The sequence below is a fragment of the Prionailurus bengalensis genome, chromosome B3, assembly GCF_016509475.1.
Source record: "Prionailurus bengalensis isolate Pbe53 chromosome B3, Fcat_Pben_1.1_paternal_pri, whole genome shotgun sequence".
Taxonomy (NCBI): domain Eukaryota; kingdom Metazoa; phylum Chordata; class Mammalia; order Carnivora; family Felidae; genus Prionailurus; species Prionailurus bengalensis.
The window spans coordinates 31,140,512-31,279,976 of NC_057355.1; the positions used below are offsets into that span (position 1 = coordinate 31,140,512).

General features: G+C 47.2%; 5 protein-coding genes across 10 annotated transcripts in view; 2 read left to right on the plus strand and 3 right to left on the minus strand.

Moving 5' to 3' along the window:
* The first annotated feature begins 4,602 nt into the window (after nt 1-4,602).
* SIN3A (SIN3 transcription regulator family member A) lies at nt 4,603-74,604 on the plus strand. The gene is made up of 21 exons (XM_043554967.1): nt 4,603-4,893; nt 20,479-20,700; nt 24,475-24,651; nt 29,865-29,971; nt 30,673-30,955; nt 32,005-32,256; nt 33,178-33,330; nt 33,472-33,630; nt 35,382-35,471; nt 38,352-38,470; nt 39,026-39,236; nt 39,529-39,645; nt 42,889-43,127; nt 44,699-44,882; nt 46,276-46,849; nt 49,389-49,558; nt 53,276-53,449; nt 61,223-61,315; nt 62,210-62,304; nt 68,953-69,160; nt 73,075-74,604. Exons 2-21 carry the CDS (start codon nt 20,512-20,514, stop codon nt 73,303-73,305), a joined length of 3,825 nt encoding a protein of 1,274 aa, XP_043410902.1. The 5' UTR covers nt 4,603-4,893; nt 20,479-20,511; the 3' UTR covers nt 73,306-74,604.
* A 1,792-nt stretch (nt 74,605-76,396) lies between these two features.
* Nucleotides 76,397-88,024, plus strand: MAN2C1 (mannosidase alpha class 2C member 1). Of its 2 annotated transcripts, XM_043554968.1 has the most exons (26): nt 76,425-76,658; nt 76,933-77,058; nt 77,507-77,630; nt 78,801-78,871; nt 80,398-80,575; nt 80,891-81,080; nt 82,145-82,251; nt 82,428-82,538; nt 82,930-83,022; nt 83,146-83,262; nt 83,444-83,539; nt 83,651-83,796; nt 84,161-84,284; nt 84,625-84,746; nt 84,849-84,934; nt 85,061-85,216; nt 85,422-85,513; nt 85,684-85,778; nt 86,015-86,119; nt 86,202-86,358; nt 86,452-86,595; nt 86,977-87,086; nt 87,189-87,268; nt 87,375-87,523; nt 87,606-87,715; nt 87,788-88,024. In XM_043554968.1, the coding sequence occupies exons 1-26, from the start codon at nt 76,561-76,563 to the stop codon at nt 87,912-87,914; spliced, it is 3,114 nt and encodes a 1,037-aa protein (XP_043410903.1). In that variant the 5' UTR covers nt 76,425-76,560; the 3' UTR covers nt 87,915-88,024. The 2 variants fall into 2 exon arrangements, with proteins under 2 accessions (XP_043410904.1, XP_043410903.1); XM_043554969.1 differs by lacking the exon at nt 87,189-87,268 and having other exon boundaries at nt 76,397-76,658; nt 87,375-87,715.
* A 472-nt stretch (nt 88,025-88,496) lies between these two features.
* On the minus strand, nt 88,497-94,213 carry NEIL1 (nei like DNA glycosylase 1). Of its 3 annotated transcripts, XM_043554972.1 has the most exons (10): nt 94,011-94,213; nt 92,878-93,013; nt 90,923-91,057; nt 90,770-90,833; nt 90,390-90,489; nt 89,870-89,997; nt 89,444-89,471; nt 89,211-89,272; nt 88,913-89,078; nt 88,597-88,769 (listed from the first exon to the last, which is right to left on the minus strand). In XM_043554972.1, the coding sequence occupies exons 2-10, from the start codon at nt 92,988-92,990 to the stop codon at nt 88,723-88,725; spliced, it is 843 nt and encodes a 280-aa protein (XP_043410907.1). In that variant the 5' UTR covers nt 92,991-93,013; nt 94,011-94,213; the 3' UTR covers nt 88,597-88,722. The 3 variants fall into 3 exon arrangements, with proteins under 3 accessions (XP_043410905.1, XP_043410906.1, XP_043410907.1); XM_043554970.1 differs by lacking the exons at nt 92,878-93,013; nt 94,011-94,213 and having other exon boundaries at nt 88,497-88,769; nt 90,923-92,736; XM_043554971.1 differs by lacking the exons at nt 88,913-89,078; nt 92,878-93,013; nt 94,011-94,213 and having other exon boundaries at nt 88,497-88,769; nt 90,923-92,736.
* Nucleotides 94,214-100,188: 5,975 nt separating this feature from the next.
* On the minus strand, nt 100,189-106,335 carry COMMD4 (COMM domain containing 4). 3 transcript variants are annotated; one of them, XM_043554974.1, is made up of 8 exons: nt 106,238-106,335; nt 102,218-102,289; nt 101,925-101,990; nt 101,723-101,762; nt 101,299-101,418; nt 101,075-101,155; nt 100,571-100,747; nt 100,189-100,481 (listed from the first exon to the last, which is right to left on the minus strand). In XM_043554974.1, the coding sequence occupies exons 1-8, from the start codon at nt 106,238-106,240 to the stop codon at nt 100,441-100,443; spliced, it is 600 nt and encodes a 199-aa protein (XP_043410909.1). In that variant the 5' UTR covers nt 106,241-106,335; the 3' UTR covers nt 100,189-100,440. The 3 variants fall into 3 exon arrangements, with proteins under 3 accessions (XP_043410909.1, XP_043410908.1, XP_043410910.1); XM_043554973.1 differs by lacking the exon at nt 106,238-106,335 and adding an exon at nt 106,101-106,166; XM_043554975.1 differs by lacking the exons at nt 101,299-101,418; nt 106,238-106,335 and adding an exon at nt 106,101-106,166.
* A 24,405-nt stretch (nt 106,336-130,740) lies between these two features.
* Nucleotides 130,741-139,465, minus strand: part of CB3H15orf39 (chromosome B3 C15orf39 homolog) — a 9,474-nt gene continuing 749 nt past the window's right edge. Inside the window, exons 2-3 of the mRNA XM_043554976.1 lie at nt 134,012-136,735; nt 130,741-132,083 (exon numbers count right to left, since the gene is read on the minus strand). Of these exons, the coding sequence (XP_043410911.1) occupies nt 131,716-132,083; nt 134,012-136,685 (3,042 nt within the window). The 5' untranslated portion in view covers nt 136,686-136,735 and the 3' untranslated portion in view covers nt 130,741-131,715. The remainder of the gene's footprint in view (nt 132,084-134,011; nt 136,736-139,465) is intronic.

Sequence of the window (139,465 nt, forward strand, 5' to 3'; positions counted from 1 at the left end):
TGCCTGAACGCCGGACTTCCTGCTTACACCATTCATTTTTAGGCAGCCGCCTAACAGAATGGGCCGGACAAGGTTAGGTTGCACAGCCAGGGGAGTCGGGGGACCTTCCAGCCAGTCGCTAGGGTGTCCCTACCAACCTCCCCCTACCCAGCTCCAAATGGGGTGTGAGTGTGAAGGAAGTGGGGCCGGGTAGCTCCGCTAGCTCCTCCTCCTAGTCCACCCTGCGGATCTCTGAGTCTCAGGTCCCCTTGCAGTCCTAGGGTCTCAAACTCGAAGTGGCGGTACCGGAGAGATAGGGGTCTCTGCCACGGATGCGCTTCGCACTCGCGGGTAGTTTAATTTATTTATTTATGTGTTTTTGGAGGGAGGGAGCGTTCAATGAAGGGGAAGAGGTGGAGCGAGGGGAGGAGGCGTGCCCAGGCTGACTGACGCTAGTGCTGGGGAGCCAATGGCCCGTGGGGGGCGTTCCCCCCCATTCAGGACTCCTCGCCTGGCTCGGAAGGTATGTTAAACAGCTGCTTTTAATTTGGTCTCCCCAATCTCAGGCGTTTGGGGGGCTAGCTCGTTGGCCTGTCGCTCTGGCCGGTCCGCCACGGTGCGGGCGCCGCGGGCCCCGGGACGGAGCTAGGGGAGGTTCGGAGTCCGGCGGCCGAGGGAGGCTCGGGGCAGGCCAGGAAGGAGAGCTCTTGGCGCCGCCCGCTCACCAGTGTGTGTGTTTCCAAGCCGGGCCGGATTCGTGGGGAGGGGGTCGGCCAGGCCTGGGGTCGCCAGTGCGCCGGCCGTGCTGCCTAGTTTATTTCACCGAGCAGTCGGTTTCGGTAGGTTTCGGCGGCGGACTGGGTAAAGGGGCGGGCAGGGGGAGATTTCCCCCCACCTCGCTCCTGGAATGCCTTAAAAAAACATATTGTAAAGAAGAAAATAGGGGATATTCCGTACACCGATGGGAACTGAGCCCGGGCTGCGGCGCGCGGGCTCGGCAGGGGGCGGCGGCCTGAGCCCGGCGGGCCAGGCCCACTGAGCCCGCGGCGCCGGGAGTTGGTCGAGAGCTGGAGTTAGCGAGCCAGCCGGAGCCCGCGGCTTTCCCCGCTAACCATGCTGGGCGAGGGCGGCAGCCGCGGGGAGGGTTTTGTTTCGGTCCGCAAACTTGTAGGAGGGGGCGGTGGGCGCGATTCGGAAAGGCGCGGGCGCCGTGGGCCGCGGTTGTTATGGACTCTGGGGGCGGGGGCAACGCCGGACTTGCGGGAGGGGCGGCCGGGGGAGGAGGCCACCGGAAAGAGCCCCTGGCGCCTGGGCACTAGCCTCGCGTGTCGGTCTGTGTTCTCCGAACTCCCGGGCCGTGGCAGTAGAGCCAGCATTCGGCGCCGGAACCCACCAGGCCGCGAGCCCGCGCGGAACTCGGCCCGGGGGTGTGGAAAACCTCCAGGAACTCGGCGGCGGCTTCGACCCGCGGCCCCAGCTGATCCCCTTGCAAACATGGAGCTGCCTCCTTCCCCGCCCACCCCAAGGCGGCGGCGGCTCCCTTCCCCTCCCCCGGCCGTGCCGCTTGCCCGCGGATGGTGCGGGGGCGGGGGCGCGGGCGTGTGAGCGCGCCCACGAGGGGGTGGCCTGAAAGGGGCAGTGAAGGTCGGAAACTGGGAAAACAGTCTCCACGCTCGGAATCGGGAAAAGGAAATGCATCAGCGGGCGGGGAGGGGCGCGGGGGGCGCGCCTGTCAGCCGGGATGGCGGCCGCGGGCTGGAAGGCGGGGCGCCGGCGCTAACCGCCGGGGTCGGGAGGGGCGCAGCCGGGAGAGGAGGTGCCGGGGCCCGAGCCCACGGAGCGCCGGGCTGCCCCTGCCTCCACTCCTTGGCCTAGCCTGTTTACTATCTACTCCAGCCGCCGCTTGTGCAACCCGCCTGGAGGGGAGCTGAGGGGCGGGGCCTTTCCCTCTCTCTTCCACCCACCTCGGGCTCCTCCAGAAGGCCCGCCTTCTCTTGTCTTCCACTGGCTGGGCGAGACTCCCTTTTTGCCTTCTCGGTTCTCGACTGGATGACATTCTCTTGAGCTCCGCCTATCGGAGGCCGGGCTGGAGTTTAAGTTGCTAGGATTTTTTTCCGTGAAGGGCGGAGGGAGGATTCCTGCGGCTTACGTGAGGCGCAAGGTCCCACCCCCACTCCTGATTGGTGAGACGGATAGTCCCGCCCCCTCCGGCAGGGTGAGCTAGGAGAGGGGGGAAGTCCACCCTCTGTTCTCCGCCCCCTCCCCTAGCCTGTGTGCGCGCTCGGCACATGTGTGAGTCCCGCCTTGCTCCTTCGAACTGTCCTCCCGCCCGGAAGTCCCGGGTTTGGAGTCCTTGGCAAGGGGCGGGGGGCGGGGGGGGGGTGAGGAGGGCGGAGAAGGCACACAATGATTTCTCTAAAGCTGGAGATCTGGTAGCTTTGCGATGAAGTTGGTTTGACAGCATGAGTGGATTTGGAGGGGCCCGGCTCCAGGGGTCTGCAGAGGCTAGAAAGAGGGGTAGGATCTGGCCTTCCTGGCCAAATACTAAGTTCTGACCCTGAGGCTTGGCTATTCCCGCGCCTCTTGATTTCCCGGAGATCGCTCTGAGCTTAAGCTTGAGAACGCCGCGGACACTGGCAGCCTGTCCTTAGTTGGCTTTATGTAAATCTGAGCAACCTAAGATTGGCCTGGATGCCTTTAGGCAAGATCCAGGGCAGTTCATCTCCTGTTGACAAAGAAGTCGGGGGTGGCCCAATCCTCCTTAGATTCGAAGTAGTTCTTGAGATGCAGATGGGAGCGTCGTGTGGCACCCAGTTCCAAGGAGCAGGGGACGTCCTAGAGTGAAAGGTAACCCTCGAAAGTTCTGTAAAAGTGCCGCTTCTTCCTAACCTCCTAGAGGCTTGGCCCGAGGGTCGCTTCAGTTGGTGTGACTTATTTTTAGAGCTCCGACCTGCTACAGGGCTTGGATCTCATCTGTTAGTTACTCATGGAGTTCCCAGTTTACTGCCTTGTCCTTGCGATTCGAAGCCATCCTTGGAGTCAGGCCCACCTGTTGCCAGCGATGGTTTCTTTGCCATCTCCACTGGGTTGCGGAGGGAGGACAAGATAGGACCTGGGAATGGGTTCCCAGGGGCCTGCCACTTGGGGACTGACACGGCTCTCTTGGGGGAGTAGCCTTTTTTGCTAGAGAGCGGGAAAACTCTAGTCCCGCCCCCTCCTTTCCTGGCGCTCCTTGAGCGCCCCCCAAAGCAGGTCCAGCGACCGTTCTCCGCCCGATTTTGGTAAAATAAATAAAAGCAAGTTAGACGTTGCAAGCACCTTTTGTGTTTGAAGCATTATAATGTACACAGAGACGGCCTAGGAACTTCCATTAATCCTCGTTGGCCAAAGGAGTAAGGTGAACAGTTGTTCTTATCTTTTGTCACTAACCCTGGAATTTTTATTCTTTCTATGAAGTGTGGGGTGAAGGTTCATTTATGTCGTGGGCTGTTTGGTCTCCTTCAGTTCGAGTCCGAATGTGCCTACAAGATCTACCCCGGAGATCGCAAATGCCTTACACCTCACGCTCCGCCTTCCGGAGGCTTGCCAGGGCGGTGGCTGTTAGGGCCCTGCCTTCATTTTGATTATCCCCGCCCTCTTAGAACTGCATACTGAAGTTTAGGGATTGTCGGTGTTAGAAGTGTGCAGCCACCCCAACTGCGGGCTGGCAACCACTGGGGCGATTTTTCGGCTTTGGTCTCCAGCGCTTAATTCTGTACGTACTGAAAGCTGTACGGATCCGGTTGCTCCGGATATTTGTGTTTACAAGGAGGTAGCGTGCGGAAATGTAAATTGTAAAGAAAGAATTCGATAGGATGAGGTTCTTTCTTTCTCTCTCTCTCTCTCTTTTTTTTTTTTTTTTTTTTTTTTTTTTTTTGGTAAGGGGGTCCTCCACGGTGGTAGTGCTCTGCCTCTCCCTTTCAAGTCCCAGGGCATGGGATCCCGGCCGCTGAGCTCCGCGCCCCCTCCTGTTTCGGGCCCTGGAACTCTCTGCACTTCAGTCTCTAGTGTAAACATTCCACAAAAGGACTGCTAAGGTTCAGCCTCCTAGCGCGGGGCGGAGTCAACTCCTTCCTAGACGGACGTCCTGGCCAATGGAGGCTGCTACCGGCGCCGAGATATCCAATCAGATAGTTGGGGGCGGGGCCTGTCTCACTTACGGACATTTTACCCCACATCGGTTACTTACCTTCCTGGGGCAGCGAGAGAGCCAGGGGTAGCCTTCCAATGCGATGACCGGCGAGGGCGGGAGCCGACTTGTTGGGCCTGTGGCTGAGCCCGCACGGGGCGGGATGTGTGGAGTCCTCCAATGAGACGTGAAGAGCTCCCCTGCTTCCTCCAATAGTGTTGAGGCTTGGGGGTGGGATTCAGCAATTCGTCTCCAATAGGCGGGGTTGAGTTAGGGAAGCTCCCCGCCAATAGGGGCGTGGAGAAGGTGAGCGGCTCCCCCCCCTTCCCAGCAGAGGGGGAAGGGGCGGGCAGCCGGCAAGCAGGGTGCTGGGATTGGTTAAGTCTTTGACGGGCGGATAATGCGGCCTGTGGTGGAGCGAAGTTGAGTCTTCCCTCTGCGGGGCGGGCCGGGGGAGTGGGCGGGATTTCCCGGGTAACAGAGAAGCGGCCGCGGCGGTAGAGGCGGCGGAGACGGTTTCTCCATCTTTCCCCCCCTCCCCTTCCCCCCTCGGAGTTTCCCTCCCTCCCTCCCTCCCTCCTTCCCAGTCTGGGCACCGGGGCCTGTGACCGTTTCGTTAGCGGAGAGGAGGCTGCCAGTCCGCTTCGGCGGGCCTGTGCCCTGCTCCGTTCTCGGGGCCTCCCTGCTGAGCCCAAGGCTCACGCCGAGAGGGACACGCAGTGAGGAGCGGCCGAAGCAGCTTTGCGGTGAGAGCACGCCGGGCCGGGGTCGGGGCGGGGAGCCTAGTGGCGGGTAACACCGGACTCGAGGGTGTGTATTTTTAGGGGGGGCTGACCTCCTCGGCTTCCCGTAGAGCAGGCGGGCGGGAGGTGTGTGGATGTGTGAGGGGGGTGGGGGGCGGAGCGGGGTAGATCTTCGTGCGGGAGGGGGAGGAGAGCGTAGTCCCGGTGCGCGCGGAGGGGGCGGGCTCTCGCGCCGCCGCTCAGGGGCGGGGCCGGCGCGCGCGTGCGATTGTGGAGAAAGGGGCGGAGCCGGCCCTGGCTAAGTGCTGTTTGCGGTCGACCACCCCGCCTGTCCTCCCGAGGTGGGCGGGGCCTCGGCTGGGCAGCCGCGCTCTGGCATGCTGGGGTTGGGGGACGGGCAAGGGGTCTCCCGCGTGTGGCTTCGGGGCGCGGCAGGGAGGGGCGTGAAGTCTGCTTTCCTCCGCCTTCTCGGGATCCGGTTGGCCGGAGGGGCCGTACAGAGCCGTGATGCCACTCCTCCTGGCCGTCTCCCCCTCCCCCCGGTTTCCGCCTCCTTGGCAAATGAGGCGGGGTTCGGGAAAGCCCGCTGTCCGGTCGGGCTGGGAGTCGCGGCGCCCAGATCTGCCCCGCCCTACGTCTCCGTGGGGTGGGAGGGGCTCCCGCCGACTCTGAGCTGCGGAGGTGTCAGGACTTACTCTTGTGGCTCGGCCATGCCTTTTGCCTAGGGCAGAAGGGCCTGTGCCAGAGCTGTTGTCTCTGCTTAGTTCCATGCAGCGTAGATGGCAGCATGCAGCCTTGGAGGGTGGGAGCATGGTCACCGCCACTCCCCCCGGATTGTAATTATTGGGGCGCGGTGCTCAAGGTCCTTTCGTTGGAGTCTGCGGTGGAGTGGCTGCTCCTGCTGTGACCATGCTTCCGCAGCGGTGATGGTGGGGGGAGGGGCGGAGAGTTAGCAGAGACTAGAAATGTGGCCGGGGACAACCTTTCTTGGAGTTCCCTTGAATGTTCAGTTACTGTGGCTGTACGGGGCGGGGTTTCCTTGGAGCCAATAGGGTGGTGGGTAGTTAGACTTGGCCACTGTTTAGGTGCCTTAGGACTTCAAACCGAGTTAGCCAGAAGTCTTAACAAGGCTGAAATTTAGAAAAGGGAGGGTTGGGTTTACATTTTACTATTTAAAATGACCTGTTTATAAAAGATAGTAGTTTAAAAAAACCCTCAGACTGAATAAAATACTCTGATTTCTTCGATTCTTGCATTTTTGAATGTTTTCATTGTACAGATGGTTCTGCTATGTAAGCTTAATTTCACAAAGAAATAAGTTGCAATTTAGGTAACTATAGGTGTTCTTAAAAAATCTCTTCTGGCTTTAATGCAATTCTGTTAGAACATCTAGATCACTTTCTGTTTATATTCTATAAAATACAGTGCTCTTGTCCTGTTTTATTACAGAGAGGGTGTAGTCGAGGACTAGTGTAGCTTTGTGTATGTGACTTTGGTAGCAGTGCTCTCCGACCTGTATTGGGGAGTTGCCATAGGGCATTTCATTTTTAATGAACTATTTTAATTTTACATTAAGTTTTTGCTCTGACTTGGTACATTCTCTTTTCTTAAGAGAAATTACTTACGTATTTTTTATATTTTTCATGAGAAAATAAAAATGGAAGGAATATGTATTTATGGACTAATATCTGAGCAAGCCCTCTGGCTGATAATCTGAACTGAAGTTAAACTCTGGATTTGTGCTTTGCTCATTTGGGACTGAGAGCTTGGCCCTGTGCTATACGCATGTGAAGAGAGTCTCAATCTCAGTTAAGGCAGTAGCAATGGCAAAGGTAGCTTTTCCATTTGAGTAATGGTGACTGTATTAGAATTGCTGTGGAGACAAAAAAACCTGGGTGTTTTTTTCTGGTGCATAAACTGACAAAGATATGGAAGGCAGTGGAGAATTTACCATGGAGGAAGGTTTGGTCAACATAGTTGTTTCCACCATTTGTGATGTTGTCTGTTGGGAAACATGGGAGACCTAATTCATGCCTTTAAAGAATATGTTGTCTGTTGGTGCACCAGGATCGGAAGTCCCACGATGACTGTAAGGATTCAAGTAAGAACCTGGATATACTATGTATGTTAGGAAAGTTTTCGTAAATGCTTCTTATCTCTTCAAATATCTGAGATATATATGTGTATGTATGTGTGTGTGTATATATATATGTATATATATATACATGTGTATATATATATGTATACATATATATATATATACATGTGTATATATATATAATCTCCACACCCTATAGGTTTGCCAGAGTTAAAGACCCCAGATAGATTGTTGGCATTTTGTAATTAAGAAGATTTCACTTAAAGAGTAAGATTTTTTTTTCTTTTTTTTAAGGAAAGAGGTATGTAGTAATTTGATAAGATTCCTGGCAAAACATAGTCCTGTTGACATCTTCATCTTCAGCGCAAACGATAACTGGAGATCTTTGCAAAGCAGATGTTAATGGCTGCGAATTTTAGTCGGAATTAAAAGATTATGTCCATGGCGTTCAGTAATCTAGTGAAGTGCTTTAAAGGGCTTTCTCACTCTTCTGAATAATGCCATTATTAAGAGTTTGTTAAGCTTTACTTTCTGTCGATTCTTCTAAAAATGAAAGTTAACATGCTTTTTAAAACTATATCTTCTGTCTCCTTGAGTTATAACTTTCATTTATTGAGCCCTTATTATGTCCCAGGTGCGGAGTTGGGTACTGTTCATTTATTAATCCACTTACTCTTCATAACCCTGTCTAGTGGGTACTATGGAATCCATGTTTTAAAGATCCAGAAACAGTGACACAGAGAGTAAGTAGCTACACTAGGGTGTGAATCCTGGTGTTCTGGTTCCAGAGTCCATGTTCTTAACTCTGTGTCTCATCTAAGGATAGTAAACAGAAGGAGCAGTGTGCTTTTAAAAACAATTGTGGTAAAATATATATAACAAAACTTACCATTTTAACCATTTTTTTTAATTTATTTTACTTTTTTTAAATATTTATTTTTGAGAGAGCACAATTGGGAGAGGGGCAGAAGTGGGGAGGGACAAAGATCTGAAGTGGGCTCTGTACTGACAGCAGTGAGCCCTGTGTGGGGCTCGAACTGATGACTGTGAGAACATGACCTGAGCCGAAGTCGGACGCTCGAACAACTGAGCCACCCAGGTGCCCCCATTTTAACCATTTTTAAGTGTACAATTCAGTGGCATTCAGTACACTCACTTTGTTGTGCAGCCATTGCCACCATCTGTCTCCAGAACTTTTTCATCTTCCCAAACTGAAACTCTACCCATTAAACAATAGGCCCTTTAAATCTCTATCCAGCCCCTAGCAACAACCTGTGTGTTTGACTACTCTAGGTATCTTATGTAGGTGGAATCATGCCATATTTGTCCTTTTGTGTCTGGCTTATTTAACTTAGAATGATGTCTTCAGGGTTCATTCATGTTGCAGCATGTGTCAGACTTACTTTCCTTTTTAATGGTGTGTAATATTCCATTACATGTATGTATCTTTTGTTTTATTCATGTGTCAGTGGACATTTGGGTTGTTTCCATCTACTGGCTATTGTGAATAATGCTGCGATGAACATGGGAGTATAAATACCTCTCCAAGTACCTGCTTTGAATTCTTTTGGATATATACCCAGAAATGGAATTACTAGATCATATGGTAATTCTGTTTAATTTTTTGAGGAACCAGCAGTGTGCTTTTTCCCTCAACAGGGAAAAAAATGGGACTCAGATTCTAAAGGGAAATAGAGTCAACACCCGTTTATTGACCACCTTCTTAAACAGCTCTGGGCTGACACAGGAAGAGTTTGTCCCGGAAAAGTTTATGTTCTTAGAAGGAAAGGCAAATATACACATGGTAAATTTTACTACATATTAGTTTAGGTTGAGTGCCATAAGAGTCAAGTACAAAGAGCGGAAAGGAATTCAGAGGAAGGAGAGCCTGCCTTAGGGTGGAGGAAGAGAGGACACTGAATGAGCAACAGGAGGGTGAAGTCTGAAATCATAGATCCAGTTGAATTGGTTGTTGAATGAATGGCCTTAGACATCTCAGAGTACTCCCAGAAAGTGCTTTGGGGGTGTTAGAAGGGGTGGCATTATGTTGAAATTAGCACATGAATTGTAGTCTCTTCCAGAGTTTGTGAATCCTGTTCTCTTCAGTTTGCAGACCTGATTGCTTCTGCTGCTTTGGGAGGTATTTAAGAATGATAGTGAAGAAATTATGGACTTGGCACATATGTTACTGCTACCCTGTCAAGCTCAAGATATATTAATATGGTCAACTGTTGTTTCCTAATACTTTTCCTTCACATGTCTTCTTGTTTCTACTTCAATAAGTGAGTAGTAGAAGTAATGTCTTAAGGATTTTTATCTTGTTACAGATTTAGTAAATAATTCTGGATGTTTGTCTTTTGTTGAGGATAAGATTAGCCAACAGCATACTTGGGTAGTCTGTCATTCTGTCATTTATTACGTCTATTCTTTTCCAGTATTTCAAGGAATTTTGTTTTCATGCCATCTCTCTTTCTTTCCTTCCTTCCTTCCTTCCTTCCTTCCTTCCTTCCTTCCTTCTTTCTTTCTTTCAAGAGAGAGTGTGTGTGCATAAGTGGAGGAGAGGGGCAGAGAGAGAGGGAAGGAGAGAGAATCCCAAGCAGGCTCCATACTCAGCATGGAGCCCAGTGCGTACAGCTCAGTTCCACGACCCTGGGACCATGATCCCAGCGGAAATCAAGGGTCCAAGAGTCCGATTGATGCTCAAATGACTGAGCCACCCAGTTGGCCCTCTTTTTAAATATGAATTCTAATTATCTTTAGAAAATTAACCTTTTTTTTCTTTTTAAATGTTTATTTATTTTTGAGAGGCGGAGGAGGGGCGCAGAGAGAGGGGGACAGAATCCCAAGCAGGTTCTGTGCTGTCACCACAGAGCCCAATGTGGGGCTCAAACTCATGAACTGTGAGATCATGACCTGAGCTAAGATCAAGAGTTGGCATTTAACCGACTGCGCCACCCAGGTGCCCCAACAGTACCTGTCTTGTCTTTTAACAAGACATTAAAAATACCAAAAAACCTTGGCTTCCTTTAATTCTGTAATTTTCTTTTTGGTCCTTTTTCTCCAAAAGACGTACCTAGTGTGATTCATTGTCATTCATAACCAAGTGCATCGAGGTTTTTGTTCTTAAACATTTGTGGGGCAACTAACTGGCTTTCCTCAGCGAGAGCTGCGCCAATAACAGTCCATCTAGACTGGAACTTAACTTTTTGTGGTGGCCTCAGTGCCTAGGATAAGATTGGCACACAGTAGGTGATAAAAAGTATACAAACTGAACTCTAATTGCATTTTAAAGTTTGTTAACTAGAGGCTACTTCTGTTTAGTTGCAATTGGCTTCAAAGTTAGGCATTTATGAGTAGCAGTTTCTAAGTCAAACCTCTCTTTTTTGCCCCTCCCTTCTTTTGCTTTCCTGTTACCCACGCCTTTCTGTCTTGTGTGTCTGTGTGTTATTTGTGCTTAGAGCATCATGGCTGAGGGCACTTCTTCCGTCCTCCAGGGCGAGGCTTGCTGACTTGTGGGCTATTGAAGGATATACAGGCCCATAATCCCTAACCTGCAGCTCTGAAATGCAAGAATTTTTGTTTTGGTTTTTGATAAATTTGGTTCCACAACTAAATAAACTTGGTTCCACAACTAATTAAGGGCCACAACCTGGTTTAGGCTGTCGTACTTGGTGCAGAAATCTGAATGCACTTAATTAAGGAGAATTACCTTCCTAAAATCCAAACCATGCTGGTACCTCCCAAATTTCTTTAACTGGGGACCTCTCCCCTGTACTATAGATAAGCATAACCAGCGGCCCACTTCATATTTCCTCTTGGATATTTAATAGGCATCACGACTTCTCTTTCTCTGTCTTTTTCATATTTGGTCTTCAACAATCCCCCTATTTGCTCTGTATTGATCATGTAATGCCACCACCACTACCACCCTACTCCCAGCTATGGCAGTAAATGCAACTACATCTCTAGCTTGAATTATTTCAGTTACCTTAATTGTTCTCTCTTGCTTAGTTATTGCCTCTCTTCAGTCTGGTCTTAGCACAGCAATCCAAGTGAGTCTTTTATTTATTTACTTTTTAAAGTTTATTTATTTATTTTTTTCTTTTGAGAGAGAATGTAAGCAGGGGAGGGGAGGGGAGGGGGGAGAGAGAGAGAGAGAGAGAGAAAGAGAAAGAGAATCCCAAGGAGGCTCCGTACTGTCAGCTCAGAGTCAGACTGGGGGCTCGAAATAACAAACCGTGAGATCATGACCTGAGTGGAAGAGTTGGACACTTAACCAACTGAGCCACACAGGTGCTCCCCAAGTGAGTCTTTTAAAACTTCTTTTAACTCAGACTATGACATTTTTCTGCTTCAAAGCCACCAATGGCTTCCCATTTCAGTCTGATTATTAAGCTCGAGTCCTTATGACCTCTGAGAACAAATACATATGCTCCCTACCTACTGTCCTCCCCACCGCCCATTACCTCTCTGATTCATTTGCTACCAGTCTGTCTTTCCTCCATTCTGCTCCAGTTACACAGCCTTTTTGCTGTTCTTGGAAACTATCAAGCACATGTATGCATCAGGGTCTTTGCATTTCCTGTTCCTTCCACATACAATGCTTCCTCCCAGATTTCTACATGGCTAGGTCTTCACTTCCTTTACTCAAAAGTTACCTTATCAGTGAGGTATTCTTTGGTCATTTGTATGTAAAATTTCAAAAACCCTTCTCTTCTTTTTCTTCTTAGTGCTTGCCACTGTCTAGTATTCTGAGCACTTGGTATATTGTCTTTTCTGCCACTAAAATATAAATTTTGTGAGGGAGGAGATTTTTGTTTGGTTTACTGCTATATCCCCAGCCTCTAGAGCAACACCTGACACATAGTATGTGCTCAAATATTAGAGGGTGCATGCATGAATGAATGAGTGAATGATTTGATTTCCGCCATAGACAAGACCGTATGCTATGCACAGTGGAAGATACAAAGCTGGTTAAAAGTGTATATGTGCCCGTGCTTGTGTGGGGGCACACCTATAGCTAATAGGATAAAGGAAGGATGAGGTAAGTGACACATCTACCTACCCCTACTTATCCCTTTAACTGTCTCCAGTCCTATTCTTTACAGTGCTTCCTTTTTTTTTTTTTTTTTAATGTTTATTTGTTTTTGAGAAGGAGAGAGAGCACAAGGGGCAGATAGAGGGGGAGGCACAGAATCTGAAACAGGCTCTGAGCTGTTAGCACAGAGCCTGACGTGGGGCCCGAACCCATGAACTGTGAGAATATGACCTGAGCCACAGTTGGACACTTAACCAGTTGAGCCACCTAGGTGCCCCTGCAATGCTTTCTTTAGCTAGTTACCTTCTGTTAAACTCAGTCTGTTGTTTTATACCATTCTCAGCTAATTTATACAAAACTTGTCACATAAACTAAATGTGTCCTTTAGAACAGAGACACAGGATGATTTCCTTCTTTCATATTCTACTGTTAATGCTTAAACTTTTTTAAACTTTTTATTTTGAAATAATTTTAGACTTCAAAAGAAGTTGCAAAAGTAATACAAAGAATTGTCGTATGGGGTGCCTTGGTGGCTCAGCCCATTAAGTGTCTTGAACTTTGGTTAGGTCATGATGTCACAGCTTTTGAGTTTGAGCCCCACGTTGGGCTCTGTGCTGACAGCTGAGCTCCTGGACTCTGCTTCAGATTCTGTCTCCATCTCTCTCTGCCCTTCCCCTGCTCATTCTCATTCTCTCTCTCTCTCAAAAATAAATAAGCACTAAAAAAAAAAAAAAAAAAGTTGTTATGTAGCGTTCATCCAGATCTCCCTAATGCATCTTACAAAACTAGTACAGTGAGTTAGATCAAAAAGTTAACATTGATGCAGTTTTTAATACATTTTGAGTTGAACTAAAGTTTCCTGGTCATTTTTTGCCTACAGAATCTGCCTGTCTGTCTGTCTGTCTCTCAAAAATAAAATAAACATTAAAAAAATTAAAAATATGTATTTATATTTGAGAGAGAGAGTGCAAGTGGTGGGGGTGGGGGGAGGGCAGAGAGAGAGGGAGACACAGAATCCGAAACAGGCTCCAGGCTCTGGGCTGTCAGCACAGAGCCCAACATGGGGCTTGAATTCACAAACCATGAGATAATGACCTGAGCCGAAGTCAGATGCTTAACCAACGTAGCTACCCAGGTGCCCCTTTGAGTTTCTTTTTGAGCAGTGCTAACTGCTTGTAAAGATTTATATTTCATGACTTTTATTCTTTATTATATAGGTCTTTAAAAGAAGAAAGAGAGGGGTACCTGGGTGGCTCCGTTGGTTGGGCATCCAGCTTCAGCTCAGGTCATGGTCTCATGGTTCCTGGTTTGTGTTGAGCTTTGTGCTGACAGCTCAGAGCCTGGAACCTGCTTCAGATTCTGTGTTTCCCTCTCTCTCTGCCCCTCCCTGTTAATGCTCTGTCTCTCCCTCCAAAAGTGAATAAACATCAACATAAGCAAACAAACAAACAGAATTTACTTACTTTCTTTTTAATGTAATAAACTCATTTTAGCTATTACCATTTATAATTCCAACCTATATTATGGGATCTTAATGATCTTCATTTTTCTATAGCTTGAAACATTTTGGTATTACATCATCTTAGGAAGTATTTCATCATTGCTCATCAGATATTCCTAACTATGCTTAAAAAGACTAAGGGGCGCCTGGGTGGCTCAGTCAGTTGGGCCTCTGACTTCAGCTCGGGTCATGATCTTGTGCTCTGAGTTCAAGCCCCATGTCAGGCTCTGTGCTAACAGCTCAGAGCCTGGAGCCTGCTTCGGATTCTATGTCTCTCTGCCTCTCGTTCTCTCTCTCTCTCTCAAAAATAAATAAACCTTAAAAGTTAAAAAAAAAAAAAAGATTAAAATGATAAGAAAAGGGAAGACTGATAGCATTGCCTAGAAAGATAATGCAGTGGTAAAATAAATCATCACTATTACACTTCAGTTTTCTTACTGCTCTGCCTGAAGCATTACAGCATCTTTCAAGAAAGTCTACAAGAATTGGGAGATGCCATCTTAAACATTCTGTAAGATGTTAGCATTTGGAGAATCTGAGTGAAGGATATATGACCATTTCTTATACTATTTACAACTTTTTAAAGCTTTTGGTAAATATATTTGGTAGTTCAGAATTTTCCCCCCCCTGTAATGGCAAAGAGAGGAAAACTAACAGAGGAAGATATTACGCAGCAACTGGAGGAGCTAGTGGATAGATACAGTCCAGCAGACAGCAGGCTAGACTGGGATGATGATGGTGAAATTGATTGGGAGCCAGTTTGCAAACTGCATAGTCTTTAGATGACAATATGATGAATTTTCTCAGACTGAAGACCTTATAAGTGCACAATGTATTTTTGAGGGGGGGGGATAAATAATGATGTCCTCATCCAGGTAGTTCAGCAGGAAGGACTTTGAAACACAGCATTTCAACATGAATCAAAGCTATTTCAGTCTGCTTAAAGGGTATACAAGTGTATTCTTCTAGGATGTTCATGCACCAAAACTAACTTGTAAGTGGACACATGCTAAAGGCAGGTGTACAGAGGTGATTAGAAGGAAACAGGATATAGAAATGAAAACACATCATTGGATTGAGCATTAAAAAAAATTTTTTTTTTAATTTATTTTAAAGAGAGAGAGGTGTGGGGAGAAGGGGCAGAGAGAGAGGGAAAGAGAATCCCAAGCAGGCTCCGCACCGTCAGTGCAGAGCTCAGTGCAGGGCTCAGACTCATGAACCATGAGATCATGACCCGAGCCAAAATTGAGAGTTAGACATTTAACCAACTGAGCCACCCAGGTGCCCCCCCCCCCATTTTTTTTTTAAATGTTTATTTATTTTGAGAGAGAGAGAGAAAGGGAATCCCAAGCAGAGTCCACACTGTCAGCGCAGAGCCCAGCGTGGGGCTTGAACTCATGAACTGTGAGGACCTGAGCTGAAATCAAGAGTCCAGTGCTTAACCAACTGAGCCACCCAGGCACCTCTGGATTGATCATTCTAATTGGTATTTAGTAGCCTAAAACTGAGAATGCTTGCAGTTATGGAACAAAAAACATGATTGTCCCCTCTTCAACAAAATTAAAAATTAATTTTCAAAGTATTATGTTTGGTGATGAAAGAAAAAAGATGTCATTCTGTAGCATTAGTGATGATAAGCTAGAACTTTATTAGAGATGTATCTGGAATTAAAATTTACAGATTTACAGAATGACTGTGTTCCAATTTCATGCATGATAGTTGATGACTAATCAGTTGCACTTTAAAGGATATTGCCTAGTTGAGATATTTATATCTTCAAAACCAGGAAAATAGGGAATAAAAATTTGGATTTGCTATTTAAATTCTTACTGAGGTTTCTAATAAAGTTGCTTTTCATTCAAATGGTAAATGATACGTTTTTTCTGATACAACCAAGGGTTCAAGGTGAATCACATGTCATAAAAGCAAGGATATCTTTTGCACAACCAAGATGACTATCCTGAGCTACCTTGGTAAAAATTGTCATACCACAGTATGACATAATTCCGCCAAAGCTCATAAAAGGTATGTGCCAAATGATGTTGTCATTAATTAGATCCAGGTTTCTCAATTTGGCACTATTAATATTTTGGCCGAATAATTCTTTGTTGTGGAGGGTTATCCTGTGCATTGTAGCATGTTTGGGAATTCATGAGATGCCTTAACTGTGACAACCAAAAATGTCTTCTGACATTGCCAAATGTGCCCCAGGGGCAAACTCTCCTGGTTGAGGCCCACATCATTAGAAGAAGAATTTAAGACTGAGTTTGGGGAGGCTTGGGTATTAGATGTGTAGTGTGTTAAGAATGGGTTGTTGGGGTGCCTGAGTGGCTCAGTCAGTTGAGTGTCCGACTTCGGCTCAGGTCACGATCTTGCGGTCTGTGAGTTCAAGCCCCACCTCGGGCTCTGTGCTGACAGCTCGGAGCCTGAAGCCTGCTTCAGATTCTGTGTCTCCCTCTCTCTCTGCCCCTCCCCACTCATGCTATGTCTTTCTCTCTCTCTCTCTGTCAAAAATAAATAAACATTTAAAAAAATTAAAAAAAAAATGATGGGTTGTTAATTTCTGTGTAAAATGGGAAATCTAAATAGGTTGCCTTTTTCATTTATTCTGGGATACTTTTTATTTCCCAGCAGATTTAAATCCAGAACTGGATTCGGATAGGTTTTGAAGTAGACTATGGTGGGCAATCGCAGGAGATCGAAGAGTGTAATTACATTTCACTTTATGCTTTGATACAAATTTCTTTGCTTTTAAAAAGAAACTTTACATTTTTCCACAGCATTTATTGATGTAAATAAATTTTACATTTTAATGTGATTTTACGTGATGCTAACCATCAATAAGAGAATAATTTCAGAGGATTTTTTCATTATTACATAAATAAAGGAACTTAAAAATGTGTCTAATTCAAGATAACAATACAAAATTAAGAGACACTAAAGGGTCAACCATAAATTTAAAAATTTCAAAAAGAAAGTTTTGTATACTTAAAAGCCTCCGGAATAGGGTAGTTTGGTTTGTTCCATACACTTTCCTACTTTGAGCTTATCTTGGCTAAAATAATTCTGTTGTTTCTCTTTAAACTAATTTGTGAAATTTAATCTAAATGAAAAGATAAGATTCCTTTAAAGTTGGATTTTTCATTTGGATTTAAATAATCATGGAGAACTGTCTGGGTTTCTAGGAGGCCAACTTTTTACTGTGAATGAAGACATTTTTGGTTGTAGAACTGGAAAAATGTTTTTTTATTTTTATCATTCAGAAAGGGTTAGCTTTTACCTCTACCTTTCTTAAATTTGTCTAAAATGTGACACATTCGCTCTCCCCAGTTGTTCTACCCTTTCCCAGAAGACCGCCTTGCAGTATCACAGTTACCCTGCTCTCCTTGCTTTATTTGGGTGTTAACGATTTCTTTGCGGGATGATATGGAGCTATTCCCACTTTTTATTGTAACACATGGCCAGATGACTTTTTAGTGTTCTGCTGCCATTGTTTGTTCACATTGGTCTGTCTTCACTAGTTTCTATCTCTCAAAGTGCTTTTCCTTGTTTAAATTCTGTCTTCATAGACTGGAGTTCTGATAACAGTGTTGCCCCAAATCTGGAACAGTTGGAGACCAAAGTGGCAGATGAAAATCATGTCAGCTGAAGCAGGGCTTGAAAGTAGCTTTGTGTCTGACTCTTGTGGCTCCATTATTGGCATTCGAATACTTTATAGTCTGGAATTTCACTGTCCCTCTCTGCAAGCAGGTTACTATTGTCTGTCCAGTATTTCTACTCCAGATTGGTCACGTATTCCAAGGAAAGTCTAGCCTCTTGCCGTGTGACCTTGAGCAAATCACTTAATTTCTTTGCGAATCAGTTTCCTTCTAAATCGTGTTCTGGGTATACCCATCTGACAGGACTGTGGGGAGGAGCACAGTAACTTGTACCAGTCCAGTTTGGAAGACTTGGTTGTTGTGGGGCAGGGAAATCTGCCCTATTCAGTGCTGGTGCCCCAGCAGGAAGCAAAGGGTCTGGTACGTGTAGATTGTCAGGAATTATTTGTGGAATAAATGAATTGGCAAAGACTGTAAATGCTCTTTATACTTGTAAGTACCAAATTACTGCAATATTTTAATCTCATCCTGTATACCTGCTATGCCTCAATTCATCCTTAATTTTCAAGACATAACCAAATATTTACCTTCTCTGTAGAGTTGTTTTTTTTTTTTTCCGAGTATACACATGTCTACTCCTTTCCAAATTTGTAGTACTTACTTGTAGCACTTATGAGTTGGTTTGTATTGTTAGCCTTTTCTCCTAACATCGTATTAAGAACAATTTCAAATATACAGCAAAGTTGATAGAATTTTATAGGGAACACCCATGTACACACTGCTTAGATTTTACATTACTGTTTTTACAGTACTTACTTTGCCATATATCCATCTGTCCAGTCCTCCATCTATTAATCCAAACTAATTTCTTGATATATTTCAAAGTAAGTTTCAAACATTAGCACATTTTTACCTAATTACTGGAATATGCGTGTCCTTATCTAGAGTTTAGTATTTGTTTATAGCTTTTTCCTTCTGATGCGAAATTTGCAATAAAATGCACAAATCTTAAGAGTACATAGTGTGTGGGTGTTGAGATCACACTGTATATATTCTGTAGCTTGTTCTTTTCACTTAATAGTATGTTTTGGAGGGTTTTCTTTATAGAGGAACCCCAGTCTTTCTAACTGCTACATAGTTTTCCTAATATCAATGTATCAAGTTTATTCAGTTATTGATGGATATTTAGATTTTTCTTACTTTGCTCTAGTAAATATACTTGGCAGATGTATAAGATACTTAGAAGTAGAATTGCTAGGTGAGAGGGTATGCCCATTTTAAATTTAATGGTTTTTTTTAATGCTTATTTTTGAGAGAGAGAGAGAGAAACAGAGTGTGAGCTGGGGAGGGGCAGAGAGAGAGAGAGAGAGAGGGAGACACAGAACCCGAAGCAGGCGCCAGGCTCTGATCTGTCAGCACAGAGCCCAATGTGGGGCTTGAACTCACACCGTTAGAGCATGACCTGGGCCAAAGTTGGACACTTAACCGACTGAGCCACCCATGTGCCCCTGCCCATTTTAAATTTAATTTAAAAATTTAGTGAATGCCGCAAGTTGCCAACCAAACAGTCCAATTTTAAAACTTCTACCAGTAGTATTTCCCTATACCCTTACCCACACTCAGTATCATCATTTTCTTTTAATTTTTGCCTGTTGCTTTGGGGTAAGTTATCATTTTACTTTGTATTTCTTTGATTACTAGTGAGGCTGTATGTGGTCTTCCCAACTAGTTTCTAAGCTTTTATAGGGCACCTAACACCTTCATGTATGCTCCCTGAATTTGCTAATTGAATAAATGAATGCCGCAAAAGCTTTCTTACTCTGTTGGGTTGAGGCTGAAAAAAAGGATGAATGAGCCTAGTGTGGGAGAGGTTAAAGAAAGCTGAAGTTGCTCAGTGCATATGTGTCTTAAGTAAGTAAAGGGACTCTTCCTCCTTTATTTCTTCTTCTGTGAGAGATAGGAGATAGTGAAGTGGGTAAGAATTCAGGCTCTGGAGGCAGATTTGGCAAATTGCTATTCCAGCTTTGCCTGTTAGCTGTGCAGCCTTGAGCAGTTTACTTAATCTTTGTATTTCAGTTTCTTCTTTCACAAAATAGAGAATAATAGCACCTTGCTTATAGGGTTGTTGTGGGGATTATGATAATATTTGTAAACTGTGTAGAATGGTCCTTGGGTTTCATTATATGCTATTTTTTTAAGTTTATTTACTTTAGGAGAGAGAGAACATCAGCAGGGCAGGAGCAGAGAGAGGGGGAGAGAGAATCTCAAGCAGGCTCTGTGCTGTTGGTGCAGAGCCTGATGAGGAGCTTAGTTCTATGGCTGTGAGATGAGACCCAAACTGAAGCCAAGAATTGGACTCTTAACCGACTGAGCCACCCAGGCAATCCAGATATGCTATTATTATGTTAACTATTATTGTTATTCTTTCCCTCTGCATGGTCAGTATTTGAGTGTCTGTGAGAGGACTGTGGGCAATGCAGACAAAGTTGAAAGGACCCTACCTAGAAGAAGCTTATAGATGTTGGGAAAGCCCTGAGAAGAACAGACTGGATTCCCAGCCAGAATATTATTAGACTGTTTGTATCCTGTAGGAAAGAAAGGGTCCTTCCACAGAGGAATATTAACAAGGGACTCTGGAATCTCCTCAGTGTTAAGGATTGTTAGAGTCAGAAGAAATCTTAGAAATGATCTTTTCCAACCTTCTCATTTTGTAGTTGGAGAAACAAACTCACATGGAATGAGGAAGTTGTTGAAATGTACATAGCCCCTTAAATTAGCAAGTCTAGCACCATTGTCCTCTTACTCCTGGCCTGGTGCTCTCTCATGATACCATTTAATTGTTAAACAATTGATATTTTAAAAATTAGACCACAATTATAGTACTAGGTTTTGAGTGGAGTTACGAAGAAGCACTTGAATGTTTTTGTGTAGCATGTAAACATGTAATTAATATTAGGAATGATGGCATTTGAGGAGAAAACTAGAGAATAAAGAAAAGAAAGGTGTACTTTTGTCTTTTTAAATTGGAGGTTATTTTTCAACTGTGTAGTCCCAAATTCAGACTATGTGATTATTTACATTTCTGTCTTTTGGTTATGGAACACTATCTACTGTGGGGGCTGTGTGTGCAGTCGTGCACTTAAACTAGCCAGTGATCACATCTCTAGCATGGAATAGACAGTTGGTTCTGGGAGTTGAGCTTATAATAAATTTGGGCGACTTGTCCTAAGTTGTACACATCAGGGGCACCTGGGTGGCTCAGCTGGAAGAGCATCTGACTCTCCATCTAAGTTGTGTACATCACATTGGAGTGTGAATTTGGTTTGCATGTCAATGTTTTTGGTTTCTGCAGGTTTTGTAGTGCATCACTGAGCATGAGCACAGAATGAAGCGACGTTTGGATGACCAGGAGTCACCGGTGTATGCGGCCCAGCAGCGTCGGATCCCTGGTAGCACAGAGGCTTTTCCTCACCAGCACCGGGTACTTGCCCCTGCCCCTCCTGTATATGAAGCAGTGTCTGAGACCATGCAGTCAGCCACGGGAATTCAGTACTCTGTGACACCCAGCTATCAGGTAAACTGGAGCCTACCAAGGGACTAGGTGTAAGGGAGGAGCATTGGTGATTTCATCCAATTAAAAAAATAATGTATACTTGTGTACCTACCTCACAGACTTTTTAAAATTATTTTTATTTTTTAAGTGTTTTTAAGTAATCTCTGTACCCTACCTGGGGCTTAAACTCACAACCCCAAGATCAAGAGTTGCATGCACCACTGACTAAGCCAGCCAAGTGTCCCTAAATCATTTTGTTTATACTGCTAGACAATAAAATTGTTTAGTTTGGTATTTTTGAATGTTATGTAAATGAAAACATATATTTTCTTCTTCTTTTTTTTTTAAGGTTTTATTTTTAAGTAATCTCCACACCCAACTTGGGATTCGAACTCACAACCCTGAGATCAAGAGTCACATACCCTTTCCACTGAGCCAGACAGGCGCCCCTATATTCTTTAACTCACTTTTTTTCTCTCAGTGTGGTTCCCAAGACTTACCTGTATTTCTGTGTGTAAATAATTGAGTCATTTTTGCTGTTATTAATTACATGAGTATATTCCATTTATCCATTTTTCTGTTGCTGCACAATCAGGCTGTTCCAGATTTTCATTGTTTTAAAGGTGCTGTGTGGCTGATTTTAGGTATTTCTCCTAGTGCAGTGGTGCTCATGGTGGCAATCCATGACAAGATAAGCTTGCATCAGAATTTAAATCAATGTGCTACTTTTTTTTAATTAAAAAAACCCTTGCCATGGGGGAAAAAAAGACAGCTGAATTAAACAGTGTACTTATTAGTGAAATAGTTGGTTTACATTCTGGTGCAAACTCCTTCTTATCTTGCAGACCGCTCAGTAGGTTTGAGGGCACATGAAGAAGACTTTCTTGGGTATCTAGGAGAGAGAGGGATTGCTGGGTCATAGAGTGTGAGCGACTTCACCTTTAGCAGGTAACGTCAAATTGTTTTTCAGAGTTGTACCAATTTATATTTCCACCAGCATTGTATATTCCTTTCGTCCATGTCCTGGCCGATGATGATCTTTCATCTCTTCTGTGTTTACTCTGTTTTGTGGAAATGGAAGGAATTTGGGTTTTGCCCTTTTTAATTATGAAAGTAAATATCACCGTGGTTATTTATTTATTTTTTTTAAAGATATAAGATGACTTCTTCCTCTGACTTTTCAGGCTTTAACTGATTTGTGCATTTCTTGGGTGTCCAAAACTGTATGCATATACAGGCGTATCTGTATTTACCTGCCTACCTATCTGGATACACTTCTTTTTACATAATTTGTATGATACAGTATACATTGTTCTGCTATTTGCTCTTTTCACTTAATATATAGCGGACAACTTTCCACTTGAATACATATGTATAGATTTAAGTAATTTTTTAAAAAATCACTGCATTTATATTCCTCCATTCTAGGTCAGTCTGAACCATAATTTATTTAACTGGTCTGGAGAGAGAGGTGTTATTCAGCCTAACTCATTAGTGACTTTTAGAACAATATGGCTGGTACGGGGAACATAAATTGGTGTAATCTTTCTTGAGAGCAATTTGACAGTTTGTGTCAGAATCTTTAATTCCATTTTGACCTAACAATTCATAATTCCATAAATTTCTCAGAATTTAGTATAAGAAAACAAAGAAGATGGAAATCCAGGTGAAGTAGGTATTGGTGAGTCCTTAGGTGTCATTCTTTCTCAGGAGTCCCCCTTGAAGCAGTGTCATGCCCTCATATGGGGCTGAGGACTGCAGTCAGAGGACCGCTACAAATCGAATCTTTAGGTTTGGTCTTAGAAGAAAGGCTGCTTGTTTTCCTTGGGACTATTTCCTACACTTGGGATGATCACATATATTCACATGCTAGAAACTATAATGTGCTCACATAAAACCTGTCATCTCAAGTGTTTATAAACTCCAATTAATAGTCTTTTAAAAAACTGTTCAAAACATGCATGTTGGAATATAGAAGCTCAGAATAATAACCCTTCTTGCAGGAGACATATTAGAGCATTTAGAATTGTCTAAATAGTGTCTTTTTACTCCTAATGTGTATTGTATTGTTTGTATGGATTTGTAAGTAGTCGTCTGTCTCCCACCCTCCCCTCTGTCTAGGGGAATCCTTATAAATTTATGGGGTCTGGGTGAGGGGGGAAACATCCTCTCTTAAGTTGTGCTATACAACTTCCATTGTTTAGACGAAGTCTCAGGTTGTTTAGACTCCTTATTGTGGAGACATGGCAAATCAGGTATCTTGTCCTTAGTTGTCTTCTGTGGTGATTAACAGTTCTGAAATAGGAAAATGAAAAAAGCTTTGGAAATTTTATGTAGCATTTTCTGCAATAGAAATGGAAGGAAAGGAGCTTGGGCTTTATTTCACTCTGTTCTTACAAGAGGATGAGAGAAAGAATAGAAAATAATTATGTTTGAGGCCAAACCACTAACAGTTTGGAAGAAAGTTTTGTTTAGCAAATGAGGATAAACAAAATAAATAGGGATAAAAGTAGCAAATAAGGATAAGCAAAATAAAACAAAGTAAAAATCTTCTCTAATCCCACCATAAGATAAAATGCTAACGTTTTGCTGTATGTTCATCATCTAAGGTTTAAAATCTTTTTATTGATTTTTAGATACTGCTTTTTAATGTGCTTTCTAAGAAATATTTAAGTTTAAGACTGTGTACAACACACGAATACATTCAACTTATGGATTGTGAACATTTTATAATGTTAAAATCTATGCATCTGTATCAGTGCTGTTCCAAGTGTGGTCCACAGATGGTTGATGTGTATACTTTCTTACTAGTCTATAATGACATAAGTATAGAAATTGAGAATGTTTAGAAACTTAGCGATTTGGACACAGTAATTTTGTAATATATCTGTAAAATGTAATGAAAATTTTGAGCTTATGTATTTTTTTATTTCACTTCTCTAGTAATTCATTTTTATAGTATTTTATTAAAAGTAGTGCCCCATGATGGATTGGAATTTAAGAAAAAACTGGTCCTTTGCCATAGATAGTTTGAGAAGTATTGAGCCATATAATTTTTGGCAGAGAATTCTGTTATAATATGGGTGGACTATAATTTATTTCACCAGTTCCCTTTTGTGGGAACTTTGGGTTTCTAATTACAGATAGTTCACTATTTAGGATAGTGTGACTTCCAATTTTTTGACTTTATGGTAGTGCAAAAGTGATGTGCAGTAGAAACCATACTTGGGATTTTAAATCTGGATTTTTAAAAAAAAGTTTATTTATTTTGAGAGTGAGAGCACATGCACACACACAGGCAGGGGAAGGGCAGAGAGAGAGAGGGAGACAGAGAATCCCAAGCAGCTTCCGTGCTGTCAGCCCAAGAGTCCCATGTGGGGCTCAAACTCACGAACCTGTGAGATCATGACCTGAGCTGAAATCAAGAGTCAGATGCTTATACCCTTATGACCATTGCATTCTGCTTTTCACTTTTAGTATAGTATTCAACATATCACATGAGATACTCAACACTTTCCTATAAAACAGGCTTTATGTGAGATAATTTTGCCCAACTGTGTCTACCGTCAGTGTTCTGAGCACATTTAAGGTAGTAGGCTAAGCTGTGACGTTCAATAGGGTAGGTGTATTAAATGCATTTTCAACTTAGGATATTTTCAACTTAAAATGGATTTAGTCAAGGAAGATCTGTAATTATCTTTGTGTGTGCAAAGATATGCATGCATGACTTTTAGATGCATCTGGGGAAGAATGCAGAAGCCTTGAAGTTTGTTGTCTGCATTTTGTCCACCCCAGGTTTCAGCAGTGCCACAGAGCTCTGGCAGTCACGGGCCCGCCATCGCAGCGGTTCACAGCAGCCATCATCACCCAACAGCTGTGCAGCCCCACGGAGGCCAGGTGGTCCAGAGTCATGCTCATCCAGCCCCACCAGTTGCACCAGTGCAGGGACAGCAACAGTTTCAGAGGCTTAAGGTGATATTCAGCTCCTCTTCTTCCATTAAAAAGTTTTCTCTCTCAGCAGGAAGCACTGGCTTCAGCCTATTAGTAGTGACATTATAACTTTTAACATGCTAGATGAGGGATTGAATTACAAGGAGTTTTACTTTGTTTCTGTTTTGAGACCTACTTAGATTTCCCATCTTAGGATCAGTGCCTGATCCAGAGAATATATTCAAGAAATGTTTTTGGAATGTATGAATGCGTAGTACTCAGACATGTCCAGGATTGAGGGACTGTTTTCATACGAAATAAACAAAGTCCATTTTTTAGATACCTCCTTTTGAACTCTTAGTTCTTAGCATGGCATAAGGTTTTATTGAGCATACACATGGTTGACTGCCGTACTGTACAGTAACTGGGTCCAGTATTATCTTAGGATTTAATCTTTTTATCCCTGTTTATAAATAGCTGAATGGGCTGTCATCTTCAAGTCCATCGTTAGTAAAACACATGCTCCTTTTTTGGGAACCTTTATAAAGATTGGGGAAGACTAGAATTGTGAATGAAGTGTCAGTGTTTTCATCTGTTCTGCTGAGTATGTGCTGTAGGTTTTCAGTGCTTTTGAAATTCATGAGGCATCTGTGGAGAAGTGAAGCTTGTGTTCCCAGCTAACCCTCTCTCTGTGCTTCCTTGAGTGTTACTTTTCAAAGTATGTGATTGTTGCAGCAAATGTTCCAGATTTCAATTTTTCTAATTTTACATTTACATAAAATTTAAAATCAAGTGCAGGAAATACAGAATTGAAGAACTATAAAGAGATAAGATGTTGGGTCTTTATGTGGTCATATTAGCATAATTAAATAGCTTCCAGGTAGGAATGAACACTATGCCCTTGAAGAACACATCCATGTGTAGCAAACATTTCAGCCTTCTGTTTTCCTTGGTACTTTATCTAGTTCTCCCTGATTCCTGCCCTCATTTGTTTGGGTCCTCAGGAACTTGTTTAATATTGGCCTAAGGAAATTAAATGCTACATAAATATAAAGCATACCAAAGTTAAGCTATATAGAGGGATTTTGTAAAATTTACTTTGTCTATATTAGCTTAAGTAATGAAGAGTTGACCATACTTAAGCATAGTCTTTAAAGAGAGTACAAATTATTTGGGCCTGAAACTTCACTCTCGGCTCTGTCTTTGGGAAAATTTGTGTAATATATTGATGGTTGACTGCTTGTAGAGTGATGGCTGTGTACCAAACTGTATTATTGCTGTGAATTTCGCACTTCACAAAGTCCTGAAAATATTTTTTAAAGTTGTATTGGTATGATTTAATTCCATATTAATACTGTGTTCAGCAGTTAATATCCTAATGTTGCAAAAGAGCTTGCAAACGCGCTATGAAACTAACAAAAATATATATTTGTATATCCTTTTTCAGCCAATCCTGTCAAAGCACAACACTGATTTTACTCACCTCCCTCACTTGGGTATAAGTATATAGATTGTGCTTTGTCTGTTTTACAGAAACTGTCAAGAAAGCAAGAAAAGGCTTTGGAGTTGGGGTTATAGATAGAGTGAGTCATGGGCAGACAAGAAGCAGGACTTTGTGCTCTTTCTCATCTTGCTCTTAATTCCTGTGTGCAATAACTTGTTGAATTTCCCTTCTGACGAGGAGAGGTAAAATGCCTTCTGTGCCTCCATGTAGCTTCATTCAGTATTCCCACATTGCCTGCCATTTTTGGATAAGTCTTAAAATGCTTTACAAGCATTCGAATCAACTTCAATAAACCGTTTATATTCTATAATAAGGAAGTGTTCAGTGAAAATACTTAGGTTATTTCAAGCATCAGCATTGTCTATACTTTCTTGTCTGTCTTTGGCAGGTTGATGACAAGGAGGATTTGAATAATTTGAGGCATATATGGTGTGATTTAGCTACTTGTTGAATGTTAGCAGCATAGATGTTTGGCACATCTCTAGCAAGTTCTCTTTACAATTGTTTGTGTTTGTCTTCCCCAAGATTGTGAACTTCCAGAGGGTAGGGACCTCAATGATAAATGGCTGTGGAAGTGAGCCAAGAAAATGCATCCACAGCCTGGAAGCCTCCCTAAGTGCTTTCCTAAATCTGTAGCTTCTGAAGGGCTACCTCCGGGTTGTTTTCTTCTAAGTTGTGGTTCCCAGAGCCGCATATTATAAAGAGTTGATCTATACTTCTAGGCAATGAGACAATTTCCTCACTATTCTTACATGCAAATAGTTCATTTATAATGTGATTGTCATGCTGGATGTTTTTTGTTTTTTAATGTTCATTTATTTATTTTGAGAGAGCACGTGCGAGCCAGGGAAGGGGAAGAGAGAGGGAAAGAGAGAGTCTCAAGCAGGCTCTGCACTGTCAGCAAAGAGCTCAGCGTGCAGGATTCGATCTCGCGAACCGTGAGATCGTGACCTGAGCTGAAATCAAGAGTTGGATGTTTAACCGACTGAGCCACCCAGGTGCCCCATCCTGCTGGATGTTTTTAAGCATAGAATTATAACTAATTTAAACAGTAAATTAGTTCATACCAGTTCACTGTGACCAGACATACACACATCACATATAATTTCTTTCATTCAGGTTTTGCAGTTTTTCTCTCTCTATAGTAATTATTATTATGCCATAGCGTGCTTGTTTATTTTTTTATTCAAAATTTTGTGTTTATTTTTATTTTTTGAGAGAGAGTGTGAGCAGGAGAGGGGCAGAGGGAGAGAGAGTATCTTTTTTTTTTTTTTTTAATTTTTTTAAACATTTATTTATTGGGGTGCCTGGGTGGCTCAGTCGGTTAGGCAGCCGACTTCAGCTCAGGTCATGATCTCGCGGTCCATGAGTTCGAGTCCCGCGTCGGGCTCTGTGCTGACAGCTCGGAGCCTGGAGCCTGTTTCAGATTCTGTGTCTCCCTCTCTCTGACCCTCCCCCATTCATGCTCTGTCTCTCTCTGTCTCAAAAATAAGTAAACGTTAAAAAAAAAAAAACATTTATTTATTATTGAGAGACAGAGAGAGACAGAGCATGAGCATGGGAGAGGCAGAGAGAGGAGGAGACACAGAATCCGAAGCAGGCTCCAGTCTCTGAGCTGTCAGCACAGACCCCGACATGGGGCTCGAACTCACAAACCGTGAGATCATGACCTGAGCTGAAGTCGGATGCTTGACCAACCGAGCCACTGAGGCGCCCTGGGAGAGAGAGAATCTTAAGCAGGCTCCACGCTGTCAGTGCAGAGCCCCACGCAGGGCTCAAACTCACTACTGTGAGATCATGACCTGACTCTAAATCAAGAGTGGGACGCTTAATGGACTGAGACACCCAGGTGCCCGGTCATGCTATTTTTGATAATTTCTCCTTTGTCATGTCGTGGTGAATGCTATTTGTACATATCTTCCAAAGTCTTTGTTTCTTTTCTTTTTTTAAATGTTTTTATTCATTTTTAAAGGAGAGAGAGACAGAGACAGAGCATGAGCGGGGGAGGAGCAGAGAGGGAGACACAGAATCAAAAGCAGGCTCCAGGCTCTAAGCTATTAGCACAGAGCCTGACATGGGGCTCGAACCCACAAACTCTGAGATCATGACCTGAGCTGAAGCCGGGCGCTCAGTTTACTGAGCCACCCACAGTCTTTGTTTCTTTTGCAAACTTAATGAGTTTTATGTTGATCAGTTTGGTCCTTAAGGTAACATTTCAATATGGAACGTTCTGAATATGAATTAAATAGTCCATTGAATTTCAACAAAAATTGTTGTGTTATTTCTAAGGTACAGAAAAACCAACCATAAAATGAGTGGGCATTGACAAAGTATACAAATTGTGCTCTAGCAACACTGAAATACTCTGATTAACCATGGCATAATGGTACCCATAATGGAGCTTCCCATAATGGAAGTTTGGGCAACTCTTGAAATACCATTTAGTGGCTTATTTGAACATAAATGTTCTATTTTACAATATATCACAAGAGTAGGACTTACCAAATCATGTTTATTTCTGAAACTTCCTCAAACTCGATATTTTGTACAATTTAAATAATCCCCAGAGTATATCGGAAACACCTAGTAAGTAGTTTCCTTGGATGTCTCCTGAGTAACTAAAAATTAAGTTGTCCTAAATCAGACTCCTAACTAGAAAGACCTTCAGTCTTTTGTCCTCTTTGTGAATGGCCAAATAATTTATAATTTAGTGAATATTCCCTCTCCCTTATCTCCCATATCCAGTCAGTCCCCAAACCCTGTCACTTCTACCTCCTAAAAAGCTTTTGAGTTTGTCCTGTTCTCTCTATTCCTTTGGTTGGTACTATAATTCAAGCCACTGTCGTTCACACAATTGGTTGTCCTGCCTCCTTTCAATATATCCTTCCTTTACACCAATTCACTGTCAACTGTGTAGCCAAATTGAGTACACTAACATGCAGATGTTAAAATCTAAACTGCTTTTCAATAAGATTTACAAGGCCTTTTGGGATCTAGGTCCTGCTTCCTCTCTTGTCTCCTCTTTTGTCACCTCTTGCTGCCACCATTGCTCCTCTTCAGCACAGATCCTTCAGCCAAACTAAAGTGTTTTCCGTTTTCCCAGTGTACCAGATGATGTCCTGTCTGGGATATTGCTCATGCTGCTTCCTCTGACTGTCTTTGTAGATCTTCACTGTCTTCACTTTTGCTGGCTTGTACTCATTCTTAGGACTCAGTTTAGGCATCACTTCTTGGGGCCGCCTTCCCTTCTGTCCCCGTGGGTTTTTCTTAGTGCAGAGGTGCCCTCCCCATGTGCTCTCTGGGCATTCGGTGACCACCTACCTACCCCAGTGTATTAGGATTCCCAACTAGATGAGAATGAACTTCTATAGAGCAGAGACTTGTGGCCTGTTTGTCATTGACTCATTAGTATCTCATGTTGGGCCTGGTGTGGTATGTTTTTAGCTTAGTAGATATTTGTGAAATGAATAAACGAATGAATAAGTGAATAATATTAATGTGATGATTTTTCACTAATCACCCTCCCCAGAATTATTTAACACAAGGCTACAGACTTTATGACTTGATTTTTATTTTAGGCTCAGGTTTTATTATTGGCGTCCATGCTAACTTTTAATATTTTCATGTACATTTACTAGATATTTTTCTTTCATTTACTGCGTTAATTTTATTTAGGCATAAATCATTTGTTTTTTTTAAAAATTCTTGGCTTATTTTCTTTTCATAACCTTGAGATTTATCCCTGCCTCAGGTGGAGGATGCGCTGTCCTATCTTGACCAGGTGAAGCTGCAGTTTGGTAGTCAGCCTCAGGTCTACAATGATTTCCTTGACATCATGAAGGAATTTAAATCTCAGAGGTAAAAGATATATGTGGTTGTATTCAAGCTTTGCACTTGAAATGTTAATTTTGGAGGGAGGATATGGCTTATTCTCATATGCTGAAAGATAAAGGATGCCTCCTTTGGGGGGGGTAATTTTTAGTGTCATGCCTTTATTTATGGATTGCTTTATTGATGAAAACGATGGGCTCTAGACCTTTGTAGCCTCCATATTGGTAAATTTTTCATAACTAAAATTTTTCTCAGTCTAGGGAAGTAGACTGGTAATGATTAGGCTACCAGCTCTTTGAGTCATTTTAGGATACACTAATATTCTGGCATGGTTCACTGTTAGAGTAACCCATGAAAAATGTAGACACATAATGATTGATACTGGTGTGTCAGAGGGTGGATCTTGTATGGGAATAGCAGCTTTAGATAGGACCATTATCATGAATGTATATTCTGTTCAAAATTGTGACCAAGTCTCATTGAATATGAGGCTAAAATGGCTTTGGAATTTGAGAGTTCTTTGTGTTTTGTTGATTTTGTAATACACAGGTTGATTTTTACCTGTCTTACTGTTTAGAGAACCTAGTGGAATGTGAATTTTTTTCTTACTATGGTGTTGGTCAAGCTTGCCACTTTAATTTTTGTGGGTTTTTTTTTTCCATGTGTGTATATGTGTTTTGTTGTTGTTGTTGTGTTGTTTTGTTTTGTTTTGTTTTGTTTTTAATCAGCATTGACACTCCAGGAGTGATTAGTCGTGTGTCCCAGCTGTTCAAAGGCCACCCCGACCTGATTATGGGCTTCAATACCTTCTTGCCCCCTGGCTACAAGATTGAGGTGCAAACCAATGACATGGTGAACGTGACAACTCCTGGCCAGGTTCATCAGATCCCTACCCATGGCATCCAGCCCCAGCCTCAGCCACCACCCCAACATCCTTCCCAGCCTTCAGCCCAGTCAGCCCCAGCTCCTGCCCAGCCAGCTCCTCAGCCCCCACCTGCCAAAGTCAGCAAGGTGAGCACTTGGGAACTTTACCTCATGTAAAATACATCCCTAGAAAGCACCCTCCTTGGACATTTCCCCTTTATTTAAGTCTCAGAGACATCAGTTGCAGTGATTTTATTAGAGAAGATGCTATAGTCACATCCCTAGAAGATGGTTCACATTTACCTTCCACATACTTCGATATCTGTTTAAATCAACACATTAGCAACCTACAAGGATTCTTTTTGTCCCCACCTCCTGCATAGTAAACCCATGAGCATCCCAACAGATAGCAACTTTATTTGTACGGTAGTACTTTGACAGCACAGGCAGAAATGGTCATCCTGTGATCAGATTATGCTACTGCCCTTATGGTCCTCATTTTTATAAAGTCACTCCATTTATCAAATTAGGTCATATCAGGCCAAGCAGAAGATCCTATTGATGGAGGTGATGATGGCGGGGGTATGTTCTTGGTCTGCATCTGTATTGTCTGATATAGTAGCCACTAGCCACATGTGACTGTTTAAATTTAAACTAATTAAAATATAAAATAAATTCAGTTTCTCAGTTGTACCAGCTACATTTTAAGTACTCAGTAGCCTCATGTGGCTTGGTGGCTATTGTACAGGACAGTGCAAATAACACTTCCATCATCTCAGTTCTACTGGACAGAGGTGGTTTAGAAGGTTTTTATGTGGAGCTTCTGCAACAATTGTCTTTTGACATTAAAGATTTATGGAGAGTGAGGTTGGTTTTTTTTTTTTTCTATTCTGTTTGCACCTGTTGAGTGAGCTTAAACACTGCATTAGAAAATATTCTCCCCTGTAATTGGAGATGTCGCCATTTTTAAGGTTGCATTTAGAAAATTTGAGACTGAAATATCTGTATTAAAATGTGTGAACTCTCTACTCTCCCCACCCCTGCCCAGTGTGATTTCAGTTGGGCTAAATGGCCTGGCCAGAGTAAATAAAGGACATATGTTGATTAGACACTTTGTTTCTCTTTAGTTTGACCTTTTCTTTCCTATGTCAGACCATCTGTGTTCCTGAGGAGAATAATGACTTTCTTCTTTTTAGCCTTCCCAACTACAAGCACATACTCCAGCCAGTCAGCAGACTCCCCCTCTCCCACCATATGCATCCCCGCGTTCTCCACCTGTCCAGCCTCATACACCAGTGACAATCTCATTGGGAACGGCCCCATCCTTGCAGAACAATCAGCCTGTGGAGTTTAATCACGCCATCAACTATGTTAATAAAATCAAGAACAGGTTCCAGGGCCAACCAGACATCTACAAAGCGTTCCTGGAGATTTTGCACACATATCAGGTATGAGTGTTGCCCTTTCAGCCTTTCTTAACCAGGTCACGTGCCGAGGGCATCTGGGCTGAGAAGAACTTGAATACCCATTATTATGTCCCCTAATTACTACTGGAAGTCAACAGGTTAGAAACTGATGTGTGTTTATAAAGCCAATTTGATGTGCCTGACTTTAATTGCCTTATAACAGCAAGACAGAATTTTTAAGTTACTGCACTATGAAAGGGATGCTTATTATCTGGACAGTAAGAGGGTGGTTTACATAGTGTAGTTCATCTGCAGTAGGAGACATTTCTCTAAGGTTTTGTGTTTTATTGGTTGGTAGTGGTCCCCTGAGCATTCACATATACTGTCCTAGTTTTTTTGTTTTTTTAAGCTTATTTATGTATTTCAGTAATCTCTACACTCAGCATGGGGATCAAACTCATGACCCTGAGATCAAGAGTTGCATGCTCTTCTGATCTAGCCAGCCAGGTGCCCTGTCCTAGATTTTGTTTTTGTTTTTTTTTTTAAGTTTTTTTTATTTGTTTTGAGATAGATGGAGGGGAAAGCAGCAGAGAGAGGGAGAGAGAGAATCCCAAGCAGCCTCCCCACTGTCAGCACAGAGCTCCATGCAGGGCTCAAACCCATGAGCCATGAGATCATGACCTGAGCTGAAATCAAGAGTCACACACTTAACTGACTGAGCTACCCAGGTGCCCCACCCCCGTTGTAGTTTTAAAAAATTGTCAGTCACCACCTTCTACTCATTTCTCAACTTAAAAGCTTGCAGTTAAAACAGTGCTAAGAACATAGACTTTTTTCTTAACTACAGCCCAAGTAGATAACATACAGAGCTCCTCTCAGACATCCCAGAAAGTGTGCAAAGGGGAGTCATTCGAAACAGTGGCCCTCTAATATGGTATCTTCCTATTTGCAATTTCCTGTCAGAAAGAGCAGCGAAATGCCAAGGAAGCTGGAGGAAACTACACTCCAGCATTGACCGAGCAGGAGGTGTATGCCCAGGTGGCTCGTCTTTTTAAAAATCAGGAAGATCTGTTGTCAGAGTTTGGACAGTTCCTACCAGATGCCAACAGCTCTGTGGTAAGTTTTATTTAGAAAGAACTGTACTATTTAGAATTATCATCTTAAATAAGTTAGGAAGCTGGAAATAGGAGGGGACTTCCTCTAAATGATATACTTGCTTTGGTAAGAGAATTAATCTCTTTCATCTGTCTTAATTAGCTTTTAAGCAAAACCACAGCTGAGAAGGTTGATTCTGTGAGAAATGACCATGGAGGCACTGTGAAGAAGCCCCAGCTGAACAACAAGCCACAGAGGCCCAACCAGAATGGCTGCCAGATCCGAAGGCACTCTGGAACGGGAGCCACCCCTCCGGTGAAGGTGAGAAAGGGTGGTACCTGTGCATTTTGACTTCTGGGAGAAGTTTTCATGGACAAGTATTCGAGGGTTGATCTTATCCTAAGTGTGTTGAAAGTTGGATCCTGGAAACTCAGTGAGTTGGTATATGTCACAGAAACTTGATGCAAAGCTTCTTATCTGGCTTTGCAAAAGAATGTTAGAGTATCACTAATTGCACAGATTACTTTTTGGGTTTTTAGTATTTTCTCTTTTCTTTGCTATTCGCTGTCATGTCTCTTTTTGTTTGCTGCCAGAAGTTTGAGACTTACACTGATTTTTCCCTTCTTCTGATTTGATCTTCAGCCTGCCTTGTGCTGAGAAGGATGGTTATTAAGCTTGATAATTGTTTCACAACTAAGTCAGTGATCTCTAAGTCCTCCTGTGAGTAAAGTGTCTATACATTGTGAGATCTCTTTGGTTGAGACACCCAGCCTGCCCAGGATTCTTTGTTGGGTTGCCAGATCTTATCTGTATCATCCTAATCTCTAAGGCAGGACCTTTGGGCTATAGCAGAGGGAGATCTTAAACTTCTGTTAGTGACCTGTCATACAATGCTTCTTGTTACAGTAAATGCTGATGGTCTGCCTGCAGAGAGCTAAGCCTGCTCCCTTCCTCTCGGATGTAGTGCAGCTGTGCTGGGGAGAGAGTTAGGTGTATGTACTGGATGTTGCTTCAGTGATTTCTAAAGCAGTATGTAATGTGGAAGAGATGGCCATGTCTGCAGGATCTAAAGAATAAAAAGCTAGTGTAATTTTTAACAGTAGAAAGTGACTGGTGAACAAGCAGATGCCTACAAGGACTAGCAACGTTAGGTGTTGCTCACACTTTAGAAGGACTGTTTTTTAGTGCTTGTAATGGCTTTTCCTTTTGAAGGCAAGTTGAATGTAGTAATAGTTTATATTCACTTGAGGAAAGAGTGTGGGTTATATGGGTAACCAGAATCAGGTTGGCAGTTAAGCCCCACTCTTGCGTTGGTCTCCTCCCACACTTGATTACCCTCAGGTGGAAACACTAGAAAGAGGGATTAGAATTCCCTACCTGTTTTCTCCTTAGGCATTGTAAGCAGCTTTGGCTCTTGAAAGGGTGTACTCTGAGGTGATCAGGGTAAGTGTGCATACTTTCTCCCAAAGTTTGTACATTTCTTCACAGGTAGTTGAGATGGCTTTTGAAAAGTGAATTCTTGCTGATAATTATGTCATGGCTTGTTTATTCCCTTTGAAGAAGCAATGTTAAATTGGTCTAAGTGGATATTGCTGACAAGATAGTCATTCCTTCTCTTAGGGAAATAAACTGTGCTTTTTTTCAGGGATCTTTAAATTGAACTATAATTAAAGGTTAAAGATTGATTTCTATCTAGGTCTGGCATTGTGCTCTAACTCTTTGCCTCCACAGCTAGGGAGGTGAGGTAGTGGCACTGGATTCCAAATAAAGTTACTTTTGGCTAATGGAAAAAGTAAGGATATTCTGTTATCACAGTAATGCTGAGACCATTTGTAGAGAGAATATCTGTGAATCTTTGGGGGGGGGGGTGGGGGGAACCCTGATAGGCAAACCGGGATAGAGAAGATGGGTGGAAATCTTTTGGGGGTATAAAGCGAGTGAGTGATTTGAATTCTCTCATTTGTTGCAAATTATTCATCAGCAGTGGTCAGTGATGGACCCATTGAACACAGATGAAAATCAGACTCTGAGAACTCTGAATCTTACGTGTTTGTATTTTTTCTTTTTTGCAGAAGAAACCTAAACTGCTCAGCCTAAAGGATTCTTCTATGGCAGATGCCAGTAAACATGGTGTAGGAACCGAGTCGTTATTTTTTGATAAGGTAATTGTTGAATTATATTTAATATTGATTATTAATGCCACAAGCAAATTACCCTGTCCTCAAGAGGATTTTGTTTTGAGTTGCATCAAGCTGATGAAGACTTTCTGCTTATTAACATAGTTTTTAAGTTGTAGGTCCTTTCAGACTACTGGAACCATTAGCACAGCTAAGAAATAGTAGCATTGTCTGTGTTACTTTTGTGAAGTAGTTTACAGCACTTTCCATGGTGGAAGATGCTTTTGAAAAATACATGAGGTTACTCATGGGATGCCTGTGTGGCTGAGTTGGTTAAGTGTCCAACTTCAGCTCAGGTCATGGTCTCGCAGTTCCTGAGTTCGAGCCTCACATCAGGCTGTCTGCTGTCAGCACAGAGCCCGCTTCAGATTTTCTGCTCCTCCCCTGCTAGTGGGCGCGCTCGCTCTCTCTCAAAAATAAATAATTAAAAAAAAAAGAGAGAAAGAAAGAAAAGAAAGAAAAAATGCATGATGTTACTCTTGGAAGATGTTTGGAGCTCCCTGTTGTAGACTTCCAGGTCTGTCCCAGTTGTCGAGGACTTAAGATGACTTATAATCTTCTCATTGCTTGTGGTACTTATTTGCAGTATCGAATATAGGGTTTGTGGGAATTCTGATTTGTTGTCAAAGTTCCCCAGGTGATCCTGATAAGCTGCCAGGGTTGAGCTTACTGGTGTCAACCGTGTTGTGTGGTGTATTAGTTTGACTTCTTCCTGTGTCTGACTTCCTCCTTGGAGTCAACTTGATGATTAGCGGGCTGTTTTTATCAAGGTAATTGGCAACTGTCAGACTTCTCACTGGCAGGAGCCAGCCTGGATTGGTCTGGTACAGATTTACCCTGTCTTGCACCTTTGGGTTTTTGCAAAAGGGCAGGTGTTTTAGCATCCCCATGATTGGTGCCTCCTGATCTCTCTAACCTGCTGTGCCTGTGTGAGCTGTCCTGTCTGGCAGCCAAGTCCCTGGCTCTGACTTGAGCAATTTCTGAGGGCTGCCTGGGGACTTGGTACTTCTAAGGGAAATTTGGAAGTCCAGGTCACAACCATTACATGACAACGAAAGAGTAGAGGGTAGGGTGTGAATAAGTTAATTTTTTAATGAGCGATGTCAGTTTTTTGTTTTTTGTATTTTTTAAAAAAATTTTTGGAGCACTTATTTCTTAGAGATATATACTGATATATCGTTGACCCTTAAACACTGTGGATTGAAAATCTGAGTATAACTTGTGACTCCCCCAAAATTTCCTTTTGACCAGAAAAGCCTTACCAATAATGTAAACCATGGGTTAATACATATTTTTTATGCTGTATGTATGATATGCTAATAATAAGGTAGAGAAATTACTTAAAATCATAAGAAAGGGAACATACATTTACAGTACTGTATTATCAAAATCTGCATATAAATGGACCGGTGCAGTTCAAACCCATGTTGTTCAAGGGTCAGCTGTACAGATGAAGTGTCTGAAATTTGCTTTAATTTTTTTTTTTTTTTTTAATGTTTGTTCATTTTTGAGAGAGAAAGCGTGCACGCAAGCTGGGAAGGGGCAGAGAGAGAGAGAGAGAGAGAGGGAGACACAGAATCCGAATCAGGCTTCAGGCTCTGAGCTTTCAGCATAGAACCTGGTGGGGCTCGAACTCATGAACTGTGAGATCATGACCTGAGCCGAAGTTGGATGCTTAACCGACTCAGCCACCCAGGCACCCCTAAAATTGCTTTAAAATTCGTTGGTGGGGAAAATGGTTATTGATGAAATAGAATTTACTTTATATTGATCATTGAGGCTAGGTAAGTACAGGGGGTTCATTAGACTATTCTGTCTACTTTTGTGCATGTTTAAAGGCTAATAAAAAATTAAAAGTAAGTGAATCTGGTGTATAGTACAAGAAATACGGTTCTCTTTCATCTTTGGCTTTGAAAATGCATATGCCATATAATGTCTACTGACAAATCGTTATAAAAATATACAGGAGCCTGAAGAAGAGGTTGTTGCTAAACTACTTGGTTTGGTGAGGATCTGTTTGCAGTCCTCACTAAAGTACCACAGTGCTAAATATTCACTTTTGGAATTGAAACTCCAAATTGCTCATCTAGTCAGGCTGGTTTTACTGTGTGTATACCATTGAACGTTTTTAGGTTTTCGGATGTTGAAGTGTTCAGCATAGTAGGTGGAGGAAGGGAAAGGATCAGCTCAGAGGACAGACGTGTCTTATTTAGAAAATCATTATTCGAGATTACCAGAGTTTAAAAACAGTACTGACAAAGATTCTCGCCATAAACATCTGTTAGGAGCAGTGGCAAAAACTTGGGTAACTCTGATATGGTTGGAGAATCAAGCATATAAGTAGATAAATGTACTATATACTCTAGGATCTTGATTAAAAATTTTTTATTATAGAAAATTTTAAACGTGTGAAATTAAGGAGAGGAGTAAGATGTACCCATCATCCAGCTTCAGCAGTTTCCACCTCCTAGCCAGTGTACTTGTTTCATATGTACTCTAACCTACCCTGGGTTATTTGGAGACAAATCCCAGATATTATATTATTTCATACATAAATATTTTACCAAGTTTTCTTTTTTAAAAAATATTATTTATTTATTTATTTATTTATTTATTTTGAGAGAGAAAGAGTGTGTGAGCAGGGGAAGGGAACAGAGAGAGGGAGAGAGAGAGAATCTCAAGCTGGCTCTGAGCTGTCAGCACAGAGCCTGACTCAGGGCTCGATCCCATGACCCTGAATCAAGATCAAGTGTCAGATGCTCAGCCGAGTCACCCAGACACCCCCAAATTTCCCCAATCTTCTAAAAGCAATCCAGGATCTCCTAATTCCCCATTTAACTGTTTCTCTTCTGGTGTCTCCATAAGGTCCGAAAGGCTCTGCGGAGTGCTGAGGCCTATGAAAATTTCCTGCGCTGTCTTGTTATCTTTAACCAGGAGGTGATCTCTCGGGCTGAGCTTGTCCAGTTAGTCTCTCCTTTCCTGGGGTAAGTGGAGAGAGGGGCTTAGCCCTGATGTGTGGTATGGAGGTGAGGGTATATGATAGGCAAAAATAATTTGATCACAATGGGTCTGTTGACTCATATAATGTCAGAGTCACAAGAATCCTCTGGGAGTTCTTCTAGTTTAACTCTAAAGATGGAAAAATAGGGCATCGGCTAAGACTAGGGGGTCTCTTGATCCCCTGACCAATGTTGGATGTTTGTAGAGACCAGTCTCTTCCAGGGTTCTAGAATCTTGACTGTATTTGACAACCTAAGAATTATCTGAACATTAAAGTGGTCTTCTTGATTAGAAGAACAGCTGGGTATTGCTTAATTTCAGTGCAGCTCCTCCATCAGCACCCTAACTAGTCTTGGAATACTCGATAAGAAAAGGGGAAGCCAGATGCTCAGAAGCAGTGCTTCTTAGGCAGGAAATAATAATTGTCATTGGAATTTGTCCCTAGTAGCAGAATTCTGACCCAACACCAAATAGCCATACCTCAGGGTAACTACATCATGCTTCTAATTGCTCACCAGTTTTTGGTTTTGATTCTTCAGGAAATTCCCTGAATTGTTTAATTGGTTTAAAAACTTTCTGGGCTATAAGGAGTCTGTACATCTGGAAACCTTTCCAAAGGAACGAGCCACAGAGGGCATTGCCATGGAGATAGATTATGCCTCTTGTAAACGGTTGGGCTCCAGCTATCGGGCCCTACCAAAGAGTTACCAGCAGCCCAAGTGTACAGGACGGACTCCTCTCTGTAAAGAGGTAAGGCTTTCTCTGGAAAGGATCAGTCCTGACGACTCAGCTTCCTCCAGAGGGAGTGGTACCAGGGATCAAGAATTTATATAAATGAGGAAATCAAGATCCTTCTCTTTTTTCAGAAGAAATTGTTTTATACTTATATCCATATTTTCCATCTTTTGCAAACTTACTAGAGGTGAAAGTTGGCAATGTTGATGGTTCCTTCCATCCCCTAGAGTTGTGTCTTTTTGTTGAGAATGCTTAATCACCAGAAAGCTTTTAGGCTTGCCTTCAATTTCTCTTCCTTTACTCCAAGGTTTTAAATGATACGTGGGTTTCCTTCCCTTCCTGGTCTGAGGACTCCACCTTTGTTAGTTCCAAGAAAACCCAGTATGAAGAACATATCTATCGTTGTGAAGATGAACGCTTTGAGGTACAAGCTCCTTTATCATTTGGAGGTTGGGGAAATGGGAGGTGCTGAATGCTAAGCTATCTTAAATGTCTGTGAGGCTTGGCTTTTAAGACGGAAGAGCCAGAGGCTTATATCCTTCAGTAGTAAATGCTTATTGTCGTATTTACCATGCTTTACAAGTTCGTCAAATATATTAGTAATGTTTTATGGCGAATGTGAGCTATCTAGGCCACTTTAACCTTTTGAGTAAAGTTATCTATTGATGGCTGTGTAATAATCCCTTAAATTTTTAACGGCCTTTTAAAAGTTACTGCGTTTTACAGGGTATCTAAAACAGTATCGTTTAAGGCTGTCTGGGTTGTCGTAAAGAGGTTGAATTATTTATTTTGAAGTGTGTATTGTTATTCTTAGCAGGTATCTTGATACGGTTATTAGCAAAGCAGCTCTCCTGTGAGAACTGGAATTCTTCTCTCCTATCTATATCTGATTGATTTGGCTCCTTATGAAAGAAAGCAAATTAGGGCTTCATTTTAAAGTAGTTGGGAAAGGGGCGCCTGGGTGGCGCAGTCGGTTAAGCCTCCGACTTCAGCCAGGTCACGATCTCGCGGTTCGTGAGTTCGAGCCCCGCGTCAGGCTCTGGGCTGATGGCTCAGAGCCTGGAGCCTGTTTCCGATTCTGTGTCTCCCTCTCTCTCTGCCCCTCCCCTGTTCATGCTGTGTCTCTCCCTGTCCCAAAATAAATAAACGTTGAAAAAAAAAAAATTTAAAGTAGTTGGGAAGGGAAGAACCCGAGTGAATAAGTGAGCTGATAGAGCCTCTGTACCAGCAAGTAGGAGTACTGAGAGTGTAAAAATGGCTAGTTCGCTGATCTCATCAATAGAAAAGGGACTGTTCATTGTGTTTAAAGAGGTAAAATGATGTGTATCCTATTTAATGCATTTATTACTTAAAAAGTGACTGTCTCTGCTTATTCATATAGATAGAAGATAGCTTGCTCTTTTTTAAAATCCATATGATTTCACTCTGCCAGCCATCCCTCTTCATGCTTGATTTAGCTGTTTCTGGCATATTTTGAATGAAGAGCCACATGTTGCTTGGCCTGTGGCAGGTGACTGGCCCCAGTGTTCATGAGGAGTTTCAACCTTTTGCATAAAGTGAAATCATGACAGATGCCATGGAAAGTTTTATCAGGCTGAAGAAAGCATTTCTTTGTTACCTGTGTTGAGTAAGGGTACATGATGAGTTAGAAAGCAGAGATTGGCATCTTCTTCTGACAGGGTGTTCCTATTCTCAAATGGTATGCCTGAAAAAGGCAACATCCTCATTTCCCATTTCTGATTATAGGCATGATGATGAAGGATTGGGGGCTAGTTTGATGGAGCATTCCTTTATACCTCAGGATACGATACGTTAGTGATCGTGTAGTGTAGACAACCCCCAAAGTTCAGTGGCTTGAAAAAACAGATTTCTTTCTTTTTTTTTTTTTTTAATTTTTTTTTTCAACGTTTATTTATTTTTGGGACAGAGAGAGACAGAGCATGAACGGGGAAGGGGCAGAGAGAGAGGGAGACACAGAATCGGAAACAGGCTCCAGGCTCTGAGGCATCAGCCCAGAGCCCGACGCGGGGCTCGAACTCACGGACCGCGAGATCGTGACCTGGCTGAAGTCGGACGCTTAACCGACTGCGCCACCCAGGCGCCCCAAAACAGATTTATTTCTTGATCATGCTACATTGCATTAATGTTTAGTAGGGGATCCTGCTCATCAGAATTACTTCAGGGAACTAGGCTGACCAAGTGCTACCATCTTGAATATTGCCAATCACTAGAGGGAAAAGAGCTCAGGAGGGTCTTGTTCAGAAGTAGCAAACACTGCTTCAATTTACCTGCCCATACTCATTTGCCAGAACTAGTTAGATGGCCCTGTCTTTTCACAAGGGAGCCGGGAGGTTCAGTTCATCATTTGTCCATAATCGGAAGAGGGACCAGAAATTTTGTACAAAATTACTACCACAGTCCCTAAACTAGAAAATTTAGGGAGTACTTCTATAGACATTTGGTCATAGGGCCCTAAGATTGCTCGTTTACTTCATTTTCTGTTTCTCATTTAGAGAATCTTGTGTTAAGCCTAGGAAAAAAGTTAGCTCAAAGGTTGCCTGTCCTATCCTTAACCAGGTCGACTAGGCCCTTGCCACAAAGTAAGTTCCAGGAATTCCGTTAGAATTTAGATGGTTACCTACAGATACAACATTGAAGTCCTTTTTAAAAAAATTTTTTTTGTGTAACATTTATTTTTGAGAGACAGAGACAGACCACAAGTGGGGCAGGGCAGAGAGAGAGGGAGACACAGAATCCAAAGAAAGCCTCAGGCTCCGAGCTGTCAGCCTAGGGCCCGATGCAGGGCGCAAACATACAAACCATGAGACCTGAGCCAAAGCTGGAAGCTTCACCCAACTGAGCCACCCACGCGCCACCCTTCCCCTCCCCCTTTTTTAATGTTGACTTATCTTTGAGAGAAAGAGAGAGAGCACAAGTCAGGGAGGGGAGAGAGAGAGGGAGACAGAATCCGAAGCAGGCTCCAGGCTCTGAGCTGTTAGCACAGAGCCCAGTGCGGGGCTCAAAGTCACAACCACGGGATCACGACCTGAGCCAAAGTCAGATGCTCAACTGACTGAGCCACCCACGTGCCCCAACATCGAAGTCCTTAAGGAATGATAGTCACTGCTCTTACTGGATGTAGAGCAAAGCTATTAAACATTTGAATATTTCAAGTTACCCTGAAAAACCTTACACCTAAGACTGATTTATCATCTTGAATGGTCTTCTGGGGATTGTTGTATTTTGTTTGTTTTGTTTTGTTTTATCATTTGTAACCGATCTTAGCAATCCAGGAAAGTTCAGAGGGATGGAAGTGTCGGTAAGGTTGCCCCCCTGTGTGATTCCTCTGGTCTGGGGTCAGTAGTCCTAAGGAAAGTGCACTGATGGTGTTAGAAGTAACAACTACCACTTATCTATCATTTGTTGCATGTTATGTGCCAGACCTTGCACTAAATCCTTTATGTGGATTGTATTGTTTAATCTAGAAAACCACCTTATGAGAGTAGGTGGTGTTATCCCTATTTTATTGGTAAGGAAATAGACTTTTGTGTGGCTGCTACACCAGAGCTTAGGATTCACATCCAAGGAACTTGACTCCTTACTTCACACTCCTGACCTCTATTCTGTTCTGGTTTGGGTCCTGAGCACACTTTGTCTTTTGCTTTAGCTTGATGTAGTTTTAGAGACCAATCTGGCAACGATCCGGGTTCTGGAAGCAATTCAGAAGAAGCTCTCTCGCTTGTCTGCTGAGGAACAAGCCAAATTTCGCTTGGACAACACCCTTGGGGGCACGTCGGAAGTTATTCATCGAAAAGCACTCCAGAGGATATATGCTGATAAAGCAGCTGACATCATTGACGGTCTGAGGAAGAACCCCTCCATCGCTGTCCCAATTGTCCTTAAAAGGTAACTGACTGAATGTGCCCTTTGTGCTTTAGTGTGCTTGATGACAGATTCAGTGTCCCATTAAATAAGGCCCTCATTTTCGACCTGGGTATTATCCCATGAGACCTCCATATCTCCCCAACCCTGGTTGTTGGAAGTCAGGTGCAGCTTGGGATAGTGGAACTTCTGTGAGACCAGCAGTAGAGAACAGACCTTGAAAGTCCATAGTGGAATGCTCTGTGTGTTTAAGGGAGTATTTTGAAATACAGAAAAGGACAAAGAAAACAACCACCCACATTCCTGCCACTCAGTACTAACCATTTGTTAACACCTTTGTTTTTAGTAAGGAAAATCACTTTTTGTAAAATTTCTATTAAAAAGACTTACTAGCTCACCACTTTTTTTTTTTTTTTTAGATGTTTATTTACTTTTGAGAGAGAGAGAGACAGAGTGCAAGCTAGGGAGGGGCAGAGAGAGAGAGGGAGACACAAAATCCGAAGCAGGCTCCAGGCTCTGAGCTGTCAGCACGGAGCCTGACACGGGGCTCGAACTCACGAACCGTGAGATCATGTCCCTAACTGAAGCGGACGCTCAACCAACTGAGCCACCCAGGCGCCCCACTAGCTCACCACTTTTACCAAGAATGTCTTACTTTTTTTCTCCTGAAAAGCCTTCAGCCTCAAGTGTTGAGGGCTCTTGTACTCACCTAGACCAGGCATCAAGGAGGGGGCCAGGGCTAGGGCTGAGCCCGGGCTCCTTCAAGTCCATGGCACTCTGGACCACAGTGTGAATCCCAGCTAACAGACGGGTCCTCTCTTAGTACCACCTGAAACAGTGGGAAGGGATTCTTGTCTGCTGCACAGTGTGCAAATGCCCAGATTTTATTGTGCCTCCCTAGCCCTCTCCTCAGGAGCCGGCCTAGGTGTTCCTCTTCTTGCCATGCCCATAGCATTTAACTTTTGGCTTTGAGATGTAGGGTATTCTTCAGCTCTAATGCTGGTTTTGATTTTCTTCTCCTCTCTACTGGAATGCTCGGATCAGTCGTTGCCATCAGAAATTCCCAGACCATGTGCAGAGGAGCCTTCCAGTGCAAATGCAAGTTCTCTGCTCTGCACTTCTGCATTTATGTTAGTTAGCATAGCAAATGTTTGCAGAAGTCCTATAGCTTATTTTAGCTGGCCAAGAAAGAGCACCCTCCCTTTCAAGGGTATTCTATGGAATGCTGTTGAGAAATAAATTCTAGGTAAGATTTCTGAGTTTGGGACAAATTACTTCTTCAAAATAAGTCCTGGATGAGTAATTTCCTCGTGTAACAGTTCAAGCCTGGTTTGAATAACAATATAACAATTTGAATAACAATATCCCAAGTTGCCAATAATTATGACAGACCTATTGTATCTTCTGACTTTTGAAATAAAGTAAGTCTGGCATATTTCTCACCTCTAAACCCTTAGAGAGTAGGTGTCGTTATCTCTGTTTTACCGGTAAGAAAACAGAGTCTAGTAGAGCAGAGCCAGGATTCAAAGCCAAAGAGTTTAAGTCTCTCCCTTATAATTCCCATGTCTGGTTGTTTCTCCCCCCTCACCTCCCAGGTTGAAGATGAAAGAGGAAGAATGGCGGGAAGCTCAGAGAGGCTTTAACAAGGTGTGGAGAGAGCAGAATGAGAAGTACTACTTGAAGTCTCTGGACCACCAGGGCATCAACTTTAAACAGAATGACACCAAGGTCCTGAGGTCTAAGAGTTTACTCAACGAGATTGAGAGTATCTATGATGAGGTGAGCTGGAGGTTTCTACATCTGTGAGAGCATGGCTTTGATTCCTGGAAATTACATTTGTTACATGAAAGTGAGACCCTCCAAGACATGTTGATTCTTGCTTCGTAACTGTCACAGACTTCTCTGTTCCTGATTTTGCCATTTAATTAATTAATTCATTCGTTCATTTTTGAGAATGAGTGAGAGCGGGGAGGGGCAGAGGGAGAAGAGAGAGAATCTTAAGCAGGTTCCATGCCCGGCGGAGCCCAGCGCGGGGCTCAGTCTCACAACTGTTGAGATCATGACCTGAGCCAAGGTCGAGAGCCAAGACGCTTAAGTGACTGAGCCACCCAGGTGCCCCTTGATTCTGTCATTTTAAATCTAAGCCTCACCTTTATGACTAAGTGGCTTTACTGGTTTCCCAGTTTAACATCCTGACTTCAGTCTGTGCCTGCCACCTCCCTCTTCCACTTGTCTTCCTGTCTCTCTCCCTCCAAATGGTACCTTGTCTTCATTCATGTAACCCTTCTCAACTTTCCACAGGTGAAACACTGAGCCTTAATCCCCAGACGCTTTCTAATCCGTGTTTACTCAGCATACTTACCAGGAGTGTATATAGTACTGGGAGCCAGGATACAGAGATGATTAAGAAATTAATCCTGCTTTCTTGGAGCTTACAGTCATGGGGGATGGATAGAAACATAAATACAGTGTGATTGAGCATTCCTAAAAGTTGTATGATCTTGAATTTAAAAAAAACGTTTTATTATGAACATGTTAAAGTACATGAAAAGGGGGAAAGAGTGGTAAAACGAGCTCTTAAATTAGCACCCCTGTTGGGTGCCTACGTGGCTCAGTCGGTTGAGCATCTGACTTTGGTTTGGGTCATGATCTCACAGCTGGTGAGCTAAAGCCCCACGTCAGGCTCTGTGCTGACAGCTCCGAGCCTGGAGCCTGCTTCGGATTCTGTGTCTCCTCTCTTTCTGCCCTCCCCCACTCACATTCTGTCTCTCTCTGTCTCTTAAAAATAAATAAGCATTTTAAAAAATTAAAAAAAAAAAAAAGCATCCCTGTTTTGCCAGTTTTATCACATCTGTCACCTTCCACACTCCCACCCCAGATTGTAGACCTCTAGTCCTAGACCTCATGTTGTATCCTCCATATCCATAAACACTACTACAGAATTTTAAAAGATGGTCCCAGTTTTGTCCCATTGTCCCAGTAAGTCTTCTCAGTCTAGAAGATACCAATCCCTTGGTGTCAGACCACATCTCTCACCTTATCTTTCTGTTTCTGGAAGTGTCCGGTTGGAAAGTAATAGACACTGTGGTTGATAACGGCATGTACTGCTGGCACAGTCGCACAGCTCTGTTGACTGTTGTTGTGGTAATACTTTGCATCTCTCTCCTGTCAGAGGCAGGAGCAGGCTACAGAAGAAAATGCCGGTGTACCTGTCGGCCCACACCTCTCGCTTGCCTATGAAGACAAACAGATCCTGGAAGATGCCGCTGCTTTGATTATCCACCATGTGAAGAGGCAGACGGGCATTCAAAAGGAGGACAAGTATAAAATCAAGCAAATCATGCATCATTTCATTCCAGATCTGCTCTTTGCTCAGAGAGGTGATCTCTCGGATGTGGAGGAAGAGGAAGAAGAAGAGATGGATGTAGATGAAGCCACAGGGGCAGCTAAGAAGCACAATGGTGTTGGGGGCAGTCCCCCTAAGTCTAAGCTACTGTTTAGTAACACAGCAGCTCAGAAGTTAAGAGGGATGGATGAAGTATACAACCTCTTCTATGTTAATAACAACTGGTATATCTTTATGCGACTGCACCAGATTCTCTGCTTGCGGCTGCTGCGGATTTGTTCCCAAGCTGAAAGACAAATTGAAGAAGAAAACCGAGAGAGAGAGTGGGAACGGGAAGTGTTGGGCATAAAGCGAGACAAGAGTGACAGTCCTGCTATCCAGTTGCGTCTCAAAGAACCTAGTGAGTGCTTAGACTGTTGGTTTCTGGATGGTGTGAGGGGTTGGGGGCCTCAGAGCCAAATTAGATTTGGGACTGCTTTCTTTTATACATACAGCCTCAGAGCCTGACCAGGGTTCAGATCCTAGGTCTGCAATTTACTGGTCGTGTGACCTTACTTCAACTCCCCTTACCTGTTTACCTGTAAAATGGAGGCACTCCTTAATACCTTGTGGAGTTGTTGGGAGAATCGGGGAGAATATGCAAAGCACCCTCTGCAGGGCTTGGATCACGGATGCTCTCAGTGGTTCCTACTGTGGACACCTGGGCAGGGGGTGTCAGTTGCCATCAGTTTCCCAAATGGCAGCTCTCTGGAGTATTGCAGAATGTTTTAAAGGACAGGGTGGGACTAAAACGTCACTGTCGGTTCTGCTGCGTGACGGAACATAAATTCCTAGTTGTTCATGCCTGAGCCAGATGTGAATTTTCTCAGATATGTTTGGGCTAGACTTCTCTTTAGCCAATAGGGTTCATGGCTCATTCCTAATGAATAGAAATACTTTATGGAAAGGAGATTGGAAGTCAAGAGATGGTGTGAAGCAGCAGACCATGAAGAACAGGAGTGCAGTTAGAGATCACAGGAAAAGGAAAATAAACATGGGCTAAGGAAGCCTCCGTGTGCTTTACGGAATTCTCTGTTGCCTGCTTCTAGATAACTGTCCTGTTCGTAATTAGGTTCTTGAGCTGTAAGCCAAAAACTTTTCCGTGGAGCTTTTCTTCTGTGCTCTTGAAGAAATAGCCAGTTTGTGGAATGAATTATCTTTAAGACTTTTTTTAATGTTTATTTTTGAGAGAGAGAAGAGTGCACAAGTGGGGGAGAGGCAGGGAGAGAGGGAGACAGAGGATCCAAAGTGGGCTCCGTGCTGACAGCAGAGAGCCTGTTGTGGGGCTTGAATTCACGAACCGTGAGATCGTGACCTGAGCCGAAGTCCGACGCTTAACCGACTGAGCCACACAGGCTCTTTTTTTTAAGACTTTTTTTTTTTAATGGAGTGAATTATCTTAAAATTTTTTTAGCTGTTGCTGATGTAAGTAGCCCATGTGTGGCCCTAACTTTCTGTTGAAGAGCTCATAGAGATATTAATTTTAAAAGCCTTTGCCTGGATTAATCCTAGCTTGAGAGAGATCGCTTTTGGACCTCAGTGTGGTGAATTCCATCTGCTTGGGTAGAAATGAGAAAGCAAATGGCCTAATCCTGGCTTGACCACTGACTTAACCTGGTTTGAAGCTTACATTGTGTCTTGAGTGGTAACGCCAAGCCTCACACTGATCATAGCTTGTGGGCACAAGTGTCGCCTGTGCCCCTAGCTTTATTCTGGCATAAAAGCACCTGCACAGCAGTAGCACAGCCTGTGCCTGTGCTGTGGGTCTGAACAAGGTGATATTCTGTGATGAAAGTCTAGCCAGTTGCTTCTTTTCAACAGTTAATTGTTCTGTTTTGCATGGTCTTCAGTGAGCCATCACACTTCAGATAAATGGGGAAGGATTTAGGTTTTTGCTCTGCGCCTGTTTTCTCTATATAAACTTTACAAATGGGTAACCAGATGTCAGTGACAAAGAGTTCTTGTGAATTTTTTTTCATTTTAGTGAACTTTTTGTTGAAGTGCAACATATGTACAGGAAAATCTACAAATCCAAATTGAATAGTGAATTTTTACAAAGTGAACACACCTGTGTAACCAGCACCTGGGTCAGGAAACAACATAACCGATACCCCAGTGGCCCCCTCATGCCACTGTCTTGATTGCTAGCACTGGAGATCAGTAAATGGGTCTTAAACAAGCTAAAGGCAGAGTACTTTCATGCTTCCTTTTGTACTCTGCAAGTTGCCAAATGTCTCTGTGACAACTGATAAGATTCCAGCTGCTGGTTGAAGTGATTCATGTGCAGCAAGTACAGATCATTTAATGCAATTTGTGAAGTACAACGTTGGGAATCCATTTTTAAACAAAAGGACTTTGACAAATGCAGATTACTTCATTATTCATAGGGGATTTAATTTGCACTTCTATTTTTCTGTTCCCGAGAGGTTTCCCAGGACTTGAGTGTGGCGCTGTCTGCCTTTTCTCATCTGCACTTGATGCTTCATTGAAATAGCTTTATGAGCAAGTGACCCGTGTGAGGAATGCTCTGTGCAGGCCGGGAGAGTAGGTTTCTCTCTCAGAAGGAGAGCCAACAACTGTTGAAGAAACTTCTTCCCTGGGATATTCTGCTCTCCTGAGGCAGAGCCCAGTCGTACTGTAATTTAGTGTCTTTCTAGCATGGACAGAGTGTCAGAGCCCCTGTTAAAGTTGCAGGGTCACTGTCCTCTGATAGCCAGCGCTGGCCATTGTAGCCACCTGTCAGATCTCATCTCTGCCTGCAGCAGATTGAGAGGGTATGTCTGAATACCTAGGGTTCGTTCTTTCAAATGCTCTTTAGGCCAGCTGTGGGATTTGCCTTGCCCTCTCTCCCAATCTTTTCGTAGCAGGGTAAGGCCTCACCTCTCCCATCTCTCCCACAGTGGATGTTGATGTAGAAGATTATTACCCAGCTTTCCTGGACATGGTGCGGAGCCTGCTAGATGGCAACATAGACTCGTCACAGTACGAAGATTCGCTGAGAGAGATGTTCACCATTCACGCCTACATTGCCTTCACCATGGACAAACTAATCCAGAGCATTGTCAGACAGGTGAGGGCACGGTGGAGGCTAGGTTTGGTGAGGGAAGAAGTCCTTACCTAAAGATGGATGAGGCAAAGAGGAAAGGCAAGATTTCGGTTGGAATTAAAAGGGCAGTTTGCGCATGTAATGATGTTTACAAATGTCTGGTTCTCTAGAGGAAAGGGGGAGGTTAATGTGATTACGGATCTCGTGTTAACAGAGTGGGAGTACTTCAGCCGCTAAATTGACTCCTTCGCTTTGCTCAGTATGCTCTCACAGTTGAATGAGTCTACAGCAGACCTGACGTTTTGCCCTGTTCTCACTACCTGCCTATAGAGTGAGTGTTGGTACTGGCCTGGCTCTTACCTTGGCTCCCAGTGGGGGGCTCTCAGTGGGTAACTCTTCCTCTTCTGTAGGTGTTGGTTTAATTCTGTGTACTTTCCTCCTTTTAAGATTTAAAGTTCCTTTTGTGGGAAGGGTTTCATACAACATCTTCTATAATACTGTGCCCACCTCACTATCTGAGGTTCCATTTGAGTTGAATTTGTGGTTGGTTTTGTGGTTTGTTCCTGTGGCACCCTGGAACTTTGTAAATATGTTGTTCTTCACAGCAGTAATACTTTTATAGCAATTGGGTAGTCAGGTTTCCACTCTTTTGGCTTAAGGTCTGCATTGTGAAGGGCTCAGAATCTGTTGTTGGTGCACTACTTTCTTTAAAGTGAAAACTTGTACAAAGAACATTCTGGAGTCCTCACTGCCACTATGGGGAGGGCGGGGTGGAAAGCTTGTGTGGCTCGGTACTTTCTTGGAGTGAAATGTGGAATCCTTTGCAAAGTACCCATGCCTTTCCCTTGATGTCGGAAGGACATGTTGGAAAGGTTCTGCACCCTGTCGCAGGATCTGCTCAGGGTCAAGGAAGAACACTTCACGTAACTGAATCTTGGCATCTTCAGGAAGGTTGTCAGGTATACAGGTTTTTTTCCTGAAAGTCAAAGATGTTAATAGGCCTTCCCATAAGGAGTCTGTATGGTGACTGAGCGAAATCATTACATGGGTGCCAACAGCTCTGGTCCTAATTTTGAGAGACTGATCTTTGTTAACACCTTCTGAACGTATGTAAAATAAAGCCTCCAGTTGTCCTGTGCTTCTGCTGCTGCGTATTGCTGCTACGGCTGGAAGTAAGGTCTCCCACACTGCCAGCACAGCAATTTTAGAAATCCAGGAAAATTAACTTTTTATAAACCCGAGCTTGGTTTTTGAAACAATAGATATAATTAATCCATACATTAGAAGCACCTGGTTGCAATTTTGAGTCAGTAACACATAATGTCTAATCTTTTTAAGAAACAGGTTTTGTCCAGATACCCAAATCCAGTGTTTTTAAAACATATGTTCCTGCTTCTCATCTTAACTCCTCAGTTGGAGGCATATCTTCTCTCATTCTCCCCATCTTGTTTGATGTTCTCCCAGAGATTATTCCTGACTGGAGGCAGAACATATATTTCAAGGTCAGGCCATACATTTATCTTTTCCAGACTACAGTTGATGCTTGAACAACAGGGCTTTGAATTTGAACTGTGCTGGTCCACTTCCATGCAGATTGTTTTCAATAAACACAGCATAATACTGTAAATGCATTTTCTCTTCCTTATGATTTTCTTAATAATACTTTTTCTCTAACTTTTTTGTAAAGATGTATAGTGTATAATACATCTAACAAAAAATACTTGTTTATTAACTATTTAGGTTATTGGTAAGGCTTATTGGTCACTAGTAGACTATTAGTAGTTAGGTTTGGGGGGAGTCAGAAGTTATATGTGGATTTTCCACTGCATGGAGGGTTGGTGCCCCTAACCCTCACGTTGTTCAAGGATCTACTATGGTTTAATAGGGATTTGTCTTAACACAACAGGTGGTCTCACAGATAGCTAGTAGAGAACTCAGAAAATGGCCAATGTAGGGATTGGGCTGGGAATCTTTTTTTTTTTTTTTTTTTTTCCTCTCCTGCATGCCTTCTTTCTGAACATCTACTTCATTCTCATGCTTTTCTCTGCAAATAGATATTTGGCCACATACTCAAAGCTTCTCCAGCTCCCCTGGAGCTTTGGCTTGCTATGCCAGTGCCTCTGGCCCTAGCATTGACCTTTCCATGTAGATGCTCCTCTGTAAAATGTCTACCAAACATGTTCATTGTGTCATTTCAAATTAGCAGGAGAGAGAATCTGAGCAACCTAGCTTGGGAGTGTAAGCTGTCCAGTTGTCCCTGATTTTATAGGTCTGCCTTTTCCAAAAACTCTAGGAGGGGCCAAATATCCAAGAAGAGGGTGTGAATAGGGAGTCAGTGAGTTTACTTTAGTAAGAAGGTCTTGAGTGGAAGTGTCTACGTGGTATGCACCATGCTTTAGATACACTTTTATTACACTGCTTTCCCCCTCCACCCGCCCCCTTAAACACTATATCTTAAGCTGCTCTCTCTCTTATCAGGTTATCATAGACATTATTTTAATGGTCACATTAGAATCCATTGTCTGGGCTAATTGTAATTCAGCCATCTCCAGTTGCTGGCCTTTCAACCACTGTCAAATCAGTCACCCTTCTGACCTTGCGCTGTGTCCATTTATCTACAAATACACATACTTGTCACTTAAGACTTTTTTAAATGTTAAAAATAAGTAGTTGTCATAGTTACTAGTGCTTCAAAAAGGATGTATCTTCCTAAAAATAGAATGGCTTGGTGGTTTTTGAGAATTTTAAAGTAAAATAGACAAAATGATAGTGCAGTTAACATCTTGCTTTTCTCTGCTTGTAGGTTTTTCACATTCTCTGGCATTTTTATGGGTAAAGTTTCATTTGAGGGGAATTTTTATTTCACAATAGAAAGATCATCATGACCTATGAGAATGGAAACTCTGAAAGGTTCAATTTTCTAGTCATTAGATAGTTTAAGAATGTAATCACAATAATTACCAGTAATCACTCATGATTGACCTGTGTTGAAATTGAGTTAATTAATAGTGTTTACAATTTAAGGACTGTATTTTTTATCAGATGTAGAAGCAGAAGTAACGTATTAGAATATCAGCATAAGGGTCAGGAATCTTGAATATTAGTCCTAACTGTGCTCCTTCAACTGAGTGCCCTTGAGTAATTGATTCAGCAACCAATTCTCAACTACCTAATGAGTTTCCGACTTTGTGCTAGGGCTGGGAACATATAGACAGGGGTCTAGCTTTCATGGTTTACCAAGGCCCCTGACCTCACCTTGGCACACAGTGAGTTTTCTCATCTAAAATGGACATTTGTCTCCACTGTAACTGGGTGTCCCACTTCAGCCTGCTCCCCGGGCTGGTTGCATAGAGCAAATGAGAATGTGCGTGAAACCAAGTTGTAAACCGTAAAGAAGCACCATAAAAACAGAAAGCCATGAGATTTCTCTTTCATGTAACAATTTTTTTTAATTTTTACATTTCCTTAGAACTTTAAATAAGCAGCATATTAACATGAACTGCCTATGCTTTTGCTTTTAAATACATAGAAAAGCTTTTTTCATGGCCCAGTGTTACTCTTGAAGGTTTAGGCTTATTCTCCAAGAATATAAAATACTGGTTCTGTGTGATTAATTTTCTAAAATTACCAACCAGAAGTCTTTTTAAGCTGACTGACTGGAACCATCAGAGGAAGGTTGACTGTACGACAAGGAGAAATATTTTCTTGGTTCACTGACAGCTTGCCTTTGCTTGATTTCAGCTGCAGCACATTGTGAGTGACGAGATCTGTGTACAGGTGACTGACCTTTACCTGGCAGAAAACAATAATGGGGCCACAGGAGGCCAGCTGAACACACAGACCTCCAGGAGTCTCCTGGAGTCAACGTATCAGCGGAAGGCTGAGCAACTCATGTCAGATGAGAATTGCTTTAAGGTGAGAGTTACTCATGGAGTCAAGGACCATGCTGGTGACAGCAGACATTGTTGGAACTGTCTCCACCAGAAATAAAAGCCATGCCAGGGTACTTTGATCCAGTGATTCTACTCCTAGAACTCCTTAGAGTTCCTATGAGCTCACTGGAGGGAATTAAAAAAAAAAAAAAAAAAAAATGAAGGTAAAGTCTCCCTTGGATAGTCTGTTACTTCCCTACCTTAAAAAAAAAAATTAGTTGGGGGTGCTTGGGTGGCCCAGTCAGTTAAGCATCCAACTCTAATTTTTTTTTTTATTTTATTATTTTTTTTTCAACGTTTTTAAATTTATTTTGGGGACAGAGAGAGACAGAGCATGAACGGGGGAGGGGCAGAGAGAGAGGGAGACACAGAATCGGAAACAGGCTCCAGGCTCTGAGCCATCAGCCCAGAGCCCGACGCGGGGCTCGAACTCACGGACCGCGAGATCGTGACCTGGCTGAAGTCGGACGCTTAACCGACTGCGCCACCCAGGCGCCCCTCTAATTTTTTTTTTAATGTTTATTTATTTTTTGAGAGAGAGAGGGAGACGCAAAATCCAAACAGGCTCCAGGCTCTGAGCTGTCAGCACAGAGTCCAATCCGGGTCTCAAACTCAGAAACCACGAGATGATGACCTGAGCCAAAGTCGGGTGCTTAATCAACTGAGCCACCCCAGCGCCCCATCCAACTCTTGATTTCAGCTCATGTCTTGATCTCAGGGTCATGAGTTCAAACCCCACATTGGGCTCCAACCTGGGAGTGAAGCCTACTCAAAAACAAAACAAAACAAAAACATTAGTTGTTGTGTGTGATTTTTACAGTTTTGTATTCTGCGTTTTTCTCTTGTGAATATTTTTTCATAGTATAATGCTTTGTAAATATTATAATATTCTGTTTAAAAATGTTAACACAGTGGCGCCTGGGTGGTTTAGTTGGTTTAACCATCTGACTATTCGTTTCGTCTCAGGTCATGATCTCACAGTTTCATAAGTTTGAGCCCCACGTCGGGCTCTGTGCTGATGGTGCGGAGCCTGGTTGGGATTCTCTGTCTCCCTTCTCTCTGCCCGTCCCCAGTTCGTGCTGTCTCTGTCTCTCTCAAAATAAATAAATAAACCTTAAAAAAAAATAAATAAAAATGTTAATACAAAGGGGCGCCTGGCTGGCTCAGTCTGAAAACCGTGTAGCTCTTAATGTTTGTTTATTTTTTATAGAGAGTGTGCGAACAGGGGAGGGCAGAGAGAGAGGAAGACACAGAATCTGAAGTAGGCTCCAGGCTCTGAGCTTTCTGCACAGAGCTGGACTCAGGGCTTTGAACTCAAGAATCACGAGATCATGACCTGAGCCGAAGTTGGAAACTTAACCGACTGAGCCACCCAGGCTCCTCAGAGCACACAACTCTTGATCTCAGGGTCGTGAGTTGTAGCCCCATGTTGGGGGTAGAGATTACTAAAAAGAAAATAAATTTAATAAATAAATAAATAAATATGTTAATACATGTAATCTATGATCATTATAGAAAAGATAGGAAATGTAGAGAAAAGAAAAAAGTTGTCACCTGGAGTGCTTCCCAGAAATAATTACTGATGACATTTCTAGACTCTATGCTTGGATTTAAAAGAGAGTATACTGGGCAAAATAATCTGTAACTTATTTTGCTCAGTTAGCAACACTTGGGTCTTTAGCATCTTTTCATGACGTTGATATTTCATCTTACAGAGAATTATGCCTGCCTCGTCGGGCATTTAGGTGGTTCCCATTTTTCCGTTACTCCACTGTTGTTGCTAGTTAAGAAAGCAAATAGTTGGAAACAGCCTTGATGTCCAACCCACTGTGGGAATGGATAATGGCAGCCTATTTTGTGAATGCTGGGTGGCACATTTTGCAGCCCTTAAAAGTTAATTATAAATTATAAAAATACCGAAGCAAATAAAAGGAGACAAAAGTATGTGTATTATGATTGCAGCTATGTAATGAATATAGTATGGCTGAACAAAACTTGTATGTATTTACATAAGAAGGATGGTTTTGGTGGCCCAGAATAAGGTTTGTAGTTGGCTGAGCAGAGAGAGCTAACATATCCTTGCTGGATGTGTTACATGTGCTTTTATTTTACTTATTTATTTAAAGTTTATTTATTTATTTTTGAGAGAGAGAACAAGCAGGGGAGGGGCAGAGAGAGAGGGAGATGCAGAATCTGAAGGAGGCTCCAGGCTCTGAGCTGTCAGCACAGAGCCCGAGGAGGGGCTCGAACTCATGAACTGTGAGATCATGACCTGAGCCAAAGTTGGACACTTAACAGACTGAGCCACCCAGGCGCTCCCTGCCACGCCCCCCCCCCCCCCCCCCCCCCCGCTGCCATTTATTGTTTTGAAGTTTATCTATTTAGTTCGAGAGAGAGGAAGCCCATGTGAGTGGGGGAGGGGCAGAGAGAGAGAATGAGAATCCAAAGCAGGCTCCACACTGGCAGCACAGAGCCCTACGTGGGGCTTGAACTCATGAAGCATCAGATTGTGACCTGAGCTGAAACCAAAAGTCAGACACAACCCACTGAGCCACCCGGGCGCCCCATGGATATATTCCATGTACTTTTAGGATCTGACCCCAAATCTTCCACCTAGTTGTCTGCTTCTACTTTCAGCTGTTTCTTTAGTTTCTAATCTGTCACCTACACTGTTTGCAGTACAGAAGAAATTTCCTAAGCTTTTCAGGATTGGTTTGTTTGTTTTCCAACGTTTTAAATCTATAAATGTTTAGTAGGAGTTTAGTGTGTTGTTCCCTGGTGAACAGAATTGCCATCCCCACCCACCGTGAGTTAACAATGGATTAAATTGTGTGGTGAAGGCCTACGAAGGAATAGGTAGAGTCACCCTACGGATAAGAACAGTTGTCAGAGTGGCAGAGGGAACAGCGGGAACAAAGGCTTCGTAACCAGAAAAATTATGCCATGACAGTGATCCTTTAAAATGTTCACACGGAAAATAAAAGTGGATAGCATTAACATTAAGCTAAGCACAAGCAGCCCTTCAGATCTCCTGCCCACCTCTGACCCCCAGCCTCCTCTCCATTTTGTTTCTGTGTGCATTGTACACTGCTTTTATTTATTTATTTATTTATTTATTTATTTATTTATTTATTTTATTTTATTTTATTTTATTTTATTTTATTTTGAGAGAGAGAGAGAGAGCATGCACTTGGACGTGTGAGCAGAAGAGGGACAAAGAGGAAGAGAGAGAATCCCAGGCAGGCTCCACACTGAGCATGGAGCCTGACTCGGGGCTTGGTCTCACAACTGTGAGATCATGACGTGAGCCAAACTCAAGAGTCAGACACTTAACCGACTGAGCCATCCAGCTGCCTCTGTACACTGCTTTTCAAAAACTCAGCCATGTGTAGCTCTCTGTGTACCTGTTCAGACCATCTTCTGTGCCTTTACATGCATATGTGTGTGTGTATATGTGGAAATACATATTACACTGCATATTCTGCATCATGCTTTTTTCACTTAGTCTGGCTTAGAATTTCTCTGTTTTGGTTTATAGAAGTCTAGCTCAATTTTACAACTGCTTTGTCATACCTAAGAGTAAAAATGTATCATAGTTTTAAAAGATATTCCCTTCAGGGCGAACATTTAAACTATTTCCATTTTAAGTAGGCTCTACACCCAACATGGGGCCTGAACTCACGAACCTGAGATCAAGACTCTCATGCTCTACCAGCTGAACAAGCCAGGCACCCCTAAATGTTAAATTTTAATGGATATCGCCATTTTATTCTCCACAGCAACAAGCTATATATACTAGGGTACAGTTTCATAAGAGCATTTATTTTCCCATCCTTAGTCAACTCTGGGTATTATCAAACTTCTTTATTTTGGCCATTTGGATGGTTAGAAATTTATATATATATATATATATTTTTTTTTTTAATTTTTTTTTTTCAACGTTTATTTATTTTTGGGACAGAGAGAGACAGAGCATGAACGGGGGAGGGGCAGAGAGAGAGGGAGACACAGAATCCGAAACAGGCTCCAGGCTCTGAGCCATCAGCCCTGAGCCTGACGCGGGGCTCGAACTCACGGACCGCAAGATCGTGACCTGGCTGAAGTCGGACGCTTAACCGACTGCGCCACCCAGGCGCCCCATATATATATTAATGTTATTTTTGAGAGGCAGAGAAAGAGAGACAGAGGGAGGGAGAGAACACGAGCAGAGGAGGGACAGAGAAAGAGGGAGACAGAGAATATCCAAGCAGGCTCCGTGCTGTTAGCACAGAGCCTGACAAGGGGCTCAGGTTCACAAACCGTGAGATCACGACCTGAACCAAAATCAGGAATCAGATGCTTAACCAACTGAGCCACCCAGGAGCCCCAGAAAATTATTTTAATTCATATTTTCCTGTTTTCTGCCATTGCCCATTTCTTTTTCTGGGTATTGCCTGTTCATATCCTTCACCCTGGTTTTGTAAGGGGTGTAAAGTTATTTAAGTTTTATTTATATATTTTGAGAGGGAGAGAGAGAAAGAGGGAGAACATGAGGGAGGGGCAGAGAGAGAGAATCCCAAGCAGGCTCCACACACCCAGTGCAGAGCCCTACTCGGGGCTCGAACTCATGAACCATGAGATCAGATCTGAGCCAAAATCAAGAGTTGGCCATTTAACTGACTGAGCCAAACATGGCAGCCCTCCCCTCTTTTTATGTACTTTTAAAAATAGGGTTTTCTCTGTTGTAGTTTTTCTGAAATGGATTGGTATTCCCCTATCCTTCAGTGACCACCTGAGTGCCATTTCAGTGACGTGAAATCTTTTTCAGCTCACTGAGGAGAAATTGTTTATTCTCACAGGGTATTGCCCATGTCTCTAGAATAGTACCTTGGTAGTTACCTTAGTTTTTTTTTTTTCCTTCCTTTTTTTTTTTTTTAATGTTACTTTTGAGAGGGGGGGGGAGACAGAGGATCTGAAGCAGGCTCTGTCCTGTAATCACAGAGCCCAACGAGGGGCTCGAATCCACAAACCATGAGATGATAACCTGAGCCGAAGTCATATGCCTAACCGACTGAGCCACCCAGGTGCCCCAGTAGTTACCTTAGTTTTAATGTAAATAATAGCTCTTTTATTTTTTTTTTAGTATTTTTTTAATGTTTATTTTTGAGAGAGAGAGATCCACGGAGAGGGAGAGGGGAGGGAGACACAGAATCTGGAACAGGCTTCAAGCTGTCCGCACAGAGCCTGATGCCAGGCTCAAACCCACAAACCGAGAGATTGTGACCTGAGCCGGTTAGATGCTTAACCAGCTGAGCCACCCAGGTGCCCCATAAATATAGCTCTTTATATTCCTGTTTCCTTTACTAAATTGGGCTCCTCCAAGCTAGAAACTGTGTTCTCTTCTATAGGTGCCTGAGGATACACATTAAGTGACCACATGTTGAGTGACTGAAGTATAGAATATTGGTGAAGGAGGTGTGTAGAACGAGGGTCCAAATGAGGATCCTCGGCCATACTAAGTAAAAGGTGTGAAGTTTCTTGTGGTTGGTAAGCGGTAAAGCATTTTTAGGGACTAAATGTCCCACTGGATTTGAGCTTTCAGGAAGATCAGTATGGTAGCCCTGAGAAAGGAGGAGTGGAGAAACCAGAGGTACGTTTACAACTGTAGGTAGTTACCGTTTGGGTTATGGATGTGGGCAGTCAGATAATGAAGCTAGTCAAGAACTGGGGAGTGGTTGCAGAGTGCAGAGAGCCAGGGTAAACACCTGGTAAAGGGCCTAAGAAGACAGGTGGCAGGTGGAGGAGCCTGTTGAGGTGAAATGAAGTTCAGTTTCAAGTAGAGAGGAGATGGTCTTAGTATTGTTTCAAAGGGTGAGTTCGTTAAGAAGTAGAACAAATCTTGATACTCTAGGTCATCCTAGATTAGGGTGTTGGTGGGGAGCAAACTCCTAGGGGCAGTGTTTTTGAAATGTTTTAGAGATAACTGTGGTTTTATATTTATGTTGCGTGTATTATGTTCCTGTCATGTTCTAAATTTTACTAGTGGATAGGAATTTTTTTTTTTTAATGTTTATTTATTCTTGAGAGAGAGAGAGAGAGAGAGAGCATGAGCAGGGGAGGGGCAGAGAGAGAGGGACAGAGTCTGAAGCAGGCTCCAGGCTCTAAGCTGTCAGCACAGAGCCCTATGTGGGGTTCGAACTCACGACCCATGAGGCCATGACCTGAGCCGAAGTCAGGGGCTTAACTGACTGAGCCACGCAGGTGCCCCTGATAGGGATTTTTTTTTAATCTATTTTTCGAGAGAGTGCTCACCTGTGCTCTCTTCTCTCTTGCGTGCGCACACACGCGCTCTCTCTCTCTCTCTCTCTCTCTCAAAATAGACTTTAAAAAAGAAAAAAAAAAGACACTTAACCAACTGAGCCCCCTGGGTGCTCCACAGATAGGAGTTTTTAAAGCTGCTTTGGAAGAGCACTGGGAATCAGAACTGCCTTCTGGTCCTGTTTGTTTACTGGCTGTGTGGCTTTGAGAAGTCAGAACTCTGAACTTTAGGTTTTTCCCTGTGTAAAATGAAGAAGGTTGAAATAAATGATTCTCAAGCTTCCTTATATGCTCTGCTCTTCTCCTTGTGATTTGGACAGTGAGCTTGTCTGCAGCAAGCCTTTAGGGTAAGGGCATTGAGAGTCTTGGGATTCTGACGGGGAGATCCCATGTGCCACCACCATTTCATAGTTCTTTTGTGCAAAATATGACTTTTTTTTTTGCCCCTGTCAGTGTATTGCTTTTAAATATGAATTTTTAAGGGGCACCTGAGTGACTCCGTCGGTAAAGCATCTATGACTTTGGCTCAGATCATGATCTCATGGTTTGTGAGTTTGAGTCCTGCAGCGGGCTCTATGCTGACAGTGTGGAGCCTGCTTCAGATTCTGTCTCTCTCTCTCTCTCTGCCTTTCCCAGATTCATGCTCATGTGTTCTCTCTCTCAGAAATAAAGTTCGCAGAACTCAAAATATTAAGAACCTCAAATATGATTGATACCATTACAGCAGATCACTTATTAATATGTTGATGTTTTGTGTTCCTTACACCACAGAGTTTGTGATGCTTTGGATGGTCTTTTTATTTTTTTTCTTAGATTTTATTTTTAAGTAATCTCTACACCCAACGTGGGGCTCAAACTCACAATCCCAAGATCAAGAGTCACATGCTCCACTGACTGAGCCAGCCAGGCACCTCCTTGGGGAGTCTTTACTGCTGTAAAAATGTGATTGCTGCTCTCTGTTGGGTTTGATGTTTTCCACTTCACTTTCTGTTAGAAGTTTCCCTCCCTCCTTCCCTTCCTTCCTTTCTGTTTCATTTTTCTTTTCTTCTCTTTCTTTAATGCTAGAGGGTCATTAACATCTTTGTATTGTGTTCCAGAAATGGGATTATCAGGTGAAATGGCATTGATGTTTTACGGATCTGGCTTTATGCTATATTTCTTTCTAACGAACAAAATAATTTTAAAGCATTCTTGACATTGACTATTGTTTTAGCTAATATAAGAGGTATGAAACATGGAATGATACTTTTTGCTCTAACCTTTCATTTTGCTGGTAGCAAGATTGGACTTTTGTCTTTTTTATCATCTGCCTCCTAAGCTTTGGAGTGTCTGCCTCATCCCTTCAATCAGAGCAAAGTTTTATAAGTTTATTGCCTCCCTACCTCCCAACCCTTGAGCAGCTAGATTATTACAGCTTTGGAGATGGTCTTTTGTTTACACCCTGGTTTCTTATTTGCAGCTTATGTTTATTCAGAGCCAAGGCCAGGTTCAGCTGACCATTGAGCTCCTGGACACAGAAGAGGAGAACTCGGATGACCCTGTAGAAGCAGAGGTATGGACAAGTATATTACAGAAACCGTGTGCTTAGAGGGCCATCATGTCCTGAGGCTCTGCCTAGGGATGATCTTCTAGAAGGCCAAGACAGCCTCAGACCTGTTAAGGGTCAGAACCTGATGCCTGAAGTATAGGCCAGTTCAGCAGAAGAGAAGGGGGCTGCCTGATGGTAGATACTTAGGGTTGATGGCAGTCTCATCTAGCTCTCAGTAAATCCGTCTCTCAGGAAATGTCCTGTTTGGCAGCTTTCCTGTTTTTCTTTTAAAGTATAAGAAACAACAAATGAGGTGCCATCTGCCTGGTATCATCCTGACTCTGTGTCATGTTTACTTTTTATTGGGCTAGGTGAAGCCAGGAGCTCTCAAGCCTGCAGAGTGGGTAGAGTGAGTTGGTTATCCTAGCTGGGCCTGGCAGGTAATGTTAATGAGAGATGCAAGCCATGCGTATGATGTTGAGATAGGGAAGGGAGATTGTTGTTCTGTGGGAATATTGGTTCCTGGGTGCCAAATCTTTGGGGAAAAAAAAATTTGAGATGCCAGAAGGCCAGATTGTAATGTGAAAGATCCCGATTTTCAAACATTTGCCACTGTGTATTTTGTTCTTTAACAAAACCCTCTGTGGTGAAATAAAACTTGTCAGTGAGCCAGTTTCTACCCATTTATGACTTCTGGTAACTTTTAAGTATCTCAGACAAACTTTGGGTTTGTCATGTACCAGAATTTTGAAGCTGTGTGTCAATACGTACCAGCATGTCACTATGGCAAGATTTTTTTGATCTTAAAACTTAAGGATTTCTGACATGTTAGTCGTAGAATTTGCTAGAATACCTGAGGAGGGTGGAGTCCAGTTTTTGTGCTCTCTCTCCACCCCCATTTTGTGTTTATAATCCTAGCGTTGGTCAGACTATGTGGAGCGATACATGAACTCTGATACTACCTCTCCTGAGCTGCGTGAGCATCTGGCACGGAAACCAGTATTTCTCCCGAGGTGAGTGAACGAAGTCACAGGTTGGCAATGTGTACTGGTACACGGCTGAGGAACGGAGAGTGAAATGGCTTTCAGATCCTTGGTTTTCACTCACTTCATTGCTCTGTCTGCTGGACAGCGGGGGACACTGAGGACACTAATTCAAGGTTTCTATGGCTGTTACACCATGAGCTTACCTGGAGCATGTGCCAAAGAAGCATCAGAGAAGTGAGAGTTTTAGAGATGTAGCAGTAATTTGCCTATGTCGGATAGGACTGTGTGTCGGAGTCTCCAAGTTTTGATGATTCACTAGAAAGACTCAAGGACTCCACGTGTAGTCATATTCCCAGTGATGATTTATTATGGCAAAAGCATGCAGAGCTAAATCAGCAAGGGGGAAAGGCGTCTGTGACAAAATTCAAGGAAGCCAGGCGCAAGCTTCCAAGAGTCCCCTTCCATTGTAGCCACACGGGACGCTCTTAATTCCTCCAGCAGCAAATTATGACGATATGTTTGAAACGCTGTCTACCAGCGGAGGCTCATTAGGAGACTCAGTGCCAAGGTTTTTTATTGGGTGCTAGTCATATAGGCCAGACTCCCAGAAAGAAAGCAGGTTTTCAGCATAAACAAAACAGCTGGGGTACAGTGAACCACTTTTATTGTTTAGGGAATAGCGGAAGCTCTCCCCAGATTCAAGATTCCAGAGCCCAAGCAAGGGACAACCTTGAAAGTGGGGCTTTCAAAAGATAGCAGTCTTACCAAAAATAGTAAAATACCTAGGAATAAATGTAACTAAATAGGTGAAAGAGCTGTATTCTGAAAACTATAAAACACTGATGAAAGAAATTGAAGAAGACACAAAGAAATGGAAAGATATTCCATGCTTACAGATTGGAAGGACAAATATTGTTAAAGTGTCTATACTGCAGCAGTCTACAGATTTAATGCAACCTCTGTCAAACTACTACCAGCATTTTTCACAGAACTAGAACAAAAAAAATCCTTGAATTTGTACAGAATCACAAAAGACCCAAGTAGCCAAAGCAGTTTTGAAAAAGAAAAGCAAAGCTAGAGGCCTCGTAATTCCAGACTTCAAGTTCTATTACAAAGCTACAGGCATCAAAATAGTATGGTACTGGCACAAAAATAGACAAATAGCTCAGTGGGACAGAATAGAAAACCCAGTAATAAATCCATGATTATATGGTCAATTAACTTCGACAAAGAAAGAATGCACAATGGGAAAAAGTCTCTTCAACAAGTGGTGTTGAAAATTGGACAGCAACATGACAAAGAATGAAACTGGACCACTTTCTTACACTATATACAAAAGCAAATTTGAAATGGATTTCAGACCTAACCCTGAGACCTGAAACCATAAAAATCCTATATGAGAACACAGGCAGTAAATTCTCTGGCATGGACCATAGCAACATTTTTCTAGATATGTCTCATGAGGCAAGGGAAATAAAAAGAAAAACTATTGGGACTATACCAAAATAAAAAGCTTCTGCACAGTGAAGGAAATAATCCACAAAACTCAAAGGCAACCTACAGAATGGGAGAAGATATTTGCAAAGGACATATCTGATAAAGGATTAGTATCGAGAGTATATTAGGAACTTGCATAACTCAGCACCTAAAAAACAAATAATTCAGGGGTGCCTGAGTGACTCAGTTGGTTAAGCATCCAACTCTTGATATGGACTCAGATCATGATCTCACAGTTTGTGAGATCGAGGCCCGTGTCGGTCTCTGCACTGATAGCATGGAGCCTGCTTGGGATTCTCTCTCTGCTTCTCTTCTGCTTGCATGCCGCGCTCTCGCTCGCTCTCTCTCTCTCTCTCTCTCTCTCTCACTCACTCAAAATAAATAAACTTAAACCTACAAATAATCCAGTTAAAAATGAGCAGAAGACATGAATAGACATTTCTCCAGAGAAGACATACAGAAGGCCAACAGACATGAAAAGATGCTCAACATCACTGATCATCAGGGAAATGCACGTTAAAATTACAATGACATATCACCTCACATCTGTCAGAATGGCTAAAATCAACAACACAAGAAACAACAGGTATTGGCAAGGATGTGGAGAAAAAAGAACCCTCATGCAGTGTTGGTAGGAATGCAAACTGGTGCAGCCACTATGGAAAACAGTAAGAAGGTACCTCTAAAAGTTAAAAATAGAACTACCTTACAATCCAGTAATTGTGCTACTAGGTATTTACCCAAAGAATGCAAAAACAATCAAAGGAGTACATGCAGCCCTATGTTTATTGCAGCATTATTTACAAGAACCAAGATCTGGAAGCAGCCCAGTTGCCCGTTGATAAATGAGTGGATAAAGAAAAGATGTGGTATAAATGTACAACAGATTATTATTTAGCCACAAGAAAGAGTGAAATCCTGCCATTTTCAATGACATGGATGGAGCTAGAAAGTATTACCCTAAGTGAAGGACGTCGTTCAGAGAAAGACAGATACCATAGGATTTCACTCATGTGGAATTTAAGGAACAAATGACCAAAGGAAAAAAAAAAGACAGACCAAGAAATAAACTCTCAAATATAGAGAACAAACTGATGGTTATGTGAGTGGGGAGGGGTGGGTGGATTGGGTGAAACAGGTGATAGGGATTAAGGAGTACACTTGTCATGATGCGCACAGAGTGTTATATGGAATTGTTGAGTCACTGTTAGTGATGCGCTATTAGTGATTAGTTCACTAATAGTGAACTATTAGTTGCAGTACACCTGCAGCTAATACAACCCTGTATGTTACCTATACCAGAATTAAGGTTGAAAAATAGTAAGAAAGTAGAGCTCTCTTATGATGATAGGAAAAAACTCAAAGATAGAAGTCTTAGGCCTGCTGCATTCACTCCAGAATTTTTAAAAATCTCCCTATTTATGGGCAAAGCATATTGTTGGTCTTCTTTCTGAGGATGAAAGTGGAGTTTCAGAAGTAGAAAAGAGGTTTTGCTGTAGTAGAGTGACTCTCTTCCTTCCCAAGAGCTTGGAATTGAAATCTCACATCTTACATTTCCAGAAATGTATTATCCCAATACAGACGATCCCCGACTTATGATAGTTTGTCTTAAATGATAGGACTTTACAATGATGTGAAAGCGATACACACTCAATAGAAACCATACTTCAAATTTTGAATTTGGGTCTTTTCCCAGGCTAGTGATCTGTGGTGCGACCCTCTCAAGATGCTGGGCAGGGGCTGCAGCTCCCAGTCCACCTCATGATGACTGGGAGGAGGGTCAAGAATTGATACAATCTTTCTGTACCCATACAATCACTTTGTTTTCATTTTCTTTCTTTCTTTTTAATGTTTGTTCATTTTTGAAAGAGAGAACGTGAGTGGGGGAGAGGGCAGAGAGAGAGGGAGACAGAGGATGTGAAGGAGACTCTGTGCTGACAGCAGAGAGCCCAGTGCGGAGCTCTAACTCAAGAATCATGAGATCGTGACCTGAGCCAAAGTCGGACACTCAACCAACTGAGCCACCCAGGCGCCCCTGTTTTCATTTTCTTTACAATAGTCAATAAATTACATGAGTTATGTAACACTTCATTATAAAATAGGCTTTGTGTTAGATGATCTTGCCCAAATGTAGGCTAAAGTAAGTGTTCTGAGCACTTTAAAGTGGGCTAGGCCAAATTATGATGTTTAGTAGGTTTAGGCTTATAAAATGCATTTTTGACATACAGTATTTTCAACTACTTATCAGGATGTAGCCCCTAAGTCCAGGAAGATGTGTTATTAGACTTAGTCCTAAATAAAACATGGAAAAGGGTGTGAGCAGAAGGGCCCCGCCAGGCTCTTCCATTCCTTGATTCATTCAGCAGACTTCGAGCAGCTGTTCTGTGCCAGGCCACTCTTCAACAAAACAGACTTAGTCTCCATGTTTATGAAATAGTACAATAAACATATCATGTATTTCTCACAGGTCAGCCAAATTTTTTAAATATTTGTAACCTGTATAGTAGAGGGTATGTGGAAGGAAAGCACTTTCATATACTGTGGGCGGGGTGGGGGGTGGAATATGAATTGATAGAATCATTCTGGGGTCAGGGCAGATAAATTGTATGGGACCTTTACCCTATAACTTTGGTTTCTAATAATTTGCCTTACACCTATTCTAGCTAAGGTTTTCAGTGAGATCTATATTCTTAGAAAAGGAATATCCCAAAAATCTTTTGTTTATGTGGATTATATTTAGTAATATTTATGTTCAAAATTAGAACAGAAATATTTAAAATGTTATTTGAAAAATATTAAATCCATTATATATTATCATAAATAATATTTTAATGATGGGGCACCTGGGTGGCTCAGTCGGTTGAATGTCCAGCTTAGGCTCAGGTCATGATCTCACAGTTTGTGGGTTTAAGCCCAGTGTCGGGCTCTGTGCTGACAGCTCAGAACCTGGAGCCTGCTTCAGATTCTGTGTGTGTCTGTGTCTGTCTCTCTCTCTCTCTCTCTCTCTCTCTCTGCCTCTGCCCCTCCCCAGCTTATGCACGAGCTGAAATAAAGAATTCGTTCTCTCTCAGAAATAAATAATTTTTAAAAATTAAAAAAATATATTTTAATGAAAAGCGATTTTAAAACAAAAATTAGTACAAATAGTGGCATTGCCTTTCATTTTTCCAAATCTGTTTCATGTCAGATTTAATAAAAAAACAGCTGGTTTCTCATCTCTGCTTTTATATTCAATCTGTTGCAGTATGTTGTTAGGTTGAAATATGTGAAGAAAATGTGGCCTTACTCAGATATGTAGCTGGAAAAAAGTATTTTCATATGCTTTCAGGTAATTGTGGATATTCTTTGACATGACATCAAAACTCTTCCAAGTGGTAGTTTCTTAAAGGTTAGTTGCAGTATCAGTGAAAATATCAATGAGTTTTTCATACAGTTAGGTCAGAATCTGTGGGTTTACCTTGTACTTTGAATGAATCTTTTTTTCATGCATGATTTTTTGTAAGTTCATGCGGTTGGTTATTTGGAAAATATTAATTCACTAAGTTATGCAGACCTACCAGATGTTGACACATGTTCATTTTGCCATCTCCTCCTCCCCCCATAAAAACCTCATGTTTATTAATATCACCCTTGACCTCATCAAACACATTTGTAAGTAATAGGAAGCTGTCAGCTTGTGGTGGCCAATGCTAGTTTACCAAATTTTAAAGTTTTACTTGAAAGGTTAAACCTTCTCATTGGCAGCATTTTCAGTTGTTTTCTTGGAAGTGCCAGACCTCATTGTACATTTTTTGAGAAAATAGCTACCAGATACTCCAGGCTGGCTAGCCCATTGTTCTTTCAGGTAAAAATAGTGATCCATTTGCGACTCAAGCAGTGCTCAAGTGCTTTTCTATAAGAATCCCATTGTGTTTCGGCACACTAGGGTGCTTCATGTGCAGTTCCCATTTTATTGCACAGCGTATGAAAAAGATGGGAATCTTTCAACTGCCAGAGCATGGCCAGTGAGAACACAAAGATTCCTGAAGACAGTTTGGTGCCACCAGCATTTTTATTCACCATTACCTTTTGCACTGCCAGTGCAAATGTTAACACAGGAAAAAAAAAAGTTTCATTTTTTTGAGAGAGGGAGAGGAATAGAGAGAATCTTAAGCAGGCTCCATGCCAAGGGTGGAGCCCAAAGCGGGGCTCCATCTCACACCTGTGAGATCACAACCCGAGCCGAAATCAAAAGTTGGACACTTAAATGACTGAGCCACCCACGTGCCCTAGGAAAAAAAAGATTTTTTTCTACATGTTTCCGTGTTAGTACATTTTAGTATTATTATGAAAATAGTTTTGATCTCCTAGACCTCCTAAAAAGTGTCTTGGAACCCGCAGAGGTCCTTGGACCAAAGAACTGCCGTCCTGCAGAAATACATGTATACAAAGATACTCACTGAAGCAGTGTTTTTCATAGCATAGTATTGGAAACAATAGAATTGTCTAGCTGATAGTCTTTCTGCTTACTGGCAGAGAGGATTCAGCACTAAATACCTGCCAAGACATCCACTGATATGAATTGTCTTCTTAACTATGCGTGTAGAATAGCAGGAATTAAGTACTCTCTTTGGGGGAATTGAAAAAATAGGCATTCAAATAATTTTCTTTGGTCTGTGGTTCAGGTGAGGAGCCCTAATTGATTTTTGTTAAGGAATGGTTAAGGCATGTTCTCTGCAGCAGTTCAAGAAAATGTGACAAATCTTTGTGTGATGAATTGACGATATCTTCACATTAAGTGAAAAGTTGAGAATAATATTTATAGTATGATCATGTTTTGTCTTAAAAAACAAATCCCAAAACAGAACTATAGCAAGTGATTACATATGTTACTGATTCAGAGAGACCTAGAAGTTTTTAAATCAAAAACTGCTATCCGTGGCTATCTCTGCCAAGGCACGTGGAATTTGGAAAATCAGGGGTAGGAGATGGTTACAGATTCCTAGTTTTTATTCTATGTATCTCTGCATTTGAACGTTTTTTGTTTTTTTTTTTACAATGAAACCATTGGGCATTATATGTAAAATCCTGGTAAGTGCTATGAAGACATATATATGATAAGGAAAACCCCTCTGAGGGGACTTCTGGGAATCTGCATCTGGATGAGCTCTCATCCGGCATGGCTTCTCTGCATTGTAGGAATCTGAGGCGGATCCGGAAATGTCAGCGTGGTCGAGAACAGCAGGAAAAGGAAGGGAAGGAAGGAAACAGCAAGAAGACCATGGAGAATGTGGATAGCCTGGATAAACTGGAGTGTAGATTCAAGCTGAATTCCTACAAGATGGTGTATGTGATCAAGTCAGAGGACTACATGTATCGGAGAACTGCCTTGCTCCGGGCTCATCAGGTAAGAACGAGTAACTGAATTTCTCCACACCCCTCCTTCCCCAGCCAGGTCCAGACCTACCCCAGAGGCTTCTGATTGCTTCTCTCCCTTTATGAAAACCACCTCGCAGATTTGAGAATTGTTGAGTAAGCAGGTGTATTAGTCTATTAAAGATGTCAGGGGGCACCTGGGTAGCTCAGTCAGTTAAGTGTCTAACTCTTGGTAATTGGCTCAAGTCATGTTCTCACAGTTCCTGAGGTCTAGCTCCACTTTGGACTCTATGCTGACAGCACAGACCCTGCTTGTGATTCTCTCTTTCCTTCTCTCTCTGCCCCATCCCCCCACCCCCACTTGCTGACTTGCTTGCTCTCTTAAAAGTAAATAAATAAACTTAAAAAAAATGTCCAAACAAAGAACCACAGACTGCGCCTTAAACAACAGAAATTTTTTGTCCTACAGTTCTGGAGGCTAGAAGTCAAAAATTGAAGCGTTTGGCAGAGTTGCTCTGAACCAGGGCCGTGAAGGAGAATCTGCTCCCTGCCTCCTCTCCTAGCCCCTGGTGTTTGCTGGCAGTCTTTGGCCTTCCTGGCTTTCAGGTCTCTGCCTTCATCTTCACATGGTGTTTTTCCTATGTGCCTGTGTCCAATTTACCCTATTTATTTATTTACTTACTTACTTATTTAAATTTTTATGTTTAGAGTGCAAGCTGGGGAGAGGAGCGGGGGGGGGGGGGGAGAGAATCCCAAGTAGGCTCCACGCTGAGCGTGGACATCGGGCTTGATCCCACAACTCTAGGATTGTGACTTGAGCAGAAATCGAGTCAGACACTCAACTGACTGAGCCACCCTGGTGCCTCCAATTTACCCTTAAAAAAATTTTTTTTTTGTTAACGTTCATTCATTTTTGAGAGATACAGCATGAATGGGGAAGGGGCAGAGAGAGAGGGAGACACCGAATCTGAAGCAGGCTCCTGGCTCTGAGCTGTCAGCACAGAGCCCGACGCGGGGCTCGAACCCACGAACCCATTTTACCCTTTTTAAAGGGTGCCAGTCATACTGGACTATGGGTTCACCCTGCTATAGTGTGACCTATCCTAACTAATTACATCTGCAACAACCTTATTTCTCAGGTCACATTCTCAGGTACTGGGGTGAAGACTTTAACACAGTGACTTGTAGGGAACACAGTTCACCCCATAACAGCTGGTGGCACCTCAGTGAAATGAAGCTACTCCCAGCATTTATATTTCAAGTGGTATTGCTTATTTGAATTCTGTCCGTTTTCACATGCTGTCTCAATTGTGAAGCTTCCTGATGCAGTTATGTACCGGGTATTGTGCTAGGCCCTGGGACACAACCAAGGAGTAGAGCATATATGCACTATGAGAGAAAGAAACTGGGTGAAGTGATCATGGGTAACTGGCACACAGGCCCTGTTTTTGTTGGGGGAGGCCTCTCTAAAGAGGAAACGCTTGAGGTCTGAACAATGACAAGGATCCAGCCTGGGGAAGAGTCAGAGGTTGGTACTTTCCAGGCAAAGGAAACAGGCAAATGCAACGCTGGAAGGGAGGAAAGGACTCGGCATGTTTGAGAAGCTAGAAGCATCAGTGTGCGTTGAGCCATAGGGAGAGTGGCATGTTTGAGGTCGAAGGGTGGGGGAAGACATCATTGCTAGTCTCATAGACCATGGTTGGGATTTTGTTTGTGGTACATTGGGACATTGTTGACAAAGATGGCTCGAACTGCTGTTAGGACAGTGGGGTGACTTGAGGCATGATGCTGGAAAGGCAGAGACTGCTTGAAAGACTGCTCTTGTCCAAATGAGATGTGATGGTGACCTGGGCTATCAGGGTGGCAGTGGAATTGTAAGAATTAGATCAGTTTGGAGATGTAATTGTCAGGATGTGGTCATGATCGGATGTGAGAAGGTAAGAGAAAAGAGAACATCAAGGATGATGCCTGGTGGTTTTTGTTTTTTTGGTTTTTGTTTTTGCTTGAGTAAATCAGAAGTTTAGGGATACAATCTGTTAATACGGAGGTGGGTTAGGGGGCATATAAGGCACTGTGTTTTGAACTGTTTTTGGTTTTTTTTTTTAATGTTTGTTTATTTATTTTGAAAGAGAGCAGGGGAGGGGTAGAGAGAGAGAGAGGGAGAGAGAGAATCCCAAGCAGGGTCCGTGCTGTCAACCCCAACGTGGGGCTCAGTCTCACTAACCGCCAAGACCATGACTTGAGCTGAAACCAAGAGTCTGATGCTTAACCGACTGAGCCACCCAAGCGCCCCTGAACTGGTTATGTTTGAAAGGACTACAGGGGTGCCTGGGTGGCTCAGTCGGTTAAGCATCCAACTTCAGCTCAGGTCGTGATGTCATGGTTCGTGGGTTTGCCCCCGTGTCAGGCCCTGTGCTGACAGCTCAGAGCCTAGAGCCTGCTTCGGATTCTGTGTCTCTCTCTTTGTCTCTCTGCCCCTCCCCTGCTTGTGCCCTGTCACTCTCTGTCTCTCAAAGATAAATGTTAAAAAAAAATTTTTTTTTGAAAGGACTACACAGGAGAATGTTGGATGGGTGTTTTAATGGACTTCTCTCATGATGCTGTGTGTTGTATGTTTGATGCCAGATTATTTGGGGAGCTAAGTAACACCTAATTCATCTTTGTGTCCCCTACTCTGCCTTGCACATAGGCCCCAATAAATATTTACCAGATGGGTAGGTGAAAGCATAAACCTCCCCTGAAGATCTGCTGTGTCCTCATGCTCTGCTGGGCTGGGTGGGGTAATACTGTGAAGAGAAAGTGGGTTTTAAGCCCTTTGCCTTTGCACTGTTTTACTTAGAAGTGGATGGTCACACTGCCAGGGTGACCTAACAGCTGCAACTCATAGGGTCTCATTCAGGGTATGCTAGAAGCACCTGTGATGCTAGTTTCAAAATGGGGGGCGGGGGGGGGGGCGCCTGGGTGGCTCAGTCAGTTAAGCATCTTTGTTTCTTTTTGAGAGAGAGAGCACAAGTGGGGGAGGGACAGAGAGAGAGGGACACACAGAATCTGAAGCAGGCTTCAGGCTCTGAACTATCCCAGAGCCCGATGCAGGGCTCAAACTTGTGAACCATAACACCCTAACCAAAGCCAAATTTGGACGCTTAACTGACTGGGCCACTCAGGCGCCCCTCCTTTTTAAAAGTTTGAGAGAGAGACAGTGCAAGTGGGGGGAGGGACAGAGAGGAGGAGAGAGAGAGAGAGGGAGGGAGGGAGAGAGAGAGAGAATGAGAATGAGAATGAGAATGAGAATGAGAATGAGAATGAGAATGAGAATGAGAATGAATGCCAAGCAGGCTTTGCAACTGTCAGCACAGAGCCCAATGTGGAGCTCAAACCCACGAAACTGCAAGATCATGACCTAAGCTGAAACCAAGAGTCAGACGCTTAACCAGCTGAGCCATCCAGGCATCCCAGGCGTCTAACTCTTGATCGTGAGATCGAACCCTGTGTCAGGCTCTGCACTGACAGCACAGAGCTTGTTTGGGATTCTCGCTTTCCCTCTCTACCCCTTCCCTGTTTACGTGCCCTCTCAGTTTTGTTTTTTTTTTTCAATGCAGATTGATGGAAACAAGGAAATCTGTGTTTTTATCACAGATTGATCCTGATGAATGCTAAAAGCGAGAAGTGCTGAGCTAGTTCTGCTCAGACCCCATGTTGGCATTTCTTTAGGGGCTTTATGGATTCCAACTCTTTATATACTCCATGTTCTTAATCTCTTTCAATTTTCTTCTTTAAACAGGGACTCCTCACTAACCAGAGGTATCAAGGCTTGACCCCACACCTTTTCCTCTTCTACTTTAGAAAAAAATTAGGCTTTGTATTTGAAGAGGTTTTTTTGTTTTGTTTTTTGTTTTGTTTTGTTTGTCTTAGTTCATGGTTTTTTTTCGTTGTTCTGTTTTGCAGTCCCATGAGCGTGTAAGCAAGCGGCTACATCAGAGGTTCCAGGCCTGGGTAGATAAATGGACCAAGGAGCATGTGCCCCGTGAAATGGCAGCAGAGACCAGCAAGTGGCTCATGGGTGAGGGGCTGGAGGGCCTGGTGCCCTGTACCACCACCTGTGACACAGAGACCCTGCACTTTGTGAGCATTAACAAGTACCGTGTCAAATATGGCACAGTGTTCAAAGCCCCATAACTGCAAAGCCAGAGCAGATAACTTGAGGGGGGTGTGTGTGGGGAGCACTTGCACTCACACACACTGAAGAAACAAGGAAGATGCCTTTCAAGCCTCACTGGGCCTCTCTGGGACATGGCCACCTGATCAGTGTGTGGCTGGTGCAACCTGGCACCAAGTGGGCTACATATAAGGAACGTGGATACCTTACAAAGCCGGAGCTGGAACTTTTCCCAAGGGGTTTGGGGTATCACCCTGCTCTGGAGGGGAAGGAAATCCATGCAAGCACAGAGACATGCAGCTTGCTTGCACACACCAGCAGAGCTAAGACTGGAGTCTCCTGGGGCCTGACCTTCGATGAAGGAGCCAGATGCTGTTCACACCTTGACTGGATGGGCATGCACTGACAGACTGGGGAAGGACTCACCGCTCAGATGGATTGTAACTCTGATGGTCACTGCTCCTCTCCCCTCCCCCCAAAAGGAAAAAAAAAACTGGATTTGATTTTTTTTTTTTTTTTTTTTTTCTTCCTGGTCACTCGAGCACATCTAGATCACCTGTTAGATTTTATCTGGGACCTGCAGTTTGGCTTTGGGATTGATCATCTTGTGGGTTTTTCCTGACGAATCCCTCGCTGCCCACCCTTTACTCTCTCCTCTGGTTCTCAACCTCAGCAAGTTCAAATCCGTCGTCCTTTTTAGCTCCCGTGGAACTGTTTTGTACCTGCTTCTTTACTAGTCTACCCTAGTGCCATCCACCAGCTTTACTCTCTGACACACACACACACACACACACAATTTTAACTTGGTTTTTCTTTTTTTTTTTTGTAAATAATGTACATACTGTCGATTTTTTATTAAAAGAAATATGCTTTGATGTGCTAGCATAACTGCTCTAGCTTCTTGTGTACCATAGTTCTATGTGGCTTCAGATTTAGTACCTATGAACAGATGTACAAGACATTTATTACACTTTTTACCAAAGGGAGTTACCGTTGTAGTACTTTTGTGTAAAACTTGTCTTCCCTCTTGCCCCAACTTTTTTTTTTCTTTCTTTTTTCTTTTTCTTTCTTTTTTTCTTTCTTGGGTTTTTTGTTTTTTGTTTTTTTTGTAAATAAATAAAGCTTGGTTCTTACTTAAGGAATGAACTCTCAACCCAAGTCCCTTGTCCTCACCAGAGAACTATTGTGGAGTAGGGATTTGGGCTTCAGTTCCTTATCCTCAGCACAAACAAGAATTTGCTTTAAATAGCGATTCATTGCACTTGTCCCAAATCAAAATATTCCAAAATTTTCAGATAGAATACTTAATTCTTTTAGTACATGTTTTACCCCTTATTTCAACTGTTTGGAAATATTTTGTATTTCGGCAAGTTGTCCAGCTATTTGCATTTCTCTGTGTGTATGTGTGTGTTTATATATATATATATACATATATATATATACATACATATATATATATATGTATGTATATATATATAAAATCCTTAATTGGAAATGGGGGTGAACAACTTAAACACAAAACCAGTATTTAAAAGAAATATGTACAAGGTGTATGGCCTAAATAGGGTTGGGAGAGAAAAAATTTGCTACATTATTAGCAACTGCAAATGGATTTTTATATATTATATATATATATATAATTGCATAAATTTAGACTAGCAAACCAGATAAACTGATTAGGATTTTTCTGTCTTCAGCCTGGAGTTTATGAACAAAGACATACTGAACCCCTCCCAGTAGTCTGATAGATTTTTCTCCATCAACCATTACCCTAGTCTTAGTTATAAAGTAACCAACATGTTTTGTGTGGACTTGTTTGCTTAATTAAAACCACCACCACCACAAACTACAAATTTTTTGGCTTCTGAACTTTCAAAACACATGGTATAGATTTCTCTGCTTTTAGACTTTTTTGTTGCAGAGGTAACAGGAGACTGAACCCGGAAGTGTAGGGGGTGGTCAAAGAGCCTTGTGGCAGCAGATTCTAGGATGAAGCTGGGCCAGTGCCAGACCTGGAGGCACATACATTATTGACTGAGGGGAAGGCTCTTCCAGCTTTTTCCAGCAATAGCTCACCTGTCACCCTCTGCTCACTCAAGAAAGATTGTGTTAACCTGGAATTGTGGAGGAAATTCATGGGGTCTGACCAGGGGTAGCCCCAGCTGTTGCTGTCCCTGCACTGCTTACAGGTCAGGATAGGGTTTCAGGGTCAGTCCAGGAGAAAACCCAACCCACCAGTGCAACCAAAAAAGGAGGGAGCCTCACCTACACCCAGGGTTTTCACAAGCCCCATCTTTATCCCTCCTGCCTTCTGAAAATTGAGCTCCAAGCTCTAAACCCAGCCTGTATTGTAGCAGTGAGTTAGCTTTATTTTAAATCACGTTTGGTACTCTGCACTTAGTCACTTTTCCCTGTGACCTACACTTGAAATGTGAACTTGGTCAGTATCTCCATTAAAAAATATCAGGGCTAGTGTGTATGTAATTTTTCTTAGTAATGATTTTATAGACAAGCACTGGCAATTCTAGAAGGAAAAAAAAATACCAGTGGGCTACTAAGGTAAGGATGAAACTGGAGATGTTTCTTGGATCAGACTTTTCTGAACTCTCCAGTCCTGTGTGGTGAAATACGTTATTCAATTAGGATTTTGAATGCTATGACTGATCTGCCATCTCACATCAAAATACTCCCAGGGTTTCTGGTGATAACTGACAGCTATATACACAAAACATGTAGGAGAGGAAGCTCAGGTTACTGGGGGTGCAAAGCCCTCCCTATTTAAACAGATGTCTGCCAATTAGCGTCAAAGCACCAGCCCTGGCTCCTGGCTCTTCACACGTTAAGCAGACAACAGGTTTTCGAAGACAGAGCCAGAAGTCGCGCTAGGCGTGGAGAACTAGCCAGTTCCCACTCGCTGCTTCTAAGCCCTGGTGACCTGCGTCTGCAACAGCCGAGGCTCTCACCCGTCGTGCCTAAAATCCCCGGTCTCTGTCTCGGTTCTTTCGGAGAATCTAAGCGGCGTCAAACTTGCCGTTTTATTGAGGGATTTGCCCAGTGGCCTGCCAGTTCAGACGAGATAGCCTCGGAAGCCGGCTCTGGGCTTTCAGCTGCACGTTCAAGATTCAGTGTAGCGGGACTTCCGAGAGCCGCCAGTGTTCCAAGAAAAGCTGCCCGGGGCTGGAAGGCGCCCTTCGGCCCCGGAACCTTTGGTTCCCGACCGTGGGCCGCGCCGGCAACGACAGGGGCCTTCCGGGGAGAGGAGTGGGCGCGCGACGATGGCGGCGCCGGCCCTGAAGCACTGGCGCACTACGCTGGAGCGGGTGGAGAAATTCGTGTCGCCGCTCTACTTTACCGACTGTAACCTCCATGGCAGGTGGGGTTCCTCCCGCCCAGGGCGCCGGCCGGCCGCGGCCGCGCGCCTCAGCCTTCCCTTCCGGGGGGAAACTCAAGCTGCGGCCACCGGGACCGAGGGATGAAGTGCCCGCCGCCGACTGGGCAAGGGCCCGGGAGGAGGGGTCGGGAGACGCTGTGCTGTGGGGCAGCCTTCTCGGCGACGGGTCAAGGGAACGCGCGTCCCCATCCGCCGACTGGCCCACGGGCGGCAAGGGGCGGCCTCGAGCCCGCGCCCACCCGTCCCTCCCGCCCAGGCTCTTCGGGGACAGCTGCCCGGTGGCCGCGCTCTCCAGCTTCCAGACGCCCGAGAGGCTACCATACCAGGAGGCGGTCCGGCAGGAGTTCCGCCCCGCGCAGATCGGCGACAGCTTTGGACCCACGTGGGTAACGCCCGGGGGCAGGGTGGGGCCAGCGGGCAGCGCCCCTCCCCTCTCGCTCACCCCCTCTAAGGGCCACACCTCCATTGCGGCCCTAGGTCCCAGACAGCCGCTTGGGGAGGAGCAGCGCCCTCTGCTGGAAACAGCTCCCTGGTCTCTCAGTTTCCGTGGGAGAGTTTTCATCCCCCGCCCCTCCCTCCTCCCAGTACCTAGAGCCTACCCGTTAGGAAAGGCACTCTAGCACGGATTACAGACCCCTGACTTCTCTGCCTTTTCCCCTCACCTTGCTGCACACCTTGTTGCTCCTTTCTTGTGGATCAAAGCTGACTACCTTGTGACGCTGCAGATACTTGGAGACAGTCTCCAGTCCCTGCTGACCCTTAATCCGAGGAAGTGTGGCAAAAGGACAGGGTTTCGACCCCCTAGGCCCATCTCAATGGCTGTCTTGCAGATGGTGGACCTGTTGGTTTCGGGTGGAGCTGACCATTCCGGAGGCATGGGTGGGTCAGGAAGTTCACCTTCGCTGGGAAAGTGATGGAGAAGGCCTGGTGTGGAGAGATGGAGAGCCTGTCCAGGTGAGGAGCCCTGCCCTAGGGATAGGTAGGGCCCCATTTCAGCCCTTGTCTGTGAAGAAGCCACAGCTTAGTGGCTCTGCCTGCAGGGTGGTATCAGGATATCAGGATTGGGGAAGTTGTCACTTGGGCCCCAGTGTAATTGGTCCCTCTCATAGTGGGAAGTTCAGTGGATGGTTTTAGGTCCTAACACAATTAGTGCTAAACCAACAGCTGCCACTGACTGGCCACCTTCCCATTCTGGGCTGAATATAGTTGCTAATCAAGTACAATAATAATAAATACAGCAGATCCATTTATTAACCCTCTACTAGGTGCCAGGTGCCAAGACTGCTGGCTTTGCAGAACATAACACTTTTAAGTTTTTCATAACCTAGTTTTTATTATATGTAGCATATACTTACAAGGGGAGACTTTCAAATGGTTCTCGATGGTATAAAGTATAAATGCAAGTCCTCTTCCCCTGAAGTAATGGCTCTCTCCCTGCCACACCATTCCCAGTTCCCCAGATATAACTATTGACTGTCTTGTTTATGCATCCACCCATATCAGGTTTAATCTTTACAGTCCTATGTGGTGGGTCTTTATGCCCATTTACAGATGAAGAAACTGAGATCTAGCGGTCAGTTCACTTGCTCAGCCTCCATTCCAATTAGACTAACTTCCTGTCTCAGGTTAGGACTCTTGTTCTTTTTGTATGGAAAGATGGCAAACCCCTCCCTCCCTCCCTCTCTCTCTCTCCTTCCATTGGCTCAGCAGATGTCTCCTGAGTGCCCTCTCTGGGCCAGGCCCTGTACTAAGCACTGGGGATTTAGCAAGGAATGAGGCAACCCTGCATCTGACTTCATAGAGTTCCCCTTCAGATACTTATTCAGTGGTACAGAGGCCACCAGAAGCCATACCCAGACATCCTAATACCTGCCCAGGACTCTTCCCATAAGACCAGGGGCTTTTCTGCTGGTAAACGGGTGCCATTCGTGCTCATGGCACTCCAGCTTCTGTAGGGGTTGGGCACTGGCTATCAGGGGTCCCCAATTTGTCAATCCTGGCCTTGCATGGGAGAGAGGAGCCAGGGCTGAGGACTAGGCAGAGAGGCCTGGCCTCCCTCAGCTTAAACTTCACCTGAACTGTTCAAAAGCCTCAGGCCCTGTCTCTCACTTCATTCCCCATAAGGGTTTGACCAAAGAGGGAGAGAAGACCAGCTATGTCCTGACTGACAGGCTGGAAGAAGGAGACCCCCGGAGGTGAGTGAGTTCCTGTGCTCTAGTTGACCACCAGTGGTTGAGGAAGAGCTGAAGTCCAGCGTGACCCAGAAACACCAACCTCCAACACAAGCATCCTCAAATCTCACAGTTTTTAAAGAATAGGATTTTTTTTCCTGCCTAGAAAGATAATATCTGCCTTCTTGTGGTAAATACAGGAAAGCACAAAGAAGTAAATGACTCCCATTATCCCATCACCTAGAGATGACCCTTATTAACATTTCAGCCTTCACCACAGGAACTCATTCAGGCATAGTTCTTACTAGTTAAGGTTGTATTTCTTTGATATTTTGCATTCTGATTTTTTCCATCCCATATTATAACATGGGCATTTTATGTCACCATTAAAAACTCCAACATAATATTATTATATTTTCTAATATTTATTTTTATTGTTTTATTTTTATTTATTTTTTAGAGAAAGAGAGAGACTGAGGGTGAGTGGGGGAGGGGCAGAGAGAAAGGGAGACAGAATCCCAAGCAGGCTCCAGGCTCTGAGCTATAAGCACAGAGCCTGACACAGGGCTCTAACACACGAACCGGGGAGATCATGACCTGAGCCAAAGTTGGATGCTTAACTGGCTGAGCCACCCAGGTGCCCCTATTTTTATTTATTTTATGTTTTTTATTTTTTTATATGTTCATTTATTTTGAGAGAGAGAGTGTGCACACACATATGCGTCTAATGAGGGAAGGGCAGAGAGAGAGGGAGAGAGAATCCCAAGCAGGGTGCTGTCAGAGCAGAGCCTGACATAGGACTTGAACTCACGAACCATGAGATCATGACCTGAGCCAAAGTCAAGAGTTGGATGCTTAACTAACTGAGCCACCCAGGTGCCCCTCTAATATTTACTGAACACTGTATCTGATGCTTCCAGATACTAGGACAGGGTTAGCGAGTAATCTGGTCCTTGACAGCAAGGGGGACTCACAGATACTTACAAAATTACAAAACCAATGGCAGCTCTGAATGCAAATACTGGGAGCTCAATATGGGAAAGCTGTTCCAGATTTAGGAGAGGGGTGGGAGGTGGATTAGGGAAGGCTTCCCCAAGGAAGTCGTGTTTGTTCACTGAAGTCTAAGTAGAACCACAACACAGACTACTGTGCCACTCCAAAGAACGGCCCTGCCCCATGTTGGCTGCTGGCTCTTTGCTCTGAAGGATTGGACCTGGAGGATCCAAACACGTTTTTAATCGGCAAAGAGGGTTCTGAGACCAAGGGAGTGTATTGTAAAGACAGCTGTGGAAATGGAAACAAAAGGCTAAGCAGCAGCATAATTCACACAGTTCCGAACTTGGCTACTCATTGTCCCTGCCCAAAGCAGGACCCTCATCAGCAGAACATGACCTTCTTGTCCACACACCTCAGATACTGTGGGATCTGGGTAGTGGATCCTGGAGGCGAACAGGGAGAGGCCAGATGGATGCTCCCTTGGTTCTGGCTCCCCAAGCCCCCAGGATCTTCTGCTAGTCCCTTGGCCTGAGGTTGCCTGTCCACATTCGTAGCCTGACCCTCTACGTGGAAGTAGCCTGCAATGGGCTCCTGGGGGCCGGGAAGGGAAGCATGATCGCAGCCCCTGACCCAGAGAAGATGTTCCAGGTGAGCCGGGCTGAGCTGGCTGTGTTCCGCCGGGATGTCCACAGGCTCCTGGTGGATCTAGAGCTGCTACTGGGCATAGCCAAGGTAATCGACACCCCTGTCCCACCTAGTCACTCTAGAGCCCTTCCTGGCCCCCAGGAGCAGGTTATTTCTTGTGTCAGATAGTTGGGAGTCTGGGAATCCAGATTAGGGAGAGTGTTTCTGCCTGCTTGAGTATTGAAAGGATTTCCCTATGTAAAGGGGAGGAGGGAGACAGTGCTAAGCAGAGGAAACCAGAAGGAGCAAAGGGTCAGAGGTAGGGAGGAGCTTTGCTGAGAGCCATTGAGAGGTCAGCCAGGGCCTAATTCTGGAGACTCAACTTGGTTGAGACTGGGATTAAGGGACAGAACCCTGCTGCAGGGCCTTGGGGAGGACAACCAGCGCAGCTTCCAGGCCCTGTACACAGCCAACCAGATGGTGAACGTGTGTGACCCTGCCCAGCCTGAGACCTTCCCAGTGGCGCAGGCCCTGGCCTCCAGGTTCTTTGGCCAACGTGGAGGAGAAAGTCAACATACCATCCATGCCATGGGGCACTGCCACATTGATACAGGTAGGGCAGCAGCTGGCCAGGTTGGCGGGGGAAGCAGGAGTGCCCTTGAAGCCCTGGATGTGCCCTGGAAGCACTGTGTCATCCCCAGCAAATTCTTACCCCTATTGGACCTCAGTTTTCCCCATTTGTAAAATGGGGTCAGGGGCCTGGACTGTGTCGCTTCATTTATTCTTTCGACAAAATCTGATGCCCCATGTGGCCCCCTGCCAGATAGTGGGAGGTAGGATTATAGAGACTGGTCACTGTAAATTAGGCAGACAGAGATGGGGCCATAACGGAGGAAGGTCAGGAGAACTCAAGAGAGGCTCCCTGTAGGAGGTGATCTTGGAACTGAGTGAGAATGAGTAAGTTTGACAAGAGTGTCCAAGTCCTCAGACAGGACTGGCCTAGAAGTAATTAAGATAGGGGCTCAAGCGCAGGGGCAGGCTTCTAGCTTTGGACTTGATGAGTTTGCAGCATCTGTGAGGCTTATGGGAAATCTACATTTTTAAAGCTCCCCAAGGTACTGATTCTGATGCAGCTAACATTTCTGAACCACGGAACAAGGGCTTTCTCTGCTGTGCCAAGGTTTGCAGTGGAGTGTGGGGGTTCTGGGCTGGTAAGGAAGGATCTGAGGCCTAGAGGCCAGGAGGCTGGAGGGCTTCACGCAGGATAGCTGGTCCCAGCAGGTCCATCTTGGGATGCTGTGCCCCCCTGTTCTGGGATATCCCTCAATGTGTTAACACCCTGCCACCTTTTATAGAATCCTTTCAGAGGTGGGGTGGGGTCTCAGCCTCAGAGTGAGGCTATTTCAGGGTGTGGGGCCTCCATTTCCTGACCTATAAAGCTGACAGCCTCCTTTCCCCACCCCCTACTTGCACCTTGCCGGCATGTTTTGAACTGAGAGCTCAGGAGGGGTGCCACAGGGCCTTGCAGGGAAAGGGGCCTGGGGTGGTAGGGGGACAGCCCTCTGGAGGCCCAGGCTGGGCCTGGTCTGGTGCTGGGAGCCAGGGATGAGGCTGGAGATCTGTGAGGAGTTGTGGACCTTGCTGCTCTCCCTCCACCTCTGCGCCTCTCCTGTCCAGCCTGGCTTTGGCCCTTCAAGGAGACTGTGCGAAAATGTGCCCGGAGCTGGGTGACAGCTGTGCAGCTCATGGAGCAGAACCCTGAATTCATCTTTGCCTGCTCCCAGGTCAGAGGGACAGCCGTGTGGGGGCACCTGGAGCCCAGTAGGTCCAAGGGTGAGGTTCTGAGGGCTTCTGAGGAGGAGCACTCTTCCCAACCTTCAGCTGCCCACTGGCTCCAGACGCTCAGGCCTGGGTGGTGTCCTGGTCACTTCTGACCGGCTCCGGCCCCATCTGCCCACAGGCGCAGCAGCTCGAGTGGGTAAAGAGCCACTATCCTGGCCTGCATGCCCGACTCCAGGAGTTCGCCTGCCGCGGGCAGTTTGTGCCTGTGGGGGGCACCTGGGTGGAGATGGTAAGTACCATCTGCACCCCCTCCACCTCAGGCCACACTGTCAAAATAGCCTTCCCCACTCGGCCTTGCCGGTAGGTGGCTTTCTGCATGCCCTTCATACCCCCTCTGTGGCAGCACTTACTAGTCCACGGAATCCCAAGGCCCGGGACCCCAAGGGGGAGGAGGGCCTCAAGTACTGTGGCGGGCTGTCTTCGTGACTCCACCCTGGATACCTCCCCTTCCAGCAGGCAGACAGTTGGGCCTGATGGGAGGAGATGGGCCCCTCTGGGCACTGGCTGTAACCCCTATGTCAGCCGCGGTTTCTCTTACACGTGAGGTGGGGGTGGCCAGATCTCCTGCCTATTCCCCATCTATGCTGACGCCGGCTACCTCCGTCTTCACTCACTGCCAGGATGGGAACCTTCCCAGTGGAGAGGCCATGGTGAGGCAGTTCCTACAGGGCCAGAACTTCTTCCTGCAGGAGTTTGGGAAAATGTGCTCTGAGGTAGGCTGGGAGCTGCTGCACCTGCAGGCAGATGGGGTTGGAGCTTGACCTTGAGAGGCTGAGGCTGGGGCTGTTCCACCAAGAGCCCAGGTTCCCCTGTCCCAGAGGCCCTCTTCCCCGCAGTTCTGGCTGCCAGACACGTTTGGCTACTCGGCACAGCTCCCCCAGATCATGCGCAGCTGTGGCATCCGGCACTTCCTGACCCAAAAACTGAGCTGGAACTTGGTGAACTCCTTCCCGGTGAGCAGACCTCAGGGGGCCAGGGGCCCCACATGGAACGTTCATCTCCCCCTCATTAAGGGGTCCTGGACAGACCACCCAACCCCCACCCAGAGAGGCCGTGCCCCCCCAGGGTTACACAAAGGTAGAACAGGTCCGGAATGCCCTGACTCTGGCCGCTCTCCTATCTCCCTACCCGCAGCACCATACTTTTTTCTGGGAGGGGCTGGATGGCTCCCGTGTGCTGGCCCACTTCCCACCTGGCGACTCATATGGGATGCAGGGCAGTGTGGAGGAGGTGAGGGGGCACCTAGTGGCTGAGGTTGGGGGGGGGCGGGGGCGGCAGGCCGGAGAGGGCTGGGTGTCCTGTTCTCAGCTGACCCATGTTGACCTATCCCCACCTGTCCAGGTGCTGAAGACCGTGGTCAAAAACAGGGACAAGGGGCGGACCAACCACAGTGCCTTCCTCTTCGGCTTTGGGGATGGGGGTGGTGGCCCCACCCAGACGATGGTGGACCGCTTGAAGCGGCTGCACAACACAGATGGGCTGCCCAGGTTGGACCTGGCCCTCCAGCAGCCCTCTCTGTTTCCTCTGCCCTTGCGCAGCCCTGCTTTCTGCTCAAACATCGGGTCCAACTCCTCCACTGGACCTTTTCCTGCTCCAATCCCGGACCACTGGCCCTTCCCAGCTCCCACCCTGGGGGAGGGGTGGGGAAAAAGCTGATGGTGGGAAGGAGCTTAAATCTACCAGAGAGAGAACTCTCCTGGCGTGTCCAGAACTGGCTTTGTGTGGACAGGGAACTTTCTGGGGGTGGTTCCTTTCTGTTGGGGCTGGATCTCTTGTCCACTCTGGCGTGGAGGAAGGGTGAGCCACGTAGTAGCCCCAAGACTGGGAGACCCAGGCTGTGGTCCCCCTCAGGGTGCAGCTGTCTTCTCCGGGGAGACTCTTCTCGGCACTGGAGACCGACTCAGGGCAGCTGTGCACATGGGTTGGGGAGCTCTTTCTGGAGTTACATAATGGCACCTACACCACCCATGCCCAGGTCAGGAGCTGGTCATTGAGCCCAGCGGGGAGGGTCTGCAGAGGGTTAGAGGAGGAAGTGGGGGATAGAGTCTAGTCTAGACCTGGGGGAAGAGGTTTGTGTTCCAGGGAGGCACTGAGGGGAGAAAAGTACCGGAGCTGAGTGGGTCAGGGGCCTGGAGGAGAGACAGGGCTGGGTGTCCCTGAAGAAGGGTGGGTGTGGGCTGAGGGGAGAGGATGAAGGCATGCGGGGCAGGTCAGCCACAAGAGGCTTTATCCGGAAGGCCCTGGGGAGCCTCAGGTTCTGAGCAGGGGAGGGCTTGGAAGGTGTCCTGGGACAGATCCCCCCCATCCCTGCTCAGATCAAGAAGGGAAACCGGGAGTGTGAGCGGATCCTGCATGACGTGGAGCTGCTCAGCAGCCTGGCCGTGGCCCGCAGCGCCCAGTTCCTGTACCCGGCAGCCCAGCTGCAGGACCTCTGGAGGTCAGCCTGGCTTCTGGCCCCTGCCACCAACCTGACCTCCTCCCCGACACCTCTGTGGCCACCCTTCCCGGCCTTCCCCATCCCTGTCCTTGGCTCCTGCAGGCTCCTGCTCCTAAACCAGTTCCATGATGTGGTGACCGGCAGCTGCATCGAGCTGGTGGCAGAGGAAGCCATGTGCCACTATGAAGGTGAGGCTGATGACATTCCCGCCGCTGTCCCCGATGCCAAGGGTGGAGCCCTGAGGGTGTCCTATGGGATACTCAGGGGTTGTCCCAGACCCACTGCCCACCCGTGACCAGCCAGTCTCTCCTCAGACATCCGTGCCCATGGCAACACACTGCTCAGTGCTGCAGCCGCAGCCCTGTGTGCTGGGGAGCCAGGTCCTGAGGGCCTCCTCATTGTCAACACGCTGCCTTGGAAGCGCACTGAAGTGTTGGCCCTGCCCAGGCCTGGTGGGGCCCACAGCCTAGGTATGAGCTGGAGAGAAAAGCTGCCACTGCAGTAGGAGGGACCGAGGCCCGACCCAGAGTTGGGGATGCTGCCCTGGGGGTCGCTGCCCTGGGGTGCCCCAGGCTGGAGAATAGTAGTGGAAGTATCTGCCCCTCCTCCCGCCCCCCTGAACAAGGCTCCTAGAAGGGCAGGGAGGCTGCACTGATACCTATGCCTCATCCCCAGCCCTGGTGACAGTGCCCAGCATGGGCTATGCTCCTGCCCCCACCTCATTGCAGCCCCTGCCGCCCCAGCAGCCCGTGTTTGTAGTGCAAGAGGTAAGTGTAGGCACGTCCTGGTGGGCAGGGCCCGTCCTGGGCCGTCCCTAACAACATGGGGATGCTGAGCTCCCCAGCCCGGAGCAAGTGGTGAGGTGGGGCTGGGCTGGGGGTGCTGTTGGTTGTGGGAAGCCCCTGCAGACTCAGCTTCAAGGACCCCTCCCACCAAGACTGACGGTTCTGTGACTCTGGACAACGGCATCATCCGGGTGAGGCTGGACCCAACCGGCTGCCTGACGTCCCTGGTGCTGGTGGCCTCTGGCAGGTGCCAACTCCTTATTGCCCTCTTCCGGTGCCTGACAAGTAGACCCCAGACCCTGTTCCCTCTGTCTCCTGGCCACGGCACTACCCACGGCAGTCCTTCAGTGGGTCTGGGCAGGGCAGACTGGGCTAGGAATCCCCTTGTCCTTTGGGCCTACTCTCCCTGCCCCCACCCCACCTTAAGCAGCTGGAGAGACCAAGGTCATAAAGTTCGAAAGCACCAACCCCGTGTCCTTCTAGGGAAGCCATTGCTGAGGGCACCGTGGGGAATCAGTTTGTGCTGTTCGATGATGTCCCCCTGTACTGGGATGCATGGGATGTCATGGACTACCATTTGGAGACACGGTACGGCATGGGCAGGACCCGGGCGGTGGTGGGCCCCCTCCATCAGCCTGCCCTGGCTCAGGTCTGCCACCCCGCCCCACAGGAAGCCAGTGCGGGGCCAGGCAGGGACCTTGGCAGTGGGCATCGAGGGTGGCATGCGGGGCAGTGCCTGGTTCCTGCTGCAGATCAGCCCCAACAGTCGGCTCAGTCAGGAGGTTGTGCTGGATGTTGGCTGCCCCTACGTCCGCTTCCACACCGAGGTAGCAGAGGGCAGCGTGGTGGGCGTCCTCCCCCAATGTGGCTGGTGAGGGGGGAGCCGCCCAGGCCTGTGTGCGTCTGGCCTCCCACTCCAGGTGCACTGGCACGAGGCCCACAAGTTCCTGAAGGTGGAGTTCCCCGCCCGTGTGCGGAGCCCCCAGGCCACCTATGAGGTCCAGTTTGGGCATCTGCAGCGGCCCACCCACCACAACACCTCCTGGGACTGGGCTCGATTTGAGGTCTGACATGGGGTGGGGTGGGGGTTTGGATCCTGCCCGGCTGGGGAGGGCGTGGGGAGGGCGTGGTTGTGTGGAACCGTGATCAAGGATTGAATTCACGGTTTGATCAAGATTTGCTGGCTCCTACTTTGTGCTAGGCATTGTTGCTAAATGCTTTGTTTAGTTTGACACTCATGCGCATTTGGTGGGGTAAATTCTGTTAGGCCATTTCGCAGAGGAAGAACTGAGGCCCGGACAGGTTGGATGGTGTGCCCAGGGTCTCCCGTAGTGAGAGCTGGAATTCAATCCTGTGGTCCCCAGGGCTGGCCCTCAGGGTAGTGACAGGAGCTCTGGAGCACGAGGAGACAGGGCCACCAAGTGAGTCTGGGGTCTGCCCTCCAGGTGTGGGCCCACCGCTGGATGGATCTGTCGGAGCACGGCTTCGGGCTGGCCCTGCTCAATGACTGCAAGTATGGCGCCTCAGTCCGAGGCAACGTCCTCAGCCTCTCACTGTGAGTGGAGTGCCCGCCAGGCCCGGGGTGCTGGTGTGGGGGCGCAGGTCTTCCTAGCTGAAGCAGCTCCAGCCCGGCCCATACCCACCCTCCCCACCCCAGCTTGCGGGCACCTAAGGCCCCCGACGCCACCGCTGACATGGGACGCCACGAGTTCACCTATGCGCTGATGCCGCACAAAGGTGAGGGCTGCTGCCGGGCGCTTCTCTGCCCTTCTCTGAGCCGGTTTCTCGCAACGGCCGGTGAGGAAAACGCCAGCACACTCAACGCCCGTACCCCCATCTCCAGGCTCATTCCAGGACGCTGGCGTTATCCCCGCTGCCTACAGCCTCAACTTCCCCCTGTTGGCGCTGCCTGCCCCGGGCCCGGCGCCCGCTGCCGCCTGGAGCGCCTTCTCGGTGTCCTCGCCTGCGGTAGTGTTGGAGACGGTCAAACAGGCAAGCGGCCGCGTGGCGCCGGGGGCGGGGTCCCCGGCTGGGTCCACCCTCGGCCCCGCCCACCGCCCGCCTCCCTCCGCAGGCGGAGACCAGCCCCCAGGGCCGCACGCTGGTCCTCCGGCTGTACGAGGCCCACGGCAGCCACGTCGACTGCTGGCTGCACACGTCGCTGCCGGTTCAGGAGGCAGTCCTGTGAGTGGGGGCGTGGGGTGGGGGTAGGAGTCCTGCCCTCGCGGGGACCTCGTGACCCCTCCTGTTCTCCAGCTGCGACCTCCTGGAGCGGCGCGACCCCGCTGGCCACCTGCCCCTTCAGGACGACCGCCTGAAGCTCACCTTTTCTCCCTTCCAAGTGCAGTCCCTGTTGCTGGTGCTGCAACCCCCACCAAACTGAGCCTCTTGAGGGTGGGGTTTTGTTTGTGGAAGGCCTGGGGGGGCGGTGCTCACTTCCACCTCCCCAGCCTGATTCATCACCTCTTGAACAATAAACCCTTGACTCAGGAACCCTGCTATAGTCCCTGCACTCCCGAAGGGCCTATCCCCAGACTCCCAAGGGAGGAAGACTTTTCCCCAGGCATTTGGGGGCAAGGGAAAGATCTACAGGGTCTGGGTTGCAGCCCCCGGGAGAGATTTGGGATTTCAGTGACCACAGGGTGGCTAGGGGATCTGTGAGAAGAAGTTCCTCCCCTGGGGAGGAAGCCAGGGCTTCTGATGAGCCACCCAGTAGGAGAGGAGCACTGACCAATGTCAGTGCTGGGAATTCTGGACTGGAGGGCCTGCTGAGGGCCGGGATCTCTGTGCTACCTCTGACTGCAGGCTGTACCTGCAGAGGCAGACTATTGCATGAGGGCCAGGGCCCTGAGGACGGGGATGGGGCTCAGTCTGCCTTGCCCCAGTGGCTCTCCTGTCTCCAGGGTCAGGCAGCAGGTCCTCCCAACTTGGCCTTCTGCAGCCAGCCCAAGAAGTGCCAAGAAGCTCAAGTTTATTAGTTTATAAAAAAATTACAGTATCTTTCACATGGGCTTAAAAAATGGGGAAGGTGGGGTACAGTAAAACATCATAGCTGTGCAGGGAACAGCCACAGGGGCATCCAGGCACCTTCAGCTCCAGTCTGCTTCCAGCAAGCTACACAGGCCCCTCGATCCAGGGCAAGGCAAAGGGAAGGGGTGGATGCAAGCAGGGAGACCCTCCTGCTAAGAGGCTCAGGTCTCCCCATTCTCAGCTTTGATCTTTTGGGGTCTGCGGGGGCCTGGGAGGAGGACAGGTGAGATGGCAGCTCAGACCACAGGCTGAGGACTCCCCCCAAACCCCCACCCCTGCCTCCTGCACAGCCCATTTGGTGGTGCCCCTCCTCTCCCCAGAGGACAATGCTGAGGAAGGCCTGTTGCCCACCTGAGGTTGTTGGTCTCCCCCTCCTTCTTCCTTTCTTAGGGACTAGGGGGACTTCTGGGTCCTGCGAGAGGCTGGTCCCCTCAGGCTGCCAGGCTGTAGTTTGCTCAGAAAGGCCTCTCTGTGCCCCACGTGTTCTGGAAGGGGCCGTGCTTGGAAGGAGAGGGTCCTGAGTAGAGGACAGACAGGTCCTCAAGGGGCTCAGTGAGCAGTTCAGAGGTTGATGAGGACCCACCACTGCCCCCCATTGTCAAGGGAGGGCACCTGGGAGCTGCTACCACGGCAGAGGAGAGAGCCATACCTCTGATCCGTGCTCAGTACCCTGCTGTGCTCCCTTGGATTTCTTCTTGCGGGATTTGCCCCCTGCAGGACATTGACACTGGGCTTGGAGGGACCTGCGGCCTCAGCCCCCTTTCTGCAGACTCTCCCACTCTGGGAGTGGAATGGGGACTGGGGTGGAGAAGGGTGAGGTAGTTCTTGCAGGCCATCTAGTTCTTTGTGCTGTCCTAGCTTGTTACAATAGGAGTAGCCTACCTTTGGGTGCCAGGGGTCCGGGATCCCCCTGAAATGGAATAAGGAGAATTGAGGAATCAACCTGGTTGGGGCAGGGGTACCTTCTCTTGGAGAGGCAGAGCTCATACCATCCTTCCAGATCGGTGGAGCTTCTCCTCAGGTGAGAAGCCTCTCTGACCACCCCCTCTTCCCCAGGTGAAGGACACCAACAAGGCCACCGTGCCTTGGGCTGCTGTACTAGCTGGGACCCTTGGATTGAGGAGGGGAGGGGCATAACACAGGGAAGACATAGACCATGCAGAACAGTGTGATCCTTGGGGGTCATGACAGGCCCTGGGCATCTCCACTTCGGAGACCCCAGCTCCTGCCCCACTGTGACCCCAGATCTGTCTGCCCCACTAGCTTCCTTGGGATCTCCATTTGACTGTGTGAGATTAGGGCCCAAACCTGGAACCAGATGGTGCGGCCACGCCCGTCCTGCAGGGAGCTCATGCCCGGCATGCCATAGCACTGTAGCCATGCCCGAAAGGCAGCGAAGTCCTCCTCTCCGCTCTCCGGCCCGTAACCTTTGCCCCCTGTGGGACAGAGGAACCAGGCGGAAGTCAGAGGGCTGACTCGGGCTGAGAGAAGGGGGAGCCTGGTCAACTTGGCCCAGACCTCAGCTATATAGCTGATGGGCTGAGTCAGAGGGCCGAGGCTCTCCCTCCTCCAGCTGTGTGTGCCCTCGGGCTGGTGTCTTCCCCACTCTGGGCCATGGCTTTCCCAACCTGGAGTGGGGTTGGTAATCCTTGTCCTGCCTGCCTCATGGGCACCTCAGAGGATACAGATACCTGACGAGTAGGCCTAGTCCATTCAGCAACAACTAGATCTACAAACATCCATGCCCCAGGTGGGGCAGGAATTGCCCTGAGGTTACACAACATGCTGAAGCACAGGTAGTTAGCCATCTTTGCCTCCCAGGCCTCACCCAGCTGGACCACTTCCTTGGGCACTGAGTGACACAGTTCCAGCAGGTCTGGGTTCTGCAGCTTCGCCCTGATCTTCTGGCTCAGGGTTAGCTCCGGGCTCTGGAGAAGGGACAGGGCAGGACCTGGCTGTCAGCTTGACGCAGGATCACTGAGAAGGCAGCTGAGTCCCGGGAAGCAGAACCCCTGAGCTTGACAGGACTCAGAGACCATGCCTTAGCAGCAACCCCCCGCCCAACCCCCTACTCCCCACACTGCAGGGAAAGGGAAATGGACCCAAAGCCAAGAAAGGATGTACTTGAGCTAAGCTGGAGACACCTGACCCAGCCATACACTTGGCCTGCTCTGATAGGTACATGCACATTCCTTCCTGCACTCTCACCGGCCTGTGCTGCTGCAGCGCCTCCAGAACCTCGCGGGCTTTCTCGAAGGGGGGTATCTTCAATCTGAAGTGGGGTGGAGAGGGAGCCAGGCTAAGTAGTAGGGAATGTGGGTGCACCCAGCCCTCCCTAGTCCTCGTGGCTTGCCTGCTGACCGGAACAGGATCTCTGCCCGAAGATAGTTGCCAATGCCGTTGAAGAACCTCTGGTCCAAGAGGGCCTCACAGATGGGCTTGTCAAAGACCTTGTCCGCTAGGTTTCGTAACACATTCTCCCTGGAAGAACACAGCCTGGGCCCGTGAGACCCATTCTCTACCCCCATCCCTAATGCCTTGCTGCAGGATAGGGGAGAGGGGCTGGGAGTGTCTATTCCTGGGTGCAAGAGGAAGGAACACGGGAGTCCCCGTTCCCCTTTCCCCAACCTCAGTGCTAGTTTGGCAGCAGGAACCTCCATTTTCCTATCCGTCAAATGGGAACATCAGAATAAGACTGTAATTCACAAAGGTGAAAAGTACCAATCAAAAGCAATGTGTTCAAGGAAATACACGAGTCTGTATATGTTGTGGGTATATCACCAAAGTCCTCAGATTCAAGACTCTGCCTGCAGTCTGAAACTCCCTGTCTAGAAGTTCTGATTGGTTAGCTCTGAGGATTTGACTTTGGTGGGGTCAACTTTTCTCAAGACCCTGAAGATCTCCAAGGAAGCTGGGACTGGTTCTGTGTAGCAGGTGTGGAAGGCAAGTCCTGGCTAGTGAGTGTCCCAGCAGCCCCCACCCCACCTCCAGGGGTCATGGATCCTTTCTCACCACCACGAAGAGGAAACGCATCTTGTTTCTTTGTGGGGAAAGACCATGGCAAGACTGACTCAGGAATGGGCATGAGGAGCATGTGAAGTAGGGGCCAGAAGACAGAGTGTGGGGTGAAGGTAAGAGTGGACATCAGCCTAGGTGGTCAGATCACTGAGAGGAGCAGATCCCTGCAGGCTTCCCAGCTGTGAGACCAAAGAAACGGCTAATATGCCTCCTCGTGTGACAGGAACTTCAGAGCCAGCTGGCAAAGAGTTAACTTGTGGCATGACTTCCCAGGAAAAGATAAGATGGGAGGAATCCAGGACCAGGACAGACACTTCCCTGGGGAGCACTGGGGGTCATGCCTGGACCATGACTCCTTCAAGTGGCTTCTGTGGTGATAGAGACGCCCTGACCCACGGGCAACCAAGTCTGAGGGCCAACAGAAAGCACGCCGTCCCCAAGGAAGGGAGGACTTGCCAGGTCCACTGTGGGCCTTCATGTCTGTGGTGCTTGTCTGTTATATTGCTCTTTCTCTAGAACTTTGCAAGCCCGGCTCCTTTTTATCCGGCAGGCCTCAGCTCAAATGTCACCTAGAGTGGCCAACCCCCGCCACCCCCCGCATACCCAGCCTAGAGTCATTCTCTACCTCTTGGATTTTTCTTCAGGCGTGTACCTATGTGAATTCATCTACTTTGTCTCCTGTCCCCCCTGGCCCATCTGAACTTTAGTTCTGTGGGAGCAGGGGCCACATCCATCTTGATCATTGCTGTACCCCCAACGCCTAGAAGAGAGCTTGGCATGAAACAGAAACCCATACGCAGTTCACCTTTAGAGGAAGGGAAGGGCTGCCACCGTGTCATCCTCTGTGACACGCATTACATCCTGGTGTTACCCCTCCCACAGAGGAGACCATGGGCTGTCACAGACCAGTGGGCAGGCAGAATGTGGGAGACCACAAAACCTGATGCAGAAATCATGTCATTAGGCAGTCCCCTGCCCACCCCCTTGAAGCCATTCCTTCCTTCTCAGCCTCCCTTCTTACCAGGTTGTTAAAGCCCCTTCACCTTTCTTCTTAGCTTCCTGAGAGCACCAAGAAACAAGAGTGGGATGCTGATCTGACTCGAACTGGCCATATGTCCGCAGGGTACACCTAGCCATCCTCTTGCCCACCCCCATACCAGGAGCCGGACATGCCAAATCGGAAGACCAGGGCCAGTGGCTCCCGTGGGGGCTGGGCACCAGGCAGGGGGCTCAGGGTCAGGCGCAGCTCTTTGCCACGGGCTGAGGATGAGATGCAGTAGGCGCTGCTCTCAAAGGGCACCTCGGGGTTGCGGCTGACGGGTGACTTCTCCACACACCCGCCGAACACCAACTCCCTGCACGCGTCGTTCACGAAGCGGCTGGCCAGATGCACCTCGGGGCCCTCAGGCATTCTGTGGGAGGGGTGGCTGGGCCCTGTGGGTGGGGGAGGACGACAGCAGGTTGGGTCAAGTGTCCCCCTGTGAGGTGGAAATTCTCAGCCCATTTTGCAAAGGAGAGCCGTGGGGGTCAGAGCGGGCGGCGGCCAGCTAGGACTGGCCCGGGGCCCCACCTGAAAGCGCTGGGGAAGCCCTGGGCGCTGAGATGGAGCTCAGGCTGGGGAAGCACGACTCTGCCTTATTTAACACTCTCCCGGGGCTCTCATGAGCTGCCACCGCTTTTAGAATAAAGTCCGGATCTTTCCTGGGCCCACACGGTCATGTCACTTCCTCCCAGACTCCCCCTCACTCGCTTGCTCCAAGCACACTGTCTTCCCATCCCCATGTCTTTGCCTCTGCTGGCCCTTCTGTCTGGGACACTTAAGAGTGTTCTTTTCTTCATGGCACTCCCAGAATATGAAGTTATCTTGCTTGTTGTCTGGCTCTACCTCCACTCCCACCCCAGAGTGCAAGCTCTACTCGCCCATGACTCCGCTTCTTAGGACCTGGCCTGCATCTGGTCCACAACTACTGAGGGAGTGAACCTGACCCTTCCTGGGAGGCCAGGGCTGGGATAAAGAGGCCCAGAGCAGCCCCCCCCCCCCCCCCCCCCCCCCCCCCCCCCCCCCCCCCCCGGCAGGGCTTGGCCAGCCTGCCACCACCTACTGGTCAGGACCAGAGCGAGGACAAGGAGGAGGGAAGGCAGGAATCTCCAGGCACATCTGCGCTGGAACCAGGTCCCCACGACTCAGAGGGAGGACAGGGGTGACAAGAAGGGCTCCCGAGCTCCAGGCCATGGTCCAGGAGGGTCACAGGAAAACGCCCAGGTCAGCTCCCGGGGCGGAGGGACGCAAACTCCACCCGCCCACCCTCGCCCCCTCCTGCCGGGCCGAGGGAGTGGAGATGGCCACTCTCCTCTTTCTGGACGTGCCGAGATCAAGGCGAAGTTGTGTGTGGGACAGAGGCGGCCGTTTAGCTAGGGCACACTCCCTTACCTCCTCAGCGCCGTCGGGGGCTGGCACCCGAAAAGAAAAGTTTCGTTTTTCGGGAAAAGGTGAATGTCCAGATTCCTAATTTCCGCAGTGTTCGCCTCCCCTTCACCCTCCTCCTCGCTGCCCGTCCTCGGCTAACCCCAGGTCCCTTCCTTCCCAAGGGCCTCTAATCTCATCCCCTCCTCAGCTCCGCTTTTCCCCACGCCCCCGGACACCTGCGCCCCGCGCCGCTCCCGCCAGCCTGCGGCCACTGAGGGGTTAACGCGGGGGCCGGGCCGCGCCCAAGAGCACGCTGGGAGCTGAGGTCTCCGCTCCCGCGCCTGCTGGGAAGTGTAGTTTCTCGGGCAGGGCAGAGGCTGGGCGGGGTGGGCTGGGGGCCCCGGGTGCGGGAAAGGTTTGGGGGCAGTCACCTGGCTGGGAGGTGGAGGAGGAAAACTGGCTTCCCGCCGGCGCCGAGCAGCGGGGTCAGGTCTGATGTCTCGGGTTGCAGCTGTCTCCGTGGCCGGCGGGGGCGGGGAGAGTCACCCGGCTAGTCCCGGACGGGGTCGACACTGCCAGCAGGAAACAGCAGCAATGGCCCGAGGCCGAGGCGCCTGCAGCTGGGCGCTGGGCGCGCACCCGTGCGTGATAAACGCAGACCCTGGGGACCCGGTGGTGGCCCCTAAATGCCAACGTACAGACAGAACACATAAACAGAAACATCATCACCACCTGCCCGGTGGGAAGTGCAGCCGAGCAACAAAATGCGGGCAGAGAAGCAGAACCCACTGCAGATGGTTCTGTGGGGGAGGGACTCTCTGAGGTGACGCTTAGGCTGAGTCCTCAGGAGACAGCTGGCTGGCGGGGGACAGGACGATATGCCAGACGGAAGGACAGGCCATTGCAAAGGCCTGCGGGCAGAAAAGGGATTGGCCCATTGAAAGAAGGCATGTGTGGCTGGGGTGGGGCTGGGGGGAGGGCTGGGAGGTGAGGACAGACACACAGCAAGGTGAGGTCAGGTCTGGTCTCAAGAGGCCTCTGTAAGGAGCCTGCATTCCATCGTCAGTGGAGCAGGCACAGGTGCCTGACCCATAGCCCTGATTTGCCCCTGCCTATTACTTCTGCTTCCTCCTCCTCCATCTACTCATTTATTTTGGTGGAAGTATTCTGAGGTAAACTGGGGAAAATACGACATTTCATCCCTAATACCTCAACAGGCATCTCTAAAAAGCAATATCCTACAAAGCCACAATACATTTACTATACCTAATAAAATTAGTACCATCTAATACCTAGTCCACATTCAGATTTCCCTAATTGTCCCCAAAATGACTTGTATAGCTAGTTTGCTTAAAGCAGAGTCTGATCAAGGATTATATGACTCTTTAATCATTTTTTAAGGTTTATTTATTTATTTTGAGAGAGAGAAAACGAGAGAGAGGAGTGGGGGAAGGGCTGGGAGGGGAGGGGGAAAGGAGAATCCCAAGCAGGCTCTGTGCTGTCAGCACAAAGCCCAAGGCAGGACTCAAACTCACGATCTTCGAGATCATGACCTGAGCGGAAAACAAAAGTTGGACACTTAACTGACTGAGCCACCCAGGAGGCCAGCTTTAATCATTTTTGATCTGGACTGAACCACCCTCTTCCACCCACCTCACCCTTTTTTCTTTTTCTTTTTTGATCTTCCTGGAGTCTAAGCCAGTTGAGATGCCCCATCATATTCTGGATTTGTCTGAACGTTTTCTTAGATAGATCTCTCTTAGGTGTTGCTCTGTACTCCAAAATTGCTTCACATTAGGAGGCACCCAACATCTGGTTGTCCCACTTTAGTGCAGCTGAAATTGATCACAGGTGAGGTGGTCACCAGACCTCTGCTTTGTAAAGGTATGTTTCACACCTTGTGCCCACTGAGCAATCTACGGGATGATTTATTTGTTGGTTGTTTTGTTTAAATTAAGGTATAATTTATATATAGTAAAATTCACCCTATTAAAGTGTGAGTTTTGACAAATACATACACTCACATAACCATCACGACAGTCAAAAGATAACACATTTCCATCACCCAAAATTTGCCTATAACCTTATTGGTCAACACTTCCACCCCATCTGCTGGCAACCACTGATCTGTTTTCTGTCCCTATAGTTTTTGCCTTCTCCATAACACCATATAAATGGAATCTTCAGTAGGTAGTCTTTTGAGTCTGGTTTTTTAGCATAATGCATTTTTAAAATATTTTTACTTCATTTTTAAGTAGGCTCTACGTGCAACGTGGGGCTGGAACTCACTACCCTGAGGTCAAGAGTTACAAGGTCCACCAACTGAGCCAGCGAGGTGCCCCTTAGCATAGTACATTTGAGATCCATCTGTGTCATTATGATTATCAGTTCTTTTCTTTTCTTTTCTTTTCTGAGTAGTATTCCACTGTGTAGCTGGGCCAGTGTTTTCAACCATTTACCAACTGAGGAGGTTGGGTTGTTTATGGGAGGGGATTCTTTAGCACCACAAAATATCCAGTTTCACATCACATAAACATTTCACTTTATGGCTTTATTATCCTTGATGATCCTTGCTTCAATCAAGTATTTAACTGGGAGTCACAAAATGGTGTTTTCTGTCATTCCTTCTACCTCAGCTAGAAATCTCCTGTAAAGAAGAGCTGGACGTCATTGACTAAGGTTATCTGGTTATCCTGAAATGCTAAAAACACAGGAGAGATCTGAATTCTTTCCCTTTAACTATCAATTTTCAGGCTAAAAATTTGGTCCAATAACATCCAATGGTGACAAATCAGGACTGATTTGGCTTTTGGGGGGATGGACTGCATCTTTTATAGATTCTTCTATTACAGACTCAAGGATTTTTTTACATTCAGCATCTTTAAATCCGTTCAAGTCTTTATCTTTTCCCCCATCTATTGGAGGAGTACTTTATTAGGCACTGGGGCTATACAAACATGGGAATACAATTCCCATCCTTAACAAACTCAGAATGATAAAAGAGGCAAATGACTAAACACAAAATTACAATCCATGTTATAAGGCCATGAGAGAAGTACCTGTGGGATTCTGTGACCCCACTGAGGATGGAATGCTACCTGGGAAATCAAGCTTATATTAAACGTTTGAGGAGACTTTGAACTTCCTTGTGACTTTTTGCCACTTTATTTTTGTTTATTCGATTTTTCCATTTTTGTCTTCTTCTTGCTCTCCCGTGGGCCACTTGAATGTTTCGAATTCCACTTTGACTTGGTGTTGCTTTTGAGTGTATTACATTGCACAGCCTCTGAACTAGTTGTTCTAGATACGATACACGTATTTGTCATGGTTCACTGGTATCGACGCTTTGTCTAAGTGCCATGTAGAAACCTTACCTCCCCTTACCCTCTCCTGTTAACCTGAAATATTCCCTCTACATACTCTGAAAACCACATCCGTCAGTGTTCCACGTTTTGCTTCAACTGTCAAACGGAACCGAAAATGCTCAAGTCTAACCGTATCCATTGCTCTTACTCCCCGATGTTCCAAGATTCCTTCATCATTTCCCTTCTGATTAGAGATCTTCCTTTCGCCTTTTTATTTTTAGGTCTGCTAGTGACAACTTATATTAATTACCCTTCATCAGAGAATATCTTGATTTCCCCCTTTACTCTCGAGGTGACTTTTGCTGAATATAGACTTCTCGGTTGAAATTTTCTTTCAGGGCCTGAAAAATGTGCTTCTTCCACTTGGCCTCTATGGTTTCTGGTGAGAAGTCCACGATCATTCGAACAGTTTCTCCCCCCATAAGGTAAAGTGTCATTTCTCTCTTGCTGCTTTCAAGATTTTTTTTCTCTTCTTTAGCTTGCAGAAGTTTGATTGTATGATGTAGCTCAACATGGATTTCTTTGGGTCCAACCCATATGGGATTCATTCAGCTTCTGGACTCTGTAGGTTTAGGGAACTTTTGCCATGTTGGGGAGATTTTCAGCTATTATTTCTTTGCATATTTTTTTTCTGTCCTAGCCTCTTTCTCCTCACGTTCTGAGACTCTGAAGGCATGAATATTAGAGCTTATGTTAGTCCTGCAGGTCCGAGACTCTGTTTTATTGGTTTCTGTGTGCTTATTTTCCAAATTATCTTCTGTTGTTCGGATTGGATAATTTCTAGGATTTATCTTCAAATCCATGGATTCTTTCTTCTAATAAGTCCATCTATTGATTTCTCACTTTGATTACTACAGATTTCAGTTCTAAAACTTATATCTGGTTCCTTGTATCTTCTATTAAGACTTGAGGCATTTTTACATTGGCTGCTTTAAAATCCTTGGCAGAGGTGCACCTGGGTGGCTCAGTTGGTTAAGGGGCTGACTTTGGTTCAGGTTTGTGAATTTGAGCCCGTCAGGCTCTGTGCTGACAGCTCAGAGCCTGGAGCCTGCTTCGGATTTTGTGTCTCCCTCACTCTCTGCCCCTCCCCCACTGACACTCTTGTCTCTGTCAAAAAAAAATGGATGTGTTAATAATTTTTTTAATAAAAAAATAAAAAATTTAAGTTCTTGGCATAGAGGCACCTGGGTGGCTCAGGTGGTTGGGTGTCAGACTCTTGATTTTGGCTCAGGTCATGATTTCATGGTTTGTGGGATTGAGCCCCGTGTTGAGCTCTGTGCTGCCAGCACGGAGCCTGCTTGGGATTCTCTCTGGCCCTCCCTCTGTTCACATGCTCTCTCAAAATAAATAAATAAAAACATTAAAAAAAATAAAATCTTTGGCATACAAGTCTGTATTTTCTTGGTGTTGGCATCTGTTGTCTTTTCTCATTCAAACTGAAAGTTTCTTTGTTCTTGGCTTTTTTTTTTTTTTTTTTTTTTAATCCTGGACATTTGGGGTATTGAGACTCTGGATCTTATTTAGATCCTCTTTTTAGCAGGGCTCCCCAGACACAGCACCAGTGAGGAAAGGAGGAGGGAATGGCACTTTTTTGTTGCTATGTGGGGTGGGAATCTAGGCACCCACTCAGCCTCTGCGGGGTGGGGGGGGTGCGGCGCAGGGGTGGAAAAGGGACTGCAGTTTCTCTGTGCTGTGACTGGAGGCCAGCAGTGAGTATCTGTAGTTTCCCCGTCTTGTTGGTTGGCCCCTTTCCTGGTCCTTTGGCTCAAGAGAGGATGCTTGTCAGGGTTTTCTGTGTGCTGGTGTGTCCCAGGCTGCCAGTCTCCCGCCTCCAGGCGGGGACACACAAAGCAATCTAAGACCTACTCTGCTGTGATCCTTCAGTTCCTGAGGATCCTAGCCAGTCTGCCTTCTCTTCACCTTTTAGAGTCTTATGTTTGTTTCGTAAGTAATGTCCAAGGTTTTCAGCTCTACTTAGTGGGAGGAAAAAATGCTCCATTTTCCCAGAAGCAGAAGTCAGGAGTGGAGTCGTTCCTTAAACTTTCTGATCTTAAATGGAACCATTTTTGGCCAGTGGGACATGCTGGATCCTTTTGACAGGACTATTCTTTGATGGCTTTCCTGCACCCTAAGATGTTTTAGGCTTAAGGTGCTGTAATAAAATACAAATTGGGTGGCTCAAACCACATTTATTTCTCATGTTCCAGAGGCTGGGAAGTCTGAGATCAAGGAGCCAGAAGATTTGGTTCTTGGTGGGCCTTCTCCTGCTTTGCTGTTCTCATGTGGCCTTTTCTCTGTACATGTTTGTGGAGAGAGTCCCTCTGTCTTTCCTAATCCCATCATGAAGGTCCCACTCTCATGACCTCATCTAAACCTAATCACTCTACAAAGGCCCCATCTCCTAAAACCATCTAATTGGGCAGTTAAGGCTTCATCTGGGGGGGGGGGGGAGGACACATACATTCAGTCCCTACCCCACTCCTCTTGACAATGAGTGGTTTGAGGGGGTGCAGGCTTCCTCTCTTCTAAATGGACACAGCAGGAAGAGCAGGGCTCTCTCCTTTCTCTCTTTGGGGCATCTGGCACTATGGCCACGTGCTTGCTGCCAGCCTGAGAGGGCAGTGCCACGAGTGTCACGGGACTAGGAACCAGAACCCTGATTTTCTGGTCTACCGACAAGCTGTTTCATTTTGGTCCTTGTTCTGCCTCACCCCTGACCTGCCTCAACCAGCAGACAGAAAGAGAAAAAGAGTGATAGGCCGGGGACATCTGTATGTTGCTTGGCTTCTCTCACAAAAACCTTTCATTTGAACCCAAAAAGAAACCTGCGCACACACTCCTTTACACTTCTGTTTATTCTTCCTGCTTGTGAAAACTGTTGACAAGTGCCTCTCGTGGGGGAGGGAGGGCAATGCTGGAAAAATCCTCAGAATCCTTATGCTGAATTCTCAAGTGGTAACCTGGCAAGCCAGAGATCTGGGAGGCCAGGCCTCCAGGGTCCTGGAGCTGGAGCCACCCCTCAAGAGTTTGGGGGGCAGCAACTCGACACGGGCAAGGCGGCTCCACAGGGGCCCCAAACACCATTCTCCTCAGCCTAGGGAGCTCATCAGGGTCTGAGCCTGCTTCAGTTCTGCGGGAGGAAGAGGTGGGGGTAGGTGGGCAGCACTGGGGTGGGATCTGGGAGGGGCCCTTCCCCCTCCGGGTACAGCTGAGTCTCACCTGCCAGGAGGACCTGGAACTTGTCTGCTGAGAGGGACATGGCCACAGGCTGGGCCGGGGCACCCGAGGCAGCTGCTACCTCCAGCCTCAGATGCACCATGGGCTCTTCCACGGACCGAAGCAGGCTGGAGCTCAGGGTGTAGTCCACGCGCCAGCCCACGCCCGCCAGTCTATTCACTGCGGGGAGGGGTGGGGCTCTCAGGATCACAGGCTGGTGAGCCACACAGCCCTTAGCCCACACCTGGATCAGCTCTCAACCCTTCAAAGCTGCGTGATCTCTGAGAAGCTCTCATCCCTCTGACCCAGGGCAGACACGCCACAATCAGAAGCTAGATAGATTATCCACAGATCTCAGAGGAAAGAAATCTGGGCTGGAGTCAGGAGTCCTGAGCTCTGTAACTCCTCCACATGTGACCAGGGTCAAGTCTCCTTCCTGAGGTCAAGCACCTCTCGGGCAGCAGGCACCTTCTAGAGTGGAAGCCAGACCCCACCCCCCACACTCACCACGCAGGCTGCAGGCCCGCAGGTGCTCTTGTAGGGGACTCTGCTTCTCCTCATAACAGCGACAGAGGCTGGCCGCGTGCTCTGGGGGCAGAATAGAGGTCCCCTGAAGTAGCAGGTAGGGGCTCAGACTGCTCACAGGGAACCTCTCAGGGCCACTCGGCCCTGCCTGCTGCCCAGCAGCCTCTGGCACACAGGTTACCTGCCCGCTGCCTGCACACCCATACCTTTGGGCAGCCCCAGCTGCTGCAGTTCGCTGGACAAGGACTCGCCATCCACGCTGTGCTTGGCTGCACTGGAGAGGATGAAACTCAGCACTGCCACCGTGGCCTTGACATCGCCCGACTCTGGGAGGACCCATGGGTGGGGTAGGGGGTGTCACTGTGGCCTCGGCCAGCTCCTTGTTGCCCTACTATCTTCAGCTCGGAGCCCCTGGGCCTGCTTGAGCCCATGAGCACTGTTACTGCTTCACCAGGAAGTGGAAGAGGACACTGGCGAGCGGGGGGGATGTCAACACCTTTCTTCCCCTCATGCGCCTCTGCTGAGGCAAGTGCATCAGGGCAGACTGCTGGGAGGAGGGGCCTCTGTGCTAACCCCCAGGCCTAGTACCTAGAGTGGCCCAAACATCTGTGGACTCAGTGGGGTACTCACCAAACCTGGCATCGGCGGTGAGCTTCAGGATCTTCTCGTACTATGGGGAAAGGAGGCCCTCAGGGGGTGCCAGACCCCTGCTCACCAGCCTCTTGCACCCCAGCCAGGGTCCTGATCACCCGCCTCCCTGGGTCTGGTGCACTTTCAGGGCAGTAGAGGTCACAGGCTCATGGGACAGTGGGGTGCTGGGCCCGGCACTCACGTCAATCCCCTGTCCCAGGAGTTCTTTCAGCACCTGGCTACACAGCAGCCTCAGCTTCACGGAGGACTGGAGGGGAAGGCCTTGCATTAGTCAAAGTGTCCCACCTCACCCCTCCATGCTGGGGGGGCGGGCTCAGAGAGGGCTGGCCACATGATCAGAGTCATACAGCAGGCTAGGACAAGCTGAGGGCACTGAGGCCCCAACCTCTGAGTGACCTCACCACCCTTCATCCCCAAAGCCCCCATCCCCCATCCCTGCTCCTCCCACCCTCAAAAAGATCCCATGCACTCAACAATCTTGGCCAGCGTGCTGATCTCCGCCAGGACCCAGTCAGGACAGTCCAGATCACCGCAGAACCGGAACCTCTGCACAAGAGTGAGGCAGGTGGTCAGGCTGGGGCAGGGGGTGGGGGGGTGCCGAGGTGTGGCCAGGTGTCTCCCACATTCTGTTCTTTAGGGACCCCTGCTCCCTGTCCAAGATGGATGCCGTCTGGCCACTTGTTCTCTCCGATTACCAGACCATTTAGGGAACCCTCTCACTGACCCCACCCGCCACCAAGCCTAGTTCTGATGCCTGTCCTGGGTGTTCCTGTGCTCAGCAGTGACTGTGGCAAACTTCTCTGTGGCAGATCCTGCTCTAAGTGCTGGGGGTACAGCATAGAACAAAGTCCTTGTCAGGGCGTCATGACCTCTCACTTCCTCCTCCTTCCCTTCTCCAGCTCCAGCCACGCTGGCCTCCCTGCTACTCCTGTTACAACGGGCACTCTCCCGTGTCCTTGCCACCCCCTCTACGCACCCTGCTCTCTCATCTTTCATTCAGGTCTCTGCTCAAATGGGCATTCTCTGACCATACTTTCTAAAACAGCCCCTTACACAAGGCAATTCTGGGGGCCAGTGCCCCAGTGATCTTGATTGTGGTAAAGTTTTCAGGAACATATACGTGTTGAAACTTATTGAACTGTACATTTACAGATGTATATTGCTGACTTTACTTCAGTTAAGCTGTTAGTAAAATAGTTGGGGCTCCCAGGTAGCTCAGTCAGTTAAGTGTCTGACTCTTGATTTCGGCTCAGGTCATGATCTCATGGTTTCTGAGTTTGAGCCCCCCCTCAGGCTCTGTGGCATTGTGGAGCCTGCTTGGAATTCTGTCTCCCTCTCTCTCTCTGCCCCTTCCTGCTCGTGCTCTCTCTCTCTCAAACTAAATAAACTTAAAACAAACAAATAAATAAAATACCTCTTCTCCATCATACTCTAGCCCCTATCCTTTTTATTACTTTGTTTTCATATTTATTTATTTTTGTGAAGGGGGGGGGACGAGTGGGGGAGGGGCAGACAGGGAGACAGAGAATCCCAAGCAGGCTTTGCGCTCTCAGCATGGAGCCCGACGTGGGGCTCAAACTCAGGAACTGTGAGATCATGACCTGAGCCAAAATCAAGTCAGGCGCTTAACCAACTGAGCCACCCAAGGCATTGCTCTTTCCTTCTTTCTTGATCTCCACAGTATTTATCACAGCAGACAGGTTTTATTATCTATTTGAGGTCTGTCTCCTGCTAGAATGCAAACCCACCCTGTCAACCACATCTTGCCCATACCCTCCATTCCCCAGACCAGCTCCTGTCCGCCTGGCAGGACTCTAGTGCACAGCAACATCCACGTCCATCCTTCCATGCCTCTTACCTGTGGGCAGCTTCCTGCTGCTGGGAACAAAACCGCATAAACTGAGGACACCGCAAACCCATGTTCTCCTGATCCCACTGGACCCTCAGGCAGCCTGGAAACACCATGTCCTCTACTTGGCCCCCCGTCACCTTCTCAGACACTTCAGACCTGCTCCACGACCCTTCAACCTCCAACCTCCAACCCTCTTGCTCTTCACCTGACCCTACTGCACTGGTGCTTATATATGGGCCTCCAGTGAAGTCCCATAGCCATGGTCACAAATGACTGTCACTAAATCTGGCCTTCCTCTTCCTCAACTCCTCAGTGACATCTGACACAAACCTGTCCTCCCTGGTGAAACAGCATACTCTTCTGGACTTCTCCCGGTCCTGGCCTTGGTCTCATTCGCTGGCTCACCCTCCTCCCCCCGCCCCCAAATAGTGATCTCTGCACATCACCTGCTGTCATTACTCTGGGGCAGGGCAGGAGCCTGGACCAGTTGGTGAGGTGATGGGGTGTTAAGGGCAGTGACAGGCTTGCACTCGTCTCTATTTCAGGGGTTTTTAACATTTTGGTGCCATAGACTCATTTGGCATCTGGCAAAACCTACAGGCCTTTCTCAAAACAATGTTTTTATTTTAATTTTAATTTTTTAAAGGTTTATTAATTTTTGAGAGAGAGAGAGACAGAGCATGAGCGGGGAGGGGCAGAGAGAGAGGGAGACACTGAATCCAAAGCAGGCTCCAGGCTGAGCTGTCAGCACAGAGCCTGACATGGGGCTTGGACCCGTGAACCCATGAACTGTGAGATCATGTCCTGAGCCGAAGTTGGAGGCTTAACCGACTGAGCCACCCAGGCGCCCCTCAAAACAATGTTTTTAAATGCATAAAATACATAGGATTGCAAAGGAAACTAAGTTATCAAAATCTTCAAATAAATTGGTGATGTAGTGTATGTTTCAAGTCTGATATCCACTGTAATTTACAAATAAACATAAATACATACATGAACAATGTCAACAACTGTGATGTGATAGGCATATATCTCTCATTTCTATTGGTGACAAAGTCAGAGGTGCTAATATTGGGGTTTATTGCCAACATTCATGATTGAAGGCAATGCTGAATTTCAGTTTGAAGTTGGTGAAAATTAAGATGTGAGATTTCTCCTAAGTTCATGGGCCCCTGACTTCTACCCACAGAAGTCTTCCACCATCTCTGTATTATTTACATTTTTTTACTACAAGAACGTGTTTCTTGAGTTCTTTTCTTAAAATGCTGGCATTTCTCAAGGTTCTGCTCTAGGTCCTCTCTTCCCAACTCACATCACTCAGGTTACTTGTTTTTAGGGTTACCGTGATCACCTTGGTGCTGATGACTCCTAAATTTATAACTGCACTGTAGATTCTCTTCTGAGCTTTAGCCCCTGAAATCTAGACGGTCTTCTCCCAGCTGCACCTGGTGGCCCACAGACACCTCCCACAGCGCCTGGCAAAACGTGCTCTTCCCACTGAAGCCTGCTCCCCTTCCTGGGTTTCCCATCCCACTGAGCACAGCCACCTGGGAACCAAGCCCAGACACCTGCCTCTCCCTTTTCCCTCAAGCCTCTGGTCCTTAGGCCCTGATGATTTCTCCACTCTCTCCGCCCTAACTCAGGTCACCACCATTTCCTGGGGGGTCTGCTGCCCTAACTGGGGCCCTCTGCTCCCCTCCTGCTCCCACCACAAGTCAGCCGAAAATAGGAAAATATCTCTAATTTCTGCTGGAAAGGATCTTCCTAGCTTCTCAGTGCTCTCTTCTTGAAGTAAACTCCTTTCTCAGCTCTCAAGACCCAGCAAGATATGGTCTTTGCTTACCTGTTGAGCCTCATGTTTCACTAACCTCCAGCTGGTCCCCTTCCAGATAGGTGAAGTGCGTCTACCTAGACAGCCCTGCTCTCTCTCCCCTGAAGTCTTTAAACATGCTGTTCTCTGTCTGAAGACACAGCCCCCACCCGCAAAGCTTCCTAACCTCTGGTACACAAACTGCACTGCAGCCAGCCAGCTTTCTTCCCTGCCCCCGCCTCCTCAGGTTGCTGTCAGGCTCAGGAAGCCTTCCTAACACTACACACGTTAGGTCCCGTCCCCTCAAGTCCTAACTATCACCGCCAATTCAAGCCCCCTGCAGCTGAAGTCCCAGCGCCTGGCACCCTGCCTGGTACAGAGTAGGCACTCGAAGTCTGTCGAAGGAATGAATGGATGGAGTGGAGAAGCCTCCACTCCTGTCTGGTTCTGGGAAGGGCGAAGGGGCTTCCTAACAGTGCGGAAGGCTCAGCCTAATTCCAAGCAAATTATTCTCCAGGTCTCACAGGAGGGCCGGGAAGCGGGCACCTCCCGCCGCAGGCAAGCCCAGTTCCTGTCCGGGGGGTGCGGGCCCTTCCTTTCCGCCGAGGAAGCACCCGGGACACCAAGCCCGCAGGGCGCCCGCCCACCCAACCAGCCAGCCCTGCCAGCCGGACGCTCGGCCCTCACGACCGCACCCAGGTGTCTGCCGAGGGGCCGGGGCCGTCTCCACCTGCCCGTCCCGACATCCGCCCGCGGCCGCAGCCACGAGACTCGGGGGCCCGCCTGCCCGCCCGCCCCGGGGCCCCGCCTCCCGACACCCCGCGGCCCTCACCATCGCGCCAGAAAGCCGCCCGGCCTTTCTCTTCCCTGCGCGCCTGGTCAGCTGACGCGGCGCTCACGTGACGCGGGGCGGGGCCTCTGCGGGCGGGGGCGGGGACGGGCGCGCGTCTGCGCGTCCGGAGCTGCAGGGGGCTGGCGACGAGTTCCGTGTCTCCCCGGAACCTCTTCCCGGAACTGCCCGGCGCCCGCCCCAAGTTTAGCTAGAAGAGAGCGACAGGGAGCCATTGAATGTGTTCAACTTAAGAGAGCAGGAGTCCGGGAGCCCTTTTTGGCACTTGCGATGATACTCTTGAGAAGGGGGGGGTTCAGGTCGTTCCGTGTATGCCGCCAGTAAGCCGTGCCGTTATAGGTAGCTGTGGGCTGCGGCAAAAGACAGTTTAAAAACTTTACTGAAATAAGATACACATAAAGAAAATTGTACACTCTGTAAGTATAAAGCTTAATGAATTTTCATAAACTGTACAGCCCACGTCACCAGCACCCGCCCAGCTCCCTCGAGTGCCTGCGTATTTTATTTCATTTTGATGAATTCCCTTTAATTGCCTTCGTTACAATTGGCTGTAACAATTGACATGCTCAGAACTTCCCCTGTGGCTTCGCCAACGTTAGATGTTATACCTTAGTTTTTCTAATGGGAAGAGAATAAGTTGTTTGAAGTTGCATTAGTCCGCTTACTGGTGAGTTTGAGCAAGGGATGAACTAGGAACAGTTTCCAACATTCACTTAAAGGGGTAAAAGCAAAAAACAAAACAGCAACAGCACCGAAAATACCCTAGAGAATAGACTAATAACCAAAGAAGAAATTGAACAATTTGAGAGCTCTCTTCAATGACATATCCCGCCCCCATAAGCCAGGCCCAGCTGGTTTTATTGTTGCAGCCTTTCAAACTTTCAAAGGACAACCCATCGCAATTAAACTCTCCATAAATAGAAAAAGATGGAAAGCTTTCCCAATTCATGCTAAAATCGATCTCATTTATAAAGAGCTTTTTGAAAATCATAAGCGTCAGCATGTTTAAGTCAATAGTGTTTTAAAATACTACACGATGTCAAAGAAAACTTACATTTTAAGCATTATAAGACTGGCTCAGTTTCTATTTCATCATATCAGTAGGTTACAGAAGAAAACAGCTGATAGACTGTTTAATCAAAACCAGTTTTGATTAAAAAGAAAATTTGGGAATAGGTGGAAACTGCCTTAAGTTGATAGGGTATTTGAAAAACGAAAGAGCAAATATGAAATTTAGCATCAGACAGACAAATTATTTAAATCTGGAAACAAGGCAAAAAGGTGGGTGGTGTGTCCTTTTAATGTCATACTGGAGCACTGTCTCGGATTTTTTTCACAAGTAAAGATTATTTGACTATTTAGAGCAGTGGTTCTCAAACTTTACAGTGCATCAGGATCCCTGGCAGGGCTTGGGCAAACAGAGGTGGTTCCCACCCTCGGAGTTTCTAATTAAACAGGTCTGGGATGGGACCCGAAAATGTGCAATTCCCACCAAGTTCCCAAGTGATACTGATGCTTCCCCTTTGGGGACTATACTTTGAAAACCACTAATGTAGGAAAATGTACCTGAAAGGTTATATGTTAACTTACAGATTTCCATCTAGTAGAAAAAATAACCCCAAAGATTACAGTTTTATCACCCTGTCAAACATTGACAGGGTTTCTCTCTAATTCAACACACATTAGAAATACTTTTCCTCAAAATGTTACTTGAACTAGCTTTACAATTTACCACGTTACTAGGTATTTACCCAAAGAATACAAAAACACTAATTCAAAGGGATACATGCACCCCTATGTTTATAGCAGCATTATTTACAATAGCCAAATTGTAAGCATCCAAATGCAAGCAGCCCAAGTGTCAAGTGTCCATCGATTGATGAACAGATAAGATGTGGGATGTGTGTGTGTGTTTGTGTGTATAAATGTGTGTACACACATACACAGTGGAATATTACTCAGCCATAAACAATAACGAAATTTTGTCATTTGCAATGTACAATGGATGGAGCTAGAGAGTATAATGCTAAGTGAAATAAGTCAGAGGAAGACGAATACCATATGATTTCACTCATGTGGAATTTAAGAAACAAAACAAATGAGCAAAGGGAAAAAAAAAGAAAGACAAACCAAGAAACAGACTCTTAACTATAGAGAACAAACTGATGGTTACCAGAGGGGAGGTGGGTGGGTGGACAATGGGTAAAACAGGTGATGGGGATTAAAGAGTGCACTTGTCATGATGAGCACTGGGTGATTAACATAAAAACCTAAAATAGTAATTCATTTTGAAATAAACACAAAAAGGCATGTAAATAAATCACAAAATACAGAAAAGTTAAAGCAACAAAAAATTAGCAAAGCCCTTCTCTCCCCAGGTAACTTCTCTAACAGCCCTTTATGGCTTTTTTCCATACGTACACAACTGTGACCTAATAAGAAATATATATTTGGTCTCTGCCCTCAGTTCCTGACACAGAGATCCTAAATCCCTTGGAGTTTCCTAGGTAATAGGAGTCCCTTGACTCTTGGTGGGCTCCTGGATAGCTTCAGGATGGGGCTGGTCACCAGGAAGACCAAGCCATGATTGGAAGCTTGGAGAAGAGCTACAGACTGAGTTAATGACTGATCATGTCTACATGATGAAGCTTCCATAAAAACCTCTGAACTGCAGAGAGCTTCCGGGTCATGATCACATCCATGTGCTGGGAAGTAGCATGTCTCAACTCAATGGAGACAGAAGTCGTGCACTCGGGACCCTTTCAGGTCTTGCCTTGAGTATCTCTTCATAGGACGGTTCATTTGTACCCTTTATTATATAGTAAACTGGTGGGCATGTTTCCCTAATTTCTGTTACCTGTTGTAGCAAATTAACTTGAGAGGGTTGTGAAAACCCCGATTTGTTGCTAAACCAGACAGAAATGGGGGTAACCAGAGAACCCACTGCTTCCAATTGCTGTCTGAAGTGCGGGCAGTCTTGTGGGACTGAGCCCTTAACCTGTGGGCTCTGATGCTAATTCTAGGTAGACAGTGTCAGAATTGAATTGAATTGAATTGTAGGGCATTCAGCCAGTGTTGGAGAATTGATTGGTGGAGGAACACCTTTGATGTCAGTGTATTGTCTGTTTTATCAACTATTAATATAAATTTCATAATGGTATCTTACCCTGTATTCTGTTTTGGAACCTGATTTTTCACTCAGCAATGACTAGGGGCAGGCTTTGAACACACTAGGAATTGTGCTAGCCCTGCCCTGAGTCCTAGCAGGGGTGAGAGCACTGGAAGAGTAGTATTACTGTGTGTGTGTGTGTGTGTGTGTGTGTCAAATTAAGGGCAGGAAGAGGTGTGAGTAGGAGTAGATCAGTGTCTGTGAGTCAGAATTGTCACATAAAGCTGTATAGGCTGTGTACTGCACAATTCCGGGGAGGGGAATTCACATCATAATCTGTGAGCATGGAACCCCCAGAACTGGGCAATGAACGTGCCCTGCCCAGAATGTGGTGTGTGAATCTGTAGGTACGCAAGATGGTTTCAGGTGGTAAACCATAAATAATTGATATTTACAGTTACCTTCTATATATAGTAAATGATACCTTCTGTATATAGTAAATGATAGTCAAGCAAACTGCCATGCTGGCAGCTTAGAGATCACACATGGAGAACCACAAATTTGGTTGCCTTTTAAATACATTGGTTTAGGTGTTAGAAATGAGTTGATTTAAAGTACACAAATAGATGTCCAACATCACTAGCTTTTAGGGAAATACAAATTAAGACCATGGTAAGATATTACTACATATCTATCAGAACAGCTGAACTAAAAAGTCGTGATAATACCAAATCCTGGTGCAGATGCCATTAAAACTGGATCTCTGGGGGGCACCCAGGTGGTTCAGTTGGTTAAGGAGCCAACTCTTGATTTTGGCTCAGGTCAAGATCTCACAGTTCCTGAGTTCGAGCCCCACCTCGGGCTCTGTGTTGGCAACAGGGAGCCTGCTTTGGATTCTCGCTCTCTCTTTCTGCCCCTCTCCTGCTCATGCTCTCTCTCTCTGTCTCAAAATAAATAAATAAATAAACTTAAAAAATGGATCTCTGTTGGAAATGTAAAATGGTGCAGATACTCTAGGAAATAGTTTGGCAGTTTCTTTAAATATGTACCTGGAATCGCCTGGGTGGCTCAGTTGGTTGAGCGACTGACTCTTGACTGGCTCAGGTCATGATCTTGCACTTCAAGGGTTCCAACCTCGAGTAGGGCTCTGTGCTGATGGTGCAGAGCCTGCTTGGGTTTTTCTCTCTCTCTCCCTCTCTCTCTGCCCCTCCCCTGCTTGTGCTTGCTCGCTGTCTCTCAAAATAAATAAATAACCTTAAAAAAAGGGGTAAATATATACCTCCTTGGGGTGCCTGAGTGGCTCATTCAGTTGGTCATCTGTCTTCAGCTCAGGTCATGATCTCTTGGTCTGTGAGTTCAAGCCCTGTGTCGGGCTCTGTGCTGATAGCTCAGAGCCTGGATCCTGCTTCAGATTCTGTGTCTCCCCATTTCTCTGCCCTTCCCCCTCTCACACTCTCTCTTTCACTCTCAAAAATAAACATTAAAAAATAAATATATACCTCCTATATGACCTAGCAATTACATTCTTGGGCAATTATCCCAGGGGAAAAAAAGAGAAATTATGTCTACACAAAAACCTATACGCAGTTGTTCATGGTAATAATCTCAAACTGGAAACAACCAAATATCCCTCAAATAGTGAACAGTCAAGCAAACTGTTTGACATCCATTCTATGAAATACTACTCAGCAATAAAAAGGGACAAACTATAGATATATGCAACAACTTGGATAGATCTCAAGGGTATTATGCAGAGTGAGGGGAGAAAGGCCAATCTCAAAGGGTCACATAGGATATAATTCCATTTATATAACAGTATTGGAATGACAAAATCATAGAGATGGGAAGCAGAGCAGTGGTTGCTGGGGAAGGGGTGGTGGGAGGGAGGAGGGAGGTGTGATTACAAAGGAGTAGCAGAGGGAACTCTTTGTGGTGGTGGAACAGTTCTGTATCCTGATTACGGGTGGTCACATGAACCTAAACATGGGATAAAATGATGTAGAACTATACATTTGACATTGTTTTCATATTGAGCTATGTTTCTGTCGAATGTAACCATTGGAAGAAATGGAGTGAAGAATACATGAAACCTCCCTGCACTATCTTTGAAATCTCTCCTGAATCTATAATGATTTCAAGATGAAAAAGAATTGATTTAGTAAAAAATAGTACTTGGCAGGATGAAGGTCTGGTAATTTTGACATAGTAAATGACTGAGCATCTCTTTTTTAAAATAATTTTTTATGTTTGTTTACTTACTGAGAGAGAGACAGAGCAAGTCTGGCAGTGGCAGAGAGAAGTGGGGAGAGAGAAATTCCAAGCAGGCTTGCAGAGCCCGATGCGGGGCTCAGCCTCACAAGTCATGAGATCATGACCTGAGCCAAAACCAAGAGTCAGACGCCCAATCTACTGAGCCACCCAGGCGCCCCCATGACTATCACTGATCCATCCAATGCACAATTGTCCCCATGAGGCCATGCTCTAGGCCAGACCACTTGCAGACCCACAAACGTATGGCCAACTAATCTTTGACAAAGCAGGAAAGAATATCCAGTGGAATTGAGACAGTCTCTTCAGCAAGTGGTGCTGGGAAAACTGGACAGCGACATGCAGAAAAAAATGAACCCGGACCATTTTCTTACACCGTACACAAAAATAAACTCAAAATGGATGAAAGACCTCAATGTAAGACAGGAAGCCATCAAAATCCTCGAGGAGAAAGCAGGCAAAAACCTCTTTGATCTTGTCCGCAGCAGCTTCTTACTCAACACGTCTCCGGAGGCAAGGGAAACAAAAGCAAAAATAAACTCTTGGGACCTCATCAAAATAAAAAGCTTCTGCACCAAGGAAACAATCAGCAAAACTAAAAGGCAACCGATGGAATGGGAGAAGATATTTGCAAACGACATATCAGATAAAGGGTCACTATCCAAAATCTATAAAAAAACTTATCAAACTCAACACTCAAAAAACAAATAATCCAGTGAAGAAATGGGCAGAAGACATGAATAGACACTTCTCCAAAGAAGACATCCAGATGGCCAACCGACACATGAAAAAAATGCTCCACATCACTCATCATCAGGGAAATACAAATCAAAACCACAATGAAATACCACCTCACGCCTGTCAGAATGGCTAACATTAACAACTCGGGCAACAACAGATGTTGGCGAGGATGCGGAGAAAGAGGATCTCTTTTGCATTGTTGGTGGGAATGCAAACTGGTGCAGCCACTCTGGAAAACAGTATGGAGGTTCCTCAAAAAATTAAAACAAGAACTACCCTACGACCCAGCGATTGCACTACTAGGTATTTATCCAAGGGATACAGGTGTGCTGTTTCGAAGGGACACATGCACCCCCCTGTTTATAGCAGCACTATTGACAATAGCCAACGTATGGAAAGAGCCCAAATGTCCATCGATGGATGAATGGATAAAGAAGACGTGGTATATATATACACAACGGAGTATCACTCGGCAATCAAAAAGAATGAAATCTTGCCATTTGCAACTACATGGATGGAACTAGAGGGTATTATGCTGAGCAAAATTAATCAGAGAAAGACAAATATCATGTGACTTCACTCATATGAGGACTTTAAGATACAAAACAGGTGAACATAAGGGAAGGGAAACAAAAATAATATAAAAACAGGGAGGGGGACAAAAACATAAGAGACTCTTAAATATGGAGAACAAACTGCGGGTTACTGGAGGGGTTGTGGGGGTGGGGAGGGGTTAAACGGGTAAGGGGAATTAAGGAATCTACTCCTGAAATCATTATTGTGCTATATGCTAACTTGTATGTAAAATTTAAAAATAAAATTAAAAATAAAAAATTGAAAAAAAACTAAATGGAGAAACTTCTACTTATGGCCATTATGGTGTAACAGGTACTAGGACTCCCTCCCTCCTTAAGCAATGAGAAAAACTGGACAAATTATATAAAACAACAACTTTTAGACATTAGACAATAGATCAGAATTGTGATTTCTAAAAGAAGGTGAAACTTACAGCTTCCTCAGTTTATTGCTGAAAGCAACTAACAGGCTCCCACCCAGGGAGAGGGAATCCAAGTAATGCCCAACTCTCTTGCTGAGTTGAGATGGGAGACTAGAGGTTAGGAAGGTCAACAAATATAGAATTTGTGAGGCAGAATACCAGAGAGAACAGTGCTTCAGAAAGATAGCATGAGTGAGTATATTCTGGAAAAATACAAAAATTCTTGAAGTATTTGGCTCAGTACTGACATATACACATGTGAGAGGAAACAAGTGTAAGATAAAAAACTAGAAAGCAGAAGCCCAAGCAATTCCCAGAGCTTACAAGAGACTAGAAATAATTCCTATTTTCACTAACCAGAATAGAAACACCTCCTAATACACAGGACACTGAACAGAAGTTTTATCTTAACAGGAATGCCTGGAGGATAAAGGAGAACTTTAACTTTAGTTTACAGGAGGATAAAGGCTGCTCTGAAACTGTCCTAACAAAGCTTGAAAGTAAGCTTTGAATAGACCTAATGTTAAGTAACTTCAATGATGTGGGAACAAAGTCCAAAACTATTTAAAAGAAAATTACTAAATTCAGCATCCACAACATCAAAATCACATCTATCATCTAGTTAAAAATTACCAGGAATGCAAAGAAGGAATAAAATACGACCTACAGCCAGGAGAAAAATCTGTCCATGGAAATAGGCCCTGAAATGGTTGAGATGTAATTAACAGGACATTCAAAAATAGTGGTTATATTGGGGCGCGTGGGTGGCTCAGTCGGTTAAGCGTCTGACTTCGGCTCAGGTCATGATCTCACGGTCGTGAGTTTGAGTCCCGTGTCTGGCTCTGTGCTGACAGCCCAGAGCCTGGAGACTGCTTTGGATTCTGTGTCTCCCTCTCTCTGCCCCTCCCTCACTCGCACTCTGTCTCTTAAAAATAAATAAACATTAAAAAAATTTTAGTAGTGGTTATAAATATATGCCATGTGTTCAAGAAGGTAGAGAAAAACCTACACATGATGAGAAGAGATAAATGAAAGATATTTTAAAAAGGAATTTCTAGGGCTCCTGAGTGGCTCAGTCAGGTGAGCAGACGTCCAACTCTTGATTTCAGCTCAGGTAATGATCCCAGGGGTTGTGAGATCGAGCCCTGCATTAGGCTGTGCACTGAGCATGGAGTCTGCTTGGGATTCTCCTCTCTCTCTTTCTCCCTCCCTCCCTCTGTACCATCTCCCTGATTGCACTTTCTCTCTCTCAAATAAAAATAAAAATAAAAATACATTTTAAAAAAGGGTTTTCTAGAGACAAAAAAGTCAACAGTGCACAGGATTAAAAAAAAATGTTTTAATGTTTATTTATTTTTGAGAGAGAGTGAGAAACAGACTGAAAGTAGGGGAGGGGCAGAGAGAGAGGGAGACACAGAATCGAAAGCAGGCTCCAGGCTCTGAGATGTCAGCACAGAGAGTGACGTGGGGCTCGAACTCACGAACAGCGAGATCATGACCTGAGCCGAAGTTGGACACTTAACCGGCTGAGCCACCCAGGTGCCCCAACAGTACATGGGATTAACGGATTCATACTGCAGAAAAAAAAAAAAAAGTCAATGAAGCTGAAGACAGTGAACTTGAATAGAAGCTTTCCAAAATGAAAGATAGAAAAAAAAAAAAGACTGAAAATGATGAAGACAACACCAGTGGTTTGTGAGACAATATCAAGTGGACTAACATACATTGAATTGGAATCCAAGAAAGAAAGAGGGAGTGCAGAGAAAAGTATTTAAAGAAATAGCCAAAATTTCCCCAAATAGATGAAAACTGTAATCACACAGATCCAAGATCCTCAATAAACTCCAAGGAGAAGAGAAACATACCAAGGCATATTATGGTAAAATTGCTTAGAAAAAAAGTAATAAATCTCATTATACAAGGTAGAGAGTAAAGGCCTATAATGCACAGATGAATGAAAATGACATTAAACTTCCCCTCAGAAACTACGTAAGCTAAAAGATAGTTTAATGTTATCTTTAATGTGCTGCGAAAAAAAAAATCTTCTTAGAATTCTATAGTCAGAAAAAAATGTTAAAAATTTTTTTCGGTGTTTGTTTTTTTGTGAGTGAGAGAGAGAGAGAGAGAGAGATGGAGCACGAGCAGGGGAGGGGCAGAGAGAGAGGAAGACACAGAATCCGAAGCAGGCTCCAGGCTCTGAGCTGTCAGCACGGAGCCTACATGGGGCTTGAACTCACAAACTGAGAGATCGTGACCTGAGCTGAAGTTGGACGCTTAACCAGCTGAGCCACTCAAGCACCTCCAGAAAAAAAAAAATATTTTAAAGATGAAGGCAAGGGGTGCCTGGGTGGCTCAGTTGATTAAGTGTCTGACTCTTGGTTTCAGCTCAGGTTGTGGGATTGAGACCTATGTCGGGCTCTGCGCTGAGTGTGGAGCCTGCTCAACATTCAGAGAGAATGTTCTCTTTCTCTTTTCCCCTCCCTCTGCCTCTCTCCCCCACTAGCACACTCTCTCTTTCTAAGAAAAATTAAAAAACATAAAGATGAAGGCAAGGGGCGCCTGGGTGGCTCAGTCGGTTAAGCACCTGACTCTTGATCGGTTCAGGTCATATTGGGCTCTATGCTGAGTGTGCACCTGTTTGGGATTCTCTCTCTCCTTCTCTCTCTACCCCTCCCCCACTCATTCTTTATCTCTTTCTCTCTCTCAAAAAAAATCAATAAATCATCATTAAAAAATAGTTTAAAAATAAATAAAAAATAGTGATGAAAGCAAAACAAAGTTTTTCACACAAAAGCAGAGATAATCACCAGCAGACCTGCATATAAGGAATGTTCTTCAGTCACAAGTAAAATGATACCAGATGGAAATCTACACAAAGGAATGAAGGGCACTGAAATTACAAATACATGGGAGAATGTAAAAGATAACATTTTCTCATTTTTGATCTCTAAAAAACATTGACAGTTTAAAGCAAAAGTAATAACGATATGCTGTGGGTTTTACATTTACGTAACAAGCATAGAAGTAAAGCAGTGGCAAGGATAGTATAAAGGACAGGAGCAGGGAAATGGAAGTATGCTGCGTAAAGTAGGGATCACTGCTGAGGGTGGCAGTAACCTCTCCGGTCCCACCTGGAATAGCGTCTTGCTCTTGGCAGTGGGGAGGGGACAGTCCCAGACTTTAACTTGGCCCATCCTACTATAATGGCTCCCACCCACAGGTCAGAGAATAAAAGAGAGCACTCTTAGTTCTAGGCATACTTATCTCAATTGTTTAGAAAGAAGAGAGGTGACAACAAGGTGGAGCTATGTTTCCCTTAGATCCACTATGAGATTGACCTTGCCCAGGGCTTCACTTATTACCAGCCCTCTACAGGTCCACTCTCAATGGAGGGCCATGATGGCATGGTGAGTCTCGTGGTGCCAGTGCCAACTTTAATCCTGTCATGAATTTGATCCCTGCATTGGGGGACCATGACTTAAGCTAAAAGTCAAGAGTCAGATGCCCAACCAAGTGAGCCACCCAGGCTCTCCATTTATCTTTTCTTTTGAATGGGTTATGCTTTCCTGTCTCTTTGTATACCTTGTAATTTTTTTTAAATTTTTATTTAATGTATTTTTTTCTTAATTTTTTTTTTCAACGTTTATTTATTTTTTGGGGGACAGAGAGAGACAGAGCATGAACGGAGGAGGGGCAGAGAGAGAGGGAGACACAGAATCAGAAACAGGCTCCAGGCTCCGAGCCACCAGCCCAGAGCCTGACGCGGGGCTCGAACTCACGGACCGCGAGATCGTGACCTGGCCGAAGTCAGACGCTTAACCGACTGCGCCACCCAGGCGCCCCTATTTAATGTATTTTTAAAAAATTTACATCCAAGTTAGTTAGCATATAGCGCAACAATGATTTCAGGAGTAGATTCCTTAATGCCCCTTACCCGTTTAACCCCTCCCCACCCCCACAACCCCTCCAGTAACCCGCAGTTTGTTCTCCATATTTAAGAGTCTCTTATGTTTTTGTCCCCCTCCCTGTTTTTACATTATTTTTGCTTCCCTTCCCTTATGTTCACCTGTTTTGTATCTTTAAGTCCTCATATGAGTGAAGTCACATGATATTTGTCTTTCTCTGATTAATTTTGCTCAGCATAATACCCTCTAGTTCCATCCATGTAGTTGCAAATGGCAAGATTTCATTCTTTTTGATTGCCGAGGGATACTCCGTTGTGTATATATATACCACGTCTTCTTTATCCATTCATCCATCGATGGACATTTGGGCTCTTTCCATACGTTGGCTATTGTCAATAGTGCTGCTATAAACAGGGGGGTGCATGTGTCCCTTCGAAACAGCACACCTGTATCCCTTGGATAAATACCTAGTAGTGCAATCGCTGGGTCGTAGGGTAGTTCTTGTTTTAATTTTTTGAGGAACCTCCATACTGTTTTCCAGAGTGGCTGCACCAGTTTGCATTCCCACCAACAATGCAAAAGAGATCCTCTTTCTCCGCATCCTCGCCAACATCTGTTGTTGCCCGAGTTGTTAATGTTAGCCATTCTGACAGGCGTGAGGTGGTATTTCATTGTGGTTTTGATTTGTATTTCCCTGATGATGAGTGATGTGGAGCATTTTTTTCATGTGTCGGTTGGCCATCTGGATGTCTTCTTTGGAGAAGTGTCTATTCATGTCTTCTGCCCATTTCTTCACTGGATTATTTGTTTTTTGAGTGTTGAGTTTGATAAGTTTTTTTATAGATTTTGGATAGTGACCCTTTATCTGATATGTCGTTTGCAAATATCTTCTCCCATTCCATCGGTTGCCTTTTAGTTTTGCTGATTGTTTCCTTGGTGCAGAAGCTTTTTATTTTGATGAGGTCCCAAGAGTTTATTTTTGCTTTTGTTTCCCTTGCCTCCGGAGACGTGTTGAGTAAGAAGTTGCTGCGGACAAGATCAAAGAGGTTTTTGCCTGCTTTCTCCTCGAGGATTTTGATGGCTTCCTGTCTTACATTGAGGTCTTTCATCCATTTTGAGTTTATTTTTGTGTACGGTGTAAGAAAATGGTCCGGGTTCATTTTTTTCTGCATGTCGCTGTCCAGTTTTCCCAGCACCACTTGCTGAAGAGACTGTCTCAATTCCACTGGATATTCTTTCCTGCTTTGTCAAAGATTAGTTGGCCATACGTTTGTGGGTCCATTTCTGGGATCTCCTTTGATCTGCCTGTTTTTGCGCCACAGAGAGAATCTTAAGCAGGCTCCATGCTCAGCTCAGAGCTCAAGAGATCAGGGCTTGATCTCATGCCTGTGAGATCATGACCTGAACTGAAATCAAGAGTCGGAAGCTTAACTGACTGAGCCACCCAGGCGTCCCTATCTTCTAGCTGCTTTTGAATGTCTGGTTCTGGAAAGGGAAAAGCCAAAAATGAAAAACAAGCAAACAGCTCCAGCACTCTAAATTTCCTGGAAGTCACTTCAGTCAAAGGGAAGGGGCTTGCTACAGTGGAGAAGGTGCCACAACAAAGGCTGCCCTCCTCTCTGCACCTCTGTAGTCAAAAGCAGCCATCAGCAATCAAAGCACAGATCTCCAGTATATAGAGGATAGAGCCCTTTTACCTACCCCATCTCCCATTAGGTCCACTATACTATTTTACTTACTTTTTTTAAATGTTTGTTTATTTTTGAGAGACAGAGACAGAGACAGAGACAGAGTGCTAGCAGGGGAGGGGCAGAGAGAGGGAGACACAGCATCCAAAGCAGGCTCCAGGCTCTGAGCTGTCAGCACAGAGCCCGACGTGGGGCTCGTACTCATGAACTGTAAGATCATGACCTGAGCTGAAGTCGAACGCTTAACCGACTGAGCCACCCAGGTGCCCCCAAAATACAGAATCATTATCTTGAAGATATACATACTGAAGAATTTATAGATGATGTAATATGAAGTTTGGGATTTGCTTCAGCTAATCCAGTGTAAGCAGAGTATGGAGAGCATAGAGGAAGCAAGATTATCTGTATTTGATAATTATTGAAAGTGAGTGATGGGATTGTTTTTTTCTTTACTTCCATATAGATAGAAACTTTCCATAAAAAGGAGGTAAAAATACTCATTTAGATGGATGTTCGTGGGTTTATATATGTATACAGCGGTTTTCCACCCCCATCTGTGGTTTCACTTCCTGTGGTTTTAGTTACCTGTCGTCAGTCATAGTCTGGAAGCAGATGATCCTGCCATATGTCAGAAGGTCACAAGCAGCCTAATGCTACGTCGCAGTGCCTACGTCAATCACCTCACTTCATGTCATTATGTAGGCATTTTATCATTTCATATCATCACAAGAAGGGTGAGTATAGTACAAAAGGCTATTCTGAGAGACAGGGAGACCACATTCACAGAAACTTTTTTAAAATTACAGTTGACACACAATGTTACATTAGATTCAGGTGTACAACGTAGTAAATCCACAACTGTATATTATGCTATGCCCCCCGGCAAGTGTAGCTGCCACATGTCACCATACAACACGATCACAGTGTCATTGACTGTATTCGTTATGCTGTACCTTTCCTCCCCATGACTTTCACATTCCCCAACCAGAAGCTTGTATCTCCCACTCTCCTGTGCCCATTTTGCTCATGCCCCCAACCCATCCCATCTGGCAACTGCCAGCTGTTTTCTGTATTTCTGGGCCTGTTTCTGCTTTCTTTGTTTGGTTTTTCACATTCCACACACAAGTGAAGTCATATAGTTTTGTCTTCCTCTGACTTATTTTGCTTATTATAATGCCTTCTAGGTCCATCCATGTTGTTACAAATGGGATTATCTCATCCTTCTTATGGCTAATATTCCCTTGTGTGTATGTATGCATATATATCACATTTATATCACACATATATCATGTATATTTATCCATTCATCTATCAATGTACACTTACGTTGCTTCCATATCTTAGCTATTGTAAGATTGTGTTTTACTTATTATTTTTTTATTTTTTTAATGTTTATTTATTTTTGAGACAGAGAAAGAGCATGAATGGGGGGAGGATCAGAGGGAGAGGGAGACACAGAATCCGAAGCAGGCTCCAGGCTCTGAGTTGTCAGCACAGAGCCCGACGCAGGGCTCGAACTCACGGACCATGAGATCATGACCTGAGCTGAAGTCAGACACTTAACCGATGGGGCCACCCAGGTGCCCCTTGGCTATTGTAAATAGTGCTGCAATAAACACATGGGTGCATATATCTTTTCAAATTAGTGTTTCCATTTTCTTTGGGTAAATAACCAGTAGTGGAATAAGGGAATCATATGATATCTCTGTTTTTAAATCTTTGAGGAACTTCCACTCCACAATGGCTGCACCAATTTACATTCCCAAGAATGGTGGTGCATGAGGGTTCCTTTTTCTCCACATCCTCACCAACCCTTGTTATCTCTTGCTTTTTGATACTAGCCGTTCTGTTGTGAGGCGATATCTCACTGTGGTTTTGATTTACACTTCCCCAATGATTCATGATGTTAAATATCTTTAATTTTTTTTATTTTAGAGAAAAAGAGCGCACAAGTGGGGGAGAGGGGCAGCAAGAGAGAGAGGGAGAGAGAGAATTGTAAACAGGCTGTACATTCAGCACAGATCCCAACATGGGACTTAATCCCAAGACCCCAGGATCATGACCTGAGCTGAAATCAAGAGTGGGGTGCTCAATTGACTGAGACCTGAATATCTTTTCATGGGTCTGTTGTTATCTGTATGTGTTCTTTGGAAAAATGTTTATTCAGGTCCCCTCCCTGTTTTTTTTTTAATTTTTTAACGTTTATTACTGAGAGACAGAGAGACACAAAGCATGAGCAGGAGAGGGGTAGAGAGAGGGAGAGACACAGAATCTGAAGCAGGCCCCAGTCTCCGAGCTGTCAGCACAGAGCCGGATGCGGGGCTCGAACTCACAAACTGTGAGATCATGACCTGAGCTGAAGTCGGTGGCCCAACCAACTGAGCCACCCAGGTGCCCCACCTCCCCACCTCCCTGTTTTTAAAATTTTAACTGGTTTTGCTTGTTTTTGTTTGTGTTTTTTTGGTTTTAAGTTGTAGAAGGTTTGTATATATTTTAGACATTAACTCCTTTTTAGATATATCATTGACAAGTATCTTCTCCCGCTCAGTAACTTGCCTTTTTGTTTTGTTAATGGTTTCCTTCACTGTGCAAGGTTTTCATTTTAGTCCCAATAGTTTATTTGTGCTTTTGTTTCCCTTGCCTGAGGAAACACATCTAGAAAAATGTTGCTAAGACCAATGTTTTGTTGCTAAGACAAACACTTTTCCGAGAGTTTTATGGTTTTAGGTCTCACATTTAGGTACTTATTTTATTTTTGTGTATGGTGTGAGAAAGCGGTCCAGTTTTCCCAGCACCTCTTAAAGAAACTGTCCTTTCTCTGTTGTATATTCTTACCATCTTTGTAAGAGATTAACTGGCCATAGAATTGTGGGTTTCTTTCTGGGCTCTTTATTCTGTTTCATTGTTGTTTGTGTCCATTTTTGTGCCAGCACCATACCTCTTTGATTATTATAGCTTTGTAGTATATCTTACAATCTGGAATTGTGATACCTCTCACTTTGTTCTTTCTCAGGACTGTGTTGGCTATTCAAGGCCTTTTGTGGTTCTATACAAATGTTAGAAGTATTTGTTCTAGCTCTGTGAAAAGTGCTATTGGTATTTTTCTAGGGATTACACTGAATCTGTAGATTGCTTTGGGTAGTATGGACACTTTAACTGTATTTGACTAATGTCTTTCCAATACATGAGCATGGACTATTTCCTACTTGTGTCATCCTCCATTTCTTTCATCAGTGTTTTATGGTTTTCAGAGTATGGGTCTTTCCTCTCCTGGGTTAAGTTCATTCCCAGGTCTTTCATTCTTTTTGGTGTAATCATAAATTGTTTCCTTAATTTCTCTTTCTGCTACTTCATTATCGGCGTATAGAAATGCAACCGATGTCTGTATATTAATTTTGTATCCTACAACTTTACTGAATGCATTTATTCTAATAGTTTTTTGATGGAGTCTTTAGGGTTTCCTATGTATAGCATCATGCCCTCTGCAGGCAGGTTTGGTGACCTCCTGGGTGACATCCAGGTGGGAAAAGGCCTTGATTCACAAAACTCCAACAGCTCCTGGGCCCACTGGGACACGAGAGAGATTTGGCAGCAGAGGGGGGATGGTCTTGGAACTTGTGACCTGGAAGGAAACAGAGACTCAGGTGTAGTCCTACTTTAGGCTCCCCACCTACAGAAGAGCCAACAGGCCCCAGGAGGTGACCCAGGAGCCCAGGACCTAGACAAAGATGACAGCCAACACCAAGATGCCAGAGAGGGTCAGCAAGAAGGTCACCATATACGGGTTGACTACAGTCGGTGACATGTTCTTCTGTCCTTCATTCATACCCCTGAGGGGCCCCTGCCCCCCAAGGTTCTACCCCAGCCCCTCAAAGACCAGCCTGATATATGCACATACCCTCAGCCAGTCTCCACTCTCCATGTACCCACAACTTCTGACTAAAAGGGCCGGGGCAGGCCAGGGTATAAGAGGGTACCCTGGGAAATACTCCCCCGACTGTTAGGATATCTAAAACTTCCCCATTAGGGTTTGTCCTAGGGAGGGAGGATTATGCAGCCCTGTTCTCTTGAGTCACCTCATTTACCATAGGAGTCCTTGTAGGCGACCTGGGAGCAAAGCAGTGGGATGGACAGGGACAGAGCCTGAGGGTGAGCTGAGCCCCTCCCCTCTTTGGGCTTTGTTTTCTGGCCCTCTACAAAACAGGCTGTGTCAAGCCTCATGTGAGGCCTTGCGTGAAGATATAGTTCAGACAGTACACACCCTCGGTGGGGGCACAAGAGGAGAACCCTCATGCCTGGCATGACCTCTTTGGAGGTGATAGATAAACCTGCAACATGGAAGGAGAAAGGGTCCACCCGGGGAGGTGAGTCAGCCAGATGGCCGTCAGGCTGGACAGTCACCACCAGGGTCAGCAGGATGGTGGAGGGGTCTGGCCTGGGCCGGGAATACCCACTCCCCCATACAGATGAGTGAGTCTTTCCTAAGCAGGTCTTTCCTGTGGGCAGGATGGGGCTTTAGGATCACTTCCCAGGGCCCGTGACCAGCAGCACACAGACCATTCTCGCAGCAACCCTAGCGCCACACATCTTATTCCAGATGAATAAGAGGTTCAGAGAGACGGACATGCAATCTGGCCTCAATCACTCCACCTGTCACCACCTCTGGACTCCATTCCTGCCAACAACTGGGTGCTCATCAAGTACCTGTGAAACAGGTGCTATCGTCCCCATATAACATCTGAAGAAAGGGAGGCTTACGAGTTAAGTGACTTGTCTAAAGTCACAAAGTGTGGGGTGCCTGGGTGGCTCAGTCGGTTAAGGCATCCAACTTCAGCTCAGGTCATGATCTCACAGTCCGTGAGTTCGAGCCCCGCGTCGGGCTCTGTGCTGACAGCTCAGAGCCTGGAGCCTGCTTCAGATTCTGTGTCTCCCTCACTCTCTGTCCCTCCTCCACTCACGCTCTGTCTCTATCAAAAAATGAATAAACGTTAAAAAAAATTAAAGTCACAAAGTAACAGGGCTGGGCTCAAACCCCAGCTGTGTGAATGGCTCCAGAGCCTGCATTCTTGACCACCACATCCCCATGGCAGGGGCTTTACTAGGACCTGAACATGGAAGGTAGGAATACTGCTTCTTCCTTCTGCCCACCCAGAGGACAGAGCATGCAGCCCCAGGTATTGGGAGATGGCAATGGGGAAACCAGCTGACCAAGGCTCTCTTGGGCCAGTGGTTGCCCAGGCCCTGAAGATCAGGGAGGAGTGCTGAGGCTCACCTCCCTCCCACCCCTGACACTCACCGGGAACCTCAAGATGAAACCTGTAGCTCAGAGAGCCGGGAGGCAGGCAGGAATGGACACCTCACCTCCAATGAACCTTAAGTGGTGGAGGCAGGGACAGAGCTCTTGCCTGACCTTCCTCCCCTGTCTCCTGCTCCTGCAAGGTGCCCTGCATGGGAGAAGTGGTAGCTGCCCACTAGGCCATTGCTCAGATGGGGAAGGGTCTCTGGGAGCCACTGGAGCTAGGTCCCAGAAGGAGAGCATGACCTCTGGGTACCTCAAGCTGGCCCTAGGCCTACCAGGGTGGCCATGTCTCTTGTAAGGGCCTGGCAGACAACAGACATAATGTCTGAGTAGCTCTATAAGTTTCCTATTGAGGACAGTCAAGGGAATAGGCAAGACTGTTGCATTCAGCTGAGAGCCTGGTAGGCAAAGGAGAGGCCAGAAGCAGACAAAGGCCAGGTGGGCCCACACCTGGCCTTGGAGGAAGAGCAGGGTGGGAAAAGAAGGGGTGTCACTCACCAGCCACAGTGAGAGAGCTCAGGCCCGTGGCTCGTTGGTCAGCACTGTCAGCACCTGGGGACCATTCACCAGGCCTGGCTCTGCACTTGGGCTTCTGCCTGGAAGCACAGGGGCCCTGACACTGGCCTGAGGTAGGGAGGGTGGTAGGGGAGGCTCCTGTGGCCATATGCAGGAACCCACACACGACAAGGCGTCATGCCCAAAAGAGGCCACAGGGGCCAAGAACTTAAGCAGATGTCCTGGGACATCTTGTCCATTTAAGTCAGACCCTACCCCCACCCTCAGAATACAGCCTGCTTGAACCTCTACAAATAGGTGCCACTGCAGTGGGGAAGGGGCCAAGCCCAGCCTAGCACATCTGGCAATGCTGTGTTGAATCTGCCAAGATGAGTCATACAAGACAGAAGTAGCCGCAGGTCTGGTCCAGGGCCCAGGAGCTACAGGCTGAGTGTCCCTCCAGGGGCTGGAAGATGGCAGGGCAATGGCTTGAGGCTCCAGGGGGAAACTTCAGTGGCCAAAGCCTGTCTTGGTGTGGCAGCCATGGGGGTGGCAATGCCCCGGGATCCTCCAGGGCTGGGAGAGGAGAATGCCCAGGGTCTGGGGGCCTGAGGACCTTTAGTGAGACAGACTCAAAGTCCTGGGCTTCTGGATCAAGACACAGAAAAAAGCACTCTGCCCAAGGCCAGGTTGTGGACCTGGGGGATGCCTTGTCTGGTCTAAGCCACTCAAGCTACTGCCCAGATGCCATCTGTGCTCAAATGGAAGAAGAGGTGGCAGTGAAGGCAGAGCCCCAGCCCCCTATTCCCTCCTATCCTTTCCAGATATAAATGAAGGTGAAGTCTTCGCTGGACATGCCCACCCACCCATCTTCTCTGTTGGCTGCAGAGGGGTGAGAAAGCTGTATCTGAGTAAGGAAGAGCCAAGGTCCCACTCTGCCCCTCACTGAGGGGTAAACCTTGGACAATTCCTCTTTTTTTTTTTTTGGAGCCATGTGATTCACAGGGGAAGGGTCAGGTTCAGAGGTCCCACCCAGGAGCCCAGATGACAGCTTATGGAGATACCCTGTCCTCTCGATCTGTAATCTGCTCCCATCCCCTAAGCCTCTAGGAACAACACCCTCCCAACACCAGGGCTGTGGAAGGTGCAGGGACAGCACCTGCTTTTGGGTTGCTCAGCAGGTTCAGCCTTCATCATGGGCAGAGCGTTGATCTCAGGACCACCAAGGTGATGGGCAGCTTCTTGGGCTCCAGGTGCTCCAGATACACCCTACAGGGCACAAAACTAGAAGGGTGTTAGGCCACCTTGTGCCAAGACCCAAGGCCTGTTTGGCTGTGGTGCCCCTGACAACCCCTGCTAGGCCAGCCTTCCCCTCTGTCTCACAGGGATGTCAGTACCGCCTTGGAAGTCAAATTGAGCAAGGGTAACCATAGCTCCCAGCCAGCCCCAGGCCAAAGGAAGCAGGGCATTGAGCTGTCCTGGAAGGAGAGGCCACTGCAGATGAGAGCCTGGCCCTGTGGGAATTACAGCTATCTGGGTCCTACTCTCCACTCTTAAATGTTACCCCCTAATATCCAACCCCTAACATGAACTCCCACCAAAAGCTCTGAAGTGAGGGGGTGTAGGGGTGGGGATGTCCTTTCAGGTAAAAGTTTTTGTGGGCAGGGAAGGTTTGAGCTGGGCCTCAGGGCAGTCAGAGGGGTAGGTAACAGGTCTGCCAAGGAATCCAGGAGGCACAAAGGTGTGGTGGGCATGTTCTAGAAGATAGTGAGCATCCTTCCATTCACCACTGGGGCTGAGTGAGGCCAGGCCCACGAGCTGGCACATGTTGGCTACCACAGGGCACGGATATGAGCTAGTGGGCACAAAGTACCCCTAGGCCTCCACCCGACTCTGCACCCAGACCGACCTCTCGCTGCAGGGAGCGGACATGAACAGGGCACAGCTAGTGGGTATCAGTAGCAATGGAGGCCCAGGTCTCTCCCTAGCCTGGAAGGGGCTTGAGAGGCAGACAGGGCAGGGCCTTAACCCGAGGCTTAGAGCCTCATCCAGCCTCATGGAGCCAAGAAGACTTACTAGAAACACTCTTTTAGGAAGCTGGGTGTGAGGACAGCATGTGCCTGAGCTAAGAGAAGGCTGGTAAGAGGGAGGCCTCTAAGCTTAGCACCCACTAGGCATGACCACCCAGAGAAGGGCTGGGGCCATGGGGGGGGGGGCTTCCACCTCTCTGCCTCGGTTGGCCCTCTTTGTTGAGGAAAGCAGGGATAACCACATCTCACAAGGATCCCAGGGCAAAACAAAGCTGTCAGTCCCACAGGGAGGTGGAGGAGACATTCTAGGGAAAGAAAGACCAGGGGCAGTGTTGTGTGCTTGGGGCAGGGTAGGAGACATGGAGAAAACTGCTTTCTTTGAGGGCCAAGGAAAAAGGAAGCTAAGCAGAGAGGAGCTTGCAGACATTGTGCCACAGCCCCTCTTCCACCCATCTCCAAACCAGGCTTCTCCCTTCTCGGTCAACAACTTGGATGGTACTATTCTCCTTACTGTCAATGCAACTTCCCAGCTGAGCTGGTGAACACAGACAGAGCCTGGATTCATCAGGAGTAGTGCATAGATGATGTGCATGGAAGTGGAGAGGAGCATGGGAGCCTTGGCAGGCAAGCCTGGGGCTTCAGACATGGTACCTGCCCTGGCCATGGCAGGCTGTACTGGAACCTGCCAGATGTGGCCTCCAACCCAAAGGTATCCGATTTCCAGGCCAGGACTGGAGCCAGACTCCTCTCCAGGGGCAAGGGACACAGTGGGATAGGACATAGGCCACCCAGACATCACTGGGACTTTGGGTCTGCTGGCCAGCTGGAAAAACAAACCTGGACGGGCTCTGCTTGAAGGCAGGGCTGGGACTGGCTGATTCAGATCACCTCTGCGAGGGGGGCAGTCCCATCCTCTGGGGCAGACTTCTGAGCTGGGGTGGAGAAGAGAGGACCTGTAGCCCACGCCCCCCAACAGATCCCAAAGCCCCTCCCACCCAAGTAGGCACCACATAAAGGGGTGCAGAAACCCTCCCAGCTGGCTGTGGGTTCCTGAGGTAGTCTCTCCATGACCAGTGGCTGAATTGGGATAGCAACCCAGCAGCGAAGGTAGGAGAGCTGACAGGAACATGGCGGGAGTTGTGAGTGCTGGTTGCTTAGGACTGAGCCCCTCTGCCCAGGTGGCCTCAGAGACACTCCCACTACCCAGCTCAGCCCAGAGAGCCAAGGCCTGGTGCCAAGTAGCTTCTCTGGTTGAGAAGAATATGCTGGAGGTCATTAAACCTCTGCCCAGAGGCTTGAATATCCAGGCTGTGGAAGGACCATCAGTCAGAAAGGGGCCTGTGGTTCTGAGGCCTTTGTGTGGGTCTCGCAGCAGTCAGGAGCCTCGGTGGACACAGAGCCCCTGATGTGTGAGGAGGAAGGGGGCCTGGACTGTGTCGGGTCCATGGCACCAGACCCCCGAGAGGTCCCTGGGATGGAGCCCAGCACGAAAGTGTTACAGAAGCCGTGGGTACCTCCTCTGCAAGGGTGGGCCCAGCTGGAGGTTTAGGGTCTACATGGCAGGGGCCACATGGGAAAAGGGCTACCTGCTGGGACTACGTGGAAAGCAAGTCTGGTGTACAGAGCATGGCATCAGCTGAGCCAGGAGAGGCCTCCTCACCAGTCCTGAGGAAAGCTGGGAGACCAGGCTGCCAGGAGGGGGATCTAAGCTAACTCCAGATGCAACAGCATTCACAGGTCCAGAAGGTGGCTCCAAGCTGACAACTGGAAAGGACCAGGCTACCAGAAGCTGGGGTCCTAGGATGCCCCTGAGTTGCAAGGCAGTGTTGGGGAAGTGCCAGGCAGATCTGGTAAGGACCAGTCCTTCAGTTGGACACCCTTGCCACCTGCTGACTTGGTGATGCCAAGGGTGGTAGGTTGGTAGTGGACAGGGCTGGGAACACCTAGTGTGTCCTCAGGGCCAGCAGGTGGCAAGTGGAGGGGTGGCAGTGAAGGCTGGAGAGGGCGACCCTGGCTCTCTCACACCAGGGACAGAGGAGGCAGGCAGGGCCCAAGTCTGTCAGGGGACCCAGGCCTCCCTGAGTAGGGGCTTTCTTCAGGATCTCTTGCCCACTCAGAGTGGATGCAAGCAAGCCCAAACCCAAGGACACTTCAATGGAAGGGCAGAGGCTGACAGAAGCCTCTAGCTTCTGTGCTGAGCTGAAGCTTCGACTCTTCTGACAGGATGCTTGGGTCTGGGAGGTTTATAGGGTCTGAGAAGCAGTTGCCAAGCTTGGAGTCCCAGGTTCTAAACTAGAGGCAGGAGTGGAGCGTTCTCTGGCCCCATCACCCCCATCTGAGAAGAGGTCTACAGAGGATTTGATCTGGTGGCTAGTGGAGAAAGAAGCAAGGGACCCCCTGCCAGTCATAGTAATCATAGGAGGGGCCTCTCAAGGTTCTTCCAAGGGAGCCAGCACCCTCTTCCCAGGAGCCCAGGCTTTCACTGCCTCAAGAAGACACAGAGCCTGGGAGTTGGGTCCCTCTGGGACAGAGGCAGGGGGTTTGGGATGGGAGTGTTAAATGGGATGGATCGCTCTACAGATGTAGACACCTCCGAGGGGCAGCAGCTAGAACACCCAGGGTCAGGGTCCCCATGGAGGCAACAATGTCCCTGAAGAGCCCACCTCCCTGCCAGCCTCAGTCCAGGGGCTTGTCTTGTTAGAGATAGGAGGGGGTCTGCAGGACCTTCCCCTGACTTGGGGCCTGGAAGGGCTGCACTAGGCTGGGCTGGGGGCTGAAGGAACTGCCTGGGAAGAGGTCTGGAGTGCACAGAGATCAGCCTGCAGCAGGGCTTGGTGCTCACTGGCTGGGATGTCCCTATAGCCTTCCTCAACTGCGGCTGGGCCTGAAGGGGCAGTGAGCCAGGTTAGGGGGTAGCCCATGGGCTGGAGACACTATTCTAGGAGGGGGACTGTGGGGTCAGAAGAGGCACATTCAGGCAGGAGGGTTGGGCCTTGCTCCATCTCCCCTGTGGGGGTTTAGGGAGACCCAGCCCTTTCACCCCAACCCCTTTAGTGAGAACAAGGCAGAGCAGGAAGCACCTGATTACCAAGGGGGGGTTCTTCATAATCCCCTTGGCAGGCATGGCTCTGCTCTCTTCCTTCCAAAACACCGGCTCTGAGACAAAGCTGCCCCGTCACTTACCTTGAAGGGTTAACTCCTGGTGGCAAAGCTAGTGGGTCGGGCTCCTCAGCCTTTTGTACTGGGTTAGAGCCCCAAGTGGGGCAGCCAGGAGGCAGGGCCTCACTCAAGCTGGAGGCTCACCTGAGTGCCATCTTCCTTTTATTAACTGAGGCCAGAGACGCACCTAGCGTCTTGCCTAGTGAGGCCACCCGAGTCAGAGAAGCCTAACCAAACAGGCCTGGGCTCAGCCATTGGGGCCAAGCAGAGCCAGGAGGGATCCTGTAGCCGGGCTCAGGAAAGACTCACCAACACTAGGACTGACACTGGCAGGTCTGACCAGCCCTAGTAGACCAGCCTCCGGTCTAGATGGAGTGAGACACCACCACAGCAGCCCCGAGGACGAACCTCTGCAGGAAGAGCCCAGCAGAGGCAGGGTCTCTGGAGGGCATGCCGGGTCTCCCCACACCAGCTCACATGTGAAGGATGAAGTACACCTTGGTGGGCATGTCCTTGGTGCTGGGGTGTGTGGTGACTAGCATTTCTCACCGGGTGGTGTGCTATAGACCAAAAGCCACCAGGACCCACAAGGGGATGGGCTTTCCCCGAGCAAGGAAGTGGCTGCCCAGTGGGTGTGACAAGGACCCACATGGCCAGAGCAAGCCAGCACAGTGGTGCCAGAGAGCCTTGGCACCTTCTGGGCTGGGAACAGGGAGAACTGCTAAGGACTAGGCACCTGATGATGGCCTATTAAACCTGTGGACGCCCCGCCAAACACACAGCCAGGCCCCAGGTCCAAAAACAACCCAATTGCTTTTAATGTTTAATGGCCTGCCTCCAGGGCCCACAGCCTTATGACAAACCTTAGCCAGGCCAAGGGCCCAGCCTGCCAGCCTCTGGCTCAGGTTAGCACTCTGCAAGGAGGTAACTCATAGCAGGCATGACAGATGGGGCTCTAGCTTGGGAGGGCCAGGGGCCCCAGTCCATATCTTCAGAGACCTCCCAGGACTGAGCTGTCATTCAGCCTGTCTCTTCTAGTCCCTGAGTCCCTGCAGCTGCATGACTTCTAGCAAACACAACTTCTTGGGAAAACACACAAGGATGTCAGCCCCAGGCTGTATCCCTGCACCCCCTGTAGTGCAGGAGGGAAGAAGCAGGCTTCCCCAGAGTGCTCCAGGCTGGGGGGTCAGGGCCCAACACCAAGTGAGGGGGTATAGCCCCAGGCTTTCCTGGGGATGACTCTAGAAAGTGTAAGTCATACACACTGTACAATAACCAAGTCTCATGACACACAAAGACTTTCTAGAAGAAGGTTCTGCTTGCCTTAGCCTCCTACTCCAGGCCCCGGCTGGGATTTAGGCCCCGGTCCTGGGGAGGGAGCAGAGAGCAAACCCTAATGGGTGTGTGTCAGGCATCACCCCACAACAACCCTGTGAGGTAGGCTGCGTTGTCCTATCTTACAAATGGAGAACTGGGAGCTCAAGGAAGGAAGTGACTTGCCTGGTTACACAGCAAGGAACACAGGAGCCAGGATTCAAGCCCAAGTCTGTTGAGCTCCAAAGCCCACACATTTTCTCTAAGGAAAAAAACAGGAAGTAGTTCTTTCTAACGAAGGCCCTCAAGTTAAAAGCGGGGTCTCCAGCCCAGTGGGGGCAGCAAGAGCTGGAGAAGCTCCAAGGGTGTATCCACTGATGGCCCTGGGCCGCTGGCCTATAAGGTAAGGGTACAGAGTGACCCCCACACAGCAGCTGTCCAAACAGCAACCAGTGCTACAGGTGATGGCTCTGGCCACCCAACACCTGTGGGTGGGGCACAGGCCGATCCGGCCCTGAGACCTTGTGGCCCCAAGTGGGCAGTGCTAGGCCATTGAGCCAGGCAGTTTCCAGCAGGTTGCGGAAGCGAGCCCTTAGTGTGGGGCCAGGTGGGCTGGCGCTGGTGGCAGGGGTAGGTGAGGCACCGTGGGACCCTTCCCCAGCATTTGCCTCTGCTTTCTCCGGGCCAGGGGTTGGTGGCTTCCTCCCCGGCTTCCTGGCCTTGGGGGCAGGTGACTTCCAGGCCAGGGTTGGGCTTTCTGGCTCATCTCTGGCCATGGTGGGTTCTGAGGAGGGCACAGATCCAGCCTCAGTGTCCAAGTCACCTGGAAAATGAACACACAGTCAGGCTGCAGACCCCAACACCTTAGGTCCCATCTCCTGGCCTCCCAGCCACCTAAACCAGTGGTTCCGCTCTGCTCGGGCCTGGGTGGCCCCAGCAGGGTCACAGACATCATGACCCTTCCCCACACGTGCTGGAGGCCAGACCACCAAACTAAAGGGTGTGATTCTCCCCTGGTGATACCATAGCTCTGTCTGATGAGGGTACCGCTCAGGAGAAGTGTCTGGTGCAAGAACAAAAGGAAAGGGGCCAACAGGCCAGGAACCACTGGCCTGTACAGGCAGGGAAACTGAGGTATGAGAGAGGGCCCTGCTATACATCAGCACCATCATCTTTCCATCATACCACCCCAGAGCTTGGAGTGGAGGAAGCAGCAGAGGGGACAGAAGGGGGGGGCTTCTGACCAAGAACACACCTACTAGTAAGGGAGGCTGTCAGGGTAATACTAAGGACACCCACAGAAGGGTGGACTCCCCCAAGGATCGGGGGAGGACCCACAGCCCAGGGAGGGAGTGGGGACTGGGATGCCAAATCCAGCCAGCGGCAGGAAGCTGGGTCCCAGTCAACTCTGCGCTATGCCCCAGATTCCAGCAGGCTCAGTCAGAGCAGGAGGGGACTATGAAGTGCCTGGGCCCCATTGCCCAGCAAGCTGTCCAGGAAATACGGCCCTGTCCTCTCTAGGCCTAACAGCCCAATTGTACAGAAACAAGACGGTCTTTGCACCCATTAGGGCAAATGTCCCAACTGTTTAAGTGCTCAGGGGACAGCAATGCTTGTCACCCAGACCCCAAGCTCCACATTTGTGCCTCATTGCCTCAGGGTCTTCTCCACCCTGACCTGAAACTTGGACAAGGTAAGGGCCCAGGCCAAGGTTGCCATCATGGCAAGGGGACAAGAAACAGTTCCTGTGGAGACACAGCCCAGACACAGGCTTGGTGGCAGGGATGGCGAAGCAGCAAGGGAAGACTATCGAGAGGGTCACAGGCCTCAGGCCTCAATATGCCACATGCATGAGAGGCCACGATGGACACCGCCTGGCACCATCCCCAAAGTCCTGGCCGAAGAAGTGAGTGTACACACCATGAAACACCACAGCAGCTCCCGAGAGCGGGGCCAAGCTACCCACACCAATGCACATGATGCTCCAGGACACAAAAAGAGCGAGCTGAAGAACAATATGCACAAGGCATCATTTAGTAGGGGAAAAGCAAACCACAAAACACTGCTCCGACTTATGGGTGCACTACCCATAAATACGCGGGAGGACTGAAACACTACACATTCAAAAGGCAACAGTGTTTTGGAGGGGATGGGGGATTCCTGCCCACTTTCGGGGATGAGGTGCCATTCACTGAGATGGAGAAGGCGGGGGGCAGAGGACTTAGGGGGAAGCTCAGGAGCGTGGGTCTGGGAGGAGTTAAGGGTCAGACAGACATCAGGTGCAACAGGCCAACATGCATTCAGTTCTTTGCGGCCCAAGCCCAGAAGGGAAGCCGGGCGGGACACAGACACAGTGGGGCAAGACGTCAGATAGAGAACACAGCCTGGTCAGAGCCCTAGAACCCAAAGGAGAAGCCTGCACCAAAGCCAGAGAAGGCACAGCAGAGGAGGAGGAGGGAACCTGGGAAGGTGCTGCACCGGGGAAGGCTGAGAAAGTTTCCATAGGGACAGAGTGGTTGGCATGCTCAGAGGCTTACAGAGGAGGCTGTGAAGGCTCTCGGTGCTGGGGTGAGGGGTCCACAGAGCCTACCCTGGATGGCCAGCCCCCTCCCCAGCATGAGTTCTTGAGCCTCCCTGCCCTTTCCAAGGTCCAGGCATCCCTCAGCCCCTAGCCGTGACCATTCACACAGCCCACACACCTGTCACTCGCTCACACGGCTCCGGTGGCTACTGGGGCTGCCCCATGCTCACCCAGCTGGCGGCGCACACAGTCACGCCACTGCAGGCCCAGCAGGTCAGGGTAGATGTCGGGCAGCTGGCGCAGCGCCAGCAGCTTGAGCATGCGCGAGGTACAGCCATGCAGGGCCCGCTCGCGCAGCGCCCGCTCCTCTGACAGCGTGGTGGGCCGCAGCTCCACACGGTGCTCCTGCAACACATGGTCCACGGAAGCAGGGGGCAACCGTGGGAAGAGCCGCTCCTTCACCAGGTGGATGGGCACGAAGATGGCACCGGCCCGCACCACGTGGGGGAAGGGGCACTGCTGGGTGCACACGAAACTCTGCAGCTGTGACAGCAGCTTGCCCAGCAGCCCCTGCACGCCCTGGCAGTCCTGCCATGCTGCCCGGCCCCACGGCCCGGCCATCTCGAGCCACTCGCGCAGCTTCTCGGGTGGGGAATGGGCCACCGAGCCCGAGATGGCATCGCACAGGGACGCATGCAGTCCTGTAAAGTGTTGCTCTGGGGAGTCCGCCGTGGCGGGGGTAGAAGCCGGAGTCGGGGCCTGGGCCGGCGATGGAGCCGGAGCAGGGGCTGGGGTCGGGGACGTCATGGCTACAGCTGGAGGACTGGGCAGCGCCAGGTTGAAGCAGGCCACGGGCAAGGGCTGGCTGAGAATCTGTAGACCAAGGGGCACAGATGTGGGCGTAGGTACAGGCTGGGCAGACGCAGGGGCCGGGGTAGGCGCAGATGGGACCACGGCTGCAGGCAAGGGTGCCGGCCGGAGGATCTTGAACTTTCGGAACATGAAGGCCACGGAGCTATGGAAGTTGGTCCTAGGGGTGGCCTCTGTAGTCGCTGGCACCCCGGGTGCCTCTGGGACTACCTTTTCCAGGTCAGGCAGATCCGAGACCGTGTTTCCCACACCGGGGGCATCCAGGGCCGGGGGCTTGGCATGCGCTGCAGGACTAGGAACCCTGACTGGAGCCTCTGCCATGGGCTTCTTCACACTTAAGTCCAGTGCCACCTCCTCTCGAAGCGAGCATCGTGCCTTCGAAGGGGTCTCCCGGGCTGGCAGGGGTTCCCCACAGCCTTTGGCAGGGCTCTCCCTGGGGGCAGGGGCTGAGTCAGGCTCGGCCGCGTCCTCAGGTGCCTGCACATCCAGATAGTCACGGTAGGGGGCCAGGCTGAAGACATTGTCAATAACAGGCATGGGTGGAGAGCTGGGTGGCAGCGTACCCTGATTCTGTGGAAGAGACTGGCGCTCCTGGGCACAGGCTGGGAGTGCCGGTGGGGTGCGAGGGCCCGGACTATCTTCGATGACAATAGGCGCTCCAGGGTGTTCATCAAGCTGGGGCTGGAGCTGCTCTTTCCTGCAGCTGGGCAGCCACATCTTCTCCTCTGCTTCCCGCACCGGCTTCTCTGCAGGCCTTCCGGGCTCTGGGCATGGCTGGCTGGCAGGGAGAGGCTGGCATCCTCGCTGGAAGGCACCGGGCTGTGGCACAGCCTGCACACTGTTTTGGGAAGGTGGCGTCCCTCCGAGCCCTGGGGATGCCCCATAGAGAGAGAGGTCATCCCGGGCATACGGAAAGCCCAGTGTCTGGGGAGCAAAGTCCAGCGGGCACCGGGGAGCAAGAGGCGGCTCCAGCTTGAGGCCTGGTGAGGGTGCTGGGAGCGGGGCAGAGGGGTAGGAAAAAGTGTCCAGGCCCACTGGGGGCATATAGGGTGTCTGGGCTGCCTGCTGCCTCAGGTAGGGGCTGCTCAGCCCACCAGCTGGGTACCCAGTCCCTTTGTGGGCTCCCAGAGGCTGCAGTGGGAGCACTGAGCTGTAGCTGCCCTGCTTGTCTGGGTGGCGACAGGCTGGTGGACAAGGCAGGGCCTGTGGAGGGTGAGGGTGAGGGAGCGGGTAGTGGGTGGGCACCGTATCCTGGCAGGCTGGCCCCAAGGGTTGGGCCAGCTGGGTCCAAGGACTTGGGGGTCCCTCAGACAATGCCTGCTTGGGGTCCCCAGAGTAAGGACCCGCATACTTGGAGGCTAGGAAGCCTGTGCTGTGGATGGTCCGATACTTCTCCAGGAATGCCTGACACGGGGAGAAGCCCACGGAGTTTTTGCCGGATCCCCCAGCCGGCACCCCACGCAAGAAGGTGCCATCCAGAGACTGGCTCTTGCCAGGAGTTGGGGTCAGTGAACAAGGCGGGTCAGCCGGGGGTAACAGGGGTCCAGTCACCATTGTCCAATCAACATCCAGTGGCCTCTTCACCGCCCCTTCGCCCAGGCAAGTCGAGAGCCCGTAACACAGAGGGCTACGGTAGACAGGTTTGGGGGCCGCCAACGGTGGGCCTGGGTAGGAATGAGACTGGGGACCGAAGGGCAGGAGCTCAACGGGGCCAGAGTCCTGCACCTTCTCAGAGCTTTCTGCTGGTGGGCGGTAGAGCAGGCAGCTGGTCAATAGGTTGTCTGTCCGAAGAGGGGGTCCTGCCACGCTGGTAGGGTACAAGGGTGGGTATGGGGTCCAGGATGCCAACCGCTCAGACCCTGCCTTGGGAGCACCCCCCATAGGGCAGGAAAAGTAGGCACCCTTGTAGCTGCAGGGGTCCTGGTTACCAGCAGAGGGGGGCAGGCTGTGCCCGGGTCCGGAGTCTGCCTCTAGGCGGGGGAGCTTGCCATATACCACAGGCCCCAGGGTCCCCAGTGGCCGCTTCTCCGCCATCACTGTGAAGGCTTCAAGCCCTCAGAGGCCCCAGCTACTCAACTGCTGACCTGGGGGAGAGAAAGAGAAAGAGAGAAAGGGAGGGGCTGTCAGAACGGGTTCCAGACAAGCAACGGAGGACTGCTGCTTTCACTGGCTTGTTGCCACACCTAAGAACTTGGCACTTAGTAGATGCTCGATAAAGACTATGAATGAATGAACGCATGAGTCATACAACACAGAGATGTCCAATGTATACTCCCCACCCCCATCCCAGGAGCCTCCTTCTGTTCAGCTTCTCTCCACATGACTCCCAAGACCCCTTTCTTGGGGTTTCAGACTTTACAGAGCACAGTCTGAGGATCAGCTCACTTGGCTACCCCTGTTCCCCATATTGGGATGAAACGCATTCATCCCAACGTCACTGATAAAGGAGATGGGACAAGAGGTAGGCTTCCTACCTCCCACTATAGCTCTCACTGCAGATGCTATAGGGTTCTCAAGGTGCCCACTGCAGCCAAGATGCGGAATTGGACATTGTCTGTGAATTCAGACTTCCTGAGACACTCTTCAGCTCTCACTCTCTGACCTGCCAGTCTTATCAAAAATGTCAGAGCTAAGCCTGGAACCCAGGTCCCTCAGCCCAGAGTGACACAGACACTGGGCCTGGTTTCACAGGGTAGGGCTATTCCCCCAGGAGAGGCAGTGGGGTGCACAGCTTTGTACAGGCCCTGCCCCCAGCTGGAGAGCCAAGGCTGTCCAGTAGATGGTGCTGTGACACCAGCAGGAAGGTCCCAAAAGTGTCCAGAAGGACAGCCTTGCGTGCATCCCAGCCCCTAAGCTGCAGTTGGGTATTCCAAGGCACATGAGGGCAGCACAGCACCAGGGACAAGCAGGTAGGGAGGTGGGAGGGTGTGACTGTCCAGGGAAGGAGTCCCCAGGGGCCACAGAGTGCTAGCTGGCAACTACCCCCACTGTACCGATAGAAAAACTGAATGCCAGAACAAGACTAAAGTCCTGAAGCAAGGCCAAGCAAGGATTGGGAGCCGGGCCCAGAGAGGTCAAGCATCAAGGCAGCAGGTATGCAGTGATCCGTGAAGGGTCATCTAAGGTCAGTCTTCTTAGGCCACATTGCCCTGCCTCTACCTCTCCTAGTACCCTGGTCTCCGAAACACTCAGGTGGCTTAGAAAGGATGAATCAGCTCACTCTTGTTATGATTAGGCCATGGTTCAGGTGCCACAGGTTTCTATCACTAACAAGCCAAGCCAGCCGTCTCTCCCAGCCCTCTCCTCCCTTCTGGCTAGTGGCCAATGACAGCCACAGGCCCAGAGTGAGACCAACACATTTTGGGGGCAAGAAAAGCCAAGGGTAGTGTGAGGGCCAATGCTCACTCCTATCCTAGCTTAATTGTACCAAGGAAGCCGGGCAGGACTCTCACAAAGTTGGCTCATCTCCTGGCCAGAATCCCAACACCTCAGGCCAGCCTAGGAGACAGGAAGGGGCGTCAGGGCAACGGTACTGAGAGCAATGCCCTATAACAGAGATCTGCATCCCAGAGAGAAAACCCCAACCAGCTGCACGGCAACCTTACAAGGAGCTGTACCGTGTTGGGGGTGTTAAGGCTCCGTTCCCCGCCCAAGGATAGCTCTGGATTAATTAAGTGCTGGCTCTGGTCTCACCACCCCCACATGCCCCTTGGGGCCTGCTGCACACCCACCCCAATCCCAGGAGTCCTTCTCTCCTGGGCTCTGCCCATTGCGTGCCCTTTGCCCTGGAGATTTCCTGAGACAGCCTCCCCTCTACCCTGGGACTCAGCCAATAGAGGCAAAGCCCCCCGGGGACCCTCGGGAGTCTTTAGGGGAGAGATGAGGGTTCTGGGGAATCAGTGGAGGACTATGAAGGGTATGGGGCTGACCTGACCTCCTGCCAGTAGAAGGCCCCTCCCCACTCAAGACAGTAGCCAAAATGTAGGTGCCTTCTTCCCTGACACACACACACACACACACACACACACACACACATACTGAGGAGGCAAGCGATTGTTTGGAGAAGGGCAGGACCACAAGGAGCAGGGTCACATCATCTTTTGGGCCACCAAGCTGTCTGCTGACTGAGGTTAGAGTTGGGCTGGGAGGATCAACCTCGGCCAGGGCCTAGGGCAGGGACAAGGAAAAGGACCCCCCCGCCCCGACCAAGCATCAGGGGAAGCAAACAGAATCTGGAGCGCAATTCCCTCTTCCATCTCCTAGCTGCTCTCCGGAAGGCCCGTGGACGGTGGGAAAGACGAGGAATAAGACAGCGATCCTGCCTGGCTATGACCAGCGTCTGGCCTCCCCTAGAGGGCTGAACCAGGCCCTTCCCGGGGTTCTCACACCTCCCACAGCTGAGACTCTGGGCCCTGCTGACGTGAACAAATGAACCTGGGGCGGCCCAGGCTCCAGGGGAGGGGGAAGGGTCGCAGGATCAGCCTCCACCACCTTTCTTCTACCTGCCCCGCCCATAACCGTGGTGCCAGGGGCCCTCGGCCAACCTGGCTTTGGGGCTGCCGCCGCGCCTGACCCCGCGGCTTCCGCGTGTCCCCATGCTCTGCCCGTTGGCGCTGGGGCGCACGTGCACCCCAGCAGGCTGTTACACAGGCCGCAGCCACGCATGCAAACCCGTGCTTGCAAGTACGTGCACGGCCCACATCTGCACACACGCCCCTTCAGAACTGCGTTCTCCCCTCGCTGGGGCCCGGCACACGTGTGCACCCCAAGAAGGCCCGTGCACCCATGCCCACGGACCTACACCCAAAGACAGG

What these genes read in the sequence shown, in the direction of transcription:
- NEIL1 (XM_043554970.1), bottom strand. Translation starts at nt 91,221, where the DNA reads ATGGAGGTTCCTGCTGCCAAACTAGCACTGAGGTTGGGGAAAGGGGAA. An exon ending in CGGGCAGAGATCCTGTTCCG is followed by an intron (nt 90,834 to 90,922) that starts GTCAGCAGGCAA and finishes ACCCCACTTCAG; the next exon opens with ATTGAAGATACCCCCCTTCG. An exon ending in GCCGCACCATCTGGTTCCAG is followed by an intron (nt 89,472 to 89,869) that starts GTTTGGGCCCTA and finishes ATTCCATTTCAG; the next exon opens with GGGGATCCCGGACCCCTGGC.
- COMMD4 (XM_043554973.1), bottom strand. Translation starts at nt 106,151, where the DNA reads ATGTCGGGACGGGCAGGTGGAGACGGCCCCGGCCCCTCGGCAGACACC. An exon ending in TCAGCACGCTGGCCAAGATT is followed by an intron (nt 101,991 to 102,217) that starts GTTGAGTGCATG and finishes CTTCCCCTCCAG; the next exon opens with TCCTCCGTGAAGCTGAGGCT. An exon ending in TCCTGGGACAGGGGATTGAC is followed by an intron (nt 101,763 to 101,924) that starts GTGAGTGCCGGG and finishes CTTTCCCCATAG; the next exon opens with TACGAGAAGATCCTGAAGCT.
- SIN3A (XM_043554967.1), top strand. Translation starts at nt 20,512, where the DNA reads ATGAAGCGACGTTTGGATGACCAGGAGTCACCGGTGTATGCGGCCCAG. An exon ending in CAGATGCCAACAGCTCTGTG is followed by an intron (nt 33,331 to 33,471) that starts GTAAGTTTTATT and finishes TGTCTTAATTAG; the next exon opens with CTTTTAAGCAAAACCACAGC. An exon ending in GAGCCACCCCTCCGGTGAAG is followed by an intron (nt 33,631 to 35,381) that starts GTGAGAAAGGGT and finishes TCTTTTTTGCAG; the next exon opens with AAGAAACCTAAACTGCTCAG.
- MAN2C1 (XM_043554968.1), top strand. Translation starts at nt 76,561, where the DNA reads ATGGCGGCGCCGGCCCTGAAGCACTGGCGCACTACGCTGGAGCGGGTG. An exon ending in GGCGACAGCTTTGGACCCAC is followed by an intron (nt 77,059 to 77,506) that starts GTGGGTAACGCC and finishes GCTGTCTTGCAG; the next exon opens with ATGGTGGACCTGTTGGTTTC. An exon ending in ACGTCCGCTTCCACACCGAG is followed by an intron (nt 86,359 to 86,451) that starts GTAGCAGAGGGC and finishes CTCCCACTCCAG; the next exon opens with GTGCACTGGCACGAGGCCCA.